Source organism: Heptranchias perlo, chromosome 40 (assembly GCF_035084215.1).
Source record: "Heptranchias perlo isolate sHepPer1 chromosome 40, sHepPer1.hap1, whole genome shotgun sequence".
In the NCBI taxonomy this organism is placed as follows: Eukaryota; Metazoa; Chordata; class Chondrichthyes; order Hexanchiformes; family Hexanchidae; genus Heptranchias; species Heptranchias perlo.
Window position 1 is genome coordinate 16,001,405 of NC_090364.1, and position 102,768 is coordinate 16,104,172.

General features: G+C 44.4%; 1 protein-coding gene across 4 annotated transcripts; it reads left to right on the top strand.

The window, feature by feature from the left end:
- Nucleotides 1–16,292: 16,292 nt before the first annotated feature.
- On the top strand, nucleotides 16,293–96,211 carry ift56 (intraflagellar transport 56). 4 transcript variants are annotated; one of them, XR_010958756.1, is made up of 18 exons: nucleotides 16,293–16,382; nucleotides 18,229–18,366; nucleotides 20,614–20,706; nucleotides 23,240–23,354; nucleotides 24,162–24,211; nucleotides 24,648–24,793; nucleotides 26,908–27,079; nucleotides 32,966–33,040; nucleotides 35,518–35,620; nucleotides 36,942–36,997; nucleotides 42,433–42,486; nucleotides 45,035–45,098; nucleotides 61,970–62,058; nucleotides 66,062–66,145; nucleotides 78,038–78,107; nucleotides 79,571–79,677; nucleotides 80,318–80,482; nucleotides 88,237–88,324. XR_010958756.1 is itself a non-coding variant. In XM_067974692.1 (18 exons), the coding sequence occupies exons 1-18, from the start codon at nucleotides 16,380–16,382 to the stop codon at nucleotides 94,920–94,922; spliced, it is 1,665 nt and encodes a 554-aa protein (XP_067830793.1). In that variant the 5' UTR covers nucleotides 16,293–16,379; the 3' UTR covers nucleotides 94,923–96,211. The 4 variants fall into 4 exon arrangements, 2 of the variants coding, with proteins under 2 accessions (XP_067830793.1, XP_067830794.1); XM_067974692.1 differs by lacking the exon at nucleotides 80,318–80,482 and adding an exon at nucleotides 94,811–96,211 and having other exon boundaries at nucleotides 88,237–88,370; XM_067974693.1 differs by lacking the exons at nucleotides 16,293–16,382; nucleotides 18,229–18,366; nucleotides 80,318–80,482 and adding exons at nucleotides 20,191–20,297; nucleotides 94,811–96,211 and having other exon boundaries at nucleotides 88,237–88,370.
- Nucleotides 96,212–102,768: the final 6,557 nt, after the last annotated feature.

Below are 102,768 nucleotides of genomic sequence, written 5' to 3' on the forward strand. Positions count from 1 at the left end.
AAGTGAGTTCAGACATAAAAACTGTTCTATAAGTTCACCTCACTGTGAAATAAAGCAGCCTAACAATTTGAATTTGGCCTTGTCTCACCATGTGTTTGCTCGTTCCAGCTTTGGAAAGATTGAAAAATTACATGTGTGAAAGACACAAATATCCAGTCAAGGTGATGAGAGGGTACTATTGTTAAACCCCGGGTTACTCTATTGTGCAAGTAGTTTAAGTCAGTATGAGTCAATTCCCATAGAAGGCAGACGCTCAGATTGCTCAAGGAGTGACCAAAGCCACTGAATACAAGAAGGAATCTAAGGCAAGCATGAATTTGTAAGAATAAAGTGCTGAATAAGATCCAGGAATGAATTAACTATTCTAACTGAGTTTTCTGTGATTCTAGTACTACGTTGTGATAATTAGCTTGTATAAAGCCCCAACCTTGAGTACTGTATACAGTTAAGAACATAAGAAATAGGAGCAGGAGTAGGCCAATTGGCCCCGTCGAGCCTGCTCCGCCATTCAATAAGGTCATGGCTGATCTGATCCTAACCTCAAATCTAAAGAACACAAGAAGTCGGAGCAGGACCCGGCCACTCAGTCCCTGGGCCCGCTCCGCCATCCACAGGGCCTTGACCGATCCGAACTCAGCTTCATGTCCAATTTCCTGCCTGCTCCCTGTAACCCCTAATTCCCTTTACTTCTAGGAAACTGTCCATTTCTGTTTTAAATTTATTTAATGATGTAGCTTCCACAGCTTCCTGGGGCAGCAAATTCCACAGACCTACCACCCTCTGAGTGAAGAAGTTTCTCCTCATCTCAGTTTTGAAAGAGCAGCCCCTTATTCTAAGATTATGTCCCCTAGTTCTAGTTTCACCCATCCTTGGGAACATCCTTACCGCATCCACCCAATCAAGCCCCTTCACAATCTTATATGTTTCAATAAGATCACCTCTCATTCTTCTGAACTCCAATAAGTAGAGTCCCAATCTACTCAACCTCTCCTCATATGTCCATCCCCTCATCCCCGGGATTAGCCGAGTGAACCTTCTTTGTACTGCCTCGAGAGCAAGTATGTCTTTTCTTAAGTATGGACACCAAAGCTGTACGCAGTATTCCAGGTGCGGTCTCACCAATACCTTATATAACTGCAGCAATACCTCCCTGTTTTTATATTCTATCCCCCTAGCAATAAAAGCCAACATTCCGTTGGCCTTCTTGATCACCTGCTGCACCTGCATACTAACTTTTTGATTTTCTTGCACTAGGACCCCCAGATCCCTTTGTACTGCAGTACTTTCCAGTTTCTCGCCATTAAGATAATAACTTGCTCTCCGATTTTTCCTGCCAAAGTGCATCACCTCACATTTTCCAATATTGTATTGCATCTGCCAAATCTCCGCCCACTCACCCAGCCTGTCTATATCCCCTTGTAGGTTTTTTATGTCCTCCTCACTCTCTACTTTCCCTCCCATCTTTGTATCATCTGCAAACTTTGATATGTTACACTCGGCCCCCAGCCTCCAAATCGTTAATATAGATTGTAAAGAGTTGGGGACCCAGCACCGACCCCTGCGGAACACTACTGGCTACTGGTTGCCAGTCCGAGAATGAACCATTTATCCCAACTCTCTGCTTCCTGTTAGATAACCAATCCTCCACCCATGCCAGAATATTACCCCCAATCCAATGATTCTTTATCTTGAGCAATAATCCTTTATGTGGCACCTTGTCGAATGCATTCTGGAAGTCTAAATACACCACCGTCCACTGGTTCCCCTTTATCCACCCTGTACGTTATATCCTCAAAGAACTCAAGCAAATTTGTCAGACATGACTTCCCCTTCATAAAGCCATGCTGACTTTGTCCTATTAAATTATGTTTATCTAAATGTTCCATTACTGTCTCCTTAATAATAGACTCCAAAATTTTACCCACCACAGATGTTAGGCTAACTGGTCTATAATTTCCAGCCTTCTGCCGACTACCTTTTTTAAATAAGGGTGTTACTTTAGCAGTTTTCCAATCTGCCGGGACCTTTGCTGAGTCCAGAGAATTTTGGAAAATTATTACCAAAGCATCCACAATCCCTACTGCCACTTCCCTCAAGACCCTAGGATGTAAGCCATCGGGTCCAGGGGATTTATCCGCCTTGAGTCCCATTATTTTATTGAGTACCAATTCCTTCGTGATTTTAATCGTATTTAGCTCCTCCCCCCCAGAGCCGCCCGTTTGTCCAGTGTTGGGATATTCTTAGTGTCCTCTACCATAAATACTGAAACAAAATATTTGATCAGCATTTTTGCCATCTCCATGTTTCCCACCATTAATTTCCCGGTCTCATCCTCTAAGGGACCTACGTTTGCCTTAGCCACCCTTTTTCTTTTTATACAACTGTAGAAACTCTTGCTATCTGTTTTTATATTTTTTGCTAATTTATTTTCATAATCTTCCCTTTCTTAATCAATCCTTTAGTTATTTTTTGCTGTCTTTTGAAGACTTCCCAATCTTCTATCCTCCCACTAAGTTTGGCTACCTTATATGTCCTTGTTTTTAGTCAGATACTATCCTTAATTTCTTTACTTAGCGATGGTTGTCATTTCTTTTACACCCTTTTTTCCTCAGTGGAATATATTTTTTTTGAAAGTTGTAAAATAACTCCTTAAATGAACACCACTGCTCATGTACTGTCTCACCCTTTAATCTATTTTCCCAGTCCACTTTAATCAATTCCGCTCTCATACCATCATAGTCTCCTTTATTCAAGCTCAGTACGCTTGCTTGAGAACTAACCTTCTTACCCTCTAGGGTTCCTACTCTTGTGTGGGTCCCTAGTTCTGGGACCCACACAAGAGTAGAAACAGCCTGGACTTGGAGGGAGTATAAAGAAGTGTAACAAAGCTGGGATTGTGCACCTGAGCAGTTAGGAAAGACTATGGCTACCTGGGATGGCTACATTGGTGTTCTTATTGAGATTATTTAAAATTCTAAAGGGAATGGAATGGATAAATTAGATCCGAGAGAGAAGTTCAATATTAGCACAAGCTCCAGGAAAGGGGGCATGGATTCAAGCTTAAGACAAGAAAATGTGAATACAGTTAAGATAGAATATCTCCATCAGAAGGAGGTGAATTTGTGGAGCAACCAACCCAGAACACAGACGGACAGGCCTAACGAGCATAGTGGGGTAAAGTGGGGTAAGAAGTCAGTGACTTTTAGGACCAGCTCGATGGTTGGAAGTGGTCATTTCTTGTCTTCTACATTCCAGCGTTCCTAAGGAAAGAAGCAACATCGGAAGGAACATAGGAACAGGAGTAGGCCATTCAGCCCCTCGAGCTTGTTCCGCCATTCAATTAGATCATGACTGATCGGTATCTTAACTCCATTTACCCGCCTTGGTTCCATATCCCTTAATATCGTTTCCTAACATACATCTATCAATCTCAATTTTTAAATTTCAATTGACCCCCAGCCTCAACAGCTTTCTTTTGGGGGGAGAGAGTTCCAGATTTCCACTACGTTTTGTGTGAAGAAGTGCTTTCTGACATCACCCCTGAACGGCTTAGCTCTAATTTTAAGATTACGCCCTCTTCTTCTGGACTGCCCCCACCAGAGGAAATAGTTTCTACACTATCAAATCCTTTAATCATCTTAAACACCTCAATTAGATCACCCCTTAGTCTTCTATATTCAAGGGAATACAAGCTTAGTCTATGCAACCTGTCCTCAGAATTCCGACATTTGAGATGGGAGTGCACTGGTTTCAATTCATCGAATGATACATCATGGATAACTATGGTGTCCCCTTAAGCCTTGTTCAATTGCTTTAGGGAGTCAGGAAGGAATTTCCCAGAGTTTTTCCTAAAATTGTTGAAAGGATTTTTTTCCATGTTCTCTCCCCTCCACCTTTCCCCTCCCCTCAGCCCCACTCCCCTTCCATCCCCCTACCCCCCCCCCCCACCCTTCATGGGAGAAAGAAATGCACTTTTGGTAAAAACAAGTCCCTGGGCAGCAGAGTGAAGAAGAGCCTGAATGGAGCACAAAGGATGCGGGTGCATCAAACGAAGGTGTACTGAAGGACCAACGATGGACAGAGGCCAACAATTCCTGCAAGTCAGCATCTTTCTGGAGGGCTTTGGTTTTCAGACTTTCAAAGTTGGACAAGAATTTGCCAACACTGACTAGCACATCGCCCAATTAGCCCTTGATATGTTAGCATAGACTGTCGGAGTTGATTAATTATGGAGGTTCACCGGTGAATCTAATGTCATCCTCAATCAATATTCACACGCTCACTTTCCAGCAAGCATCTCCCAATAGCGATCAAGAGCAGGAACCAAGATCCATTGCGGTGCTCCACCTGCAGAGACCAGCTAACTCAGACTGGAGATCCAACGTGGGACTTTCTGGTCTGTGTAGCTCAGTGCTTCACCAGCCTCTGCCCTTATTCTACAGATCACTGGGTGGAGTTGCACCCATATTTCAAGTCGGACAGTTGCTTTGTTAGAGCTGAAGAGAAACTTGGAGCTGGGGAGAGTGGAGTTTTCAGATTTGCACAGTGTAGTTTGTCACCAGTTATTCTGTGCTTGGAATGGAACGTGCCATGTAGACAAACACATATCTATTTATCAACAGGCACCTGAACCATATATAAATACACTCACGCCTATCGATCTGGTGCTGAAATCACTAACAGAAAATCCTTCCACCTGTATCTATCCAATGACATCAAAGTCCACCAAGCATCGATTTCCTGATTGTATTGACATGCAGAGATTACTTTGTTCCATTGATTTTATCCAAACCGTCATCAGAAAGTCCCCGGATAACAGGTGGAACCAATCAATCAGAGGTGATAGTCCAGAGACGGACTGGTGAAAGTAGCTAAACAAATAAAATTGTTTCCTGCCTCTCCCGTGGGCCTGTTACACTTTCATACCTGTTGTTTCTTAGGCTTTGATCTCATGCTTCAATATTATATGGTCTTGGCCTCCAAACTGTGAAAGTATGATTGGAAAATTAACAACTGGGCACTCTGAGTTTGCTTTCTCTTCTTTGTGCTCACACGTTCCCTTGAATCATATTGGACATATAGTTGCCTCATCTTTCTTTCCTTGTCGGTCGTCCCTGCTGCTCTTTGGGTTTGTGTTTCTTCCTTCCCTTGTTTCTTCATGCAGACTGTACTCACCATTCCAGCACGACTGAACCACTTGTTGAGACGTCAGTGAGGAAAAGGAAAGACTTGGCTCAGTGGCACTACTCTCGACTGTGAGTCAGAAGGTCGTGGGTTCAATAAATGCTGGCCTTGCCAGCGACGCCCACATCCCATGAGTGAATTTAAAAAAAGCCTCACTCCAGAGGCTTGAGGGAATAAACTAGGCCGACACTTCCAGTGCAGCACTGAGGGAGTGCTGCACTGTCGGAGATGCCATCTTTCAGATGAGACATTAAATCAAGGCTGCGTCTACCCTCTCAGGTGGACGTAAAATATCCCATGCCAATATTTCGAAGAAGAGCAGGGGAGTGCTCCCTGGTGTCCTAACCAATATTTATCCCTCAACCAACACCACTAAAAGAGATTATCTAGTCATTATGACATTGCTGTTTGTGGGATCTTGCATTGTGCAAATTGGTTGCCGTGTTTCCCTACAATTACAACACTGACTACACTTCAAAGGTACTTCACTGGCTGTGAAGCAGTTTAGGACTATGCGAAAGGTGCTATATAAATGCCAGTTTTTTATTCCTAGAGGCAGGGAACAGATCAAATGGGCAATGGAACCCTTTGGGTGATAGCTCGCCACATACCTTCCTCTTGAGATGCTACGTCTGCTGAGAGGAGACCATTCCCCCATTGATCATGTCAAAGATTTCTTGCATCCTGCTATCTCTGACCAAACAGACACCCCATTCCTGGCAGAGCTGGGTTCTGTCCCTACCCTGTCTAATCAGCCGCTGTCTTTATCACAGGAATCCATCACCTAACCAGCACCTGCAAATGTCCCACAGGCACGGCCTCCCTCACCCAATGCTATTTTCATCCTCTATTGGTAGCCAATCTCTGGGTGGAAGGGAAATCCAGCAGAGTTACGGCTGTTTATAGTGATACCACTATTCCCAGCCAGAATGGTGATCACTGGGCAAATCCCCCGTCAATCACGCCTGGAGATCGCACTACTGTAAATGACTGGGATTGATTTTACGTACATAATTTGTATTTTGTAGCTATCCTCCACTCACTGCATTTTGTTGGAGAAATAATCCTGCTTTTATCGGGAGAAGTTGCTGTAGTTTCGGTCATGAGTTCTGTTTGCTGTAGTTCATAGAGCCACTTTTTAAATAGACTCTGTTTGCTGAATAAGTAGACTTTGTTTGCTGTAAAATAGACTGTTTGCTGTAAGTCCTGTCGTAAGTCCCACCCCGCCTCCAACTCATTGGCCGACGCAGTGGTGTCAATAGACACGTTGGTGGAGTGGAGTTACAGCATTTAAGAGGCTGAGAAAGAAAGTTGAAGCAGTAGCAAAAGAAGTCACAGGTTGCATCATTGGGGCAGTGAGCTCACCGGAAGCCTCAGTGGAGGGGTTATTGTTAAAAATAAGGAGAAGGCACAATTTATTTTTGCAGAGGATTGTTGGAGCACAGAATGCTTTGCCACAGGGAGCAGCCAAGGCAGAGATCATTGCATCCTTTAAGGGATAATTGAAAAAATATTTGAAGCAGAGGAAGATACGGGGAAAGAGGGCTGTGCAATTCGTTTTCAAATGCTCTAGCAAAAAGCTGGTACAGACACAATGGGCTGAATGGCCTCCTTCCATGTTGGAAACTCCTATGGCCTGCTATCATCTGAGGGAACCTTTCTCTGTAACTTGTCTGACTGAGCAAATTCAGGCACTTTAAGTGTCAAAGGCACTATATAAATGCAGACTGGTGGTGTTAGTATAGAAAATGTCACAGCCTGACCCAATTCTCACTGAGGCTGAACCAGGATAAATTCACAAGATGGTTTGGGATGCAGGCAGCCCTTCAGCCCAAATGATCTTCTTCTTCCAGGATACCAACCTGAGCATCTCCTCTTGCAGCATCCAGGTGTTTTTTTTAAATGAGTCAACTGTCCTGGTTTCAACCACTCTCCCTGTGTCCTGTTCCAGTTGTTGATCGCACTTTGTGTTAAGAAATACTTACTGAAATCTGTGTTAAAACTGAGTCGGTGCCTCCTGATTCTGCTGAGCGCCATAAGACTCCCCTGTGTTTTTGAGATTGATGAAACCTATCTTCTCATGTCATTCTGTTCTTCAAGATCTTGTCTTGGCTACTAAAGAGACCTACATCTCATATAAGAATAGAGCTGGAGTGAAGAAGCATACAGTAACCCTGAGAACAGAAAGAAGCCAATACAAGCACAAGCTGCCTGCTCCAGGCACAGGTCACTTTCATCCATGCATGAAATGGAGGCATGCATGACGAACAATGTGCTCCAGTGTGTATGCGCCATGGTGTACCGTGACACTGTGTCATCGTGATTTGCACTTTTCCATTTTAAACAAGTAAACCAGAGCACTAATTACTGGCCACTTATCTAAAGAATGCAATACAGTTTACACTTTAGACCACAGAAAATCAATGGGATTTTTCTTATCACTTCCCTGTGCTGTCCTTTTGGATAGGATACAGCACTATTTTGTATATGAGTGTGTATAAACGTATATATGCATGCAAGCAAATGCATGTGCGTAAACGCATGTATGCAAATATGCATGCGGGTAAAACATGCATATATGTAAACATGCATGTGTCAGTGTAAATATCCATATGTGTAATTCAGCATGTCTGTAAACATCTGTGCACAACATGCACGTCATCCACATGCTGCCCCTCAGCGACATCATCGGCTCCACATATACACTGATGGCACCCAGCTCTACCTCACCACAATCTCTCTTGACTTCTCCACTGCCTCTGATATGTCACACTGCTTGTCCAACATCCAGTAATGGATCAGCAGAAATTTCTTCCAACTAAGTATTGGGAAGTCCGAAGCCATCGTCTTCAATCCCCGCCACAAACCCTGTTCCCTAGCCACAGACTCCATCCCTCTCCCTGGCCATTGTCTGAGGCTGAACCAGGCCATTCGCAACCTTGGCATTCTATTTGACCCTGAAATGAGCTTCCGACCACATATCCGCTCCATCATCAAGACCACCTACTTCCACCTCCATAACATCGACCCACTCCACCCCTGCCCTCAGCTCATCTGCTGCTGAAACCCTCATCCATGCCTTTGTTACCTCTAGACTCAACTATTCTGTGCTATCCTGGCCAGCCTCCCATCTTTCACCGTCTGTAAACTTGAGCTCATCCAAAACTCTGCTGCCTGTATCTTAACTCAAGTCCCATGCACCCATCATCACTGTGCTTGTCGATCTACATTGGCTTCCGGTCCGGCATCGCCTCGATTTTAAAATTTTCATTCTTGTTTTCAAATCCGTCCATGGCCTCGCCCCTCCCTATCTCTGTAACCTCCTCCTACCCTCTGAGATCTCTGCATTCCTCCAATTCTGGCTTCCTGCGCATCCTCGATTATCTTCATTCCACCATTGGCGGCCGTGCCTTCAGCTGCCTAGCCCTAAGCTCTGGAATTACCTAAACCTTTCCTCCTCTCTCTCACCCTTTAAGACGTTCCTGAAAACCTACCTGTTTTACCAAGCTTTTGGTCACCTGTCCTAATATCTCCTTATGTGGCTCGGTATCAAATTTTGTTTGATAAAACTCCTGTGAAGCGCCTTAGGACATTTTATTACATTAAAGGCGCTATATAAATGCAACTTGTTGTTGTAAATGTGCTTGTGTGTGCAAACATACGTGTATACAAATGTGTCAACCTTGGCTCCTTGATAACACTGCTTCCGAGTCAGGTGGTCATGGGTTCAAGCCCCACTCTAGAAAGTTGAGCCCATAATCTAGGCCGATGCTTCAGTGTAATAATGAAGGAGTGCTGCACTGTCGGAGGTGTTGTTTTCTGGTTGAGACATTAAACCAAGGCCCCATCTGCCCTCTCAGATTCCATGGATAAATAGGGCTGTGGATAAGACTTTAGTAAAATGGGGGGGAAGGATCTGGTGAAAATAACAGCAGCCTGAAGTTAAAAGAAACAGGAGATGAGAGTAAAGGTCAAACCAAGGTAAGAAATAAGGTTAACATAAACGGTCAGGGAACAGATATAGTTATAGAACAAAAGTATAAAATGACCATTAAAAATAAAGTGAGGGGAATGATTAACAAAAACAAATTAAATTGCCTGTACAGCAATGTGCACAGTCAGATGGAGTAGGGATAACTGAAACATGGCTTAATGAAGAACTGGATTGGCAGTTAAGTATTGCAGGTTATAACATATTTAGAAAGGATAGGGAAGAAAGAAGGGGGTTGGGGTAGCTGTACTAATTACAGATAACATAATGACAGTGGAAAAAAAGGGACAAACTAAAAGCAGAATCCATATGGATTAAGATAAATGATAAGAAGGGATTCTGCAGACCATCTAATAGTAGAAGGGAAGTGGAGGAAGAAATCTATGAAATGAATAAAAGACATAGAATAATAACCATGGGAGATTTCAACAGAGTTCACGAGAAATATATTCTGCTAAAAAACAAGAACAAACCCTCCAATAATGAAACACCATGGTTGAATAAAGAGGTCAGGGTAAAATTGAAACTAAAAAAAAGCATATACTAAGTCTATGGACAATAAAGGAGAGGATGACAAAGAAGAGGTTAGGAAAGAAGTCAAAAAAGCAATTATGAAGGCAAAGAGGAACTACGCAATTAAACTATCAAAGAATATAAAAAGAAATAGTAAAGTATTCTACAGACACATAAATAACAAAAGGAAAATCAGGATAGGGATAGGGCCTCTAAGGGATACACACGATAACTCACATGTAATGACAGCAAAATGGCAGAAAAATTGAATAATTACTTTGCCTCAGGGTTGACATAACATTAGAAAAAGAGATCAACAAAGATATAAAGATATTTAAGATAGAAAGGGAGGAGATAATTGACAAACTAGTCAAACTTAGAGAGGATAAAACCCATGGTCTGGATGGATTGAATCTGCACATACTGAAAGAAGCTCGGGAATAGTGCCAGAGGTCTGGTGGACAGCTAATGTTATTCCTATATTTAAAAAGAGAGGTAGAACAAGTCCAGGGAACTATCGTCTAGTTAGCTTAATGTCGGTGGTAGGAAAGAAATTGGAATTGTTATTCAAAGATGTAATAGAAAAACATCTAGTAAATGTAATCAAGAATTGTTAGCACGGATTCCAAAAAGGAAGGTCAACCTTATTGAATTCTTTGAAGAAGTAACAGAAAGACCAGATAAAGGTAATGTAGTGGATGCAATACATTTGGATTTTTAAAAGGGCCTTTGATAAGGTACCACACAGTAGACGCATGACTAAAGTCAGAGCGTATGGAGTCAGGGGGCAAGTAGCAGAATGGATAGCAAGGTGGTTACAAAACAAACAGAGAGTAGGGGTTAACGGTAGTTATTCAGACTGGCAGGAGGTGGGAAGTGGTGTTCCACAGGGATCGGTGCTGGAACCACTGTTGTTCAACATTTACATAAAGTATTTGGACTCAGGAATCAGAAGAACAATTTCAAAATTTGCGGATGACATAAAAATTGGGGGGTATAGTTAACACTGAGAAAGACTGTGATAAAATACAGGAAGACGTTAACAAACTTGCAGAACGGGCATGTAAATGGTAAATGAATTTCAATGTAGGTAAGTGTGAGGTTGTGCATTTTGGTAGGAGGAATAAGAATGCCACATACTGCTTGGAAAATAAGAGTCTAAATGGGGTAGAGGAGCAAAGGGGCCTAGGGGTGCAGATTCACAAAGCATCAGAAGTAGGTTAACAAGGCTATTAAAAATGCAAACAAAACACTGGGGTTCATTTCTAGAGGAAAAAAATTTAAAAGCAGAGAAGTTATGTTAAACTTATATCGAACCTTGGGGAGATCAGACTTAGAATACTGTGCACAGTTCTGGTCTCATTTACAAGGATGATACTAGAACTGAAAGGTTATAACTATCAGGAAAGACTGAAAAGGCTGGAGCTCCTTTCTCTAGAAAAGAAATGACTGAGGGGTGACCTAATAGAGATCTTTAAAATTATGAAGGGGTTTGATAGGTTAGACATAGAGAAAATGATTCCGCTTGTGGGGAATCCAAAACTAGAGGTCATAAATATAAGATAGTCACTAATAAATCCAATAAGGAATTGAGGAGAAACTTCTTTACCCAGATAGTGGTTAGAATGTGGAACTCGCTACCACATAGAGTATCTGAGGTGAATAGCACAGATGCCTTTAAGGGCAAGCTAGATAAATATATGAGGGAGAAAAGAATAGAAGGTTGTGCTGATAGGGTTAGATGAAGTGGGGTAGGAGGAGGCTCATGTGGAGCACAAAAACACCAGAACAGACCAGTTGGGCTAAATAGCCTGTTTCTATGCTGTAAATTCTATCTAATCCTATGAAGATATGTAATTCTACGTCTTTGTATGTGTGAATGTGCATCAGTATGCAAACATGCACGCGTATGTCAATGATCATGTGTATGATGTAAATATGCATGTTTGTACGAATGTGCCTTGCATATACATTAATGTAAATGTGTGTGTGCAGGTGTGCATGAATGTAAATGTATGTGCACCTGTGCATGTGTACATTCACATTCATGTATGTGTAAACATTCATCTGTGTAAATGTGCAATTGCATAAGCATGGTTGTGTAATAGTGCATGTGCATCCATGTGTCCATCCAATTGTCTGTGTGTAAATGCATATATGTGTGTAAATGCAAGATTTGCACGAACGTGCAGTATATATTAACCTGCATGTGTGTATGAATGTATATGTGTGTAAATGTTTGAGTCTGCATACCTTCTGGAGGTATTATTGTGAAAACATTTTAGCAAATTGTCATTATTCCCCAGTAATATATAATATATTCAAGTTTTAAAAACCCCATTTGTTCCCAGGGGTGAAACCCCGGATCCCTCCCCAATCCTTTCAAATTCTAGAATAAATATAGAGAAGTAGGGTGTTTGAAGGTAGAAGCCTATCATGGCTTGGGATTTTGTGCCCATTTTCCCCACGAATCGGAACCAGACAGTTATGGATTTAAAAGGCATTTTGGGTAGAAGCTTACCTTGAAGGGAACAGTTTCCCCAGACAGACCCCTGCTGGGTTGGTCATCAATCGGTAGATGAGGGGTGAATTAAATGTGGGATGGACAGTTCTTTTGCACAGATCCCAAACAATGGCCCATTTTTCAGTGAAGTCTGGTCATTTAGGTAACAAGGATGTTGGTGTTGATGAATTTCTTTGATCTCATAGTCTTCGATGGGAGGCTTTTTAACAATCAGCAGATAACGAAAGTCAGGAAGGTGGCAAAAAGGCTGCCAAGGGGAAAATAATCTCCAAACTGTTGGTTGTATAGATAGAATGAAACTATCTTTCTACATTAAGCAAGAATTCCTCCCTCTAAGGAGGCTAATATACACATAGTACGCTAACAGAAGTTGAACTGATTGTATCATTTGACTTTCATCATACCCAGTGCTCAGCAATGTTTTGCAGAATGTGGAATAAATCCATTTACGAACTGAACCAAATGATGCCTCACTTAGTGTTAATTCGGCCTGTCTTTGGAGACCATAAAGGAGTACACGATCTATAAATTTGGTCGTGCAGCTGCCGTTTTTCGGGCGCTAACTGTCCTACTAAGCCCTCAATATGGCGGGCAAGAAGCATACTCTTGGGACCGCCTGCAACCTACAAGAAGGTAGCACACTTGTCTCTGAGTCAGAAGATCGTGGGTTCAAACCACACTCCAGAGACTTGAGCACATAATCTAGGCTGGCACTTCAATGCAGTACCAATGCACTATTGGAGGCGCCATCTTTTGGATGAGACATTAAACCGAGGCCCCATCTCCCCACTCAGGCAGACCTAAAAGATCCCATGGCACTATTCAAAGAAGAGCAGGGGAATTCTCCCCGGTGTCCTGGGCCAATATTTATCCCTCAACCAACACCGTAATCAGATTATAGAATGACACAGCACAGGAGGCCATTCAGCCCATCGTGCCTGTGCCAGCTCTTTGAAAGAGCTATCTATTTAAAGGACGTAGTAACAGGGCATTTAGATAAGGCAGAATCAACACGGTTTCATGAAAGGGGAATCATGATTGACAAATCTACTGAAGTTTTATGAGGGTGTAACTAGCAGGGTAGATAAGGGAGAACCAGTGGATGTAATATATTTGGATTTTCAAAAGGCATTTGATAAGGTGCCACACAAGATTAGGGCTCATGGGATTGGGGGTAATTTATTAGCATGGATTGAGAACATAAGAAATTGGAGCAGAAGTGGGCCATAAGGCCCCTCAAGCCTGCTCCGCCATTCAATCAGATCATGGATGATCTTCGACCTCAATTCCACTTTTCTGCCTGATCCCCATATCCCTTGATTCCCCTAGCGTGCAAAATCTATCTATCTCAGCCCTGAATGTACTCAACGACTCAGCATCCACAGCATTCTGGAGTAGAGAATTCCAAAGATTCACAACCCTCTGAGTGAAGAAATTGCTCCTCATCTCAGTCTTAAATGGCCGAACCCTTATCCTGCGACTATGCCCCCGAGTTCTTGAGGATTGGCTGACCGACAGAAAATAGAGTAGGAATGAACGGGTCATTTTTGGGTTGGCAGGTTGTAACTAGTGGGGTGCCGCAAGGATCAGTGCTTGGGCCTCAGCTGTGACTTAGATGAGGGGACCAAGTGTAATGTATCCAAGTTTGCTGATGATACAAAGCTAGGTGGGAAAGTAAGCTGTGAAGAGGAACAAAGAGGATGCAAAGGGATATAGACAGGTTAAGTGAGTGGATGAGAAAGGTGGTCGATGGAGTATAATATGGGGAAATGTGAAATTATCCACTTTGGTAGGAAGAATAGGAAAGCAGATTATTTTTTAAAAGGTGAGAGAATAAGAAATATAGGTAGTCAGAAGGATTTGGGTGTCCTTGCACACAAATCACAAAGTTAACATGCAGGTACAGCAAGCAATTAGGAAGGCAAATGGTATGCTAGGCTTTCTTGCAAGGGGGTTGTAGTGTAAAAGTAAGGAGGTCTTGCTGCAATTATATAGGGCTCTGGTGAGACCACACCTGGAGTACTGTGTAGTTTTGGTCTCCTTACCTAAGGAAGGATACATTTGCCCTAGAGGGGGTGCAACAAAGGTTCACTAGATTGACTTCTGGGATGAGAGGGTTGTCCTATGAGGAGAGATTGGGTAGAATGGGCCTATATTCTCTGGAGTTTATAAGAATGTGAGGTGATCTCATTGAAATGTATAAAATTCTTAAGAGAGCTTTACGGGGTAGATGCTGAGAGGCTGTTTCCCCTGGCTGAAGAGTCTAAAACTGGGGGTTACAGTCTCAAGATAAGGGATCGGCAATTTAGGACTGAGATAAGGAGGAATTTCTTCACTCAGGAGGTTGTGAATCTTTGGAATTCTCTACCCCAGAGGGCTGAGGATGCTCAGTCGTAGAGTATATTCAAGATTGAGATCGATAGATTTTTGGACACTAAGGAAGTCAAGGGATATGGATGATGTGGAGATGCCGGTGATGGACTGGGGTGAACAAATGTAAGGAGTCGCACAACACCAGGTTATAGTCCAACAGATTTATTTGAAATCACCAGCTTTCGGAGCTTTGCTCCTTCGTCAGGTGAAATGACTTCACCTGACGAAGGAGCAAAGCTCCGAAAGCTTGTGATTTCAAATAAAGCTGTTGGACTATAACCTGGTGTTGTGCGACTCCTTACAAGGGATATGGAGACAGGGCAGGAAAGTGAAGTTGAGGCGAAGATCAGCTATGATCTCATTGAATGGCGGAGCAGGCTTGAGGGGCTCTTGCCCCATAGCCCTGCAAATTTTTCTCCTTTAAGTATTTATCCAATTCCTTTTTCAAAGTTATTATTGAATCTGCTTCCACCACCCTTTCAGGCAGTACATTCCAAATCATAACAACTCACTGCATAAAAAAATTCTCATCTCCCCTCTGGTTCTTATGCCAATTACCTTAAATCTGTGTCCTCTGGTTACTGACCTTCCTAGCACAGAAATCAGTTTCTCCTTATGTACTCTATCAAAACCTTTCATAATTTTGAACAACTCTAATCAAATCTCACCTTAATCTTCTCGACTCTAAGGAGAACAATCCCAACTTCTCCAATCTCTTCACAAAACTGAAGTCCCTCATCCGTGGTATCATTCTAGTAAATCTCCTCTGAACCTTCTCCAAGGCCTTGACACCTTTCCTAAAGTGTGGTGCTCAGAATTGGACACAATACTCCAGCTGAGGCCGAACCAGTGATTTATAAAGGTTTAGCAGAGTAGCTGGTCATTTATCTCATTGCTGTTTGTGGGACCTTGCTGTGCACAGGTCCCTTATATTACAACAGTGACTACACTTCAAAAGTGCTTTGGGGCGCCTTGAGGTGGTGACAGGCGCTGTATAAATGCATGTCTCCTTTCTAAGGCAACTTCACCAATGGAAATAGACAACGAAACAGACACGGAGCCATGGAGGGAGAGACTGGGGGGGGGGGGGGGGAATAAAGTCTGAGCCAAGGGATGGAGGTGAAAGGCCGGAAGGGAGTCCCAGAGACTGGGGCCGAGTGAGAAAGCATTCGAAAGGGGCGAGGCCAGGCAGGATTTTAAATCTAATGGATCGGGTGGGGGTGGGGGTGAGACCTGAGTCGGCCGGCGTGAGTGAGCGGGACAAGTGACCGCAACAGAGGCGGCCACCAGAATAACGGAATCCGGAGGTGAGATGGGCCCGGACAGAGACGGTGGATCCGGAGGCTGTCTGCTTTAAGGGCAGACAGACGAAAAGCCAGGCCTCCGTTGCTATGCCGCTAGAAGATGTGGAGCTTACCTGCACCTACAGTTGGAGGGCAGGCGGGGCTTCGTTGCTCCGCCGGCTGGAGGGTGGGCGTTGCTACGCTGGCTGGAGGTAGGCAGGGCTTCGTTGCTACGCCGGCTCGGAGGGGAGGTAGGCGGGGCTTCGTTGCTACGCCGGCCGGGGGTAGGCGGGGCTTCGTTGCTACGCCGGCTGGAGGGTGGGCGGTGCTTCATTGCTACGCTGGCTGGAGGGAGGTGGGGTAGGCGGGGCTTCGTTGCTACGCCGGCCGGGGGTAGGCGGGGCTTCGTTACTACGCCGGCTGGAGGGTGGGCGGGGCTTCGTTGCTATGACGGCGGAAACAGGCGGTTGAATTTCTTCCAGCTCGAACGCCAGGGTAAAGATCTGAGAAAATGGTGAGTTGGGCCTACCCGAGCCCCGGGAGTCGCGCAGATCTGCGCCTCGCCTCGCCTCGGTCCGGTTGCGGTAGCCGGGCCACCAGCAGCTGATTTCGATTCCGTTTTCTCCATTGAATCAGGATCAGAGCGAGCAGCAAAACCCTGGCAACTGAGGGGGACCTGGGGACAGAATGAGGGAGGGAGATAGGGAGTGGGAGCCCCAGGGAGTCGGAGTGGGAGCCCCAGGGAGTCGGAGTGGGAGCCCCAGGGAGTCGGAGTGGGAGGTGGGGTGACCAGGGAGTGGAAGTGAAGAGGGGGGGGGGGAGGGAGTGGGAGACAGTTGGGGCAGGAATTCAGAGAGGGGAGTCAGAGAGGGGAGGCCGGGGAGTCGGAGTGGGGGGCCAGGGAGTCGGAGAGAGTGGCGGTGGGAGGGGGGAGGCCAGGGAGTCGGAGTGGGAGAGAAGCGGGGGGGGGGGGGGGCGGGCAGGCTGTCAGGCTGTCAGAGTGGTAGTTGCAGGGACTCTGAAGACCAGTTTTGAAGTCATGCCCCCGGGCAGTCCCCACTGGCAATACCCCCAGGCACATAGGGGGGATGCCCAGAGTAGTCTAACAGATATTGAGTGAATTCTTGGTAATGTTTTTCATCCCTTTTTTTTTACATCTTTAAGGAATCCTTTTTCTTGGGGAAGGAAAATTATCCAGAGGGTGGTGGGGGTCCAATCCCTAATTGGCCCTTGCTATAGAATCATAGAATGGTTACAGCACAGAAGGAGGCCATTCGGGCCATCGAGCCTGTGCCAACTCTTTGTAAGAGCAATCCAGTTGGTCCCATTTCCCCGCTCTTTCCCCACAGCCCTGCAATTTTTTTCCCTTCAGGTGTTTATCCAATTCCTTATTGAAAGCCACGATTGAATCTGCTTCCACCACCCTTTCAGGCAGTGCATGCCAGATCATAACTATTTGCTACGTAAAAAAAAGTTTTTCCTCATGTTGCCTTTGGTTCTTTTGCCAAACACCTTAAATCTGTGATCTCTGGTTCTCGATCCTACCGCCAATGGGAACCAGTTTCTCTTTATTTATTTTGTTTAAACCTTTCATGATTTTGAACACTTCTTTCAAACCTCCACTCAACCTTTTCTGCTCTAAGGAGAACAATCCCAGCTGCTTCAGTCTATCCACGTAACTGAAGTCCCTCATCCCTGGAACCATTCGAGTAAATTTTTTCTGCATCCTCTCAATGGCCTTCATATCCTTCCTAAAATGCGGTGCCCAGAATTGGACACAATACTCCAGCTGTGGCTGAACCTGTGTTTTTTAAAGGTTCAGCATAACTTCCTTACTTTTGTGTTCTATAACGCTATTTATAAAGCCCAGGATTCCGTAAACTTTTTTAACTGCTTTATTAACCTCTCTTGCTACCTTCAAAGATTTGTGCACATATATCCCCAGGATGTGCAGATGTTGGGCAAGGTCAGGAATGGGCTTCATTGTGATGCCCTCCATAGTCGAATAACCCACAAGAACTGGCTGTCCAGGCTTGCAATAAAGAATGTAGCCACTTGGAACTCGCTGAGGTACCAAGTTACCCCAGTGGTCGAGCACCTGTGGAAACGGACTCCTGTAGAACTGTACTTCAGCAGGGAGAGCAGTGGAGTAACGTGGTGAGAAAGCAAAAACAAAGTCATCATTGTGGAGGAGTTTGCTGGTGGTGTCTGATTTTCATGTATCTTGGTGGCTGGGATTTTCGTTATACGGTTTGTCAGCGATGACTACAAGTGGGGGGGTTTGTGCATACGTTCAATACAAAGACCCTCATTAGCACTGTTTTCCAGATTGAGTGTCAATATTTTTCCTGTCTATCCAGATGCTATCACGTGCAAAACCGGCCGTCAGCGGGGAGACGCTGCAGATAGATAAAAAGAAGAAAAAGGGGAAGAAGATTCCAAAGCTGGAGGAGTATCTGACCAGCAGAGACTATTCAGGGGCCCTGACGTTGCTAGAGGTAAAGCTAAGTGTTGAGATTAGGTAATTTGTATTGTCCAGTGCAATGATTCTTTAGGGTCAAAAGTGACTTGTGGTTCCTGATTGGGGTTGAGTGTGTGTTTATAAAGCAAGCAACAAAAAAATACGTGATTCACTAACTCCTTAAAACCTGTGTCAGCTTCGGCTCAGTGCTCTCCCTTCTGAGTTCGAGGATCGTGGGTTCAAGTCCCACTCCAGAGACTTTCGCACATAATCCAGACTGACACTTCCAGTGCAGTACTGAGGGAGTGCTGCACTGTCGGAGATGCTGTCTTTCGGATGAGATGTCAAACTGCCCTCTCAAGTGGACGTAAAAGATCCCACGGCACTATTTCAAGGAAGAACAGGGGAGTTCTCCTTGGTATCCCAGCCAATATTTACCCTTCAACCAACATCAACAACTTGCATTTATATGGCGCCTTTAACGTAGTGAAACATCCCAAGGCGCTTCACAGGAGCGATTATCAAACAAAATTTGACGTTGAGCCACATTAGGTGATATTAGGACAAGTGACCAAAGGCGTGATCAAAGAGGTAGGTTTTAAGGAGCGTCTTAAAACAGATGGTCATTTACCTCATTACTGTTTGCGCACAAATAGGCTGCCACGTTTCCTATATTACAACAGTGACTACACTTCAAGAAGTACTCATTGGCTGTAAAGCCCTTTGGGGTCATGAAAGGCACTATATAAATGCAAGTTCGTTCTTTCCATTTTAAACTGCTCTCTCAAATCGCAGATGGTCCTTACTGCCGAATCAGCTCTTTATATATAAAGAGCACTCTTGTAGTCGCATTCAAAAGCAACTGAACTCATGAAACCCTGCTGCCTCAGAGAAACACATGTTCACCTGTAAAGAAACTGACTATCAGATTTCACCAGAATTCTCCACGGACTTCCATTAGCTTCATCATGTGTTTGAAGCACGCTGAATAATCATCTAGGGAAGCTTTCCTCTCCTAATATCTCCTCTTTTGTCTCCATATTTCTGATTGCGGCTTGAGATGTATTCCTATTTTGAAGGTGCTATATGAATGCAAGTTATTGCTGATAAAGAACATGTCTGCATGGCAATCAGAGTAATTCTTCCCCTGTGTGTTAGCAACATTATGAAGAAGATTATAAGAAGACTAGTAAGAAGATTTCCTCCGTTCACAATTTCTCATGGAAATTCTGGTTCTTCTGGAACCCTTTGCTAAAAATATCACATAGGAAAATCTTTCTCTTATATTTAAAATGCCGTTAATTCCTTGCAACCAGAGGGAACCTCCCTCCTCCCCATCCGACACTGGAAAACAGGCTTTGAGTCACACTCAGTGAATAGATCTGTGTTGCCACAGTGTTTCACTGGTTCAGAGACCACTGATAGTGGTTTTGATTTTTTTTTTAAATTTGCTTAATGGTTATACACAATCGTATCTGAAGTGGTAACGAGCCAATTGCACTGAGTAAATGTTCATTGAAGGTGATTGTGGATTTTTTTTTACAGAAAAGAGTTTCTGTTTTTGTTCACGATTCTACAGATTTATCAGGCAAATCCAGTATGGAGGAAAAGGGGGGTATCAATCTATTGGTGTGTAATCCAACTCTGCTCCAGAACTAAAAGCAATATACTGCAGATTCTGGAACTCTGAAAATAGAACAGAAAATGATGGAAACTCTCAGCGGGTCAAGATGCTGCCTGACCTGCGTGCGTGCATGTTTCCAGCATTTCCTGTTTTTGTTTCTGTTTCAGAACCATTGTATACAACGTTTCTACAGTGTTTAACATTATGATACGTATTCTGACAGAGGAAATATCACAGCCGATATGGTTGTGTGCAATGATTCCCCAGACGGCTCATTGGTTTATTTGCACCCCTGATGTGATACTGATCCACACGGACCATCGGGGTCCCAAGGTCGCTGCCTGGTAGGTGCTGAGTTATTTGGTCTGCACCTGGCCTCAGTGCCACTGGACTAGGGAGAGGAGTCGAAACGCAGCCTTGGTTCCTGCTCCTGAATACTGTCCTGTGACCTTGGTGGAAGGTGCATGTGTGTGCATGCCGGGTAGTGTCAGGATGTAACGTGAGAATAAGCTGATGTGGATTTGCTTCAGCACAGTGCTTATACGCTCAGTCCTAGATGTACCAGGTTTGGAATCCACGAGTGATGAGAGCTGTAGCTGTTCTGGTGATTTCAGCTGGCAGGTTGGTCTCCTCTCAGTAACTGTTCTTTTTCTGTCCCAGTTCAAGCGGCATGTGGGCGAGAAGGAGGAAGACATTGACTTGTGGATGGGATACTGCGCATTCCACCTGGGAGATTATAGGAGGGCCATGGAGGTAAGGGGAAGCCTTGCAAAGAATGTGAACTCGAATGGCGTTTTATGTGTATCCCATGCATTAGGAAGACCTCACAGCCAGTATGTGAGGGTGCTTTAAATCTATCCATCAACGCTACTTCCGATCTGTGGTGATCACCATCTCTGCATTCCTATTTCCAGGATATGAAGCTGTGGAGCATTTCTCCTGATCCACATTAGCTGACTGGAGATGAGTTTTTCTTCTTCCTGTACTGTTCAGGTTACTAAGCTCCTCAACCAGCAACACAATATTTTTTAAAAATTTCATCAATTTACAGCTTAAAATGTGCTTAGTTTGAACTTTCTTCAAGACTAAAGTTGACTGGTGCATGAGCTTAATCTCAGGCCAAATACCTACAGCCGTGTACTTGCTGTGATTTGCTGGCTTGAAAGCAGTGATTCTGAAGGTGGGCACTCCCAGCGCAGAGGGGAGCTGGCAGGGATGTCACTGGCCCAGAGTGCCTGATTTTCTGATTGTTCATTTAAATGGGCGGAAGGTCAGGTGCTGAATCCCTGCACGTTCCCAGCCAGTGCCCCCTGCAGGTACTGAGAGAACCAGCCTGTGGAGTCACCCCAGCTCTGTCACGTACCACCCGTAACTGAAGTTGACTTGTTCAGGGAAAATAGCAAATTTGAATTTACTCACTGCTGCAACCAGACTTGATTCCATCTTCCTCTGCTTCAAACGTTTATCTACTCTTCCCTTAAAAGGTGCAGTGGTATGTTTTTGCGTCAACTACTCCCAATGGAAAAACATTCCATGCTCCATCAATCCTTTGCGTAAAGAAATTTTTCCGAACTTCCCTCCATGCTCTCTTAATGACAGTTTTATTTCCAACCAGAGGAAATAGACTTTCTCTGTTCACCCTATCGAAACCCTTTATCATTTTCAAAGCCTGTATAAATGTGCACTTCTCACGTGATGTTGTATAATCATCATGATTGGCTGTAATTTTTTGTCCTACACTCTGTCTTTGCAATGGTGTGACCAGACTCAGCGGAGGTATGCTATGTAGCCATAAGAAGACAGTTTTTATCCCCGGGATTGGATTCCGTATAGAGAGACGCTTGCAGTCTCCAAAGAATTCACGTCATCTCCTGAATTGTGTTTAGCACACACTGGCACAAGGTAAAAGGAAAATCATGGACCAGAAAATAAGACTCAATCCATCAAAGCTCATTCCTCCAACTCTCCCATCCAATTACACTTTGAATGCCCCAAATGTCTTTAGCTCTACTACCTTACCCAACAAATTATTCCTAACATTTATCCTGTCATCATTCATCTGAAGTTATGGCAAGTTCCCACTTTTTTTTTTAAGTGGGTGAAATCTATATGTAACACAATTAAATCTTGTCTTTCCAGCCCAGCTGGGACTGCACTATGGGTGGGTATATATCAGCAATTGGGTCACACAACTTATTTTACAGCAGAACAGGACATTGGAGCTCCTCGTGCTGAGTCAAAGGACACTGGGACACAGGTTTATGCCTGAAACTTAGCACCGCAAGTATTCCCCAATCTCTGCCTTTTAGATTTTTGCTAGTCATGGGTAATAAGGGATATGGAGCCAAGGCAGGTGGATGGAGTTCAGATACAGAGCAGCCATGATCTCATTGAATGACGGAACAGGCTCGAGGGGCTGAATGGCCTACTCATAGAGTCATAGAGTCATACAGCACGGATAGAGGCCCTTCGGCCCATCGTGTCCGCGCAGGCCATAAAGCCCTGTCTACTCTAATCCCATATTCCACCATTTGGTCCGTAGCCTTGTATGCTATGGCATTTCAAGTGCTCATCCAAATGCTTCTTGAATGTTGTGAGGGTTCCTGCCTCCACAACCCTTTCAGGCAGTGAGTTCCAGACTCCAACCACCCTCTGGGTGAAAAAGTTCTTTCTCAAATCCCCTCTAAACCTCCCGCCTTTTACCTTGAATCTATGTCCCCTTGTTATGGAACCCTCAACGAAGGGAAAAAGCTCCTTAGTATCCATTACTCTTGTTCATATGTTACAATGTTATCACCGCAGGAGTTCCCCAACCTCCATTTTATCACAGCAGGAGTTCCCCAATCTTTGCCTTACCACTGCTGAACGGAGGGCAGGCATTTTCCAACAGGAAGGGAAAATCACGCATTCAGTCACCCTGAGCTACTTTTGTGTGCTTCCTGGTAGCTGGACGCAGGGTAGGGTTGAGCTGCTATTCAGCTTCTTGCCTTGACCAGGGAAACCTTATCACATGTAGGGATTTCAGAAGGGTGGATGCATTCTAAATTGATTTGCAGAAGCATACTTTGTTTTGATTAAGTGGGTGGGGAGTACCATCTAACACACTGATGTACTGGCACGTGGGTTCTGACTTGCACTGCACGTGAAACGAAGGCTTCCTCGAAGTGAGTTAAAGGCTGTCGTCCAGTCGTGAGGCACGCGTAACATTGTGAGTTGCTCAAGGCTTGTTCTTGTGGTTTGTGGCATCAGGACACAATAATCACTCTGTCCCATTTGTGTGTTTCAGGAGTATGAAGCCCTGACGAAGAATGAAGAGTGTCACCCTGATGTTTGGGTGAATCTGGCGTGTACTTTCTTTTTCCTGGGAATGTACAAGGAGGCAGAGGAAGCTGCAGTGAAAGGTGAGTCAGACTAATGCAGTGTGATCTCCTTCTGGAAAGTAAGTCCTAACCTCCCAGCTCTAAACCTGCTTTTTTAATCACTGCTCATGATTTGCAATCAGATCCCCTTTGCTGCAAATGGCCTTTTCTTATAGTTTCTGTTTTTCTATGTCCAACTCTCTCTCTTCCTTGTTATTGTTAACTCACACATTCTTGTTGCATCTGTATTTTTCTCTCTCTCGTTATGTCATTTTCTTGTTGCATCTCTCTCCCTTTCTTTCTCTCTGTTGCTATGTCACACTTTCCTGTTATTTGTGTGTCTCATTTTGAATGGTAGAACCATGGCAGTTTAGCACTCTTGCCTCTGAGTAAGAAGGTTGTGAATCCCAAACCCCATGGACTTGAGGTCACAAGCTAAACTGACACTTCAGTGCAGTATTAAGGGAGTGCTGCATTGTCAGAAGTGCTGGTTTTTGGATGAAACATTAGACAGCTTATTCAGGTGGATGTAAAAGATCCCATGCCACTATTTCGAAGACCAAGGGAGTTCTCCTGGTGTCCTGTCCAATGTTTATCCCTCAACCAAGATCTTAAAACAGATTAACTGTTAATTCAATTATCTGCAGTTTGTGGAACCTTGTAGTGCAAAAATTTGCATACGTAACAACAGTGACTGCACTTCAAAAAATAATCCATTGATTGTAAAGCACTTTCTCTTTTTCTGTGGACTGTGTTCCAACTTGCTGTGCACTTCATTGCTTGAGGATTTAGAAGAGAGGGAAATAAATCTTCAAAGGAGACAAGAAATTCATACCTTCTCTCTTTCAGCTCCTAAAAGTCGATTGCAGAACCGCCTGTTGTTTCACCTGGCTCACAAGGTAACCTCCTCCAATTGGTTAATGTGTATATTACATTGTCACTGTTGATATTTGATTTTCAGATACTAGTTGGTCCACTTTCTCTCTGTCTTTTAGTTTGTCTTCTGTGTGCTTGTGCTCCCTCTCTATTGCTATCACGCACTTTCTTATTGTTTCTGTGCCCATCCCTTTCTCTCCATCTTTCCCTCTTCCTCTGTGATGATATTTCACACTTGTATGTGTGTTTTTCTATGTCCAACTTTCTCGGTATTGCTATCACACACTTTTGTTGACTCTGTTTATCAGTCTCCTTTCTCTTCTGTTCCACTTTCTATTGTTCTCTTTCATTCTTTTTTTCTGTAAGTCTCTCCTTCCCTCTTGTCACCTCTCCTGTTTGTCTCCCTCCCTTCTTATCCTTATTTTAATGGCTAATTGAATTCCTCGTGTTTTCTTCCAGTTCAGTGACGAGAAGAGACTGATGAACTACCACCAAAATCTACAGGACATCACTGAGGATCAGCTCAGTTTGGCTTCAATCCACTACATGCGTTCCCATTACCAGGAGGCCATTGATATCTACAAGCGCATCCTGCTTGACAATCGGTAACTCCTATCATTGTTCTCAGGTTCAGTTGGTGACCTGTGCACACACACAGAGGAAGGAAAATATGCCAAGTTACTGGTCTACATGAAAATGAGACACAGGCGGGGTTGGAGGATAAGCTGGCGTCAGTTGTTAATATCAGTACACTGGCCAAGGCAATATGGCTAGGGCATGAGCAGCCCCATGGAGTTGTAACGAGGCATTAATTAACTCCAGGACCCATTGTCGAGGCAATATATGTGGCTGGTTAATGCTGTACTCTAATCTCACCCATCCGGAGCTATTGTATTTATCCAAACAATTTTATTGTTTTCACTATGGAAGGACACATGGCAACTTCTCAATACCCCTTCAGGACAATACAGTGGAGTTGAATTGATGCCATGAGTGTCCTTTTTGGGTGAGCTGATTGGCATGTGGGACCGATTTGACTGACAATTCTCACCTATCATTGATCTGTGATAGCTGCTGCGCATTGGTTTTGACTGCTGTGATTGGTCCATGAGCACAATGTGACTGAAAATCTCATCTGTTATTGGTCCATGCCAATTGCTGCTTATTAGTTCCCGATAAGTCGGTGACTATTTCTATAGTAACCTTTGGTCATGGGTGTTATAAATTGGATAGCCTGGTGAAGGATAGAATAGTGGGGGCCTGGTCTTCAATTGTTTCCAAGCCTTTATTCACAGAGCTCCACACCACACCCTAGATCAGCTCTCTTATTAATGGATACAAGAGAGTTCCCAATTGATACGCACCACCTGAATACAATTAACATTAATTGTAATAAATCACATGGATATAATTAACAATGGGGCCCTGGTAGCCAGGTTTTTGGTCTGGTTGAAGGTCAGAAGTTATCACCAATTAAAAACCTGTTTCTGCCAGGCTTATTCTGAAGTTAGAAATCTGAAAGGCCTTTTCTGAACTTTCTGTCCAGCTCAATGAGATGGACCATCTACATTTTAGTTTCATTTATCTTTTTAAAGAGGTCACGCGGAAGCTTAGCCACTCTTTCCTGCTGCAGTCCCTGTTGTCCTGTGTATCCCCACTTGTTGCCCTCACTGCGTTTTATTTCTTTTTATCTTTTCATTATATTTTTCTTGCACAACTTATGAGCCTTTTGCAGTTATTTGCATTTTTAGGAACACCCACCCATTGGAGAGCTGAGCCACAGGTACCCACCCATTGGAGAGCTGAGCCACCCGTTCCCACAGGTACCCACCCATTGGAGAGCTGAGCCACCCGTTCCCACAGGTACCCACCCATTGGAGAGCTGAGCCACCCGTTCCCACAGGTACCCACCCATTGGAGAGCTGAGCCACCCGTTCCCACAGGTACCCACCCATTGGAGAGCTGAGCCACCCGTTCCCACAGGTACCCACCCATTGGAGAGCTGAGCCACCCATTCCCACAGGTACCCACCCATTGGAGAGCTGAGACGCCCATTCCCACAGGCACCCACCCATTGGAGAGCTGAGACGCCCATTCCCACAGGCACCCACCCATTGGAGAGCTGAGCCACCCATTCCCACAGGTACCCACCCATTGGAGAGCTGAGCCACCCATTCCCACAGGCACCCACCCATTGGAGAGCTGAGCAACCTGTTCCCACAGGTACCCATCTAGAATTGAAGAGAGACAAACAACTTGCATTTGTATCGTATTTGTTACAAACAGAGATAAAGAGAAGTGTGTAAGAGCCATAAAGAGGGAGGGAGAAAGTAAGATTGAAATACAAACAAATGCTGATGTAGAGAATGCAGACTAAACCGAGACAGAGCTACAGGAGGACAGAGACTCCTGTTTTAAATCTTTGTCTGTGACCAAAGCCACAGGGGATTAACTCGTACACATTAAACTCAGAGAGACATTGAGCTGCATAAAAAGGCTTACTAGAACGAGAAATACGGACCCAATCTAAAGAATCGAGTGGATCTAGATGAAGAGATGTTGAACCTAACCCTCGCAAAGGATAGGATTGGGATTCTTCACCCAGTCCTCCACCTCGCCACCCCCCCAACAGTACTCACCTCCGTTGTTTTCCAGCTCTCCTTTTAAACTTTCATGTTGTTCCTCAAGCTTGATAACGTTTTCCTTTTTGTCTTGCTAGGGAGTTCATGGCCTTGAATGTGTACGTAGCACTCTGCTACTATAAACTGGATTATTATGATGTTTCCCAGGAGGTTCTCGCAGTTTATCTGCAGAATTACCCCGACAGCACCATCGCGTTAAACCTGAAAGCCTGCAACCACTTCCGACTCTACAACGGCAAGGCAGCAGAGGTAGCATCCTGAGCTGAGGACTGAGACTAACGCTTCGGTTTTCTTTCTTCCTATGACAGGCCTGAACAAAGCCTTCCCAGATATCCTACTACCTGGTCATTTATCGAGGCCCTTTGAGAGATCATCGAATCACAGCAATTACAGCACCGAGAGAGAGGCCATTTGGTCAATCATACCTGCCCATTGCTAGCTCTGTATTAAGAATGCGAACGATGACAAACAGGAAAAGACCCTCTGGTCCATCCAGCCTGTCCCACACAATCATGATACTTTGTGTAACACAATATATACACTCCCCACCCCACACCATTGGAGCCTTTCACTCTAATCCCATTTCCCTCCTCTTTCCTTTATTGTTTTTCTTAAATGTCCTAGAATTGTCGAATCACAGAAAGGTTACTGCACGGAAGGAGGCCATTCGGTCCATCGAGTCCACGCCTGCTCTATGCAACAGCAATTCAGCTCGTCCTACTACCCCGCCCTATCCCTGTAGCCCTGCAAATTTTTTCCTTTCAAGTACTTATCCAGTTCCCTTTTGAAGGCCATGATGGAATCTGCCTCCACCATCCCCTTGGACAGTGCATTCCAGATCCTAACCACTCGCTGAATAAAAAAGTTATTCCTCATGTCACCTTTGATTCTTTTGCCAATCACCTTAAATCTATGTCCTCTGGCTCTTGACCCTTCCACCAATGGGAACTGTTTTTCTCTATCTACTCTGTCTAGACCCTTCATGATTTTGACTACCTCTATCAAATCTCCTCTCAACCATCTCTGTTCCAAGGAGATCAACCCCAGCTTCTCCAGTCTATCCACGTAACTGAAGTCCTTCATCCCTGGAATAATTCTAGTAAATGTCTTCTGCACCCTCTCTAAGGCCTTCACATCCTTCCTAAAGTACGGTGCCCAGAACTGGACACAATACTCCAGTTGCGGCCGAACCAGTGTTTTATAAAAGTTCATCATGACTTCCATACTTTTGTACACTATGTCTCTATTTATAAAGCCCAGGATCCCGTATGCTTTTTTAACCGCTTTCTCAACCTGCCCTGCCACCTTCAACAATTTGTGCATATATACCCCCAGATCTCTCTGTTCCTGTACCCCTTTTAAAGTTATGCCCTCTAATGTATATTGCCTCTCCTCGTTCTTCCTACCAAAATGTGTCACTTCTCAATTTATCTGTATTAAATTTCATCTGCCATGTGTCCACTCATGCCACCAGCCTGTCTATATCTTCTTGAAGTCTATCTCTATCCTTCTCACTGTTTACTACCCTTTCAAGTTTTGTGTCATCTGCAAATTTTGAAATTGTGCCCTGTACACCCGAGTCCAAGTTATTAATATATATCAAGAAAAGCAGTGTACACCTCCCTCCAATCCGAAAAACAACCGTTCACCACTACTCTCTGTTTCCTCTTACTTAGCCAATTCTGTATCCATGTTGCTACTGCCCCCTTTATTCCATGGCCTCAATCTTGATGATAAGCCTACTGTGCAGCACTTTATCAAATGCCTTTTGAAAGTCCATACACACCACATCAACTGCATTGTCCTCATCAACCCTCTCTGTTACCTCATGAAAAAACTCTATCAAGTTAGTTAAACATGATTTGCCTTTTACAAATCCATGCTGGCTTTCCCTAATCAACCCACAGTCCTGGTTGTCTTGGCTTCAGTAGGCACTAGTGGTTATATATTCCAGATCCTAATAACCCTTCAAGTGAAAATAATTCTTCTAGCCTCCTCTCGATACATCACTTTTCTTAAAACTGTGTTTTTTGGATCGGTTCTTAGCTAATCAAATGGGTATCATCGTGGTGAAACATTCAGCCAGTTTTGAGTTGAGGTGATTTCAGTCATTTACTTCTCATTTGTTCCAGCCCAGAGACTGGAAAAACTTGGGCTTTTCATCCTTGAAAGGAGATTACGATCTGGTGTGGAAAAGGTAGATCCAGAAACTTACTTCAAAACAAACTGAGGGTAGGATATGGGGCCACCGTTCAAACTAGTGAAAGGCATAATTAGGTCAGATATGATTAGGAAGTTGTTCTTCACCCACCGAATAATCAATGCATAGAAAGGACTCTCAGATAGAGTAGTGGAGGGCAATCAGTTAGGATCATTTAAGAACCAATTGGATGCTGCAAGGGGGACGGCACTGTAGGGGCTTTCTGAATGGATTAATTAAAATGGGCTGAATGGTCTCCCTTATCCATAATTATCTTATGAAAACATATTTGTTGACATTTATAAGATTTTAAGACCCATAACTGTGTTGCACTCTCGCCGCTCAGTCAAAAGGTTGCAGGTTCAAGTCTTACTCCAGGAACTTGAACACAAAATCCAGGCTGACACTCCCAGTGTAGTACTGATTGAGTGCTGCAGTGTCGGATGTGCCATCTTTTGGATGAGACATAAAACCGAGGCCTGTCTACCCTCTTAGGTGGATGTAAAAGATCTCACGGCAATATTCAAAGAAGAGTAGGGGTGTTCTCCTGGCCGATATTTATCCCTCAACCAACCCTAAAAACAGATTATCTGGTCATTATCACATTGCAGTTTGTGGGACTTTGCTGTGCTTAAATTGGCTGTCACACTTCCTACATTACAACAGTGACTAGACTTCAAAAGTACTTCATTGGCTGTAAAGTGCGTTGGGACGTCATGAAAGGCGCTATATAAATGCAAGTCTTTTTTTCTTCATAATTTGGCAAAGGATTATCATGTCTGAAGTGTTTCTGCAGAGGAAACAAGCTGTGCCTATCATGGGCCCATTTACAGCCCATTACCATTGAATCTACAGGCAAATCACATTTTGTAGGATCATTCTGTGTAAAAAAATGGCAGCTGCATTTGTCTGCATAACAATTGTGAATGCATTTGAGCATAACTACTATAGAAATGAAAGTCTTCCTTTAAATGTTCAGCACGCTTAAACTCAGCCTCGCCCATGTCAGGCTGTCCAGGTGCAAAGTGTGTTTTTTAAATGTTCTTGGTTGACATGGGAGGGTGGGGGGGACTTTCAATTTCAGTGCTGGCATAAAACTGTCCGTATTGGATCAGCTACCTGTTATACACTCCATTAGATTTTACTTTCCATTGAAATCAGTTGAAAATGATCCCCATCGAGTTTCCCAGGATGGTTCTGGCAGTGGGAATCTTCCTGGTGAGCTCAGATTCGCCACCCAGCATCTTGGACTTCAAGTGTAGAAGGTCATCTTTCCACCTTATGAGGATCTACTTGTAGCACATCCAGTTCTACAAAGCAACATGCTATGGATTGTCTTACAAGTCCTGGTCCAAGAACACAGTAGTCAGGAGATAGGTACTTAAATAAAGGAAGACTTTCATTTCTATAGTAGTTACGCTCAAATGCATTCACTGTTGTTATGCAGGCAAATGTAGCAGCCATTTTTCACACAGAATGATCCTACAGACAGCAATAAGGCCAGTATGCAAGGAATCTTCCAGCTCCTCTTCAAAATAGTGCCATGGGATCTTTAACATTCACCTGAAGAGGCACACATAAGTTCAGTTTACATTAACAACACGATGGTTTACAGAGGCATCATCAAAAAAAAAGGACATCAAGACAAAGGAGGAGATGTTAGTAAGGTTGACCAAAAGTTTGGTTGAAGAGGTGGGCTTTAAGGAGAGGGAGGTAGAGTAGCGGAGGTGTTTAGGGAAAGAATTCGAGAGCCTAAGCAGTTGGGCAAAGAAAGGGGAGGATGCAAAAAGCCAGAGTCAGAGGAGCAGAGAGTTTGAGAGGGGAGGGTTGTGGGGCTGGAATGGGGAAGAGGCCATGAAGAGATTTAAACAAATTTTAAACTTGCCACATTGGGGGACCAGGAGCCATTGTAGATCAGCGAAGATGAGGTTGATGGCTGAGGCGGACTTGGTATGGGTTGGGATATGGGCAGCGGAATTTTGGATGAACTGAAGTTTATGGAGGGTGGAGGATGGACGGCTGGCCAGGAAAGCATTGGAAGAGTGGAGTCTGGAGGTGCCAACGACATGGATGAGGGCTTCACAGCTAATGGACTGAGGTAGGGGCGGAAGCAAGTGACATTACTGAGGTGGTCTTAGTGATGGAGAGGATATGAGGTTGGAAGCTCAGCTCGGCTTCAAGGGGATGCTGAGATTGCAAGTATTCTGATTGAGCTTGAAACAATGGCTGGGGAGGATGATCGAATCGTGGAAAGGGTACGGAGGTTATGCCAACGGCCAATGACTATAGCTTTGGTCTTATCGTTGGAAATTGCGGCTAAAGCAGTCTGACAACATAGAGGCAGTGGAAGAGCCAAAAAAGGTGGTGGAGAGGTAGGGCTAGGTGTAATCAATCTACAACAAGCTGAAAGCTGACCCCATGTTGGTAGATTATGTCGCCAAGAAGAAAGAAAGACTTTCACGATGTCCCAAAGCGCTTTAGAGCCAATGAAGTATTTTTGAAGTGAAGTCACTGTTGTAATGTAGGAAACGGGGCAGCCAGATTGCGCACAGCGAGCTCCCACAAACAGCAATGTGATAATGACCAGATAATTTTTTTTTTAATGATGTTGGTTGAGGGATAAATGTTGGCCAGGACATCCGCTGCTCTTCGAGATAGTGCCATGGGATCTTTTACGTCCACCTGAGCAGGCAGACAGGGTGTTGGTTTAATGTCCGATTTGAAAGACGACGACCCCAACAATGCAGCACTCCCTCTACTATATTGGAGTGCCAGCCTAGATTTTGTGCTGCAGTCTCTGGAGTGGGACTTGAACCCACGACCTTCTGACTCAGAGGTGAGAGTGTTGCCAACTGCGCCACGGCTGACACCAAGAGGTGAAATGTAGAAGAGGAAGAGGAGGGCACCATGGATAGATCCTTGGAGGAGTCTAGAGCTAATGGTGTGGAGGCCAAGAAGGGAAACCATTGCTGGAGATGCTCTGGCTATGATCAGATTGGTAAAAGTAGGACCAAGCAACGACAGTCCTACTGAGTTGGACAACGGAATAGAGACACTGGACGAGGAGGATGTGGTCGACTGTGTCAAAGGCTTCAAAGGATCGATAAGGCACCATGGCCACAGGATGTCGTTTTGACATTGGTTAGGGCTGTTTGGGTGGCAGACCCTGATTAGAAAGATTCAAGCAGGGAGTTGTCGGAAAGATGGGCACAGATTTGGGAAATGACCAACACGTTGAAGGACTTTGGAGAGGATAGGGAGGTTGGAGATGGGGTGGAAGGTGTTGAGGACAAAGGGGTCATGGGAGGGTTTTTTGAGGGTGTGGGTTGATGATGGCAGTTTTGAAATGGAAGGGAACAGAATCTAAGGAGAGGAAATCATTTACGAAGTCAACTAGCACGAGGGCCAGGAAAGGAATTTGGATGGTCTGCATTTAATGAGAACGGGGCCAAGGAAGCAGGTGGCGTGTTTCATGGACAAGATGAGCTTGGAGAGGGTATGAGGGAAAATAGAAGAAAGACGCAGGGCAAGGGCAGGGTTGACCTGGAGGGGGGTAAGGTTTGGCTTGGTGGGCAAGGTGAAGCAACTGAATGGATGGTCTCAACTGTAGTGACAAAGAAATCCATGAGCTTCCCGCACTTGTTTAATATCTCGAAGAGGGTGTTAGCCTGGGTTATGTGGTCAAGACCTGCAATGGGGCTGGAACCCTCCACCTTCAGAAAGAGAGGTGAAGGTACCACCACAGAGTCAAGCTGAGCTGACGTACTGACAATAGATTTACTGCCAAAAGCATCATCAAAATGCGTTGGGAATGGCATTACCATATAGGTGTTTTTCTTTTTGTAAAATTGGTAAAAGATTAATACTCAAGGCTGAGTTTTTTTTTTAGAAAAGTAATAAACTTTGTTTTAATTGGTTTTGTGATTCTCCCCCAGGCAGAGCTGAAGAATTTGATGGACATTGCGTCCCCTGTGTTTGATTTTGCGAAGGAGCTCATTAAGCACAATCTGGTATGCACTTAAACACCTGTGATTGTTCTTTTTTAAATATTTGTTGTGGAGACATGGGACAAAGCAGTATTTATTGCCTCGAGGGCATTAAAAATCAACCACACGATGTGGGACTAGAATCACATGTAGGCCAGAAGGACGTTAGTGAAGCAGTTGGGTTTTTTGCAGCTTTCATAGTCATTTTTTGGTGGCAGCCCACAAATTACCAAATTTATTGAATTCATTTTCACAATTTGCCATGGTGGGATTTGAGCTCATGTTCTCTAGTCTAGTACCACTAAGTATAAAGCAGTATAGAAATGCAAGTCTTTGCCTATACCATAATGCAAGTAAATGCCCATTATCTAGCAAGTACCCATGATTATTTTATTTTGCAGTAATCAAAACAGTTACTGATATTCAAGTCTCAACGTGTTAGAGGATAGGCCTTCTTACTTATAGGTTTATAAGTTACTCCTCAAAATAATAGGGTTAAAAGCATTTATTGACACTCATAGGAATTAAGTATACAATAATAACTATTTTTGACAATAATTAAACATACACCTAATAGCACACTTAATGCAATACTTTGTGGGTTCACCGAGAAGTCAAACACATTATAGCTGCGAGCTCGAAGATTTTCGAGGCTGATCAGACCTCATCAAATTCTGAAGTATCTCTCCTAACACCCACTCTTTTTTATGATGTGGAGATGCCGGTGATGGACTGGGGTTGACAATTGTAAACAATTTTACAACACCAAGTTATAGTCCAGCAATTTTATTTTAAATTCACAAGCTTTCGGAGATTTTCTCCTTCCTCAGGCAAATGTTTCAAGATCTCCTTGAAGCCTACGCATTTATACATATTGAACAATAATAAATGGTGTTTACAGTCTGTAAACACCATTTATTATTGTTCAATATGTATAAATGCGTAGGCTTCAAGGAGATCTTGAAACATTTGCCTGAGGAAGGAGAAAATCTCCGAAAGCTTGTGAATTTAAAATAAAATTGCTGGACTATAACTTGGTGTTGTAAAATTGTTTACAACTCTTTTTTAAACCTTTTTCCCAATCCTGCCACGTGAGAATTCACATGTTCCATAGCATTATCTCGTTCAATCAGCTGTTTCCCTTATCAATAACTTTAGTTTTAACAAGTACAACTCCCCAAGCTTTGTTGTAGCTTCAACCTGACTGAACTGTCAATCAAATCATTCAACTGGAGACAGTTAGAGAGATTAATGATCAAAGGCCCCCCCATATGCAATGTTATCACGTGTCCACATTCCTTGCGCAGATGTGTCCCTGGAGGAGTTAATATCCTTAGCTAACCACATGAACATTAGGTCTCAAGAATCAGTTGAAATTATAACTTCTTAAATTGATTGTCAAAACATGTCCTGGGAGGACGTTTAGCTGCTGTAAAGATTTCCTGTATCTCCTGTTTCTCTGCAAAGCTAAAAGATCAATGGGGTTAGAAGCAGCCATTGTGTCTATATATAACAAAGGAAGCCTGTTTTCCGCTGCTGAATCTCTTATCAGCTAAAGATGATCTCTGCCTGTTCTGTGCCTATGCAGTAACTCTCAATTTCCACTGTCCTTCGAACAGAAACTCACCTAAAAGTCAATGTAAAGAAATTAATATAAAAAGAAATCAATTTAACCGTTTTCTTACAGTCCCATCCCCCCCACCTTGATGGCCTGAAAATATATATAAGGCCAACACTAAACATTATTTCATTAGCATCATGTAGCTCCCTGGTCCCTCATTTGACCTCTCGCTCTGTGCTCACAATCTGAGTTGGTAGCCTTACATCTACATTGTCTGTCCTTCTCAGTATTTAAAGAGCTGGGTCACGTTCCCATTCAATCTTCTTTCCTGCAATTAAAATAAGTTCATCTCTGCAGCTGCCTCCTCGTAACTGTAGATCTCTAAGTCTAGGAATAATCCTTGTTGCTCTTTTTTTGAACCCCTCAATGCATCAATATCCTCTTGGCGGGCAAGCGTTCAGAATTACGTACAATATTCCAATTGTGGCCACATCAGCGATCTGTACACTGTTGGGATCGTGTAACTTTGACTTTTAGTCAGATGCCCTAGAGCTGTAGCTTGACCTGTGACAGTGGCAACCTCTAAATGTTATGATCATGGGGATGTTGTACCTCTGAACTCTACCTTTGTAAGTAAGTTGGGGCGGTGGTAGAAAATTAATACGCCGCCATCTAATTTGCCATTGGCCACTATGTGGAAAGAAGCTGTGCTTTTGGCATCTCTGTTCCATTTACAGGTAGCAAGTGTGGTGCCATAAGTGGCTGAGCTCACCACATTTACAGCAGGAGACTAAGAACCAAATCATCCTGGCGTCAGTGTTATCACAAGCTGTCTTAAATCAGATCAGATAACATGAGATTAAAGGACTGCAGTGAGAATGTGAATTATTTCTGGTGCCACAAATGTCTTGAATGTCATGTCCTTGTGTCCCTCCTTTAGGTGGTGTTCCGGGGTGGGGAGGGGGCCCTGCAGGTCCTTCCACCGCTAATTGATGTCATCCCTGAAGCCAGGCTTAACCTAGTCATTTATTACCTCCGGCAAGGTAGGTACTGTGCCACAGAACATAGATAGCAAGCACTCTGTCGCTGCTATAGATCTAGATTCTTGTACCAATCTCTATCTGTCAGTCCATCTTTTTGACCAAGCTTTCAGCGACCTTTCCTAATCTCTCCCGCATGCCTTGTCTTTCATTTCCTTATCTATTCCTAATATTTTTTTTTCTCCTCCCCCACCTGCCCCCCCCCCCCCAACACCGTGGGACATTTTCTAAGTTGAAGGACAATTTGGTGGAATCCCCTCGAGAGGCTTTTCTTTCTCTTGTGATGGATCAATGCAGCCAATCTTGGGGCTTCTGAAAATGGCAAGTGCGAACCCCAAGCCCCCAATCCTGAAAATGTAAAAAGATAAAACAGGACTCGAGAAATGCTGCAAAAATTAACTGAAGTCTGGAATTCAGTTGGAGCTACAATGCACTGAGATTGCTCAGTCCCATTGCACTGTGGTTCCAGCTGAATTCAGACCTTAATTTTTTTCTGAAGCATTCCTGGAGTACATTTTTTAATTATATGCAAGTTGTTCTTGTCTGTCTGTTCTTTTAAGTAGACTGTCCCTCCCTATTGTTTTTATGCAATCTGGTTGGCCTATCATCAGCGAATAGTTTTAAATCTGAGATCGATAGATTTTTGCTAACCAAGGCTATTAAAGGATATGGAGCCAAGGCGAGTAAATGAAGTTGGGTCACATATCAGCCATGATCTCATTGAATGGCAGAACAGGCTCGAGGGGCTGAATGGCCACCTCCTGTTCTTATGTTCCCAATAGACAAATCAGATCACTGAAAACTAGCAGTTGGACCAGTCAGCACTTGGTGAGTGAAGCCGTGTAAAATTATTTAAAAGTTTGAGAAAGGACGTGACAAATAAGCGAGCTGCTCCACAAACCCGTTTAAATACTGATGGTAAACGAGCAATCCCTGTCCTGTGTTCTTTCGACAGCGCTATCTTCTGAAGCATTTTGAGCAGCACTATTCCCGGTCAGGATCGTTCTCCTGAAAACTAACACTTGAGTCAGTAAAAGGTAAAGCAATGCTAAAACCAGCTGTTGTGTAAGTAAGAATGTCCCATGGAGCTCCATGTGCCCTTTTAACTTGGGGTCAACAGCTGGCCAGCAATGTGCGATTTGGGGAATCGATAACTTTCAGTTCCAAAGTCCTGCCCCAACAAAAAGATAGGCTGGATTTTCTCTCTGTGAACTGACCACCCGCTGTGTCTGTAAAGTGTTCTCTGCTTTTATTCCACCTTTGTGTTTTGTCTATTTACCCATAACCATCTCACTTTGCTAATACTCAAGATAACTTGTTACAGATGATGTGCAAGAGGCCTACAATCTTATCAAGGATCTGGAGCCAACAACACCTCAGGTAGGCAGATCTTGTGAGTCTTCGTGCAGTACGGCCAGTTTAGGACCTGCACGATGGAAGTATTTGTGGGGCATGTGCTAATGATCAGTGACTGTACAGCCGCGAGTGGTGAGGCTTGTATGATGTTTTCATTGTGAGTGTGCTTGGTTGGCAAATCCGAAGCATTTTGTTCATTTTAATCATGTGCAAATATTGGATTGTTTATGCAATGATTGAACATTTGAAAGAGCACTGTTGTTGCCTAGCTGGGAGTTCAGTGAAACCTGACCTCCAAACGCCTCCTTACTTCTGCCATGGTATTGTAGTTAGAGAGGAACTGGAGCCAAATTGCCATGGTATTTTAGGGTGATTTTGGCTCCTTTTTGGCACCAAACAAAGCAAATTCAACAGCAACTTGAATTTATATTGTGCCTTTGATGTACTAAAACATCCCAAGGCGTTTCACAGAAGTGTTAGCAAACAAAGTGCACCTTTTAGGTGGGTTTTGTCCTTTCTAACTTTATCAAATTCCACCCATTGCAGACTGTTTCAAAAAAAAACCTCCCAGTACTGGATTTACATTGGTACCGCCCTTAACCCCCAGCAATATTTCCACCCCTATTCATGGAATCAGCCACTCAAGTGCCAGGCAATGACTATTTCCAACAAGACAGCCCAACCATCGCCCCTTGAAATTCAATGGTATTACCATCGCCAAATCCCCCACCATCAACATCCTAGGGGTCAACATTGACCAGAAACTCAACTAGACCAGCCACATAAATACTGTGGCTGCTGGAGCAGGTCAGAGGCTGGGTATTCTGTGGCGAGTGACTCACCTCCTGACTCCCCAAAGCCTATCCACCACCTACAATGCACAAGTCAGGAGTGTGATGGAATACTCTCCACTTGCCTGGATGGGTGCAGCTGCAGCAACACTTAAGAAGCTCAAGGACAAAGCAGCCCGCTTGATCATCAGCCCATTCGGTGATGTCACTTTGTAACAGGCTGATTGCTCGGTGATGTCACTTTGTAGCGAGCTGATTGCTCGGTGATGTCACTTGTAATAGGCCGATTGCTCGGTGATGTCACTTTGTAGCGAACTGATTGCTCGACGATTTCACTTTGTAACAGGCTGATTGCTCGGTGATGTCACTTTGTAGCGAGCTGATTGCTCGGTGATGTCACTTTGTAGCGAGCTGATTGCTCGGTGATGTCACTTTGTAGCGAGCTGATTGCTCGGTGATGTCACTTTGTAGCGAGCTGATTGCTCGGTGATGTCACTTTGTAGCGAGCTGATTGCTCGGTGATGTCACTTTGTAGCGAGCTGATTGCTCGGTGATGACACTTTGTAGCGAGCTGATTGCTCGGTGATGTCACTTTGTAGCGAGCTGATTGCTCGGTGATGTCACTTGTAATAGGCTGATTGCTCGGTGATGACACTTTGTAGCGAGCTGATTGCTCGGTGATGACACTTTGTAGCGAGCTGAATGCTCGGTGATGTCACTTTGTAGCGAGCTGAATGCTCGGTGATGTCACTTTGTAGCGAGCTGATTGCTCGGTGATGTCACTTTGTAGCGAGCTGATTGCTCGGTGATGACACTTTGTAGCGAGCTGATTGCTCGGTGATGTCACTTTGTAGCGAGCTGATTGCTCGGTGATGTCACTTGTAATAGGCTGATTGCTCGGTGATGACACTTTGTAGCGAGCTGATTGCTCGGTGATGACACTTTGTAGCGAGCTGAATGCTCGGTGATGTCACTTTGTAGCGAGCTGATTGCTCGGTGATGTCACTTTGTAGCGAGCTGATTGCTCGGTGATGTCACTTTGTAGCGAGCTGATTGCTCGGTGATGACACTTTGTAGCGAGCTGAATGCTCGGTGATGTCACTTTGTAGCGAGCTGATGGCTCCATAGTCTCAGTGACCCTTTATCGCACATCTCAGACACACCAAGTGCTGAATCATCCCTCCCTGTACAGCAGCTGGGGAATGTTTGAAGTGCAGCATATGGAGATTAGCAGGTTACTTTACCGTGATATGTGTGCAAGGCGCAGTCAAATTTCCACAGTATATATATGACCCTTCTCATTAACTGGTGAGATTGTACCAAGGCTTGTGATGTAGGATTATGAGATGGGATGAGAGTTGGGGAGAATGACAACAATGCTCAGTACCACCCAAATCATTCGAACATTTTTGCCAGCAAGCTTTGAAACTTTCTGCTTTGAATGTCCAAAAGAAATGGTTCAGAAGTTTATCGTTGACCATAATCAGATAATGAAAATTGTGCCCCGGGTAAACTATAGTATTTCTACGAAGCTTTTCAGGGTGAAATTTTGAAAACTTTGGGGCATGTTATATGGAGCTGGGAACATTCACAGTGGAATTGCGCAATTGTATTCAAGGACTGTCAAATTGCTTTGTGGGCACTCTGGTCAGCGTGTGTAGGTCCAGTCACTAATATAGAAATTATTGTTGGCACACTGGCAGGCAAATGCATAATCCTTTTGTAGAACATTTCTCTGTTCATTATTTTAATGCTGATGTTCACCGATTTATTTTAAGATGATCAACATTTCTGCTCAGGTAGCAGACAGAGAAATGTTATATGAACACTTTAGGCATTTGTTCACGACTACAATGTTGTCCAATAGAAATTACTGACTAGCCACAGGTGTAGCTGTGATACAGTTTTAGCCACATACACTAATTTTAGTATAAAATGCCTTACACACTCACACAATACAGGTAAATAAATATACTTCATGTGTGTATTTACTTAACCAACATCTGCCATCATTCAATAATCAACAACAACTTACATTTATATAGCACCTTTAACGTAGTAAAGCGTCCCAAGGCGCTTCACCGAGCCACATAGAGATGTTGGGACAGGTGATCAAGAGCTTGGTCAAAGAGGTAAACTTTAAGGAGCCACTTAAAGGAGGAGAGGGAGGTAGAGAGGTTTAGGGAGGGAATTCCAGAGCTTAGGGCCTAGACAGCTGAAGGCACGGCCGCCAATGGTGGAGTGATTAAAATGGGGGATGCGCAAGAGGCCAGAATTGGAGGAGCACAGAGATCTTGGAGGGTTGTCAGACTGGAGGAGTTTACAGAGATAGGGAGGGGCGAGACCATGGAGGGATTTGAAAACAAGGATGAGAATTTTAAAATCGAGGTATTGCCGGACCGGGAGCTGATGTAGGTCAGCGAGCACAGAGGTGAGGGGTGAACGGGACTTGGTGCAAGTTAGGATACAGACAGCAGAGTTTTGGATGAGCTCAAGTTTATGGGGGGTGAGAGGCCGGCCAGGAGACCATTGGAATAGTCAAATCTGGAGGAAACAAAGGCATGGATGAGGGTTTCAGCAGCAGATGTGTTGAGGCAGGGGCGGAGAGGGTCAATGTTATGGAGATGGCAGTAGGCGATCATCTTGATAGAGAGGATATGGGGTCCTAAGGTCAGCTAAGGGTCAAATAGGATGCTGAGGTTGCGAACGGTCAGGTTCAGCCTCAGACGGGGTGGGGGTGGAATTGATGGCGAGGGAATGGAGTTTGTGGTGGGGACAAAAGGCAATGGCTTCAGTCTTCCCAATATTTAATTGAAGGAAATTTCTACTCATCCAGTAGTGGATGTCGGACAAGCTGTGTGACAATTGAGAGGCAGTGGAGGTGAATCAAGGAAGTAAAGCACTCACAACAATCAAAAAACACTTTCACACTCTGCTTTTTGTCTTATTTTACCAGAATGATACCGGGGCTTAGAGCATTAAATTATGAGGACGGGTTGCATAAACTTGGCTTGCATTCCCTTGAGTTTAGGAGATTGAAGGGTGATCTGATCGAGGTGTTTAAAATGGTAAAAGGATTTGATACGGTAGATAAGGAGAAACTATTTTTTCTGGCGAGGGAGTTAAGAACATGGGAACATAATCTTAAAATTAGAGCTAGGCCAGTCCAGAGGGAAATCAGGGAGCACATTTTCACACTGGGTTATAGAAATCTGGAACTCTCTCCCACAAAAGGCTGTGGATGTTGGGATAATTGGAGCTTTCAAGACTGAGATCGATAGATTTTTATTAGGTAATGGGTATCAAGGGATATGAAACAAAGGCGGATAAAATGGAGTTGAGGTGCAGATAAGCGATGATCTAATTGAATGGCGGAGCAGGCTCGAGGGGCTGACTGGCCTACTTATACAAACATATGAACAATGATAAGCAGGTCCATCCATCCTGTCCCACACAATTGTGACACCTTGTGGATCACAATATATGCACCCCCACCTCATCCAAAACTATGTGATCTCCTCGGAGAGGCAAGAAACCAGATAAAAACGCAGGCCTATCTGGGGGAAAAGAAATCTGGGAAACTCATCTCCAACCCCCAAGATGTTCGAGACTAGTCCAGGAGATCATCCTGGCCCTAATAATTCTATTTACCTACCTTTTGTAAGAGGTGATCTCTGCCCCAGCCAGAAACAGGTCCAGCTCTCGCTTGAAGGAATTCAGTGAATCGGTGTCCACTGCCTGATCCAGAGGTCCGTTATTCTATGGGAAAAGAACCACCTCCTGACATCCCAACCTAGATCTGGCCTTATGTAACTTGAGATTATGCCCCTCGGTCCTCCCTAACCTATTTAACTGGAACAAACTGTCAATCCGAACACAGTCTATTCCCTTCATCATCTTATAAACTTTGATCAAATCACCCCTATGCCTAAGCTTCTCTAAAGTGTAGAGTCCCAGCTCTTTTAGCCTATCTTGATAACTAAGATGCTTCAAACTGGGAATTAATCTAGTGGCCCTAATGTTCCTATGTTACCAACAAACACACAAAAAGGTTAAAGTATACACACATATGCCATGTGAATGCGAGTATTGACTTTTCATGCCCAACGATGGTGTCTATTACTCATATTTTATTTATTAATTAGAAATGCAATTAGCCACATGTGACTAATGGCTAATGTATTGGACAACAATGCTCTGGTATCGCCAACAAGAATTTCTCAGCCAGTATGGCACTACTGCAGTGCCATCTCAGTGCCACTAGAGGCTCCAAGTGAGCTAAAGGTTCCAGGTGCCTCGGGATCAGATTTTCACAGACTATTGTACTTCAACTTTATCTTCTCCACAATATTTTCTGAAGTCGCAAAACAGAAAATGAAAGGATTTTGTCCTAATTTCTTGGATGTTTTAATGCTTCCATTGTTACAAAAGGTGATCGCAACAATAAAAGATCAGCCTGTGTGTTTTTTTTTAAAAGCACAAAAAGTACCTGAACAGATCATTTTGTTTCTACTCAAAGGTCCATGGACTGTCTCAATGATTAGTGAGCCTGTGTGGTGGGAAAGCTACTTCTGTCCATCTGGGACAGGCTTGGACATTAACTCAGGGTTGGACCTCTAATTAATGGACTATATTATATACTGCCTTGTCTTTCCTCTCCCCTATTAGGAATACATCCTGAAAGGTGTGGTGAATGCAGCTCTGGGGCAGGAACAGGGATCGGTGAGTTGAGTCCTTTATAAATTAAGTTGGGGGGGCTGTGCGATGGACACGGGTTTGCGTTCGTGAATTCCCACGCTTTAATTTCTGATATTGGGGAGAGGCTGCAATTGTGAATTTGCCTAGTGGGGAATCATGATGTGAACCTGTATTGATCATCAGTGACTCTAATGTATCAACAGACCCCTCCATATCTTAGAAATGCCTGTCAGATTTCCCTCTTAACGGGCAATGATTTACTCTCAGGCGTAGTTAGTGTGTGCCACTATGTGTTGCCATCTGTTCCTGTGTATTTCTCTATTGTCCATCTGTGACTGTACCCTCAAACACTACTGTCACATAAGTAATTAACAACAACAACTTGCATTTATAAAGCGCCTTGGATGTAGTAAAACGTCGCAAGGTGCTTCATAGAAGCGTGATCAGACAAAAATTGAAACCGATCCAAAGAAGGAGATATTAGGTCAGGTAACCAAATGCTTGGTTAAAGAGGTAGGTTTTAAGGGGCGTCTTAAAGGAGGAGAGAGAGGTGGAGTGAAGAGGAGATTTGGAGAGGGAATTCCAGAGCTTAGAGCCTAGAAGGCTGAAAGCACAGCTGCCAATGGCGGGACAAAGGAAGTGGAGGATGCAAAAGAGGCCAGAGTTGGAGGAACGCAAAGCTGTCTGAGAGATGTAGGGCTGAAGGAGGTTACAGAGAAAGAGGGGGTGTTAAGGCCCCAGTTTTGGATTTTCATGAGTTCAGCTTCTCAAATGAAGCACTCCCATCAGCCTCAGCAATTCTTTTAGGCAGTGACAACACTGGGAATAGGCAAGGTGTTTATAAACACCTCCCACGCTCAGCCTCCACTGCACCATCAGCACAACATACTTCCTGTAACATTCTCGCCTCTGAGTCAGAAGGTCATGGATTCAGGCCCCACTCTAGGACTTGAGCATATAATCCACACCAACATTTCAGTGCAGAACTGAGGGAGTGCTGCATTGTTGGAGGTGCCGTTTATTGGATGAGACATTAAACCGAGGACCCGTTTCTGTTCAAATAGATGTAAAATATCACGCGATTGGGGAGTTCTCTCTGTGTTCTGGCCAACATTATTCCCCTAACTAATACCACCAAAACAGATTAACTGGCCATTCATCTCATTTGCTGTTTGTGGGATCTTGCTTGTGCAAATTAACTGCCAAGTTCACCTAAATTACAATAGAGACTACACTTCAAAAGGCTGTGAAGCACTTTGGGACATCCTGAGGATGTTTTGCAATTAATTTTTTTCCCTCTGTTCTTGAGATTCCCTATGATTGTCAAATGGGTGCCATTGTGCACAGGGACTGAGGCAGTTAGAACTGCAGCCCCTCTGTCTCTTCAGCACGGCCACAGGGGAGAATTCATCCGGAGTGGTGAGATGATTTCTTAAAACTAACCTGTTTGTAATACAGGTCCTCATGTTGCTCTTGGACGAACCTTAAATTTTATGGCATGAAAAATATCAGTGAGGCTCCTGTGTGGAGCAGATCTCACATCAGTACAGGAGTCGGCCAATTAGCCCCCGCCTTTGATCCATATCCCTTGATAATAACCCTGTAGATCTCAGCCTGGAAAGCTCCAATTGACTAAGCATCCACAGCCTTTCATGGGAGAAAGCTCCAGATTTCCACTATCCTTTGTGCGACAAAATCCTTCCTGATTTCACTCTTGAATGACCGAGCTCTGATTTTAAAATTGTGCCCCTTTGTTCTGGATTCTCCCACCAGATGAAATAGATTTTCTGTATCTACCCTATCAATTCCCTTTATCATTTTAAACACATCAATTAGACATTTACCAGCATTATTGTTTAGACCTGCGCATTGGGAACTATTAGAAATCAGCCTCAAAATGCTCACAATGCTGAATCAAGTTGACAATGTGATTATTTACCTCATAGGGTCTTTGATTGGGATAGGCGCTCCACCCGACATTGAGCTATGCTCTGATTACCAACAGGGAGACTCCTGTGTGTGAGGGTTTCTGCACTGATCCTAGTTATATCTGGAGGCCGTGAATGGAGGCCGAGGAAGGTCTTTATTTGTTGGATGGAAAGCATGCCCCGCATACCATGCATCAACCTGACTCTTGCATGTTCCTTGTACTGTTCAGTGTTCAAAAGTAATTTCAACAGATCCAGCACTTTTCTTTGGTCTGTGATCATTTCACTTCAGGGAAAGGAATTAATGACAACCAGAAAGGGTGTGATTTCGTTAAATATATGTTTAAGTGTCAAAGGTGAGAGAAGGGCATCAACTCCATGCCTGCTTACTCCCATCCTTTGGCTGATTTTGCCCCCGCTGGTCCCAACCCTCCCTTTCCCCCACACCGCCCCCCCAGAAGAGACCCAGACAACTGGAGCCAATTGAGGAAGCTGAGCACACTGGTCTGTTTTTATGTTGCCAACTTTATTCAGCACCACAATGCTTTAAAGGAAACTTGATTAGTGCTGGGTTGATGAAAGCCTGTTGATAACTAGTGCACAGAAATGCTCCCAGCTGAGTGTGACTCTTTGTCTCTTCACAGAGGGAGCACCTGAAGATTGCACAGCAGTATTTCCAGTTAGTTGGAGGCTCTGCCAGTGAATGCGGTATGTACTTGAGTCATGCAAGTGCGAGCGGCATAAAACCAGGATGCGCCATTTAATTGTATTGAGTGTGGAGTGAGCTGAAAGAGCCTGAGGTGTTCGACATTGCAGTGCTACCTCCATTATTGGTCAGATTGGAGAGCACATCCCCTCATCTCACCTAGTGGAGAATGGAAATTGGAGGATAAATGAGTCCCCAATTTTTGGTTTTGTACAGCAACACTCCACACAGGAATGAAGACAAGTACACCAAGTTACATTGAGTCTATGGCACAGAAACAGGCCATTCGGCCAACAGGTCCATGCCGACGTTTATGCTCGACACGAGCCTCCTCCCCCACCCTCACTTCATCTAACCCTATCAGCATATCCTTCTATTCCTTTCGCCCTCGTGTGCTTATCTAGTTTCCCCTTAAGTACATCTATGCTATTTGCCTCAACTACTCCTTGTGGTAGAGTGTTCCACATTCTCACCAATCTTTGGGTAAAGAAGTTTCTCCTGAATTCCCTATTTGATTTATTAGTGACTATCTTATATTTATGACCTCCAGTTTTGGACTCCTCCACAAGTGGAAACATTTTCTCTATGTCTACCCTATCAAACTCTTTCATTATCTTAAAGACCTCTATCAGGTCACCCCTCAGCCTTTTTTCTAGTGAAAAGAGCCCCAACCTGTTTAATCTTTCCTGATAAGGATATCCTCTCTGTTCTGGTATCATCCTTGTGAATCTTTTTTGCACCCTTTCCAATGCCTCTATATCCTTTTTATAATATGGAGACCAGAACTGTGCACAGTACTCCCAAGTGTGGTCTAACCAAGGTTCTGTACAAGTTTAACATAACTTCTCTGCTTTTCAATTTTATCCCTCTAGAAATGAACCCCAGTTTTATGTTTGCCTTTTTTATGGCCTTATTAACCTGCGTCGCTACTTTTAGTGAGTTGTGTATCTGTACCCCAGATCCCTTTGCTCCTCTATCCTATTTAGACTCTTATTATTCAAGCAATATTTGACTCCCTTAATCTTCCTACCAAAATGCAACACCTCACACTTATCTATATTAAAATTCATTTGCCAATTACACACCAATTCTGCAAGTTTATTAATGTCTTCTTGCAATTTGACGCATTCTTCCTTTGTGCTAACCAGATCCCACCCCCCCCCAATTTCGTGTCATCCACAAATTTTGAAATTATAATTCTGATTCCTGAGTCCAAATCGTTAATGTAAGTTGTGAAAAACAGTGGTCCCAGCACCGATCCCTGTGGAACGCCACTTCCCACCTTTGCCAGCCTGAGTAGCTGCAGAGAGTAACCCCTACTCCCTGTTTTCTGTTTTGTAGCCAGCTTGTACCTGTCCCCTGACTCCACATGCTCTGACCTTAGTCATGAGTCTACAATGCAGTATCTTATCGAAGGCGTTTTGAAAATCTAAATATATTACATCTATTTGTCTACTCTTTCTGTTACTTCTTCAAAGAACTCAATAAGGTTGTTCAAGCGTGCGGACTATTCTTTATTATATTTTCGTTTTTGAGATTTTTTTATATTACATATTTGAGTAAAGATTCCACTATCTTTCCCACCACCCATGTTAAGCCAACTGGTCTATAGTTCCCTGGACTTGCTCTAGCTCCCTTTTTAAATATAGGAATAATATTAGCTGATGGACAGTCTTCTGGCTCTATTCCCTTTTCTCATGAATTTTTATATATGAGAGTGCCTCTGCTACCTCTTCCCTAACTTCTTTTAATATGCATGGATGCAATCCATCTGGACCAGGGGTTTTATCATCTCTAAGTTTGATTAGTTCATCGACTATCTCCCCCCTTTCTATCTTAAATGTCTTCACATCTTTTTTGATCTCTTCCAATGTTATACCCACCTTGTTAGTCTCCCTGGTAAATACTGAGGCAATGTAACTATTTAATATTTCTACCATTTTGCTGTCATTACCTGTGAGTTTATCTTGTGCATCCCTTAGTGGCCCTAACGCTATCCTGATTTTTCTTTTGTTATTTATGTGTCTGTAGAATACTTCATTTCTTTTTATATTCCTTGATAATTTTTTTAAATTTTTTTTATTCGTTCACGGGATGTGGGTGTCGCTGGCAAGGCCGGCATTTATTGCCCATCCCTAATTGCCCTCGAGAAGGTGTTGGTGAGCCGCCTTCTTGAACCGCTGCAGTCCGTGTGGTGACGGTTCTCCCACAGTGCTGTTAGGAAGGGAGTTCCAGGATTTTGACCCAGCGACAATGAAGGAACGGCGATATATTTCCAAGTCGGGAGGGTGTGTGACTTGGAGGGGAACGTGCAGGTGGTGTTGTTCCCATGCGCCTGCTGCCCTTGTCCTTCTAGGTGGTAGAGGTCGCGGGTTTGGGAGGTGCTGTCGAAGAAGCCTTGGCGAGTTGCTGCAGTGCATCCTGTGGATGGTACACACTGCAGCCACAGTGCACCGGTGGTGAAGGGAGTGAATGTTTAGGGTGGTGGATGGGGTGCCAATCAAGAGGGCTGCTTTATCTTGGATGGTGTCGAGCTTCTTGAGTGTTGTTGGAGCTGCACTCATCCAGGCAAGTGGGGAGTATTCCATCACACTCCTGACTTGTGCCTTGTAGATGGTGGAAAGGCTTTGGGGAGTCAGGAGGTGAGTCACTCGCCGCAGAATACCCAGCCTCTGACCTGCTCTCGTAGCCACAGTATTTATATGGCTGGTCCAGTTAAGTTTCTGGTCAATGGTGACCCCCAGGATGTTGATGGTGGGGGATTCGGCGATGGTAATGCCGTTGAATGTCAAGGGGAGGTGGTTAGACTCTCTCTTGTTGGAGATGGTCATTTCCTGGCACTTATCTGGCGCGAATGTTACTTGCCACTTATGAGCCCAAGCCTGGATGTTGTCCAGGTCTTGCTGCATGCAGGCTCGGACTGCTTCATTATCTGAGGGGTTGCGAATGGAACTGAACACTGTACGATCATCAGCGAACATCCCCATTTCTGACCTTATGATGGAGGGAAGGTCATTGATGAAGCAGCTGAAGATGGTTGGGCTTAGGACACTGCCCTGAGGAACTCCTGCAGCAATGCCCTGGGGCTGAGATGATTGGCCTCCAACAACCACTACCATCTTCCTTTGTGCTAGGTATGATTCCAGCCACTGGAGAGTTTTCCCCTTGATTCCCATTGACTTCAATTTTACTAGGGCTCCTTGGTGCCACACTCGGTCAAATGCTGCCTTGATGTCAAGGGCAGTCACTCTCACCTCACCTCTGGAATTCAGCTCTTTTGTCCATGTTTGGACCAAGGCTGTAATGAGGTCTGGAGCCGAGTGGTCCTGGCGGAACCCAAACTGAGCATCGGTGAGCAGGTTATTGGTGAGTAAGTGCCGCTTGATAGCACTGTCGACGACACCTTCCATCACTTTGCTGATGATTGAGAGTAGACTGATGGGGCGGTAATTGGCCGGATTGGATTTGTCCTGCTTTTTGTGGACAGGACATACCTGGGCAATTTTACACATTGTCGGGTAGATGCCAGTGTTGTAGCTGTACTGGAACAGTTTGGCTAGAGGCGCAGCTAGTTCTGGAGCACAAGTCTTCAGCACTACAGCTGGGATGTTGTCCGGGCCCATAGCCTTTGCTGTATCCAGTGCACTCAGCCGTTTCTTGATATCACGTGGAGTGAATCGAATTGGCCGAAGACTGGCTTCCGTGATGGTGGGGGTATCGGGAGGAGGATTTAATTGCATAGATCCTCTTTGCTTTCCTAACATCCTTCCTAATCTCTTAGTATTCTCTTTTGTCATCCTCTCCTTTATTGTCTATGTAGTTACTGTATGCCCTTTTCTTCAGTTTTACCCTTGTCTCTTTATTCATCCATGGTGTTTCATTATTGGCTAGTTTGTTCTTATTTTTTGGAGGAATATATTTCTCCTATTGATCACCTTTTAAAATATTTCCCTCTGCTGTTCTATCTCTTTGTCAATTTTTTTCCAGTTTTCCTTCCGTAGTTCCAGTCTCATCCCCTCAAAATTAGCTTTTTTCCAATGTATTACTTTGGTCTTTGTCTTACTTATGTTTTTCTCAATCATTATTTTAAACCTTATTATGTTGTGATCAGTGGATGTTCCCCTGTGCTTATTTCTCTTATCTGCTGTGGTTCATTTCCCATTACTAGAACCAGCAGTGATTCCTCTCTGGTTGGGCTTCTCACATACGGGATATGAAAGGAGTCCTGTACACACTAAAAACTCCATTCCCTTTTCCCCTTTCCCTACCTCTTCTTGCCAGTTCATTTGGGTGTAGTTGAAATCTCCCATGATTATTATTTGATTTTTACTCATTTCATAGATTTGCCTACATATTTCCTCCTCCACTTTCCTTCCACTCTTCGGTGGTCTGTAGAATGTGCCTATTATTGTGATCCTTCCCTTCTTATCCTTTATCTCAATCCATATGGATTCTGTTTCTATCTTAACATTATTTATGTCCCATTTTTCTACTGCCGTTATGTTGTCTCCACCCCCCTTCCTTCCCTATCCTTTCTAAATATGGAAAATAGATTAAAGGGTAAGACGGTACATGAGCAGTGGTGTTCATTTCAGGAGTTATTTTACAACTTTCAAAAAAATATATTCCACTGAGGAAAAAAGGGTGTAAAAGAAATGACAGCCATCCGTGGCTAAGTAAAGAAATTAAGGATAGTATCCGACTAAAAACAAGGACATATAAGGTAGCCAAACTTAGTGGGAGGATAAAAGATTGGGAAGTCTTCAAAAGACAGCAATAAGTAACGAAAGGATTGATTAAGAAAGGGAAGATAGATTATGAAAATAAATTAGCAAAAAATATAAAAACAGATAGCAAGAGTTTCTACAGTTGTATAAAAAGAAAAAGGGTGGCTAAGGCAAACGTAGGTCCATTAGAGGATGAGACCGGGAAATTAATGGTGGGAAACATGGAGATGGCAAAAATGCTGATCAAATATTTTGTTTCAGTCTTTACGGTGGAGGACACTAAGAATATCCCAACACTGGACAAACAGGGGGCTCTGGGGGGGAGGAGCTAAATACGATTAAAATCACTAAGGAATTAGCACTCAGTAAAATAATGGGACTCAAGGTGGATAAATCCCCTGGACCTGATGGCTTACATCCTAGGGTCTTGAGGGAAGTGGCAGTAGGGATTGTGGATGCTTTGGTAATAATTTTCCAAAATTCTCTGGACTCAGCAAAGGTCCCGGCAGATTGGAAAACTGCTAATGTAACACCCTTATTTAAAAAGGGTAGTAGGCAGAAGGCTGGAAATTATCGACCAGTTAGCCTAACATCTGTGGTGGGTAAAATTTTGGAGTCTATAATTAAGGAGACAGTAGCGGAACATTTGGATAAACATAATTTAATAGGACAAAGTCAGCATGGCTTTATGAAGGGGAAGTCATGTCTGACAAATTTGCTTGAGTTCTTTGAGGACATAACGTACATGGTGGATAAAGGGGAACCAGTGGACGCAGTGTATTTCGACTTCCAGAAGGCATTCGACAAGGTGCCACATAAAAGATTATTGCTCAAGATAAAGAATCACTGGATTGCGGGTAATATTCTGGCATGGGTGGAGGATTGGTTATCTAACAGGAAGCAGAGAGTTGGGATAAATGTTGGCTTTTATTGCTAGGGGGATAGAATATAAAAACAGGGAGGTATTGCTGCAGTTATATAAGGTATTGGTGAGACCGCACCTGGAATACTGCATACAGTTTTGGTGTCCATACTTAAGAAAATACATACTTGCTCTTGAGGCAGTACAAAGAAGGTTCACTCGGCTAATCCCGGGGATGAGGAGATGGACATGTGAGGAGAGGTTGAGTCGATTGGGACTCTACTCATTGGAGTTCAGAAGAATAAGAGGCGATCTTATTGAACCATATAAGATTGTGAAGGGGCTTGATCGGGTGGATGCTGTAAGGATGTTCCCAAGGATGGGTGAAACTAGAACTAGGGGGCATAATCTTAGAATAAGGGGCTGCTCTTTCAAAACTGAGATGAGGAGAAACTTCTTCACTCAGAGGGTAGTAGGTCTGTGGAATTTGCTGCCCCAGGAAGCTGTGGAAGCTACATCATTAAATAAATTTAAAACCGAAATAGACAGTTTCCTCGAAGTAAAGGGAATTAGGGGTTACGGGGAGCGGGCAGGAAATTGGACATGAAGCTGAGTTCGGATCGGTCAAGGCCCTGTGGGTGGTGGAGCGGGCCCAGGGGCTGAGTGGCCGGGTCCTGCTCCTACTTCTTGTGTTCTTTAGATTTGAGGTTAGGATCAGATCAGCCATGATCTTATTGAATGGCGGAGCAGGCTCGAGGGGCCGATTGGCCTACTCCTGCTTCTATTTCTTATATCCTGCAATATTTAAATGCTAGTCCTGTTCTTTATGTAGCCATATTTCAGTTATCCCAATTACAAGTGGCTCCTAGCTGCGAATTTTTGCCTCCAGTTCCCCTGTTTTTTGTTTTGGATGCTGTGCGCATTGATGTACAGGCAATTTAATTGTTTCTTAATAATTGTTCCCCTCACTTTATTTTTAAGTCATTTTGTACAGTTATATATTCTATAACTGTAATTGTTCCCTGACAGTTTATGTTACCTTTGTTCCTTACCTTGGTCTGACCTTTATTCTCATCTCCTATTTCTTTTATCTTCTGACTTAAGTTATTTTCACCAGATCCCTCCCCCCGTCTTACTAGTTTAAAGTCTTATCCACAGCCCTAATTATCCTTTCCACCAGACACTGGTCCCATTCCGGTTCAGGTGGAGCCCTCCTAGAGCGGTACAGCTCCTTCTTGTCCCAGTAGTGTGCCAGTATCCCATGAAATGGAACCCCTCCTTCCCACACCACTCTTTCAGCCACACATTCACCTTCCTGATCTACCTATCCCTATGCCAATTCGCACATGGCTCCGGTCATAATCCCGAGAGATACCACCCGTGAGGTCCTGTTTTTTAATTTAGTTCCTAACTTCTGATACTCCCTTAGCAGGACCTCCTCCGTTTTCTTCCCTATAGATTAGTGATAATGGGGGCTTCAGTTATCCCAATAAAGACTGGGACAGTAACAGTGGAAAGGACAAAGAGGGGGAAGAATTCCTGAAATGTATACAAGAGAACTTTTTTGACCAGTGTGTTTCCAGCCCAACGAGGAAGAAAGCATTGCTGGATCTAGTTCTGGGGAATGAAGTGGAGCATGTTTCAATGGAGGAGCATTTGGGGACCAGTGATCATAATATCATTAGGTTTAGAATTGTTATGGACAAGGATAATGAACAATCAAATGTGAAAATACATAACTGGCGGAGGGCTAATTTCAGTGAGTTAAAAAGTAATCTTGGCCCGGTGAATTGTAATCTAAATTTGGTAGTTAAAACAGTAATTGAACTGAGCCTTGCAGAAGATCTGGCTACAATCTTCCAATCCTCCTGAGATATGGGGACGGTGCCAGAGGACAGGAGGATTGCAACTGTTACACCCCTGTCCAAAAAAAGCGAGAATGGTAAACCGGGCAATTACAGGCCAGTCAGCCTAACGTCGGCGGTGGGGAAGCTTTTAGAGGCAATAATCCAGGACAAAATGAATTGGCACTTGGAAAAGTATGGGCTAATAAATGAAAGTCAGCACGGATTTGTTAAAGGATAATCGTGTTGACTAACTTGATTGAGTTCTTTGATGAAGTAACAGAGAGGGTTGATGAGGGTAGTGTGATAGATGTTGTGTATATGGACTTTCAAAAGGCATTTGATTAAGTACCACATAATAGACTTGTTAGCAAAATTAAAACCCATGGGATTAAAGGGACAGTGGCAGCGTGGATGCAAAATTGGCTAAGGGAGAGAAAGCAGTGAGTAGAGGTGAATAGTTGTTTTTCAGACTGGAGGGAAGTATACAGTGGTGTTCCCCAGGGGTCAGTATTAGGACCAATGCTTTTTTTGATGTATGTTAATGCAAGGAATCTTACAACACCAGGTTATAGTCCAACTGTTTTATTTGAAAATCACAAGCTTTCGGAGGCTTTCTCCTTCGTCAGGTGAGTGTGGGGTTCGGATTCCATGGAAGGTTACCGCATTTATAGTCAGAGAACAATACCTGGTGATTACAGATAATCTTTCCAACTGCCCGTTGTCAAGGCAATCAAAGTGTTCAGACAGAGAGATGTTACCTACAGGGCCACCGAATACACAAACGGCCAGAACAAAAGAGAGAGAGAGAGAAACATCCGAAAGGAAGAGAAAGCCAGCGAATGACCCGTTGTATTAAAAACAGATAACTTTTTTTCGCTGGTGGGGTTACGTGTAGCGTGACATGAACCCAAGATCCCGGTTGAGGCCGTCCTCATGGGTGCGGAACTTGGCTATCAATTTCTGCTCGACGATTTTGCGTTGTCGTGTGTCTCGAAGGCCACTTTGGAGAACGCTTACCCGAAGATCGGTGGCTGAATGTCCTTGACTGCTGAAGTGTTCCCCAACTGGGAGGGAACCCTCCTGTCTGGCGATTGTTGCGCGGTGTCCGTTCATCCGTTGTCGCAGTGTCTGCATGGTCTCGCTAATGTACCATGCTCCGGGGCATCCTTTCCTGCAGCGTATGAGGTAGACAACGTTGGCCGAGTCACAGGAGTATGAACCATGTACCTGGTGGGTGGTGTCCTCTCGTGTGATGGTGGTATCTGTGTCGATGATCTGGCATGTCTTGCAGAGGTTGCCGTGGCAGGGTTGTATGGTGTTGTGGACGCTGTTCTCCTGAAAGCTGGGTAATTTCGCCCTCGTAAGAACGGGATATGACACTCGACTCATCGGTCGACAGTTCCAACGGGCCACAGCGAAAAATCACATAGACCTCCTAAGAAGACTAACACAGGACGCAACCAACAGAGTACCCTTCATCATCCAGTACTTCCCCGGAGCGGAGAAACTACGCCATGTTCTCTGCAGCCTTCAACATGTCATCAATGACGACGAGCACCTCGCTAAGGCCATCCCCACACCTCCACTACTCGCCTTCAAACAGCCACCCAACCTCAAACAGACCATTGTTCGCAGCAAATTACCCAGCTTTCAGGAGAACAGCACCATGACACCACACAATCCTGCCACGGCAATCTCTGCAAGACATGCCAGATCATCGACACAGATACCACCATCACACGAGAGGACACCACCCACCAGGTACATGGTTCATACTCCTGTGACTCGGCCAACGTTGTCTACCTCATACGTTGCAGGAAAGGATGCCCTCCGGAGCATGGTACATCGGCGAGACCATGCAGACACTGCGACAACGGATGAACGGACACCGCGCAACAATCGCCAGACAGGAGGGTTCCCTCCCAGTCGGGGAACACTTCAGCAGTCAAGGACATTCAGCCACCGATCTTCGGGTAAGTGTTCTCCAAGGCGGCCTTCGAGACACACGACAACGCAAAATCGTCGAGCAGAAATTGATAGCCAAGTTCCGCACCCATGAGGACGGCCTCAACCGGGATCTTGGGTTCATGTCACGCTACACGTAAAAAAAGTTATCTGTTTTTAATACAACGGGTCATTCTCCGTCTTTCTCTTCCTTTCGGATGTTTCTCTCTCTCTCTCTGTCTTTTGTTCTGGCCGTTTGTGTATTCGGTGGCCCTGTAGGTAACATCTCTCTGTCTGAACACTTTGATTGCCTTGACAACGGGCAGTTGGAAAGATTATCTGTAATCACCAGGTATTGTTCTCTGACTATAAATGCGGTAACCTTCCATGGAATCCGAATCCCACACTCACCTGACGAAGGAGAAAGCCTCCGAAAGCTTGTGATTTTCAAATAAAACAGTTGGACTATAACCTGGTGTTGTAAGATTCCTTGCATTTGTCAACCCCAGTCCATCACCGGCATCTCCACATCATGTATATTAATGACCTGGACTTGGGTATCGAGAGTGTAATTTCAAAGTCTGCAGATGACACGAAACTCAGAAATGTAGTAAATGATGTGGAGGATAGTAACAGGCTTCAGGAGGACAGAGAGAGACTGGTGGAATGGGCAGACACATGGCAGATGAAATTTAACGCAGAGAACCGTTAAGTGATATATTTTGGTCGGAAAAATATATCCTACCAAACAGGATATAAATTATTTGGTAGGAGATATTGGGGAGGCAATATAAACTAAATGGTACAATTTTAAAGGGACTGCAGGAACAGAGAGACCTGGGGGTGTATGTACATAAATTTTTGAAGGTGGCAGGACAAGTTGAGAAGGCTGTTAAAAAAAGCATATCGGATCCTGGGCCTTACTGAGAGACAGAGTACATCATCAAGTTACATTGAAACTGCAGCATAGAAACAGGCCAATTCGGCCCAACTTGTCTATGTCGGCATCTATGCTCCACATGTGCCTCCTCCCTCCCTACTTCATCTAACCCTATCAGGGTAGCCTTCTATTCCTTTCTCCCTCCTGTACTTATCTAGCTTCTCCTTAAATGCTTCTGTGTTATTTGCCTCAACTACTCGTAGTGGTAGCACGTTCCACATTCTTAACACTCTTTGTGTAAAGAAGTTTCTGTTGAATACCTATTGGATTTATTAGCGACTATTTTATATTTATGACCTCTAGTTTTGGACTCCCCTACAAGTGGAAACATTTTCTCCATGTCTACCCCATCAAACTCAATCATTATCTTAAAGACCTCTATCAGGTCACCCTCCGCCTTTTTTTTTTAGAGAAAGGAGTCCCAGCCTGTTCAGCCTTTCCTGATAAGGATATCCTCTCAGTTCTGATATCATCCTTCTGACTCTTTTTTGCACCCTCTCCAATGCCTCTATATCCTTTTTATAATATGGAGACCAGAACTGTACACAATACTCCAAGTGTGGCCTAACCACGGTTCTATACAAGTTTAACATTACTTCTCTGCTTTTCAATTCCGTCCCTCGAGAAATGAACCCGAGTGCTTGATTAGCCTTTTTTATGGCCTTATTAACCTGCAGCGCTACTTTTAGTAATTTGTGTATCTGTAATTTAGAATCTGTACCCCTAGATCCCTTTACTCCTCTATCCCATTCAGACTCTTATTGTTTCTGTTAAGGTTTCCATTCCATCATTATATAGTTGATATAGCAATATAAACTAAATGGTACAATTTTAAAGGGGTGCAGGATCAGCAAGACCTGGGGGTTCACATACACAAAACTTTGAAGGTGGCAGGATAAGTTGATACGGCTGTTTTAAAAAAAAGCATACTTGATCTTTGGCTTCATAAACAGGGGCTTAGAGTTGAAAAGCAAGAAAGTTCTCCTAAACCTTTAGAAAACACTGGTTCGGCCACAGCTGGAGTATTGTGTTCAATTCTGGGCACCACAATTCAGGAAGGATGTCAAGGCCTTAGAGAGGGTGCAGAGAGATTTACTAGAATGATACCATGGTTGAGGGACTTTAGTTATGTGGAGTTACTGGAGAAGCTGGGGTGTAATCCTTAGAACAGAGAAGGTTAAGGGGAGATTTGATGGAGGTGTTCAAAATCATTAACAGTTTTGATCGAGTAAATAAGGAGAAACTGTTTCCAGTGGCAGAAGGGTTGGTAACCAGAGGACACAGATTTAAGGTGAATGACAAAAGAACCAGAGGTGACATGAGGAAACAGTTTTTTATGCAGCGAGTTGTAATGATCTGGAATGCACTGCCTGTAAGGGTGGTGGACTCCTATTCAATAGTAACTTTCAAAAGGGTATTGAGTAAATACTTGAAGGGAAAAAAATTTGCAGGGCTATGGAGAAAGAGCAGTGGAATGGGACTAATTGGATAGCTCTTTCAAAGAGCCAGCACAGGCATGATGGGCCAAACGGCCTCCTCCTGTGATGTACCTGCTATGACACTGTGTCATCGGTCCCAACATAGACCACGACAACTGGACCTTCCCCCTTCCTTTCCAAGTTCCTCTCCAGTTGCTCCGAGATATCCTTTACCTTTGCACCAGTAGGCAACACACCCTTCTGGACTCTTGGTCACGACTGCAGAGGACACTATGTATCCCCCTAATTATCAAATCCCCTATGACGACAACCTTTCTATTATGCTCACTTTCCCCCCCCCCTCTTTCCCCCCCCTCTCCCCACCCCCCCCCCCCCCCCCAAGCTCAGACTGCCTCCTGCTCCACAGTGCCATGGTTAGCATTTTGGCTGTCCACCCCACAGCCTGCAGCTTTACCCTCACAGGTAGCAAGTCCATTGTACCTGTTGAATAGGACCAGTGTCTGCAGGACCTTCTTTTCTACCTCCCTCGGCTCCTCTTACCCTGCTGACTAACAGTCACACTCTCCTCTTCCTGCACCTGTGCAAATAATAAGAGAAACATTATGAAATTTCACTGTCTCAAGCACAGCTTTGTCCTACAAAATTCTGGCATTAATTGGAGTGCAGGTAATTGTGCTCCCCCTGTATAACAATTTGACACCCTGTCCATGTATCCCTGTATTCCCCCTGGCTTAAGGTGTCTGATAAAATATATTTGAGAACTGGCACCTTACCAGTTGAGATGTTCTACGTTGGAACAGCATAAGCCTCACAACAGGCCCATAATAAGTGTAGACTTTGGCAATCATACTGCAATTTTCCCCTGCCTTCATTCCAGTATGGATATCTCAAATTCCAGACGGCAGTTGTTAACAACAACAACTTGCATTTATATAGCGCCTTTAACGTGGTAAAACGCCCTAAGGCGCTTCACAGGAGCGATTATCAAACAAAATTTTACCCCGAGCCACATAAGGAGGTATTAGGACAAATGACCAAAAGCTTAGTCAAATAGGTAGGTTTCAAGGAGGGTCTTAAAGGAGGATAGAGAGGTAGAGAGGAGGAAATGTTTAGGGAGGGAATTCCAGAGCTTAGGGCCTAAGCAGCTGAAGGCATGGCTGCCAGTGGTGGAGCGATTAAAATCGGGGATGCATAAGAGTTGGAAGAATTGGAGGACGCAGAGATCTCGGAGACATGTAGGGCTGGAAGAGGTTACAGAGATAAGGAGAGGCGAGGCCATGGAGGGATTTGAAAACAAGGATGAGAATTTTAAAATCGAGGCGTTGCAGGATTAATGGAGCCATTGTAGACCAGTGAGCACAGGGGTGATGGGAGAACGGGACTTGGTGCGAGTTAGGATTCGGGCAGCAGAGTTTTGGATGAACTAAAGTTTATGGAGGGCGGAAGATGGGATGCCAGCGAGGAGAGCATTGGAATAATCCAGTCTGGAGTTAACAAAGGCATGGATGACAGTAACATGACAGTAATGCTCCTTCCTTTGTGGTTACTCCCTTTCATGTAGCGAGATCTTTGCACCTTCCACAGCTGAGGAGGTGGGAGCAGGATGTCTCTCTCCTAGGCTTTCTTAAAGCTGCTCTGAATCCAGCTGCCAATCGGCACATGAGGATGGCCACATGATTGATTTTCTCTCTCTCTCTCTCTCTCTTTCTCTCTCTCTTTCTCTGGTTTATTTTACGCCCCTAGAAATTTGGTGGTGTGGGGGAGGAGGGGAATTACAATTGTGAATATACATGGGACCTGTGTGGAGCCTACATGTTGGTGCTGCACCACTGGAAAGTCACGCCTTTTCAAATTGGGCTCTTTCTCTCCCTGGAGATTACATGGCTGCGGGGATGGGTGGGAAGGAAGAAATGTTTAGTCATGATGCTCCGGCCATTATGGTGTGGGGCAGGCTTAATGGCACAGCTGGTCACTTCTTGCCCGTCAATTTTGTATGTTCTTATGTTCTCCATAATCTTTCACTGTTTTCCTTCTCAAACCCTTTCATAATCCTCAACACTTCTATTAAATCTCCCTTAACCTTCTCTGCCCCAGTGAATACAGCCCGAGTTTTAAGTCTTTCATGAAATCTGTATCCTCTCATCCTTTGTATTATCCTCGTGAATCTACGTTGCAGCTTTTCCACGGTTTCAATATCCTCTCTATGATGGGGTGTCCAAACCTGCATCTGTAGCCTATCCAATATCTTGTACAGGTACAACATCATCTCTTGCTTCTGTATTCAGTGCCACTATGTATAATACCAGAATCCAATTTCCCATTTTTTTTTACTTGCAATTCTTTTAACTTATGCCACCATGTCCTGGGGATGGGAATTTTCAAGGTTTTGGCACCGTGCAGATTTTTTTTTCTTGGATAATGCTTGGAATTTAGACTTGTGTTAACTTGTTTTGCGACCGAGGAGCAGAGACTGAATTTGCTGAATTGGGGGAAAGAGACAGTATCATTTTATGGCAGGTCGAGTCTTGGAATACTATAAACTCTCACTCTAGCCTCACAGTCCTTCATTGTAAGATGTGATGTGGAGATGCCGGTGATGGACTGGGGTTGACAATTGTAAACAATTTTACAACACCAAGTTATAGTCCAACAATTTTTATTTGAAATCTACAAGCTTTCGGAGGCTTCCTCCTTCCTCAGGTAAATGTTCAGGAGCTCCTCGAAGCCTACGCATTTATACATATAGAACAATACATGGTGTTTACAGACTGCCCCTGCAACTGCCCGTTGCCAAGGCAATCACCGTGTTCAGACAGAGAGGTGTCACCTACAGAACCCCCGAATACACATTCAACAAAAAAACAAACAGGAAAAAAAACAGAGAGAGGCAGAAACATCCGGAAGGCAGAGAAAGCCAGCAAATGACCCATTATATTAAAAACAGATAGCTTTTGTTCACTGGTGGGGTAACGTGTAGCGTGACATGAACCCAAGATCCCGGTTGAGGCCGTCCTCATGGGTGCGGAACTTGGCTATCAATTTCTGCTCGACGATTTTGCGTTGTCGTGTGTCTCGAAGGCCGCCTTGGAGAACGCTTACCCGAAGATCGGTGGCTGAATGTCCCTGACTGCTGAAGTGTTCCCCGACTGGGAGGGAACCCTCCTGTCTGGCGATTGTTGCGCGGTGTCCGTTCATCCGTTGTCGCAGTGTCTGCATGGTCTCGCCAATGTACCATGCTCCGGGGCATCCTTTCCTGCAGCGTATGAGGTAGACAACGTTGGCCGAGTCACAGGAGTATGAACCATGCACCTGGTGGGTGGTGTCCTCTCGTGTGATGGTGGTATCTGTGTCGATGATCTGGCATGTCTTGCAGCGGTTACCGTGGCAGGGTTGTGTGGTGTCGTGGACGCTGTTCTCCTGAAAGCTGGGTAATTTGCTGCGAACGATAGTCTGTTTGAGGTTGGGTGGCTGTTTAAAGGCGAGTAGTGGAGGTGTGGGGATGGCCATAGCGAGGTGTTCGTCGTCATTGATGACATGTTGAAGGCTGCGGAGAACATGGCGTAGTTTCTCCGCTCCGGGGAAGGCTGCGGTTTCTCCGCAGCCTTCAACATGTCATCAATGACGACGAACACCTCGCTATGGCCATCCCCACACCTCCACTACTCGCCTTTAAACAGCCACCCAACCTCAAACAGACTATCGTTCGCAGCAAATTACCCAGCTTTCAGGAGAACAGCGTCCACGACACCACACAACCCTGCCACGGTAACCTCTGCAAGACATGCCAGATCATCGACACAGATACCACCATCACACGAGAGGACACCACCCACCAGGTGCATGGTTCATACTCCTGTGACTCGGCCAACGTTGTCTACCTCATACGCTGCAGGAAAGGATGCCCCGGAGCATGGTACATTGGCGAGACCATGCAGACACTGCGACAACGGATGAACGGACACCGCGCAACAATCGCCAGACAGGAGGGTTCCCTCCCAGTCGGGGAACACTTCAGCAGTCAGGGACATTCAGCCACCGATCTTCGGGTAAGCGTTCTCCAAGGAGGCCTTCGAGACACACGACAACGCAAAATCGTCGAGCAGAAATTGATAACCAAGTTCCGCACCCATGAGGACGGCCTCAACCGGGATCTTGGGTTCATGTCACGCTACACGTTACCCCACCAGTGAACAAAAGCTATCTGTTTTTAATATAATGGGTCATTTGCTGGCTTTCTCTGCCTTCCGGATGTTTCTGCCTCTCTCTTTTTTTTCCTGTTTGTTTTTTTGTTGAATGTGTATTCGGGGGTTCTGTAGGTGACACCTCTCTGTCTGAACACGTTGATTGCCTTGGCAACGGGCAGTTGCAGGGGCAGTCTGTAAACACCATTTATTGTTCTATATGTATAAATGCGTAGGCTTCGAGGAGCTCCTGAACATTTACCTGAGGAAGGAGGAAGCCTCCGAAAGCTTGTAGATTTCAAATAAAAATTGTTGGACTATAACTTGGTGTTGTAAAATTGTTTACAATTGTAAGATGTGTTAGCTCTAAACTGTGCTGCTAGGTTTTGTAGCATTAAAAGTGTCCCCTCTTAAATGAAGGGGAGGTTGCTATGCAGCACTTCATCAAGTATGTTTGCTGTTGGCCTGCTTTGAATGATATTGGTAATGCTGTTCCTGGCCACCTCATTCTCACAGGCAGGAGAATAGTATGCAGATGATAAAGGACAAAGGTAATAAGCAGTTTTGTCCTGCATTGCCTCAATTTCCCCAGGTCAGTTTACAGTAGAATTGTAGTCAGAAAGTCGATCGTTATAAACTGGCCACAAATCATTGTTCTGGTTATTCCTACCCACCACAGAAGGCTGAGACCAGCGTGCTCTTCCACCCTCAGACAAGGGTTTGTTTGTGGTGCAGTGGGGATTTTAAAGTGGAGAAACTAACTTTTTAAAGAATCTTCCCCGTAGTCCAGTATGTTGCAGCTACTGGGTTAACATTTGAAAATGAACCTCACATACAAGAGCTTAGCAAAAGAACCACTGTTTAATTCCCAATCATATCCATTACTTTTAAAGCCATTTATTCAAGCTGTAACACTCCAGTCTTATTTTGCAGATACCATCCCTGGGCGTCAGTGTATGGCCTCCTGTTTTTTTCTACTGAAACAGTTTGAGGATGTTTTGATCTACTTAAACTCTGTCAAGGTCAGTAGCATTTCTTCAGTTATATTTTCTATCCTCCAGACTCTTCCCTCCATGTGGCCATCACACCACTGGGATGGTAGGCAAGTGACCCGGGGTACGATAGTGATGTGGTTATGTTAATGAACCAGCAATCCAGAAGCCTGGGCTAATAATCCAGAGAATGTGATTATAAATCGCACCGTGGCAGTTTGAGAATTTGAATTCATTTTTTTTTAAACTAGTAAAAGTAACCATGAAGCTGTTGGATTGTCTATGAAGTGGCCTAGAAAGCCACTCTGTTGTATCAAATCGCTACTAGTGGTTCAAGATGAAGGCCTACCACCACTTTCTGATGTGCAATAAATGCTGGCCTTGCCAGCAACACCCAAATCCTGATAATGAATGGAAAGAAAAACCATGGACTTTTCCATAGGATTGACACCTCAGCTGTTCTGTGCTTGGGAAGTTTTTTTCAGATCAGGAAGGCCTGCCAAAAGGACACTTAATGTTGATTGAGGTTGCGTCATAGGGTAAATTGAGGAATATCTGTTTCTAGACCTGGTGCCGATTGCTTTCTGACTCAGCTTGTCAACAGCCAGTGAAGTCAGAGGCTGTTCTGAATCTAACCCGACACAGGTATAGTATACAACAAAAAACCTGCATTTATATAGTGCCTTTAACTTAGTAAAAATGTCCCAAGGCGCTTCACAGGAGCGTAATCAAACAAGATTTGACATCGAGCCACATAAGGAGATATTAGGACAGGTGGTCAAAGAGGTAGGTTTTAAGGAGCGTCTTAAAGGAGGAGAGAGAGGTAGAGAGGTTTAGGGAGGGAATTCCAGAGCTTAGGGCCTAGGCAGCTGAAGGCACCGCTGCCAATGGTGGAGCGATGAAAATCAGGGATGTGCAAGAGGCCAGAATTGGAGGAGCACAGAGATCTTGGAGGGTTGTAGGACTGGAGGAGTGCAGATATCTCTGATATATGGGACAGATGAACATCTAGGGTCCAGGCATCATGAAGTTATTGGAACTGAAGGATTCATAGACTTGTGCAAAAAGGACAGTGACACAAAAATCTTGAACTTTAAAAGAGCAGACTTCATGGAGATGCCTATTTAGCCTTAGAAGGTTCATGGGAACACAATACTGATGGGGAGATCGACAGTAGATAAGTGGGATGTATCGAAGGAAGTATTGGTGTGGCTACCATCCGAGTTAATTCTAGCCAAATCAAGAAGATAAAGGGCAACAAAAGCCAATATGGTTAAGTAGGGCTATGAAGAGCAGTATTAAGTGGGGATATAAAGAGTAGTAATAGGGTTAAACAGAAGGCTTTTGAAATGTGCAAAGAATCCGGTAGGCAAGGGATTATAAAGGCCAGCAAAGCAAGTGAAAAAGGTCATGAAATGCCAAGAGAAACATTGAATATAAGATTAAGGAGAACATCTTAAGTAACAATAGAGGGTTATTTGCAGTAAAGAAAGTTGTTGGTACACTTAAAAATGACAGTGGGAGGCTGCAATGCAGGGACAGAAAAAATAGCAGTTATTAGATGACTTTACATCTGTCTCGGGAAGAAGAGGGATTGTTATCTGTCATAAAACAGAGGATCTAAGTATGGAAAAACAAACTTGTTAAAGGAGAGTCAGTATGGATTCAAGATTACCTATGCTGCCTAAGTTTTTTGAAGATATCACTGACATGGTGCATAAGGTAAATGCAGTTGGTATTATACACTTGTATTTTCAGAAAGCCCTTGACATGGTTCCACCTTGGCGATTATTAGATAAGATAAAGAGCCACGGAATAGGAATTGATGCACAGCAACGGGTAGAAAATTAGCTTAAAAATAGGAAACCGAAGGTAACTCTAAATAAGAACTTCTCCGAGTGCAAGACAACTATGAACGGGGTATCCTGAGGGGGTATCTTGGGACCATTGTTATTGTAATGACTTTGTGGTATCATGAGCAAAATCCCCAAGTTTGAAAGAGAATATCAAAATAGGAAATGAGGCAAATAATGAAGAACAATGCAACCAGCTCAGAAGAATTTAGATATTTATGGCAACTGGGCCAACAGGTGGCAGATGCAGTTTAGTGTGGATAAATGTAAAATAATTAGTATGGGAGCAATGAACCAAAAGAGAGAGTATGTGTTAAGTGGAGTGGTGTTGATCAAGAACAGGATCAATCTATGAAGCCATCAGCACAGTGCTTAGCTGCAGTTGAAAAGGGAAATTAAGCACACGGTTTATAGCAGAGGGATAGCATACAAATCAAAGAAGGTTGTATTGTTCGTATGGAAGGCACAGGCCAGAATACTTGTGACAGATGGTAAGAGATGTCCTTGAGGGTGTAAATCAGCTCCACACACTGCTTTTATGTAAATCCTCCAGGGTAGATTTCATGGTGATCGAAGTGCAGAGATATTGGCCTATAACCAGTCCAACCCATCCGTGCATCGATCAAAACTGTGGGGGGACCGGGTGACATTGATCTTCTGCCTCTGAGACTTGGATTTAGATCAACTCCGCAATGATGGGATGAAGGCCCCAATCACTGTCATCAGTGTGGGCCTAGGCAAAATTATTTTGGTTAGCACAACTTATTTTCCAATAGACAGAGCCCCGTGCAACAAAGCTGCCCATAACTTGGACAAATTGGTGCTAAGAGCCCTCTAGGACAGTTGTCATGGGTAATGGAAATGTCATGCTGGTGCACCAAAGGATCTTGTTGTGAGATTGGGGCTGCGTACATTGTTGAGGCAGAGTGGACCTAACCAGGCTGTGCCTCACTTGAAAGTGCTTGATGCTGACACTGGGAGCCAAACGTGCGAAAATGTTCCATTCCCCAGCTCTGCCGCCCCTCACATTAATGAGCACAAAATTCACTCAAAAATGTTTTTTATTAAAACGCACTGGCTGTAAATAGTTGAAATTTATATGTATGTTCTTTTATAAAGGAAATGTTGCTCATTGTTTTGTACAGTCTGAGACTTCAGTAAACTTCAGAACAAGCTAGATCATTGTACATGTTAAATAATTAATTGTTTGTTTACATCCCTGAGAGTCTTATTACTTTGAAACTGGGTGAGCAAGCTATTCCCAGTCCTCTTTCTGTGTCATACTTAAGCCAGTATCTAGCGGGTGGCTGAGAGTGGTTTGAGGTGACCTTTCCTGTGTTAGTTCCTTCACCCTGAGGTGATGGACCAGCTGGCAGTGTAATCTTGCTCGGTGGGCAGTTGCTTATTATTAACGTGCATATTCATCACCCTATTCCCCAGTCTTCATATTGTGTATATAAAGAAAAACTGAGTTCTCTTGCAGTCGCTGTTCCCCACTGCAAGCTGTACCATAAATTGGAATAACACGTGTCCAACAACAGGCTCACAACAGGGATAAGGTGCTCCAATGTTATTTGTATGGGGCCAGTTTTTGTAAATATCTGTAACTGCTGTTTCTTGCTTATGAGTTGGAATGAGGCATCCACTCCACCAGTGCATAAATCAAACCCTGCAGGTTTACAGGGTCTAAAATCCATGCGCTGGATTTCACCATGCAATATATGATGGGCATCTCTGTTGTGAATGAGGAGCAGCTGTCAGCGGGCGCACTGTTTGACCAAGTTCAATCTGGATGCTGCAGTCTGTTGGCGTGCTCGCGTGGAGTGGGATGGAGTGATATGCCACGGTGGTCTTGCACAGCGAGGGGGAGCCACTCCTCCTCCCTCACTTAGGGGGTGGGGAAATTAGCGTTGACCACCCATACAAATATTGTGGAGCTGCAATGGTAGAGTCCTGGGAGCACGCCACCCATGAAATAGTCGGGGGAGGGGGCAAAATGTTAAAAAATGAAAGAAAAGAACAGATTCAGAATATTCAGAGCAATTGGGGAGGGTATTACAGGATGGGAGGGAGATCTGGCCCCTACAATCACCTGATTTCCTAAAGCATGAATTGTGTGAACACAACAGATAGTAAGTGTCTGTAGGATGTGACACACTCTTCCTTTTGTTTTTAAACAGAGTTACTTCTATAATGATGACCTCTTTAACTTCAACTACGCACAGGCGAAAGCAGCTGTTGGCAACTTCAAGGAGGCTGAGGAGGTAAGTAATGCTGTTTGTTCAGGCACTTGGGCTACAACTTTGGAACATAGGAACAGGAGTTGGCCATTTAGCCCCTCGAGCCTGTTCCGCCATTCAATGAGATCATGGCTGATCTGTGACCTAACTCCATATACCCGTCTTAGCCCCATATCCCTTAATACCTTTGGTTAACAAAAATCTATCAATCTTAGATTTAAAATTAACAATTGAGCTAGCATCAACTGCTGCATGTGGAAGTGAGTTCCAAACTTCTACCATGTAGAAGTGTTTTCTAACTTCACTCCAGAAAGTCCTAGCTCTGATTTTTAGCCCCTAGTCCCCGAGTCCTAGACTCCCCAACCAATGGAAGTAGTTTCTCTCTATCTACCCTATCACTTCCCGTTAAAACCTTGAAAGCTTCGATCAAGTCACCCCTTAATCTTCTACATTCCAGGGAACACAACCCTAGTTTGTGTAATCTCTCCTCGTAATTTAACCCTTGGAGTCCAGGTCTCATTCTACTAAATCTATGCTGCACTCCCTCCAAGGCCAATATAACCTTCTTAAGGTGCGATGCTCAGAACTGAACACAGTACTCCAGGTGTGGTCTAACCAGGGCTTTGTATAGCTGTAGCATAACTTTTTTTTATTCGTTCATGGGATGTGGGCGTCACTGGCGAGGCCGGAATTTATTGCCCATCCCTAATTGCCCTTGATAAGGTGGTAGTGAGCTGCCTTCTTGAACCGCTGCAGTCCGTGTGAGGAAGGTTCTCCCACAGTGCTGTTGGGAAGGGAGTTCCAGGATTTTGACCCAGCGACGATGAAGGAACGTCGATATATTTCCAAGTCAGGATGGTGTGTGACTTAGAGGGGAACGTGCAGGTGGTGTTGTTCCCATGTGCCTGCTGCTCTTGTCCTTCTAGGTGGTAGAGGTCGCGGGTTTGGGAGGTGCTGTCGAAGAAGCCTTGTCGAGTTGCTGCAGCGCATCCTGTGGATGGTACACACTGCAGCCACTGTGCGCCATTGGTGAAGGGAGTGAATGTTTAGGGTGGTGGATGGGGTGCCAATCAAGCGGGCTGCTTTGTCCTGGATGGTGTCGAGCTTCTTGAGTGTTGTTGGAGCTGCACTCATCCAGGCAAGTGGAGAGTATTTCATCACATTCCTGACTTGTGCCTTGTAGATGGTGGAAAGGCTTTGGGGAGTCAGGAGGTGAGTCACTCGCCGCAGAATACCCAGCCTCTGACCTGCTCTTGTAGCCACAGTATATGGCTGGTCCAGTTAAGTTTCTGGTCAGTGGTGACCCCCAGGATGTTGATGGTGGGGGATTCTGCGATGGTAATGCCGTTGAATGTCAAGGGGAGGTGGTTAGACTCTCTCTTGTTGGAGATGGTCATTGCCTGGAACTTGTCTGGCGCGAATGTTACTTGCCACTTATGAGCCCAAGCCTGGATGTTGTCCAGGTCTTGCTGCCTGTGGGCTCGGACTGCTTCATTATTTGAGGGGTTGCGAATTGAACTGAACACTGTGCAATCATCAGCGAACATCCCATTTCTGACCTTATGATGGAGGGAAGGTCATTGATGAAGCAGCTGAAGATGGTTGGGCCTCGGACACTGCCATGAGGAACTCCTGCAGCAATGCCCTGGGGCTGAGATGATTGGCCTCCAACAACCACTACCATCTTCCTTTGTGCTTGGTATGACTCCAGCCACTGGAGAGTTTTCCCCCTGATTCCCATTGACTTCAATTTTACTAGGGCTCCTTGGTGCCACACTCTGTCAAATGAGTACAGTAGTATAGTGGTTATGTTACTGGACTAGTAATTCAGAGGCCTGGACTAATAATCTGGAGTCATGAGTTCAAATCCCACCACGGCAGCTGGGGAATTTAAATTCAATTAATTAAATTCAATTAATTAAATAAAATCTGGAATTAAAATACTTGTATCAGTAATGGTGGCCATGAAACTACCGGATTGTCATAAAAACCCATCTGGTTCATTAAAGTCCTTTAGGGAAGGAAACCTGCCGTCCTTACCCGATCTGGCCTATATGTGACTCCAGACCCATATAGGCCAGATTCTTAATTGCCCTCTGAAATGGCCTAGCAAGCCACTCAGTTGTAAAATCTCGCTAGAAAAAGTCATAATAAGAATAAAACCAGACGGACCACCCGGCATTGGACCACTAGGCACCGGACACGACAAAGGCAAACCAAGCCCAGTCGACCCTGCCAAGTCCTCCTCACTAACATCTGGGGACTTGTGCCAAAATTGGGAGAGCTGTCCCACAGACTAGTCAAGCAACAGCCTGACATAGCCATACTCACAGAATCATACCTTTCGGCCAACGTCCCAGACTCTTCCATCACCATCCCTGGGTATGTCCTGTCCCACCGGCAGGACAGACCCAGCAGAGGTGGCGGTACAGTGTGATATACAGTCAGGAAGGAGTGACCCTGGGAGTCCTCAACATTGACTCCGGACCCCATGAAATCTCATGGCATCAGGTCAAACGTGGGCTCGGAGACCTCCTGCTGATTACCACCTACCGTCCTCCCTCAGCTGATGAATCAGTCCTCCTCCGTGTTAAACACCACTTGGAGGAAGCACTGAGGGTAGCAAGGGCACAGAATGTACTCTGAGTGGGGGATTTCAATGTCCATCACCAAGAGTGGCTCAGTAGCACCACTACTGACCGAGCTGGCCAAGTCCTGAAGGACGTAGCTGCCAGACTGGGCCTGCGACAGGTAGTGAGCGAACCAACACGAGGGGAAAAACTTACTTGACCTCGTCCTCACCAATCTACCTTTCGCAAATGCATCTGTCCATGAAAGTATTGGTAGGAGTGACCACCGCACAGTCCTGGTGGAGACGAAGTCCTGTCTTCGCACTGAGGACACCATCCAACGTGTTGTGTGGCACTACCACCATGCTAAATGAGATAGATTCAGAACAGATCTAGCAGCTCAAAACTGGGCATCCATGAGGCGCTGTGGTCCATCAGCAGCAGCAGAATTGTATTCCAGCACAATCTGTAACCTCATGGCCCGGCATATTCCTCACTCTACCATTACCAACAAGCCAGGGGATCAACCCTGGTTCAATGAGGAGTGTAGAAGAGAATGCCAGGAGCAGCACCAGGGGTACCTAAAAATGAGGTGACAACCTGGTGAAGCTACAACTCAGGACTACATGCATGCTAAACAGCGGAAGCAACATGCTATGGACAGAGCTAAGCGATTCCAACGGATCAGATCAAAGCACTGCAGTCCTGCCACATCCAGTCGTGAATGGTGGTGGACAATTAAACAACTAACGGAAGGAGGAGGCTCTGCAAACATCCCCATCCTCAATGATGGCGGAGTCCAGCACGTGAGTGCAAAAGACAAGGCTGAAGCGGTTGCAACCATCTTCAGCCAGAAGTGCCGAGTGGATGATCCATCTCGGCCTCCTCCTGATATCCTCACCATCACAGAAGCCAGTCTTCAGCCAATTCGATTCACTCCACGTGATATCAAGAAATGGCTGAGTGCACAGCAACGGCTATGGGCCCCGACAACATCCCGGCTGTAGTGCTGAAGACTTGTGCTCCAGAACTAGCTGCGCCTCTAGCCAAGTTGTTCCAGTACAGCTACAACACTGGCATCTACCCGACAATGTGTAAAATTGCCCAGGTATGTCCTGTCCACAAAAAGCAGGACAAATACAATCCGGCCAATTACTGCCCCATCAATCTACTCTCAATCATCAGCAAAGTGATGGAAGGTGTTGTCAACAGTGCTATCAAGCGGCACTTACTCACCAATAACCTGCTCACCGATGCTCAGTTTGGGTTCCGCCAGGACCACTCGGCTCCAGACTTCATTACAGCCTTGGTCCAAACATGGACAAAAGAGCTGAAATCCAGAGGTGAGGTGAGAGTGACTGCCCTTGACATCAAGGCATAACTTCTAACCCCTTGTATTCTAGTCCTCAGGATATAAAGGCCAGCATTCCATTCGCCTTTTTGATTATTTTCTGTACCTGTCCATGACATTTTAATGATCTATGTACATGGACCCCTAAGTCTCTTTGGACCTTCACTGTTTCGAGCTTTTCACCATTTAGAAAGTACTCTGATCTATCCTTTTTAGGAGCAAAGTGGATGACCTCACACATGCCTACATTGAAATCCATTTGCCACAGTTTTGCCCATTCACTTAATCTATTAATATCTCTCTGTAATTTTATGCATCTATCTGCACTGCTTATAATGCTGCCTATCTTTGTATCATCTGCAAACTTGGATATGTGGCTCTCTATCCCGTCATCTAAGCCGTTAATAAATACAGTGAATAGTTGAGGCCCCAACACAGGTCCTTGTGGGACACCACTAATCACATCCTGCCAATTTGAGTACCTGCCCATTATACCTACTCTCTCTCCTGCTGCTCAGCACATTCCCCTGTCCACTACTTTAGTCACCACTTCAAAAAAATTCAATCAGGTTCGTCAGGCATGGCCTACCCTTTACAAATCCATGCTGGCCCTTCTGATCAACTGAAAATTGTCAAGGTGTTCATCACTGTATCCTTAATTATAGACTCCAGTAATTTTCTGGTAACAGATGTTAGGCTAACTGGTCTATAATTCCCTGTTTTCCCTATCTAATTTTTCTTAAATAGCGGAGAAACTGTAGGTCACATTTAGGGATGTTGGGATCTCCCCGGGTAGGTGGGTATAATGCAAACATTTTAAACCCACACTGACCGTATTAGCTGTGATCATGGTGCGAACAAGGGAAAAAAGGGCTTCCCCAGTGGTTGAGTTGGTTAAGGGCAACACCCCAACTGATCTGTACAGACCATCAGGTCTCTACGATTCTCACTCTGTGGTGTCACCATGGGAGGCATCCCCGTGAGCACCTTCTCCCCCACCTCCTCCCCACAACCCCTCCACCTGGAATGCCTGCATAAGAAGCAACTGGGGGCATGACTTTGGATTAACCTTAGAGCTTGACAGTAAGCCACTGGGAACCTGAGAAACTACACTGCAGACTACGGATGGGGTCTTTCCTGTCTGCAGCCTGGTTTCCTGAGGCTTTCAGGCTGGTCTTAAGTCAGGGCTCTCTGTTGTTTCCTGTAAACACAGGGCAACTGCTACCTGTTGGTGAAGCGGCTTAACAAAGAGACCTGCTTCGTGGGTCTTGAAGTAGTTAGAATCATAGAATGGTTACAGCACAGAAGGAGGCCATTCGGCCCATCGAGCCCATGCCAGCTCTTTGTAAGAGCAATCCAGTTAGTCCCGTAGCCCTGCAAATTTTTTCTCTTCAAATATTTATCCAATTTCTTTTTGAAAGCCATGATTGAATCTGCTTCTACCACCCTTTCAGGCCGCACATTCCAGATCATAACTACTCGTTGCCTAAAAAAGTTTTTGTCGCCTTTGTTTCTTTTGCCAATCATCTTAAATCTGTGTCCTCTGGTTCTCGACCCTTCCGCCAATGGGAACAGTTTCTCTTTATTCACTTTATCTAAACACGTCATGATTTTGAATAACTCTTTCAAATCTCCTCTTAACCTTTTTTGCTCTAAGCAGAACAATCCCAGTTTCTCCGGTCTATCCATGTATCTGAAGTCCCTCATCCCTGGAATTATTCTCGTAAATCTTTTCTGCACCCTTTCTAAGGCCATCACATCCTTCCTAACGTGCAATGCCCAGAATTGGACACAATACTCCAGTTGTGGCCGACTCTATGCCTCTATTTATAAAGCCCAGGATCCCGTGTGCTTTTTTTAACCGCTTTCTCAACCTATCCTTCCACCTTCAAAGATTTGTGCACGTATACCCCCTGGTCTCTCTGTTCTTCCACCCACTTTAGAATTGTACCATTTAGTTTATATTGCCTCTCCTCATTCTTCCTGCCAAAATAAATCACATTGCACTTCTCTAGTTTGTAGAAATTGATTATTTTTTTTAGTAAAACATCAAGCAAATTTCTCCTGAGTTTTTTTTCTTACAAAAAAAGGGGAGTAAATTGAATAGAGCACAGCATCACAGTTGGGTTCAGATGTAGAAAGCCCATTGGCCCATTTGATCTCGTCCTTACAGAATACCAACCGTCATGTCTTCCCATGAGTCCAGTGTATTTCAGCCTCAACCATCCTTCCTGGCAACCCCATTCCAGCTGTCGAAGCCGGGCAACTGAATTCTATTTCTTCTTCGCTGGTTTTGTCCTGTTTGAATTTTGTGAGCCAGGAGGTTTGGAAAGGGCTGTTCTCAGCACTGTTGCCTCATTGGTGGGTAAATCCTAAATCAGAGCACTAAGTTCTGTTAGTGTCAGCAACTTGAGGTATCGGAAAATTAATGGGAACAGGCTTTTAATCTAGGTGCCCCATGAAGATGGAAGTTTTGACACTCTTGCTACAAGGGATTTGGGAAATCAAATCAAATTTGTTTTTTTAAGAACATAAGAAATAGGAGCAGGAATGGGCCACAAGGCCCCTTCAGCCTGCTCTGCCATTCAATAAGATCTTCTACCTCAACTTCACTTCTCCCCCCGCCCCCAATCTCCATATCCCTTGATTCCCTTCGTGTCCAAAAATCTGTCGATCTCAGTCTTGAATATACTCAACGACTGAGCATCCACAACCCTCTGGGGTAGAGAATTCCAAAGATTCACCACCCTCTGAGTGAAGAAATTTTTCTTCATCTTTGTCCTAATTGGTCAACCCCTTACCTTGAGACTATGTCCCCAAGTTCTGGACTCTCCAGCCAGGGAAAACAGCCTCTCAGCATCTACACTGTCACGTCCTCTAAAGAATTCTATATGTTTCAATGAGATCACCTCTCATTCTTCTAAACGCCAGAGAATATAAGCCCATTCTACTCAAACTAGTGAGGTACCGCAGGGATCAGTGCTTGGGCTCCAGCTATTCACAATATATATCATGATTTGGATGAGGGAACCAAATGTAATACTTCCAAGTTTGCTGACGACACAAAACTAGGTGAGATTGTGAGTTGTGAGGAGGATGCAAAGAGGCTTCAAGGTGATTTAGATAAGTTGAGTGAGTGGGCAATACATGGCAGATGCAGTATAATGTGGATAAATGTGAAATTATCCACTTTGGAAGGAAAAACAGAAAGGCAGACTATTATTTAAATGGTGATAGTTGGGAAATGTCCATGTACAAAGAGACCTGGGCGTCCTTGTGGACCATTCATTGAAAGCAAACATGCAGGTGCAGCAAGCAGTTAGGAAGGCAAATGGTATGTTGGCCTTCATTGCAAGAGGATTTGAGTACAGGAGCAAGGATGTCTTACTGCAGTTATACAGGGCCTTGGTGAGACCGCACCTGGAGTATTGTGTACAATTTTAGTCTCCTTACTTAAGAAAGGATATACTTGCCATAGAGGGAGTGCAGCGAAGGTTCACCAGACTGATTCCTGGGATGACAGGACTATCTTATGAGGAGAGATTGGGTCGATTAGACCTGTATTCACTAGAGTTTAGAAGAATGAGATAGGATCTCATTGAAACATATAAAATTCTGACAGGGCTAGACAGAGTGGATGCAGGGAGGATGTTTCCTTTGGCTGAGGGGTCACAGTCTCAGGATACGGGGTAGGACATTTCGGACTGAGATAAGGAGAAATTTCTTCACTCAGAGGGTGGTGAACCTGTGGAATTCTGTACCACTGAAGGCTGTGGAGGCCAAATCACTGAATATATTTAAGAAGGAGCTTGATAGATTCTAGACACAAAAGGCATCAAGGGGTATGGGGAGAAAGTGGGAATATGGTATTGAGATAGAGAATCAGCCATGATCGTATTGAATGGCGGAGCAGGCTCGAAGGGCCGAATGGCCTACTCCTGCTCCTATTTTCTATGTTTCTATGTTTAATCTCTCCTCATAGTACAACCCTCTCATCCCAGGAATCAATCTAATGAACTTCGTTGCACCCCCTCTAAGGCAAGTATATCTTTCCTTAGGAGACCAAAACTGTACATAGTACTCCAGGTGTGGACTCACCAGAGCCATGTATAATTACCTCCTTACTCTTACACTCCAACCCCCTTGCAATAAAGTCTAACATACCATTTGCCTTCATGCTGTACCTGCATGTTACCTTTTTGTGATTTGTGTACAAGGATTCCCAAATCCCTCTGACTACCAACATTTCTTAGTCTCTCACCTTTTAAAAAAATATTCTGCTTTTCTATTCTTCCTACTAAAGGGGATAATTTCAAATTTTTGTGAAGGTAAGGCATTGACTCCTAACTGGCGCTATCCAGTGGCAGTTGTTAATGTATGAAGCTTCATAACTTATGTTGTTCCATCACAGAGGGCAACTTAGCTCAGCCTGATCCTGTGCTTAACCTGACATCCACGCACACATTTCCAGTGGGGATCACTGGATAGCGATTTAAGGAACACTGGCCGAATTTCCCCTCCCTCACCCAGGGCGCTGAGGTGAATTGTAGTGGCCTGACATCAGCTAACTCGGTGCAACTTGGTGAGTTGATCCAGGGTATGTTGTAATCTGTCGCCCAGCTAATTACTGAGTGGAGGAGGCTGCGTTTTTTCCTTCACTTTTAGCTTTTTTGATGCTGTGTGCATCAATCACCCTCCCACCCGTATTACTTGTTGCCACACTATAGTTTTGTAATTCACTGCTCACTCCTCCACACCTGCCCCTCGACAATCCAGCTGGGACGGTGACATTGCCAAGGGGGGATTGGGATTGTGAGCCGGCGCAATGCAGTTTTGGGGCCTGCCAAATTGGTATACCTACCCCAAGCCCCCCTTCACCAATGTTGCTGCAGATTGGTGTATCTACCCACTGCCAGTACACTGATATATGACTGCATTGGTACATGTATTCACTGCTGTCACCTCAATGTACCACTGTGTTAGTACATCTACTCCCTGCCCACCACACCAATGTACCACCAAATTGGCATATTTAGAACATAAGAACATAAGAAATAGGAGCAGGAGTAGGCCAATCGGCCCTTTGAGCCTGCTCCGCCATTTAATAAGATCATGGCTGATCTGATCCTAACCTCACATCTAAATTCATGTCCAATTTCCTGCCCGCTCCCCGTAACCCCTAATTCCCTTCACTTCTAGGAAACTGTCTATTTCTGCTTTGAATTTATTCAATGATGTAGCTTCCACAGCTTCCTGGGGCAGCAAATTCCACAGACCTACCACCCTCTGAGTGAAGAAGTTTCCCCTCATCTCAGTTTTGAAGGAGCAGCCCCTTATTCTAAGATTATGCCCCCTAGTTCTAGTTTCACCCATCTTTGGGAACATCCTTACTGCATCCACCCGATCAAGCCCCTTCACAATCTTATATGTTTCAATAAGATCGCCTCTCATTCTTCTGAACTCCAATGAGTAGAGTCCCAATCTACTCAACCTCTCCTCATATGTCCGCCCCCTCATCCCCGGGATTAACCGAGTGAACCTTCTTTGTACTGCCTCGAGAGCAAGTATGTCTTTTCTTAAGTATGGAGACCAAAACTGTATGCAGTATTCCAGGTGCGGTCTCACCAATACCTTATATAACTGCAGCAATACCTCCCTGTTTTTTCCCCCAGCCCCCCTCAGCAATGTATGACCAAATTGGTATATCTTGCTGCTGTGTGCTTTGTTATAAATTGCATGCTGTTTATCTATTCCTGGCAATTTACATCTTTAAAAAAATCATAACATGAATGCAGTACAGTGCAGCGCAAACATCTGGCTGAATCTTTTCCATCCTGCTGTACACAAGGTTGCTTACATCATTGTGATAGCAGAGCTGACCCTGAATTGCCGGAAGCAGGCTGGCAGCTTGCCAGTTGCTGGTCCTTTGACGGGACGTATCGTCCTGTGGTAGCTGGCTTTGGAAATTGCAGAAGTGCACCTGGTTCAGTTGTGAATTGACAGTGAAAGCAGAGTGACCGCGTTCTGCCCAGTCTGAGACCAGACCAGGGTAGGGTTGGCAGTGCAGGCGCAGAATGGTCTGTTTGTATGCACTCAGATTAATTATTTTCAGCACGCACAGACTTGTACACTGTCCTGTTAAACATCTAGTGCTGGAAAACCTCCTGCAGCTTATCTTAACATGCATGCGTACTCAGAGAGATATTTTTGGCAGAAGGTTCCTGATTTGGCTACGGGTTTGTTTTTTTTGTCTCTCCCGAGAGGTGGGTGGAAGAAAGGGCTTGTTTATTGGATGGAATCAGCCGAAGGATTGGGGAGAGGGTGGCGAGCGTGTATGGGTCTGATGGCTTTTTCTCATCCTTGATACATAAGCAGAAAAATAAAACTGGTATTCTTTCTGTCCAGTTTTTGTACCTCAGAATTTCTGGGCAAGATCTTTGAAGACAATTAAAATATTCAGCTGTCTGAATAAACGAACTACACAGTTTAAATCTGCTTTACTGTAAATTCCTCCCAACTCTCCAGGGTTTCTGTCACACTGATTGCCATGTCATTAACCAGGTATTTGAGGTTTCCACTCACTGGGAGAACATAATGTTTATGAGCTGGAGCAGGATGCTCCCACAGCATCCTGGTGAACTGCCTATTCAGTGCATTGAGTATTTTTGGCCAAGTGTTACCTGAACAAGTGCCAACCCCCAACATTCAACTTATTGTTACAGTGATTATTTATTAGTTGCAGGAATAGCTGTATGACACAGCCCTGCTGCACTGTTCAAACACGAATTTAAAAAATGCCAAAAACTCCCTGCAATCACGACTTGAATCCTACTCCCATATCTGGGAGGCTCTTTTAACAACCACACTCCTGGACAGGATGCAAGAAGAAAGTTTGTTATGTATTAGCTGATCCTTCTCTCTCCTCTACCCACCAACCTCTCAATCTTGCTGTCAGTGCTGCTCTGAACTTTGCTCTCCTGTTCCTTCTAAGTTCTAAATGCATCATCCTACAGGCTCTCCTCCTCCCTGTGTTGAAATCAATTCTCATTGTACTGTCTCCTACCCTTAACTCATTTTTTTCCCCTCAAGGCCTGAAAACTATGGTCTTCCTCTCTTCCCTTGCTCCAACAACCTTACCAGTTTTTAAAATCCAAGCTTGGCATCCACTCATCTCTGTTATCAACCCACTGCATTTTCTTTCCTCCTCCTTGTGAACTTTGTTGGTGTCTTGTACTGTGGAATTTGGCACTTCACCTGGGTTTCTCAAATTTAAGAATGCTGTTGCCGGTGATCACTCAATGATCAGCACTGAAAGGAACCCTGGTTTCATATAAGCACCTTCACCACTATTATAGAAACAGATCTCATGGAGTGCTGCCAAAATAGACGCTGAGCCCAATCACTTCAGGCTCCATACGTAGAACTCTCGATTTATGCTCAACCCTTTGTTTAATTAAAGTGCTTGATTTGTCCTTGCTCCATCTCTTTTCAAATTTTGTTTTTGTTCTTGTGCTGAACTAAAGTAGCTGGAGGTTATTTTAACCTGAGATGCCAACCAGAGAAGTTTTGATTTGGTTCTCTTTCACCTCCTCGCCTTGGGTCGGCACACATCATTCTTCCCTTCAGCATCTTACTCTGCTGGCCATTCTTCATTGTGAGCGTAGACAGCAAGTGTTGGGCTATTCGACCAAGAAGCGAATCACAGCTGAACCCTGATATTTTACACACGTGCACTTTCCAGGAGTCATTGGATAGCGGTCAGCTGCTGTAACCCTAGTTGCTCTCCCCACCACCATCGCCTCCTTTGAATGGGGACACTGAGCCCAATTATATCCTTACTGCTGCCCCAGCCTGCACTGTGTAACTCCATCCCCCACCCAGGCCAGTGTCTGAACCTGGATCCTTTCTGATGTGTGCAACTTGGTACATTAACCAACTTGGCCTTCGGGGAACACCACCTCTCTCTAAACTTTGTACCTTTTAATTATTCCTCAGGTTTTCCAGCTGATTCAGAGTGAAAAGCTGAAGAATGACTACATTTACCTCAGCTGGCTGGCTCGTTGCTGTGAGTTAAATATAACTCTAGATTCATGACTCTTTGAGTAAAGCAGTGGTTTTCAAAAATTTCGGTGCTTTTGCGTAGCTGCAGTTAGCGATGCTAGTGTCAGTGTTTTTGCTTTAATCTGCCCACAGTGCACCCTGTGTTTGGTCAGCTCTTTGGCTGGGCCAACAGATGAGACACTCGTCAGAAGTAAGAGACATCCTGGTCTACAATAAGGCCTGATCGGTGTGGCCTATGTGGGGCTGACCTGTCAAGCACTGTGCTTCCTTTGATATTCTCAGACAAATGTCTTTATCTAGACACATAGAAGTCTCCAGGTGTCCAGTTGATATCCCGGAAGGTGCTTTGACTCATATTTTGAGCCTTTCTTGATGCGGTATTTTTTGCTCGCCCTGTGGTGCGGTGTGTTTGTCTTTGAATGTGGTGTGCAATCGAGTGGTACAATATTGCATAAAACTGACAGCACGCACTCAGCGGGGCCTTCTCGGGAGCGACTTCCTCCCTTCGCTAGCACAGGGAACCCGAAGGCCAATTGTAGAGGCCCACCATAGCCCTGACTGGGATGACCTAACTTGGCTCTGATCTCTGGTCTGTGCGGCTCAGCAGACCGGTTACAAGCCATACAGTTGAGACATCCTCTTATAGAAAGGGAAGGTTGCTGACCAAGTGCCCCAGCCTGCTCATGTATGCCTTCAGCTGCTCTGTAATAGTGGGGTATCAGTAAAGGCAGCCCAGCATGTCCCCATCCCACAATTAAGGCCCTGAAAATGGGGAGTATCATTTTTAATTTAGTATAAGCATATTTTAAGCACAATTCTTTTGGACAGCTACCGACAGGTAACAATCCTGATATTCCGTTCTGGTGACCAGTAATTCTACATTCTCCGCCCCTCCACCACGCCCCCCCCCCTCCCCTGGCCCCCGCCCTTCAGTATGTGAGCGTGTGGACGAGGTGGGAGAGAGAAGCTCTTCACTATCACCTTGCATCCCTGTTGTACGACTTGTCAAAGTATAAATGACTCCAAAAGAGTATGGGGAAGGAGACTGAGTAGATAGCTGTCTCACGGAGCCAGTACAGGCACGATGGGTTAAATAGCCTCTTTCTGTGTTGTAAAAAAATTATGTTTTTCCACATTGGAGCAGAATGGTGCAAAGGCTAGAAGCTAATTTAATTTTTGAGTTTTTCTTTAATGTTAACCCTATAGGAAGGCAGTGGCTGAGTGAATGAGGTCCAAGAAAACCTATTTCACAGTCCTCTGCACATTTGTAGTATAAAATCTAAATACCCCATCGATCACTGGGGCCTACTCAGGCGGAAGATCTTTGTAACACAAGGACCATCTCACCTATGCAGTGAACTGCATATTCCACCCCCTCCTCCCCATTTCCCATTGCATGCTTTTTGTTTACAGGCCAGGTGCTGTCTCAGTTTCAGAAGCTGACACTATTCTTTCCACCCATCACAGATATCATGAACAAGAAGCCACGCCTGGCCTGGGAGCTCTACCTGAAGATGGAGACATCTGGAGAGTCCTTCAGCCTCCTGCAGCTTTTAGCCAATGACTGCTATAAGGTAAGTGAGACAAACACTTTGAGGAGTGGTTAATGTTCGAGGGATTGCACCAAATGCAGCAAGAAGCTCAAATTTACTTTTACAAAGCTTCCAGTGATAAAAATAAGCCTTGGCATTTGCTTGTGTGTTTGCACTGCTTTTATAAATCCAAGTTTACAAGTCAGCCATGGCTCAGTGGGTAGCACTCTAGCCTCTGAGTCAGAAGGTTGTGGGTTCAAGTCCCACTTCAGAGAATTGAGCACATAAGTTAGGCTGACACTCCAGTGCAGTACTGATGGAGAGCTGCACTGTCGCAGATGCTGTCTTTTGGATGAGACGTTAAACCGAAGCCCTGTCTGCACACTCAGATGGACATAAAAGATACCGTGGCTCTATTTCAAAGAAGAGCAGGGGAGTCCTGGACAATATTTATCTCTCAACCAACACCCAAAAACAGATGATCTGGTCATTTATTTCATTGCTGCTTGTGGGACCTAGCTGTGCACAAATTGGCTGTCACTTTTCCTACATTACAACAGTGACTACACTTCAAAAAAATACTTCATTGGCTGGAGAGCACTTTGGGACGCCCTGAGGTCATGGAAGGCGCTATATAAATACAAGTTTTTTTTCTTTATTTGCTGAATTCTATGCGGATAAGGGATGAAGATGAGGGATGTCAGTACCGGAGACAGGAAAACTTTCCGTTCCAGACACCTACTGTGGGCACGGAGCACTCCCAGATCAGGTCCAACATGGTTAGATGCTGACTAAAGCTGCCACTGATGTGCTCCAAGAACATGCCTTAAACCCAGTCACAGAAGTGGTAAGCAACGGTTCCATTTCCTACACCAGGCACCCTCATCAGAACATAGAGCGTGGAAGTTTATAGCACAGAAGCAGGCCATTCAGCTCATTGTGTCTGTGCCAGCTCTTTGCTAGAGGAATCCCAAAACAAATCCTTCTACCCTGCTCTTTATGTAAATACATAGCCCTCTAGCTTCCTCTGCTCCAAAGCAGTTGTAACTGGTGTTCTCAAAAGGTGTATGAAATAGAAGGTTATCTGCTGAAACGCAGAGCGCATCGCAAAGAGAGTGGATCGTGAACGGAGTGGGAATTAGGTGTGGAGGGGGAAGGAAATGCTAAATTTTTTTAAAAAGCAAAAAAAACCCAAAACAAACGAAGAAGTAATTACCTATACATAAATATAGACTAAGATATGGCCGAGCAGGTTGTGTGTCTGGACTGCAGTACATAAGAGTTTGTGGACATGGAGAATGTCCTGAGCAAACACATCTGCAGTAGATGTCTCCGCCTCAAATCTCTCCAGCTCAGAGTCATTGAGCTGGAGAGTGAGTTGGAGACACTCTAACACATAAGGGAGGGGGAAGAGTATCTGGACAGTTTGCTCCAGACGCCAGTCACACCTCGTAGAGAGGTACAGGATCAGAACGGGGTTGGTATGGCCGATAATATACAGAGTATGGGGAGAATGAGGATCCGCAGAAACTGATCTTAGCCACCAGGTACAATGTACTTGCTACCTGCGAGGATAAGGATAGGGACTCCTTATCCTTAAGGACAAGCTAGAATGCTGACCGTGGCACCCTGGAGCAAGAGGCTGTCCAAAGCGGGGAGGAGGAGGAGAAGCGTAATGTGGTAGTTGTAGGGGATTCAATAATTAGGGGGATAGATACCATCCTTTGTAAGCAGGACCGAGAGTCCCACATGGTATGTTGCCTACCTGGTGCCAGGGTGAGGGACATCTCGAACCGGCGTGAAAGGATATTGGAACGGGAAGGGGAGGATCCAGTCTTTGTGATCCATGTTGGGACCAACAACATAGGAAAAAGTAGGCAAGAGGTCCTGTTCAGAGAGTTCCAGGAGCTAGGAGCTGAATCAAAAAGTAGGACCTTAGGGGTTAGAGTCTCTAGACTATTACCTCAGCCACGTGCAAATTAGGGGGGTGAACATGTGGCTGAAGGAGTGGTGTGGGAAAGAGGAGTTCCATTTCATGGGACACTGGCACAGGAAGGAACAGTACCGTTCGGATGGGCTCCACCTGAACCAGGCTGGGACCAAGGTCCTCGTGGAAAGGATCAATAGGGTGGTCACAAGGACTTTAAACTAGTAAATGTGGAGGAGGGCTCAGGTGGAAAAGGTTGTATAAGTAGTAATTCTAAAACAAACAAAAAGGAAGAGAGTAGAGTAATAGTCAGAAATTATGCTTTAGGCAATACAGATAAAGGGAAAACTAAAAGTAAAGTAATTAAATCAGGAGCGGGAGAAACAAGAAATGTGTAAGAAAAACAACATTAGAGCAGAAGGACAGGTTAGGGTGTGTGGCCCAAATAAGCATTCTTTATACAAACGCATGGAGTATAAGGAACAAATTGAATGAATTGCATAACCTGGTATATTGAGTTCCCAGTCCTGACTGTCTTGCAGCCATGTCTCAGTAATGGCTACTATGTTGTATTCTCTAAGTTGAATTCAACTTAGAGGGTACGACATGGTAGCCATTACAGAGACATGGCTGCAAGACAGTCAGGACTGGGAGCTCAATATACCAGGTTATAACGTCTATAGGAAGGATAGGGAAACTGGTAGAGGGGGAGGAGTAGCTTTAGTGATTAAGGATGAAATTACTTCAATGATAGGAGAGGTAAGTAGGCAGTGGAGACTTTATGGGTAGAATTCAGAAATAGAAAAAGATTTAAGACAGTAGTGGGAGTTGTGTACAGGCCCACTGGTGGCAGCTGTGAAGTGCATTTTAAAGACAAATAGTGTTTGACTAACCTGATAAAAATTTTTGATGAGGTAACAGAGAGGGTAGATGAGGGCAATGCAGTTGATGTGGTGTATATGGACTTTCAAAAGGCATTTGATAAAGTGCTGCATGGTAGGCTTATCATCAAGATTGCGGCCCATGGAATAAAGTAGCAACATGGATACAGAAATGGCTAAGGGACAGGAAACAGAGAGTAGTGGTGAACGGTTGTTTTTCGGACTGGAGGGAAGTGTACAGTCGTGTTCCCCAGGGATCACTACTGGGACCACTGCTTTTCTTGATATATATTAATGACTTGGAGTTTGGTGTACAGGGCACAATTTCAAAATTTGCAGATGACACAAAATTTGGAATGGTAGTAAACAGTGAGGAGGATAGTGATAGACTTCAAGAGGATATAGACAGGCTGGTGGCATGGGCGGACACATGGCAGATAAAATTTAACGCAGATAAATGCTAAGTGATATATTTCGGTAGGAAGAACAAGGAGAGGCAATATAAACCAGAGGGCACAATTCTAAAAGGGGTACAAGAACAGAGAGATCTGGGGGTATATGTGTACGAATCATTGAAGGTGGCAGGGCAGGTTGAGGAAGCAGTTAAAAAAGCATACAAGAACCTGAGCTTCGTAAATAGAGGCATAGAGTACAAAAGTACGGAAGTCATGATGAACCTTTATAAAACACTGGTTCGGCCACAGCTAGAGTATTGTGCCCAGTTCTGGGCACCGCACTTTAGGAAAGATGTGAAGGCATTAGAGAGGGTGCAGAAGAGATTTACTAGAATGATTCCAGGGTTGAGGGACTTTAGTTATGTGGATTGACTGGAGAAGCTGGGGTTGTTCTTCTTGAAACAGAGACGGTTGCGAGGAGATTTGATAGAGGTTTTCAAAATCATGAAGGGTCTAGACAGAGTAGATGGAGAGAAACTGTTCCCATTGGCGGAAGGGTCAAGAACCAGAGGACATAGATTTAAGGTGATTGGCAAAAGAACCAACGGTGACATGAGGAAAAACTTTTTTACACGGCGAGTGGTTAGGATCTGGAATGCACACCCAAGGGTGTGGTGGAGGCAGATTCAATCATAGCCTTGAAAAGGGGACTGGATAAGCACTTGAAAGGAAAAAATTTGCAGGGCAACGGAGATAGGGCGAGGGAGTGGGACTAGCTGGATTGCTCTTGCATAGAGCCGGCGCGGACTCGATGGGCCGAATGGCCTCCTGTGCTGTAATCTTTCTATGATTCTATGAAGTGGCAGAATGTATAAATGCAGAGATTAGTCAAGCATGTAACAAAGGCAGAATGGTTTTAATGGGGGATTTTAACTTGAATTTAGATTGGGATAAGCAGACGCGCTCATGTCAGAATGGTAGCAAATTTCTTGTGTGTGTTCAGGACAGCTTTCTGCAACAATATGTCCGAGAACCAACAAGGGGGCAGGCTATATTAGATTTAATAATGAGTAATGAGCCAGATTTAGTTAACAGCCTAACGATGCGTGAACATTGATCTAATAGCGATCATAATATGATCGACTTCAACTTTGTGTTTGCAAGGGAGAAACCCATATCAGCTGCTAAGATTGTAAATTTAGGTAAGGCCGACTTCAACGGGATGAGACAGAGGCTGTTCACGGTAAACTAGGCAAATCTGTTAATGGGTAAAACGACAGATCAGTGGGAGGTGTTCAAAAAAGAATTTAACGTGGTACAGAACCAGTTTATACCCCTAAGGGGCAAGAGGTCTACTTGCCAAAAAAAACTGCCATGGGCGACAAAAGAGGTAAGGAACAACATAATTTTTTTTTGAAAGGAAGCACACTAAAATGCAAAAAAAAAAGCAAGATCCTGGCTACTAGGAGAGATACAAAGAATAGCAAAGGGTGACAAAACAGATAGTTTTGAGCTACAAAAAGTGAGTATGAAAAGAAACTTGCAGTGGATATCAATCAATACAAATTTTTTTTTACAGTTATATTAAGAAAAAGAGGGTGGTCAAAAGCAATGTGGGCCCCTTAAAAATTGAAAATGGTGATATTGTAAATGAAAATAAGGAAATGGCGGACATGTTAAATAATTACTTTGCGTCAGTATTTACAGTAGAGGAAGAGGGTAGCATGCCAGACACACCATGCCGGGAAGCTAATTTTGAAACAGGGACTCACCGTAATTAACATAAGCAAATTAACAGTAATAAAGGAAATAGTGACAAATCCCCAGGACCAGATGGTTTCCATCCCAGGATTTTAAAGGAAATAGGTGAGAACATTGTCGATGCCCTAACTATAATCTCCCAAAGTTCTCCTGATTCAGGAACCATTTCTTTAGATTGGAAAATTGCACATGTCACTCCGCTATTTAAGAAAGGTGAGAGAAGGGAACCAAGACCAGTTAGCATCTGTTGTCAGGAAATTACTGGAATCTATAATTAAGGATAGAGTGACTGAACACCTAGAAATTTTTCAGCTGATCAGAGAGAGCCAGCATGGATTTGTAAAGGATAGGTCACGCCTGATTAACCTGATTGAATTTTTTGAAGAGGTGACTAAAGTAGTCAACAGTGTTGTCTATGTCAATAGTCTATGGATGTTGTTTATATGGACATCCAGAAGGCATTTGATAAAGTCCCTCGTCAGAGACTGTTGGCTAAAGTTGAACCTCATGGAATTGAGGGCAAATTATTGACCTGGTTAGAAAATTGGCTGAGCAGCAGGGGACAGAAAGTCGGGATGATGGACAGGTACTCAAATTGGCAGGTGTAACTCATGGCGTCTCACAGGGATCTGTGTTGGGGCCTCAACTATTCACTGTATTTATTAATGGATTAGATGACAGGATGGAAAGCCACATAACCAAGTTTGCAGATGACACACAGATAGGCAGCATTGTAAGCAGTGTAGATGGAAGAATAAAATTAGAAATATTAATAGATTAAGTGAATGGGCAAAACTGTGGCAAATGGATTTCATTGTAGGCAAGTGTGAGGTCATCCGCTTTGGATCTATAAAGGAGTAATTTCTAAATGGTGAAAAGCTCGAAACAGTGAAGGCCCAAAGAGACTTAGGGGTCCATGTACATAGATCTTTAAAATGTCATGGACAAGTACAGAAAATAATCAAAAAGGCTAATGGAATGCTGGCCTTTATATCTAGAGGACTAGAATACAAGGGGGTAGAAATTATGCCTCAGTGAAACAATGCTGGGGTTAGACCACACCTGGACTACTGTGTTCAGTTCTGGGCACCGCACCTTAGGACGGATATATTAAGGCCTTGGAGGGAGTGTTGCAGAGATTTACTAGAACGATATCTGGACTCCAAGGGTTAAATTACAAGGATTGTATTCCCTGGAATTTAGAAGATTAAGGAGTGAAATTACAAGGATTGTATTCCCTGGAATTTAGAAGATTAAGGAGTGATTTGATCGAGGTTTTCAAGATATTAAGGGGAACTGATAGGGTAGATAGAGAGAAACTATTTCCGCTGGTTTGGGAGTCTAGGATTAGGGGACATAACCTAAAAATTAGAGCCAGGACTTTCAGGAATGAAGTTAGGAAACACTTCTACACGCAAAGGGTGATAGCAGTTTGGAACACTCTTCCACAATTGGCAATTAATACTCGCTCAATTGTTAATTTTAAATCTGAGATTGATAGATTTTTGTCAACCAAAGCTATTAAGGGATATGGGGCTAAGGCGGGTATATGGAGATAGGTCACAGATCAGCCATGATCTCATTGAATGGCGGAACAGGCTCGAGGGGCTAAATGACCTACTCCTGTTCCTATGTTCCTAAATGTTTATTTACTCTTCCCTCGAAAGATACAATGGTGTCTTCCTCAACTAGTCCCTAGCATGGAAGGAGGCCATTCTGCCCATCGAGTCCGTGCTGGCTCTATGCAAGAGCAATCCGTCTAGTCCCACTCTCCCCGCCCTATCTCCGTAGCCCTGCAAATTTTTTCCTTTCAAGTACTTATCCAGTTCCCTTTTGAAGGCCATGATTGAATCTGCCTCCACCACCCCCTCTGGCAGTGCATTCCAGATCCTAACCACTCACTGTGTAAAACAGCTTTTCCTCATGTTACCGTTGGTTCTTTTGCCAATCACCTTAAGTCTATGTCCTCTGGTTCTTGACCCTTCCGCCAATGGGAACAGTTTCTCTCCATCTACTCTGTCCAGACCCTTCGTGATTTTGAATACCTCTATAAAATCTCCTCTCAACCGTCTCTGTTCCAAGGAGAACAACCCCAGCTTCCCCACGTAATTAAAGTCCCTCATCCCTGGAATCATTCTAGTAAATCTCTTCCACACCCTCTCTAAGGCCTTCACCTCTTTCCTAAAGTGCAGTGCCCAGAACTGGATACAATACTCCAGCTGTGGCCGAACCATTGTTTTATAAAAGTGCATCATAACCACCTTGCTTTTGTACTCTATGCCTCTATTTATAAAGCCCAGGATCCTGTATGCTTTTTTAACTCCTTTCTCAACCTGCCCTGCCACCTTCAACTATTTATGTACATATACCCTCAGATCTCTCTGTTCCTTGACCCCTTTTAGAATTGTGCCCTCCAGTTTATATTGCCTCTCCTCATTCTTCCTACCGAAATTCAGCACCTCGCATTTTTCTGCGTTAAATTTCATCTGCCACGTGTCCGCCTATGTCACAAGCCTGTCCATATCCTCGTGAAGTCTATCACTATCCTCCTCACTTCACTACCCTTCCAAGTTTTGTCATCTGCAAATTTTGAAATTGTGCCCTGTGCTCCCAAGCCCAAGTCATTAATATATATCAAGAAAAACAGCGGTCCCAGCACCGACCCCTGGGGAACACCACTGTACACCTCCCTCCAGTCCAAAAAACAAACGTGCACTATCTTGTGCTGGAGATTCTCTGTAATTCCATGTATCCCACTGCAAGCTGCTGCAAGGGTTTGGCAACAACAGACAAACACTGAAACACTGACCCAGTTCCCTTCACAACCCAACCAGCAGGCAAAATAGCCGATGCAAATCACATCAAATAACAAGCCGCAGAGTGATCACTCTCTCCCTGCCCTGCTACACGATTCTCCCTTAAACCAGTTAATCCTTCTCCATTTTATTTTTCCACGAGTTGTTTAAAGGTTGACTATTTCTCGATGAACATTTCAATCCATAGTGGACAGCGTGAATCCCATCGTCCATCGCTGGCACAGCCTGGGCACTGGGCCCACTCCCAACAGCAAAACCAGCTGAAATTCCCGTGGACCAAAGTGAAAGCATGTTACTGGTGATTGCTTTCTTTGGCTGGGTTTGGGAAGGAAACTGGCATAATCGTAATTACAATCACAAAGAAGTCATTAGAGTGGGAGGAGGTTCGAGTGGAGTATAAACACTGGCACAGACCAGTTGGGCCAAATGGTGTGTTTCTGTACTGCAGACTCTATGTAAAGTCTCTCCTCCCCATTTTTTTTAAGTCTTTTCAATCCTGACAATCTTAATGAAGGTGATGGGGCTTCAAAAATATGTGTTGATTAACATGAATTAATGTAAGGAATCTTACAACACCAGGTTATAGTCCAACAGTTTTATTTGAAAATCACAAGCTTTCGGAGGCTTTCTCCTTCTTCAGGGCACTCACCTGACGAAGGAGAAAGCCTCCGAAAGCTTGTGATTTTCAAATAAAACTGTTGGACTATAACCTGGTGTTGTAAGATTCCTTGCATCAGTCCATCACCAGCATCTCCACATCATAACATGAATTAAAGATGGTGAATTTCCAGATTTCAGCTGTGGAATCTTTTTCCTTTCAGATGGGACAGTTCTACTACGCTGCAAAAGCCTTTGATGTGCTTGAGCGCCTGGATCCAAATCCGGAATATTGGGAAGGCAAACGTGGAGCATGCGTCGGGATCTTCCAAATGATCCTAGCAGGACGGGAACCAAAGTATGTATGTTCAGCACTTAAATCAGCCAGTATTCATGGGTTAGAAACTAACAGCTGAAATGTTAGCCTGCATGCTTTATAGGAAGATGCCTGCCGTGTGAATAATGGTTGACAGGTTTGTAAAACCCAGGCTGATGGAATGATGCCGAACAAGGTCTCCCAATCAATAGTCCACTTGATAATTGAATGGCTGTAATGAATTGTAATTCCCTCCAGCATGCTTTAATTTCTTGCTGCCTGCCAGGTTATCATAGAATCATACAGCACAGAAGGAGGCCATTTGGCCCATCGTGCCTGTGCCGGATCTTTGAAAGAACTATCCAAATAGTCCCACTCCTCTGCTCTTTCCCCATAGCCCTGCAAATTTCTCCTTTTCAAGGATTTATCCAATTCCCTTGTGAAAGTTACTATTGAATCTGCTTCCACCGCCCTTTCAGGCAGCGCATTCCAGATCGTAACAACTCGCTGCGTAAAAAAAATTCTCCACATCTCCCCCCACCCCCCCCCCCCCACCCTTTTTCTTCTGCCAATTACCTTAAAGCTATTTCCTCTGGTTACCGACCCTTCTACTGGAAACAGTTTCTCTGTATTTACTATCAAAACCACTCATGACTTTGAACATCTCTATCAAATATCCTCTTAACTTTCTCTGCTCGAAGGAGAACAATCCCAGCTTCTCCAGTCTCTCCATATTACTGAAGTCCCTTATCCCTGGTAGCATTCTGGTAAAAAAATTTTTTATTCGTCCATGGGATGTGAACGTCTCTGGCAAGGCCAGCATTTATTGCCCATCCCTAATTGCCCTTGAGAAGGTGGTGGTGAGCCACCTTCTTCAACTGCTGCTGTCCGTATGGTGAATGTTCTCCCACAGTGCTGTTCGGTAGGTAGTTCCAGGATTTTGACCCAGCGACGATGAAGGAATGGCGATATAATTCGGGATGGTGTGTGACTTGGAGGGGAACATGTTGTTTCCATGTGCCTCCTGCCCTTGTCCTTCTAGGTGTTAGAGGTCGCGGGTTTGGGAGGTGCTGTCGAAGAAGCCTTGGCGAGTTGCTGCAGTACATCCTGTGGATGGTACACACTGCAGCCACGGTGCGCCAGTGGTGAAGGGAGTGAATGTTTAGGGTGGTGGATGGGGTGCCAATCAAGCAGGCTGCTTTGTCCTGGATGTTGTCAAGTTTCTTGAGTGTTGTTGGAGCTGCACTCATCCAGGCAAGTGGAGAATATTCCATTACACTCCTGACTTTTGCCTTGTCGATGGTGGAAAGGCTTTGGGGAGTCAGGAGGTGTGTCACTCGCCGCAGAATACCCAGCCTCTGACCTGCTCTTGTAGCCACAGTATTTATGTAAGCTGGTCCAGTTAAGTTTCTGGTCAATGGTGACGCCCAGGATGTTGATGGTGGGGGATTCAGCAATAGTAATGCAGGTTAATGTCAAGAGGAAGTGGTTAGACTCTCTCTTGTTGGAGATGGTCATTGCCTGGCACTTATCTGGAGCGAATGTTACTTGCCACTTATCAGCCCAAGCCTGGATGTTGTCCAGGTCTTGCTGTATGCGGGCACAGTCTGCTTCATTGTCTGAGGGGTTGCGAATGGAACTGAACACTGTACGATCATCAGCGAACATCCCCATTTCTGACCCTATGATGGAGGTAAGGTCATTGATGAAGCAGCTGAAGATGGTTGCGCCCAGGACACTGCCCTGAGGAACTCCTGCAGCAATGTCCTGGGACTGAGATGATTGGCCTCCAAAAACCACTACCATCTTCCTTTGTACTAGGTATGACTCCAGCCACTGGAGCGTTTTCCCCCTGATTCCCATTGATTTCAATTTTACTAGGGCTCCTTGGTGCCACACTCGGTGAAATGCTGCCTTGATGTCAAGGGCAGTCACTCTCACCTCACCTCTGGAATTCAGCTCTTTTGTCCATGTTTGACCAAAGCTGTAATGAGGTCTGGAGCTGAGTGGTCCTGGCGGAACCCAAACTGAGCATTGGTGAGCAGGTTATTGGTGAGTAAGTGCCGCTTGATAGCACTGTCGACGACACCTTCCATCACTTTGCTGATGATTAAGAGTAGACTGATGGGGCGGTAATTGGCCGGATTGTATTTGTCCTGCTTTTTGTGGACAGGACATACCTGGGCAATTTTCCACATTGTCGGGTAGATGCCAGTGTTGTAGCTGTACTGGAACAGCTTGGCTAGAGGCACCTTCTCGAAGGCCTTAGCGTCCTTCCTGAAGTGTGGTGCCCAGAATTGAACACAATACTCCACCTGAGGTCTGACCAGTGATTTATGAAGGTTTACCATAACTTCCTTGCTTTTGAACTCTCTGCCTCTATTTATAAAGCCCAGGATCCCGTATGCTCTTTTAACAGCCTAATCAACTTGTCCTGCCACCTTCAAAGATTTGTGTACGTAAATCCCAGGTTGCTCTGTTCCTGCACCCCCTTTAAAATTGTACCATTTAGTTTATATTGCCTCTCAGTTTTCCTTCTCTGCGTTAAATTTCATCTGCCATGTGTCTGCCCAATTCACCAGTCTATGTCCTCCTGAAGTCTTCTACTATCCTACATTTTCAAGCTTTGTGTCACCTGCAAACTTTGAAATTATGCCCCGTATACCCAAGCATTAATATGTATCAAAAAGAGCAGTGGCCCTAATACCAACTCCTGGGGGACACCACCGTATACTGCCCTCCAGTCTGATAAACAACCATTCACCACTACTCTCTGCTTTCTGTCTCTTAGCCAATTTCGTATCCACGCTGCCACTGCTCATTTAATTCCATGGGCTTCAATTTTGCTAACAAGTCTATTATGTGACACTTTATCAAAAGCTTTTTGCAAGTACACAACATCAGCTGCACTAACTTCATCAGTCCTCTCCGGTCTTTCATCAAAGAACTCAATCAAGTTTGTCAGACATGATTTGCCTTTAACAAATCCATGTTGGCTGTCACTTATTAACCCATATTCTTCCAATGACAATTAATTTTGTCCCAGATTATGGACTCGAGAAGTTTCCCCACCACCGATGTTAGGCTGACTGGCCTGTAGCTACCTGTTTTATCCCTCTCCCCTTTTTTGAGCAGGGGTGTAACATTTGCAACCCTCTAGTCCTCTGGCACCACTCCTATATCCAAGGAGGATTGGAAGATTGTGGCCAGAGCCTCTGCAATTTCCACCTTTCCTTCCCTCAGTAACCTAGGATGCATCCCATTTGGACAGGGTGACTTTCCTACTTTGAGTGCTGCCAACCTTTTAAGTACCTCCTCTTTATCTATTTTTATCCTATCCAATTTCACTACTACCTCCTCCTTTACTGCTACAATGGCAGAATCCTCTTCTCTAGTGAAGACCGATGCGAAGTACTCATTTCATAACCTCAGCCACGCCCTCTGCCTCCACATAAAGATTTCTGTTTCGGTCCCTAATCGGCCCCACCCTTCCTTTGACTATCCTTTTACTCTTCATATGTTTACGAATACTTTAGTATTCCCTTTTATGTAAATCTTTTCTCATACATTCTCTTTGCTCCTCTTATTTTCTTTTTCAGTTTTTCTCTGCACTTTCTGCATTCTGCTTGATTCTCTGCTGTATTATGAACCTGACATTTATCATAAGCCTCCTTTTTCTGTTTCATTTTAATCCCAATTTTTTTAGTCATCCAAGGAGCTCTAGCTTTGGGTGCCCTTCCTTTCACACTCATGGGAATGTGTCTAGTCTGTACCCAAACCATCTCCTCTTTGAAAGCCTCCATTGCTCAACTGTATTGCTTTTTAAGTAGGCACCGAATATCTGGTTTGGTGTCTTGGAGAAGTTGCTGACAATGTGTTGCAGCCGAGTTAATAACAGTACACAATGGGCTGTTATTGTGCTCCAACACGCCTCACTGCCGCAAGCAGAACTAGAGTCATACGTCTGGGAGCAATTCAGTGATTAACATTCCACCCATCTTGTTTAATCAGCTCTGTTCAGAAATGAGCAGTAAAAAAAAACACATACAAGGTTAAGATCCTAAGAAAGGTGAAGAACGAGACAAGGCCCATCAACCCCTCAAAGCCAATTCCTCTGATGTACTAACTCTCCCACCCGGCCCGACCGATTGTTCCACGCATTTGTGACCCTTTGTGTGAAGAAGTTCCTTCTGCTATCTAATCTATGTTTCCTTGTCACTGCTTTACACTCTGACGTCATTATCTTGTGATTCGGGTGACAATTCGGTTTAAGAGTAGTACAGGTGTTGGGTGAATCTCCCTCTAAGAGCAGTTGTGCAGGCAGCAACTCGTTTCCCTGGGGCGGGCCATATAAATGCAGGTGATGTCATTGTGCCATCAGTGTAGCGTAGTTTATGGTTTGATTGTATGTTGCTGTGTTTTTCGAACGCCTGAGGGGGTCGGAGAGGAATTTTCCAGGGTATTTTTTCCCTCACCCTTCCCTATCTCTATAACCTCCTCCAGCTCTACCACCCTCTGAGCCCTCTGCACTCCTCCAATTTTGGCCTCTTGTGCATCCCCAATTTTCATCACCAACCATTGGTGGCCGTGCCTTCAGCTGCCTGGCCCCTAAGCTCTGGAATTCCCTCCCTAAACCTCTCTGCCTCACTACCTCTCTCTTGTCCTGTAAGGTACTTCTTAAAACCTACCTCTTCGACCAAGCTTTTGGTCACCTGTCCTAAAATCTCCTTACGTGGCTCAGTGTCAAATTTTGCTTGATAATTGCTGCTGTGAAGCACCTTTGGACTTTTTTCTACGTTAAAGGCGCTATATAAATGCTAGTTGTTGGTGGCCTTAGGTTTTTCTCTGGCTTTTTGCCTCTCCCAGGAGATTACATGGGTGGTGGGGTGGGGGTGTGAGGGGTAGATTGTCTCTTGTCTAGTCACAATGCTCCGGCAATCATGAGTGTGGGGCAGACTAGATGGACCAGCTGGTCTTTTCCTGCCCATCATTTTCGTATGTTCGTATGTGTTCAGTGCGGAAACTTCTGACAGCAAGACTCGCCCAGCAGACCTCCAGCACTGGCCCATCTGTTTGGCTGAATGAGTTTCTCTGGGAGGTTTGACTCCTTCCTGGGATACCTATGCTTGTTGACTCCTGCTCAGCGCGGCTTGGATCAGGGACTAAGCAGAATGGGGGATTAACTCGCAGGCCCTCCCACTCTGCAGCGCCAAATGTTAGTGCCACCGACCATCCAAGTTGTCTTTGTGGGGGATTGCACTGTGCGGTGAGGCAGTGCAGTGAACTGAGTGTCCGAGTGGAGCACTGTGACATGGGTTTGTGCCCGTGATTCTTCTCTTTTCCCCCCCCCCCCCCCCCCCCACAATGGATTATCTATTTCGGCCATGCCCTTGTGGGTTGGCACGGAACAAAGGCCAAGCCCTCCCTGCCCCTGGATGGAAGCTTAGGGTTACCTAACACAGGCACACCAACTACTTCCTTGTAGCCTCCCAATAGCCTGTCATAGAATAGCAGGAATCTGGGAGCAGGTCGTCTGCATGAACTTTCACCTCTGGTTATGATGTTTAGTGGAGGGAGCACCAACGAAGGAAGGAAAGTGCAAAGTTACACAAGATCTACTGTAGCTTCACTGACGGCACGGTGAATTGATCCAGTGAGTGGCAGAGCCATTTAGACCAGAGTAATATCTGGGTCAGTCTCCAGGGATGAGGGACTTCAGTTATGTTGTGATACTGGAGAAGCTGGGATTGTTCTCCTTTGAGCAGAGAAGGTTAAGCAGAGATTCAAGGGGTTTTGATCGAGTAAATAAGGAGAAACTGTTTCCACTAGCAGGAATGTTGATAATCAGAGGACACAGATTTTAGGTAATTGGCAAAAGAACCAGAGGGGAGATGAGGATAAATTTTTTTACGCAGCGAGTTGTTATGATCTGGAATGCACTGCCTGAAAGGGTGGTGGAAGCAGATTCAATAGTATCTTTCAAAAGGGAATTGGATAAATACTTGAAAAGGAAAAATTTGTAGGGCTATGGGGAAAGAGTGGGGGAGTGAGACTAATTGGATAGCTCTTTCAAAGAGCTGGCACAAGCACGTTGGGCTGAATGGCTTCCTTCTGTACTATATTATTCTGTGTTCTGTGATGACTTAGCTGGTTTCAGTCAGGGCAGCAGTACAATTGGTCTCAGCACGCCAGGCTAGAGAGAGGAATCGACCAGAATCCTGAGTGCCATCTGACTCCCAATGGAAAGTGCACGTGTGGAGATCGGATGAGGACAGTATTGACCTGGCCTGCTCGCTGTCTTGCCCCACGTCAGTAATGGCCACTTGGGCAAAGTACCAGATGATGCCTATAGAACCAGCCAGCAATTATCAGCATCAGCACCAACCCCCCCAAGGGGGTGAGATTTTGGCAAGGAAGGGGGAAAAAAGCCACATGTTCCTGTAATGAAAACTGCTCACTAATTTATTGTTCACCTTTCCTAGGGAAACCATGCGCGAAGTTCTCCATCTCCTTCGGAATACTGGGAATCCTCAGGTGGAATACATAATCCGTACCTTAAAGAAATGGGCCAAAGATAACCGAGTAGCTGTGTAAAGGTAGAGAGGGGAAGGACCAGGAACTAGGCTCCTCGTCAGTGTGGTGTTGCTGCCTTCTGTGGGCAGGTTCTGATTCTCACACTGGCACGTGAGTAGTTATTACACAGCCCCAACAATGAACTCTCGCGATGCAGTGCGGCCCTCCGTGAAAAACACTTGCTCCTTTCTCACTCACTGAAAGTAATCGTCTATCAAAATAAAAACCAAGTGTTTGACACAATTTTTATTCCACTTGTTACTCGGCCGCACTCAGCGAATAAAAGTCGTATCAAATGTTTCAACATCTGCACTGTCAAATCATACAGACACCTACTGCATACTAACCGCTATTATATTATATTATTATTCTCCACACACAGTAATCTGAACAGAGAAAGGATGCAGAGCAGCAATTGATGTGGGCTGGAGCAGTGTTTTAGTTCTCACGCAAAAGTGGCTTTATAAATTACAAAACCCCTTCAACATCTGTCATGGAAACGGTGTGTACCCGCAGTATGCGACAGGAACACTTGACGCAAAGTCACACTGGTATTTGTCCTCCACTCATTGCCCTCCTGTCCTGCGCCTCATGAGGCTGTCTGTAAGCTGGTGTTGTTGCACAGTGAGAGAGAATATGGTTCAATACCAAATACGGCAGAGAGCATTTGCATCCCCATATAGTGACAGGATTTACCCCCCGTGGTTTCCCACCCATAGAATTCCTGCCGGGAGGAGCTCTAAGCAGCGCCGAGGATCCCTCCCAGCAGGAAGGGATCCTCAAAGCCATCTGGCAACGCACGTGCTGTGCTCAATCACTTTCGGTTAGAGAGCAGTACCAGCAGGGGGCTGGGAGCAGGTTGATGCTCAGAGCTGGAGAATAGTGAATGATGCAGGGGAACAAAACAAGGCAGCGTGTTCCTGATCGCCATCCAGTGCCCTCTGCTGCATGCATATCGGATGAGAACCGGATCAGGCTGGGCTGTGATGCCCCCTGTGGTGGAATATCCTGCAGACACTCGCCATCGTATAAAGAATGGTTATTTGGGTGAGGTACCAGAGGGTGTCCTGTGCCCGAGGGACCATATCCTAGCACCAGTCCGTACCTCGGGGAGAAAATTGTCAACAAAAACAAGTTCTGTTTAGAGCAATATTTATGGGTTCATATCAACCTTTTCTAGAGACACTACAGTTCTGTTACTGGTATTCTGTTTCCATGTTTGTTTTTACATACCTCTTGTATAATTAATACATTTAGAAACAAAAATTTGTAAATTATTTTGTGTAATTAAAGCATTTATTTCTAACAAATTGTTCTTTTTACTGCCAGAGTTTGTTTCAGTCTGAGTGAATTCTGTAACTGCTCCTGCAGTTTGATCCCAGTGGGACGGAGCAGTAGTTTACACACACTCTCTGCCTCAATTATAAACATTTTTAATTTGCCTATTGAGCGAGGACTTGCAACGTAACTTGCTTATTGAGGAAAAGACTCTTGTTCTGAGGTGTGAGAAGCTGCCTGGACCAGATATATCTGAATGGCAGCTCTCAGTTCTTGAGTTGCGTTGGGTCAACCAAAAGCTTAAAAAAAACTAAAATGGTGACAAGCGAGTGATGCTGCAAATCCCTCCAACTGATTTCTCCGCTGCTGCTGAGAGAACACTGAAATTATTACATGCAACCGTGTGCATCTAATGTAAAGGACTCCATAAAAGGACAAGAAGAATCTGGAAACACTTTGTTATTTTGACCTCTGAAAACAGTTAAACTTGTCCGAGAGAGTTCAGTACAGTATTGCCGTTTTATCTGCTGATTTTAGCTTGCTTTTAATGATGCATTTAAGGGGATGCTGGATAAGTACATGAAAGAGAAAGGAATAGAAGGGATATGCTGATGTGTTTCGATGAAGTAGGGTGGGAGGAGGCTGATGTGGCAGATAAACACTGGCACAGACCAGTTGGGCCATATGGCCTGTTTCTGAGCTGTAAATTCTATGTAATTTGATGTTTCCAGGTATATTTCTTTTTTGGTAGGTTATGCATTTCAGGCTAAACTGTCAGTGGGGCATATTCCTGCCTATCTGGGAGATCAGGAGTATACGATGGACATCCTGCACTATATCCAGTGTAACCCAGCAGTACATTGTTAGGTCTGGGGCACATCTCATTCCATTGACTACACATGTAAGGCTGTGTTTTGGTTCATAAGAGATGTGGGCTGCTTATGGAAGCTCCCTTTTGCAGCGGTGACATGCCTTATGGACTCTTTCCCAACTGACCCTACAACCCCTATAGTCTCCTACTAACCCCCTGTCAATCCAACAATTCCATTATATGTATATCCCCTTTATGGATCGAGAATTCTAGCATCTCAATGGCGACCACAAATGTCACGCGGAGATTGACAGGGAAATGGGGCTTTGTCACAGCCTTGCAGCTTTAACTGGGTACAGTAGTGCAATGGTTGTTACCGGGTTGGTAATCCAGAAAACATGAGTTCCAATTCCATCACTGTGGTTGGAGAATCTGAATTCAGTTTTTTTTAAAATCTGGTATCAGTAAAAGTGACCTTGAAGCTGTCGGATTGTCGTAAAAACCCAACTGATTTACTAATGTCCTTTAGGCAGGGAAACCTGCCATCCTTAACAGGTCCGTATGAGTCCAGCGCCACACCAATATGGTTGACTCTTAACTGCCCTCTGAAGTGGCCCAGCAAGCCAATGCATTGTATCAAACCACTTCAAGAAGGCGGCCAACCAAGGATGGGCGATAAATGCCAGCCTTGCCAGCACCACCCACATCCTGAGAGATTTTAAAAAAACACCTGCTGGGTCTGTTTTTCTCTGTCAGACTCATTGGGCCACAATTTGCTGTCAAAATAATGGTGAGGCTAATGGCACTTGCTGCTATTTATGCATAAATGGTACAGCAAGTTCAGGAGAGGAGCAGGTGCGCAGTTAATGCCAATATCCAAAAGTTGCTGTCCGAGTTGTGCTGCTCCGCCGTTAGCTTCGTGAAAACGGCATTTCTCGCTGTCTGCCTCACCATTGAAACACATTGAATGTCATGAAGTTGCTGTATTTACGTAGATACGAACTAAACTAGCCACAGAAAGTTAAGTCTTGTCATTTCAAGCGTAAGTACCCTTTTAATGACATGATTAGTGTTAATGACTGCCAGTCAACCACTGACACTGAAAATCAACTATTACAAGTGTGGAGTCTCATTCCTTCAGGTATTAATTGTTGGAGATTTAAAAAATGTTAAATGTAAAATTTTTAGTTTTTGTTTACTTTTCCTTTCTGTCTTTTTTTCTCCCTCTCTTAGTACGATCTTTCTTTCCCTCTGTACACGATTTGACAATGAATTTACACTTCCTTCTCAGTCCTTCCACTGTTTATTTCTCAATCCTTCAATTTAATTGATTAAGGAGATACAGAGAGTTACTTGCCCTGTTCACACAAGTCCCAGATGCCCTGTTTCCCTCGCTGCGTCGTTATCAGCTCGCACTTCCAGCAACTTAGTGGGCAAAAATGTTTTGAGTGGATGCCGTTAGATGCCCTGCTACAGCAAAATCTGGCCGATTGTTTCTGAATTTAATTTGTATGACGCATGATCTGACAAGCACCAGATTCTCTTTTGTGGTTATTTTAACCCAGAGGTAATGCTGTGAATAATGGCTCCACATTTCAGGAGCTAGTAATTTGAAGTTTGTACCCAATGATTGGTAAGAATGTGCAACGCGCTACCACAAGGAAGTAGTTGAGGTAAGCTTTAAGGGGAAGCTAGATAAACACATGAAGGAGAAAGGAATAGAAGGGTATCCTGATAGGGTTAGATCAAATAGGGAGGGAGGAGGCTGGTGTGGAGCATAAATGCCGGCATAGACTGGTTGGGCTGAACGGCCTGTTTCTGTGCTGTAGTTTTGATGTAACTCATTGTACCAGCCATGCTCTTTCTCCCTTTTCCACCACCCAATTGGCCTCTCATCCGAGGAACCCGAGCACAAACACCAGACTCTTAGACATTGGCACATGTGCTGCTTCCTATCCTTTGGATCAGTATGACAAAGTGTTTTGTGGTCAGTATTAAGAAAGAGTCCCTCCAGTTGTCTGCAGCCACGTGCTACAATAAAAAAAGCAAAATACTGGATGCTAGTGGATGCTAGAAATCTGAAATAAAAATACAGAAAATGCTGGAAACGTTCAGCAGGTCAGGCAGCATCTGTGGGGGGAGAAACAGTTAATGTTTCAGGTCAATGACCTGTCATCAGAACTGGAAGATGTTCAAGTTGAACAGCTTTTAAGAAAGTACACAGCCTGGGGAAAGGGTGCAGGAAAACGATTAATAAAAAGAATTAAATTGCTTGTACAGCAATGTGCTCAGCATCCGAAACAAAACGGGGGAACTGGAGGCAATAATTCATTGCGAGGAACCAGCTGTAGTAGGAATAACTGAAACATGGCTACATAAAGAACAGGACTGGCAGTTAAATATTGCAGATTATATAACATATTTAGAAAGGATAGGGAAGGGGGGTGGGAATGCTGTACTATTTAGAAATAATATTATGGCAATAGGAAAGAAAGGGACATAACTAACATTAAGATAGAAACAGAATCCTATGGATTGGGATAAAGGATAAGAAGGGATCGATTGAGCAAAGGGAATATCTAGGCAATAGCGATCACAGCATAATAAGGTTTAAGGTAATGATTGAGACAAACATGAGTAAGACCAAAGTAATAGATTGGAAAAATGCTAATTTTGAGGGGATGAAAATGGAACTAGAGAAGATAAACTGGGAAAAAATATTGACAGCAAAGAGATGGAACCACAGTGGGAAATATTTAAAAAGGTGATCAATAGAGTTCAGGAGAAATTTATTCTGCTTAAAAAAAAAAGAACAAACTAACCAATAATTAAACCCCATGGATGAATAAAGAGATAAGGGTAAAATTGAAACAAAAGAAAAAGGCATTCACTAAGTATATAGACAATAAAGGAAAGGATGACAAAAAGGAATACGAAGAGGTTAGGAAAGAAATTTTAAAAAAAATTGGGAAGGCAAAGAGGAACTGCATAATTAAATTATGGAATATAAAAAGAAATAGTAAAGTAGTCTACAGACACATGAATAACAAAAGGAAAATCAAAATAGGGATAGAACCACTAACTGATGCACAAGGTAAACTCACAGCTAATGACCATGAAACGGCAGAAATATTGAATAATTACATTTGCCTCAGTATTTTACAGGGAGACTAATGGTGGACATGACATTGAAAGAAGAGATTAAAAAAGATATAAAGACGTTTAAGATAGAAAGGGGGGAGATAATTGCTAAATTATTCAAATTTAAAGGGGATAAAGCTCCTGGTCCAGATGGATTTTATCCATGCATATTAAAAAAGCCAGGGAAGAGGCAGTAGAGGCATTATTACATATATAGAAAAATTCATTAGAAAAGGGAATGGTTCCAGAGGACTGGTGGAGAGCTAATGTTATTCCTATATTTAAAAAGGGAGATAGAACAAGTCCAGGAAACTATAGACCAGTTAGCTTAATGTCGGTGGTGGGAAAGATAATGGAATCTTTACTCAAATATATGTAAATAGAAAGACATCTAGAAACTGAAAATATAAAAAGAATAGCACAGATTTCAAAAAGGAAGGTCATACTTGTCCAACACTATTGGATTAATTGAAAGAGTAGATAAGGGTAATGCAATAGATGTAATATATTTGGATTTTCAAAAGGTCTGTGGTCGGGTGGAGGGCAGGAGTGATTCATTGATAAAAGGGATGATGGTGTAACAAAGGTTCACTAGATTAATTCCTGCGATGAGAGGGTTGTCCTATGAGGAGAGATTGAGTAGAATGGGCCTATACTCTCTGGAGTTTAGAAAAATGAGAGGTGATCTCATTGAAACAAAAGATTCTGAGGGGGCTTGACATGGTAGATGCTGAGAGGTCGTTTCCCCTGGTTGGAGTGTCTAGAATTAGAGGGCATGGTCTCAGGATAAGGGGTCGGACATTTAAGACTGAGATGAGGAGGCATTTCTTCACTGAGAAGGTTGTGAATCTTTGAAATTCTCTACCCCAGAGGGCAGTGGATGCTGAGTCATTGAATATATTCAAGGCTGAGATTGATAAATTTTTGAACTCTAGGGGAATCAAGGGATATGGGGATTGGGAAGAAGGTGGAGTTGAGATAGAAGATCAGCCATGATCTTGTTGAATGGTGGAGCAGGCTCGAGGGGCTGTATGGCCTACTCCTGCTCCTATTTCTTATGTAAGGCAAAAGGGGGTGATAATGAGACAAGTATAGAAACAAAAGATGGGTCCAGAGGAGGTGTAAATGGTTACAGTAGATTAATAAAGGGGGGAGGGAAGCCTGGAAAATCTGGCAAAGAGAAGGCAGCTTCCATGGCCCAGGAATGTGGTGGAGAAAGGTAGGTAGACCCCAGGGGTGCAACTTGCACAGGGTTGCACCCTGTGTGTGCCTTCACTCACATTGCATGTACAACAGGAACACAAGAGCTGCTGCGGCTTCCTCTCTATGTTCTGTCTCAGTCCAAATGGCCACACACATTGCTTCACCTACCTGTGAAACTCTCTCCCAGCCAGTTTCATAGCAATAAACAGGCCATCTAGCTGCTCCCATAGTCCACAAAAGTACCATACTCTCAGCCACCTTGCTCAGTGTAACCGTGCAGGTGCCTCTTGTACTTGTCATCCCCAGGAGCTCTACCCTTGTTAGAAGTTCAAACCACAGGGTCAACCAGCACTTGCTGAGCTAGGGAGTGCACTGGGCTGTGGAATATCTGTGACTTGTCCGATGGTTACAGGTACAGTTTCTTCAAAGCAGGTTCGATCGTAGGCATCTGCCTTGTAAAAATCACTTTTGGCTATTCATTGAATCATAGAATCCTACAGCACTGAAGGAGGCCATTCCGCCCATCGTGCCTGTGCCGGCTCTTTGAAAGAGCTAACAATTAGTCGCACTCCCCAGCTCTTTCCCCGTAGCCCTGCAATTTTTTCCTTTTTAAGTATAAATCCAGTTCCCTTTTGAAAGTTACTATTGAATCTGCTTCCACCACCCTTTCAGGCAGTGCAATACAGATCATACATCTGCAGTAAGTGTCTGCAGCTCGAGGAACTTCGGCTCCAAGTTGAGGGGCTGGAGTCCGAGCTGCGGACATTGCGAGACATCAGGGAGGGAGAAAGCTACCTGGACACTTTGCTCCAGGAGGCAGCCACACCCCTTAGATTAAATAATTTAGAATTCGTGGTCAGGGACAGGAAGGTGTGACTGCGAGTGAGGCAGGTACGGGGATCCAGGAGGTCGTATTGCAGGAACCTCAGTCCCTGCGCTTGTCCAATAGATTTGAGGTTCTTGCAACCCCTGTGGACAAGTGCGGGGACTGCGGAGAAGACCAGCAAACTGACCACGGCACCATGGTACGGGAAGCCGTTCAAGTGTGGGGAGTAAAAAGGAAGGTGGTTGTAGTAGGCGACAGTATAGTTAGGGGGATAGACACTGTTTTCTGCAGCCAGGAGCACGAGCCCCGAAGGCTATGTTGCATACCCGGTGCCAGGTTAGGGACATCTCCTCCGGACTGGAGAAGAATTTGGAATGGGAGGGGGAGGATCCAGTTGTCGTGGTCCATGTAGGTACCAACGACATAGGTAGGACTAAGAAAAAGGTTCTGCTGAGAGAGTTTGAGCAGCCAGGGACTAAATTAAAAAGCAGAACCACAAAGATAACAATCTCTGGATTATTACCTGATCCATGAGCAAATTGGCATAGGGGCAATAGGATCAGGGAGATGAATGTGTGGCTCAAAGTTTGGTGTGGGAGAAGTGGGTT

Excerpts from the sequence above, each read along its gene's own strand:
- ift56 (XM_067974692.1), top strand. Across the intron at positions 20,707-23,239 it reads ATTATAGGAGGGCCATGGAG|GAGTATGAAGCCCTGACGAA; the intron begins GTAAGGGGAAGC and ends TGTGTGTTTCAG. Across the intron at positions 42,487-45,034 it reads TGGGGCAGGAACAGGGATCG|AGGGAGCACCTGAAGATTGC; the intron begins GTGAGTTGAGTC and ends GTCTCTTCACAG.